Source organism: Leptonychotes weddellii, chromosome 1, assembly GCF_054177405.1.
Source record: "Leptonychotes weddellii isolate Sample4059 chromosome 1, ASM5417740v2, whole genome shotgun sequence".
NCBI lineage: Eukaryota > Metazoa > Chordata > Mammalia > Carnivora > Phocidae > Leptonychotes > Leptonychotes weddellii.
The window spans coordinates 121,557,270-121,701,448 of record NC_138369.1 but is presented as its reverse complement, the minus strand read 5'-3'; the positions used below and the strand labels follow the sequence as shown (position 1 = coordinate 121,701,448).

Below are 144,179 nucleotides of genomic sequence, written 5' to 3'. Positions count from 1 at the left end.
TATAGCCATTATCATGGCAATATCTTTCTGTATGATTCCATTTATATAAAGTTCAAAAATAAATTCAAGTAAACTATAGTGTTTAGAGATGCATACTTCGGTGGTAAAACCATACAGCAAATCAAGGAAATGATCACAATAAAATCAGGGGAGCAGTGACTCGAGAGGGAGAAAACAGGTGTGATAGGTGAGGTGTGATAGGGAAGGTGTGATAGGGAAGGCACACGTGTAGTCCTTCTGGGTGTTGGTCATTTCTTCCCGTGAGTGGAACTTGCTCAGGGATTCACTTAGCAATAATTTGTTAAACTATATACTTATGACCTCTGCACTTTGTGCACTAATGAATGTTTTATTTTACACACATCTAACAAACAAAAAGTCAAGAAAGAAAAGAAGTCAGTTCCTTCCTTTGTGTCATTTGAACCATAATTGGTTGTTAGTTATTGAGAGTCTAGGTGAGAGATGGCTAAAGCTATGCAATATATAGGGTGGGACTGCCTTGGGAGTACTGTACATAAATTGACCATATTCCTTATTTAGAAAAATCTCTCCACCCCCACACTATATCTATACGCACATACATGTAGTTCCAGTCTGAGAGTCCCATGGAAGGACTAAGAGGCTTCTTCAAGGTCACCAGATAATGTTAGAGTTAGAATTGCATCTTAGGGTTTCTACATCTGATGCTCCACGTCTAATGCTCTCGGGTGAGGATAATATTCCACTTCCAGCTTAACAAATTCCCCACATCTGTTTATTTCAGATGGAATGGATTTGGGTATCTTGGCTAATTGTGGAATTGTCTGCTGGTTTTCAAACTTGTTTTAAAAGATGGAGACTGTTTGGCTCTGTGCTAGTTTGACATGTCAAAGAGAGGTTCACTTGGCCCTGTGAGTTAAGCCAGTAGGAAAGATGTGCCTGATTTTCTAGTAACAACAGCATCTTGAAAAATTAGACTCTCTTTTACATATGAGATTCAATCTCATTATAGTATTTTTTGTACACCAAATGTATTATGTGTTCACTGTAAAACGTTTAGAAAAATTCAGGAGAGATAAAGAGGAAATAATAACCACCCATACTCCCAACTTGCGGACATAAGCATTGTTAAACTTTGGTATGTGTTTTGCTATGTTTGTTTAAAAAGTGTTTGCAAAACTGATATCCTAAAAATATGGTTTTGAAACTTGTATTAAAAAAAATCTTAACAGTGTATTGTGATTCTGCCTTCATATTAATAGTTCTCCTATAAAACAATTTTTAAGGCCCATGTGATATAATGTGTTTAAGTGAATATATCATGTTTCTTAAAAAGCCAGTTTCCTTTTGTTGGCTATTTGGGTTTTTTTTCAATTACTGCTATTGTAAATAATGTTGCAATAAGCATCTTTGTAAATAAATCTTTGCACAGGCCCAGTATTATTTCCTTAGAATAAATTCCTAGAAATGAAATCACTGGGTCTGGGTCAAAGGGTATGCACACTTTAAAGGCTTTTGTTATGTTTGTCAAATTGCCTTTCAGAAAGATTGTCTCAATTTATGCTCCCACAGGAGTGTATAAAAGTATTTTCCTCAGCCATGCCAATGCTAGATATTCTCATTTAAAATGTAAAAAAAAAAAAAGATTTTGTTTACTATAAGGTTCCAGTTTTTTCATATGTTTTTTTTAGCCCTCATGCTGCTTTAATTCCTTTTGATCTTCAAGTAAAAATTGTGTGCTATCTCTTCTATAAGAGTCCTGATGATCAAACATACATTACAGGACGAAGAAACCTCATGTGTATGTACGCATTTAAAATTTTCCACTTAAACCATGGAGGGAATCCATTATTAACAAAAAGGAGAATAGATTTTTGTCTGTGTTAACACTACGGCTCTCAACTGAGTCGCTTATTTACCTAACTAATGCCCCATTAGGTGTTCCAAGCACATTCACATATTGTTAAAATACCTAATGATCATTCATAGAAATGAAAAGTCAAACAAGCCCAGTGTACCAATTTGCCAAATCCAACAAGCTCCTTGGCAATGTGCTTACAAGACCCTATGGGAGACAACAGCCATGAGTAGGTTAGACAGCCCATTAGCTTATGAAAAGAGCTGTCCATACCATCGTAATCTATCTGCCTGCATTTCACTGACATTTTTTTCCTGAGCTTATGGTGATAGAAAGCTATTTCCCACATTCCTACTCAGGCACTCAGCGGAACGATGGACAGGTTAAGTCCCAATAAAACAAATATTGCTACGATCCAAATCTTTCTATAACTGAAAGAATGTTAGGCCCCAAGTGGAATTCCATTCATTTCAAATATTTTTTTGATGTCATAAAATCCTAACACAACAAAATAATTGGGACAATGCTTGGGCCTACATTCTATTGGGATTTGACTTATTAGTGATAGTTTGATTAACATAGCTTCTGGAAAGAAATCTCCTTTGATTAAAACAGCAGCCTGGGGGAGAGCAGCTTGGGAGAAGTATGGACTTGTTCTTAGTTATTGCAGAGCTCTAGAGGGTAGAACCGAGGTCAGTGGGTGGAAGTAACAGAGTCTGATTATAGATAATCTTAAGGAATAAATTTCTAACAGTCAGGGTTGTGCCAAGAACGGCTGCCTTGTGAGTTAGGAAATGCCCTTTTACCTCTCAGGGTCCAAGCTCCCACTGGAGGAATAGTCAGGAATGCCAAGGAGGAGTTTCTTTTATGGTGGGGCACAGGGTCTGTGTTTTCAGAGCAAGTCACGTGGACATAGTTGGGGTGGGTTGTTCTACTAATGGTTGTTTCTTCATAACAAGAAACAGGAGAAATTCCAAGCTAGTATTTTTCAAATGGCTTATTCTCTATTTTGTTTTTGAATAGTATGCTAGTCAAATACAAATTGCCAAGGTGAAGGCCATCATCGTCTGAGTTAGGCCATAGTGCCATGTTAGATTATTCCCCCCAGATCTCAAAGGCATCAGAGCCTTTCTTTCTTTCTTTCTCACAGAAGCTTCACTGAAGCCCAGATGGTTCTCCAAGTCTGCTCCCTTTCAGTCAGTGCTCCACTTTAATTTTGTGCCTCCCTTGTCTCAAGAGGTGACGTCCAGGGCCTCCGTGGCGAGGGAAGACAAAGCCTGGAAGGCTCACAGAAACTCCTCTATGCCTTCACTTAGGCCACTTCTATTTACTACTGTCCATTGGTCAGAGTTACATAGTCACCCAGCCCGTCTGGGCTGCAAAAGTATCCTCCCGTGTCCCCAGGAAAAGATAAGTCCTTGTGAACCCATTGCACTATTTTTTGCCAAGGTGCCATAGATTTTCTTTACTTTTATATTTTACCTTGAAGGAAACATATTCACCCTATGGTAGAACAAACTGAAGCATGACTTCTACCTTTCCACACAGACAACTGATTTTATGTAGCTTTAGCAGTTAACTCGCTCCATTGTTGCAAAAAGTTTATCCTGTCTGAGAAGTTGGGGCCGTGTATTCTCCATGTACATCCATACCCTGGCTCCTGATGCTCTATTTATTTGGAGTAAAGTTACCAAAAATGGTTTCTGAGCCTCTTGTAGAATTCTCACATTTTTCTGACTTTCAGCTCTGGATCCCTCTGTGCTGGGTCTCCTGAACACTCACTGTTGAGGAAAAGGAGTGTGTTAGTTTGTTAGGGTCGTCTTAACAAGGCACCACAAACTGGGGGGTGGGGGGAGCTTAAACAACAGAAGCTTATTGTCTCACTGCTCTGAAAGTTGGGAGTCTGAGATCAGAGTGTTCCTTCTGAGGCTGTGAGGGAGAATCTGTTCTGTGCTTCTCTCCTAGCCCCTGGCAATTTGCTGGCAATCTTTGGCATTCCTTGGCTTGAAAAAGCATCTTCCTGCTCTCTGCCCTCATCTTGACATGGCATTCTGCCTGTGTGTGTGTCTCTCTCTCCATGTCCAAATTTCTCCTTTTATAAGGACACCCATAATACTGGTTGTGGACCACCCTAATGACCTAACTTCAACTTGATGACCTCTGTCAAGACCCTATCTCCAAATAAGGTCACATTTTGAGGCAAGAGACCTGAGTTTCGACCCACTTCCCTTTTTTGAGCCTCTGTGCTTTGATCTTTTAGAAGAGGGGGTTGGGCTGGTGAACTTTGAGGTTCTAACCTGCTCTGAGACTCTGTTATACTGTTGGTGACACTGTAAGGTGCAAAGGCATCATCTTAGAAGAACCCATGCCTAGAAGGGTCTGTGTGGCTTTCTGGGTCCCTAATCTACTATGGCATGGCTTAGGTGCAAGAAAGAGAGACCACACATTGTGGTTTACATGCTGAGGGTCTTATTTTGGCAGGCAGGTGTGAATGCAGGCTCTCTTCTCTTTGACACACATATACGTATATGCACACAGCTTTGTTGTTGGATAGGGGAGGGAGATATTTTTAATAGCAGAGTCTTTTATCCCTTCTTTTTTTTTTTTTCCTGGAAAAAGATGAAATCATCCATTTATTCTGGACCAGTTACAAGCACTAGAAAGCACAGGAGGAACAGAGAGCCTGATCACAAATAAATATACACTGGGGGAGGGGGGAACAGAGGAAACTGTTATTGATTGGCCTTGTAAAATCTGCTGCTGAATCGATAGCAATTTCTGGAAATGCCAGACATTTATTTTGTGTGGCTTGAACAGTGGAGATAATAATAAACGTACTTATGAAGTGAGTCTCTTGACACCATTTCCTTGAGCCCCTTATAATAACACACATACATAATGGGTACGATAGCTCTACAAGCCATAGTAAACAGACTTCAGACTTACGGCCCCGTTGCCCACTACTAACCTTCCCTCTGTGCCGGACATAGCATTCAAATAAGTCTCTTAAAAAAGCACAGACGACTGAGCTGCATGAAGAGACGGGAGAGATGGCCTCATCAGCTGTGGAAAGGCAGGCCAGGGCTTGTTCTGAGGCTCAGGGAAGAAAACCAGACACTGAAACTGCTGGACCCTGCCTGGCCATTAGGAATTTCTGGACCTGCCCTCTCACCTGTGCTATCTCTGAGCTCTGTTCATCGTTTCTTTCTAACAATGGGCAGCTTACCTTGGGTGGATGTTCCCTCATCCAATCCATCATCTGTAGCCAGTCCCTTCTCCCTACTCCATGTCAAGGGCATTTGATAACCTTGTCGGGGCCATTACGTCTGGGAGAAGGCTCAGGCGTGTTACAGGAATCGGGAAGTTGCTCAGTGTGCTTCAGCGTGGTCAAAAACTACCATTTACCGAGTACCTATTACGTGCTAGGTACTTCACACTCGGCCTCATTTATTTCTCACCACAACCTTTTGAGTTACTATTATTCTTTTAACAATTTTTTTTTTTTTTGGTAAGAAACTGGGGCTCATCAAGTTTAAATAAGTTACTTCAGCTCATGAAGCTATTATAAAACCGCTAGATTTGAACTCAGATCTGACTCTAGATTCTGTATTCTTTCCATTCTGCTTTTGCCTGCTTCATGTGAGCTGGGATGCTGGGAGATGGAATGATAACATTTGGAGGGCCTTGAATGCCTGGTGAAGGCATGTCACATTATTCCTGTGCATTAGGGATTGTATGAAGGTTTCTTGGAAAATATAAATAGTACAATCAGAGCTAAGTTTTAGGGAGGTCCTATTCAGGACAGATTGATGCAGGGAAACAGGCTAAGAGATCATATGAAAGGATACAAGAGCAGACGTGATAAGGAGGACTAGGAGAGGGGCAATGGGATGGCCAAGAGGTGGATCTTGACAGTCACAAGAGTGGAAAATGTTTCCCCTTCTCTCCACTTTGTCTCATCCTTGCCTCTGCCTCCCTTCCCAGCCACTTCACCTGTTCCTATTTTGGGATGGTAGGAGGTTTCCCTGGAGAATATTCATTCCCAGCCTGGGCCTCTTGATGCAAAGTCACTCTCAATGATACCGTTGGATACAGATGCCTGCTGAGCTGGTAATAGATGGAGATCATTTTTCCATCTCATTTCCTTAATACATCTCCATTTAGTATGGTGCTGTAAAGGAGAATTTGAACTACTAATTTGGATGTCATTCTCCAAATGACAGGAGAAGGTGTTCTTTTTGTAAATTGGTAGATTTGCGGATCTCTGGCTATGTCCCATCTCTTCATAATGAACCTGTAGTTTTGTGAGACAGTCTTCATGACTCTGGAAAACACAGGGTGTCTTTCCCTTGAGATTTGAATTGGTGTTGAGAGTGACTCTTTCCCTCCAAGTACTCAAGGACCTGGCTCTCTTCAGATGTTAAGTCAGTTCCTGTTTCAGAAAAATAGCTGGAAGGGGCACCTGACTAGCTCAGTCGGTAGAGCATGTGACTCTTGATCTAGGGGTTGTGAGTTCAAGCCCCAAAATAATAATAATAATAATAATAATAATAATAATAATAATAATAATAAAATGTTTAAATAAATAAATAAATAAAAACCTCAGAAAAATAGCCAGGAAAGAGCTCTCTGAAAACTTGAAAGTAAAAGAGACTTCTTGGGTGACTATCATGTGAGGACCCACATGAGTTAATTCTTCAGATGTCTTTTGTGCATGTATTTTGTGCCATACCCCATGACAGGCCCTATGGAGGAAGCCAAAAAGAATTGTACAGGGTTCCATCCTTCAAAGAGCTCACAGCCTATTAGGAGACATAAGTTCATGTTCACAAATAACATCTATACAAGACAGTCTCTGGTCCACACCACAAAACTGCCACAGATAATAGGGGCCAGGAAAGTTCAAAGGGAAATAGAAAGATAGGTTGTAGTTTTTTAGTGGCCCTTGAATAAGAAGAGAAAAAAATGAAACTATGGGGTATTCTAGGTGTAGAGAATGACAATGGCAAAAGCAGCAATGAGAAAACACAGAGTGTGTGAGGCATCCCAGAGAAGAATCCAATTCGCTGAGATCCCAATTCATGGAGATCCACTGGGCCTCAGTGGAAGGGAGGGGTAGAAGATTGAGAAGGTAGATTAGAGGAAACTAAGTACCAGGCAGAGGCAACAACTCTACACACAAAAATCTGACAATTTAGATGAAATGGACCAATTCGTCACAACTACCACAACTTAAACAATATGATACAGATAACTTGAATAACCCTATAATTAATAAGAAATTGCACTCAATTTTAAAACTCTCAGAAAGGAAATAGCCAGTGTCAGATGGTTTCACTGAAGAGTTCTTCCAAACATTTAAAGAAGAGTTAACACCAATTCTACACATCTCCTAGAAAATAGAAGAGAAAAGAATAATCCCCAACTCATTTTATGAAGGTAGCATCACCCTGATACCAAAATGACACAAACAGTGCCAATAATGACAACAACAGACTAATGGCTCTCCTGAATATAGAGGAAAAATATTTATAAAAAAATACAAAATATGGGGCGCCTGGGTGGCTCAGTCGTTAAGCGTCTGCCTTCGGCTCAGGTCATGATCCCAGGGTCCTGGGATCGAGCCCCGCATCGGGCTCCCTGCTCAGCGGGAAGCCTGCTTCTCCCTCTCCCTCTCAACCTGCTTGTGTTCCCTCTCTCGCTGTGTTTCTCTCTGTCAAATAAATAAATAAAATCTTTAAAAAAATACAAAACATGATATAGAATTCAACAATTATGAAAAAATTATATGCTATGATGAAGTAAGGCTTATTCCAGAGATACCAGACTGGCTCTAATATTTAAAAAAATAGATTAATGTTAATCCACCATATTCACTGTCTAAAGAAGAAAGAGCAAATGATCATCTCAGTCAATACAGAAAGAGCACATAACAAAATTCAATAATCATTCATGATAAAAACTTTCAGAAATCTATGATTAGAGGAAAATATCAACTTGATAAAGAGTATCTGCAAAACCCTACAACTACTATTATACTTAATGATGAAAGGCTGAATTCTTTGTCCCTTAGATCAAGACTGAGGCAAGAATGTTCACTCTCACTTCTTTTATTCATATTTTTGGAAGTTCCAGCAAATGCAAGGCATCAAGAAAAGGAAATGAAAGGAATAAAGTTCAGAAAGAAAAAAAATCATCCCTATTTATAGATGACATGATTAGCTACATAGAAAATTGCAAGGATGTGAAAACAAAACAAAACCACCCCTCTTAGAACTAATAAGTGAGTTCATCAGGGTTGCAGGATACAAAATAAACAAACCAAAATCAATTGTATTTTTCTATACTAGCAACAAACACACAGACATTGAAATTCAAAATATAACATCACTTACCATCACTCAAAAAACAAAATATTTATATGTAAATGTAATAAAACATGTATAGGACTTGTATGCTGAAAAGTATAAGATGCTGAAGAAAGAATCAAAGGAGATCTACATAAATGGAGAGACATACTATTTCTGTTCATTAATTAGAAGACTCAACATAGCTGTACTAGTTTTCTCTTTCTTCTATAAAAAAAAAAATTACCACAGACCTAGTAGCTTAAAACAATGAAATTTATTTTCTTATAGTTTTGGATTTCTGAAGTCTGAGATTGGGTCTTATGAGGCTAACATCAAAGTATGGTCAGGGTTGGTTCCTTCCAGAGGCTCTGGGGGAAGAATCTACTTCCTTACCTCTTCAGCTTCTAGAAGACATCGGCATTCTTTGGTTTATGGCTCCTTCCTCTACCTTCAAAGCCAGCAGCATAGTACCTTCTAAGCTCTTTCTGTCCCCTGCTTACATCATCACATGTCCCTTCCTCTGACTCGGATCCTTCTACCTCCTTTGTATAGGGACCTTGTGATTACATTGAGCCCATCTGGATAATTCAAAAGAACCCTCCCACCTCAAGGTCTTTAATCACATTGGCAAAGCCCTTTTTGTCATATAAAATAACATACTTACAGTTTCCAGGGTTTGAGATGTAGAAACGTTTGAGGGTACATTATTCTGTCTACCATACAAGTAAAGCCATCAATTTCCTCCAAACTGATGTACAGATTTATCACAATTCTTCTGAAAATTACAGTAAGATTAGAATCAACAATATTATTGTAAAAATTTATATGGGAAGCTAAAGAAACTTGAATAGCTAAAACAATTTTGAAAAAGAAGTATCAAGTCAGAGGAATCTGTCCACCCCATTTCAAGACATATTATACAGCTACAGTAAGCAAGACTGCGTGGTATTTGCAAAGAGATGGACACACAGATCAATAGAATAGAATAGAGAGCCCAGAAATAGACTCACACAAATATGACCATCTGTTTTTTGAGAAAGGTACAAAAACAATCCAATGGGGAAAAGATACGCTTTTCAACAAATGGTGCTTGAGTGATTAGACATCCACAGGCAAAAACAGACAAACAAACAAAAGCAAACAAAGGAACAGACCTCAACCTATGTCTCACATCTTATATGAAATTTAACTCAAAATAGACCATGGATTTCAATGTAAAACATGTAATGTCATTTGCAAATATCTTCTCCCATTCTGTGGGTTGCCTCTTAGTTTTGTTGATTGTTTCCTTTGCTGTGCAGAAGCTTTTTATCCCCAATGTTCGTAACAGCAATGTCCACAATAGCCAAACTGTGGGAGGAAGCGAGATGCCCTTCAACAGATGCATGGATAAAGAAGGTGTGGTACTTATATACAATGGGATATTAATCAGCCTTCAGAAAGGATGAATACCCACCATTTGCATCGACATGGATGGGACTGGAGGAGATTATGCTAAGTGAAATAAGTCAAGCAGAGAAAGACAATTATCATATGGTTTCACTCATATGTGGAACATAAGGAATAGCATGGAGGACATTAGGGGAAGGAAGGGAAAATTGAAGGAAGGGAAATCAGAGGGGGACATGAACCATGAGAGACTATGGACTCCGGGAAATAATCTGAGGGTTTCAGAGGGGAGTGGAGTGGGGGGATGGGGTAACCCGGTGATGGGTATTAAGGAGGGCATGTATTGCATGGAGCACTGGGTGTTATACGCAAACAATGAATCATGGAACACTACATGAAAAACTAGTGATGTACCGTACAGGGACTAACATAACATAATAAAAAACAAAAACCAAAAAAACCAGAGAAAAATAAATGTAAAACATGAAACTATAACACCTTTAGGAAAAAAAAATAGAAAATCTCCTGGATCTAGACCTAGTATCTAGAACTATATCTAGAACTAAGCAGAGATCTTAGACTTGACACCAAAAGCATAATCCATAAAAGAAAAAAAAATGGATAAATAAGACTTCATCACAATTAAAAAAAAAACTTGCTCCATAAAAAGTCCTATTAAAAAGATGAAAAGACAAACTATTCACTGGGAAGACAATATATTTGTCAGATATTGAAAAATACCTGTCAAAAAATTAATATTTAGAATATTTATATATATATAGGACTCTCAAAACTCAAAGGTTAAAAAACAATCTAATGTGAAATCAACAAGAGACATGAAGAGACATTCTACCAAAGAGTATGTACAAATGGCATGTAAATGCATAGAAACATATTCGACAGCATTCGGGTTCAGGAAAATGAAAATTAAAAACCCATGAGATATCACTATACACCTATCAGAATGGCTGGGATAACAAAAAGTAATGACAACCTGAGGAGCTAGCAAGTACTCAGAGAAACTGGTTCACTCATAAATTGCTGGTGGGAATGTAAAGTGATACAGTCTTTCTGGAAAATAGTTTGGCAGTGTCTTAAAAAATTAAAAAAAGTTAACATGTAGCCCTGTACTTCCCAGCAACTGCACTCCTGAGCATTTATTCCAGAGAAATGAAGATTTATGTTCACACAAAATCCTGTCCACAAGTATTTATAACAAACTTGTTCATGATAGCCCCAAGCTTGAAACAACTCAAGGTTCTTTCGATGGGTGAATAAACTGTGTTCTAGTCATACATGGACTAGTACTCAGTAATAAAAAGGAGCTAACTTGATACATACACAACCTGGATGAATCTCCTCATAAGAATTATCCTGATAGGAAAAAACCAATCTTAGCAGGTTACATATGACAGGATTCCATTTATATTATGTTCTTGAATTGACAAGATTTTAGAAATGGCTAATGGAGTGGTGGTTGCCAAGGATTAAGGAGGAGATGGGAGAGGGAGTGAGGTGGGTTTGGCTATAAAGGGCAACATCAGAGATCCTTGGGGTAATGGAAATATTCTCTGTCTTGACTGGATAAATACCAATATATTAGTTATGATATTGTGCTATGGGTTTGCAAGATGTTAACATTGGACAAAGGGTACACAGGCTCTCTGTATTATGTCTTACAACTCCATATGAATCTACAAGTACCTCTAGATAAACATTTGATTAAAAATAAGCCAGAGGAGACTCAAACTAGGATGCCGAGAGTTTTGGAAGAAGGTGATGTAGAAAGGCATGAATGAGAGCAACAATTCAGGGAGCTGTTTTAGCTCTTTCCCCCCGCCCCTGATCATGATATGCCTGGGTTGACTGAGGTTGTTGGCATGTCTCTGAGTAATAGCATCACTCTAGTTTGTTCACTTACTTGATAAGCATGGGGAGGGACTTCTCCACCTAGTGTCCTTGGGTGACTTGAAGTATTGCCCTAGTTTGATCTGCTTCAGTGGCTTCTGGAGGGAAGTCAAGGAGACATTTATAAAAGACTTTGGGGGACTGAACTATGTCTCATTGGTCCCAGTGATAAAGTTTGGAGAAGTCACACCAAGAAATCTTCTAAAATTCTCCAGAGCAGTGGGGAGGTGGTAGTGGAGCATTATGGGCATGAGTTGCATATAAGCTTACCTACTAAGCCTACAGGACTAATCAAGAGAAAGAATAAAAAGTGAAAGAACGTTGGCTTCTAGAGTGAGGGTGAGGCCATTCTCTCCCCTCCTTCATGCCCCCCTCGATGGCCACATGTACACACCACCCTCATGGATGAGCCAGGGTCAAAAGCGAGTGTATGATGGACTCCTGAGTTAGAAAGGGAGCTTTTGCAGGGCTGAGCTGATAGCTTGGATGGTCTGTCCCTGCTGCTTGGGAGGGGCCTCTACTTGGAAGCCTGGGGAGGAGAGGCTCAGGAGAGTTTGGTTCTGCTTTCAGGCTGTAGCCTGAGCAAGAGGAGGCCTGTTGAGTGTTAGCTGCCCAGCTCAATAAGAATCTAACTGAGATCTGGGGCCCAGGCCCAAGCTTGTGGTAATAACGTTGCTCTTCTGCCTGACCTTGCCACTGCCTGGCTCCCTCGGGTAGTGGCCATGGCAGTTGGCTTGTTTGTTTGGTTGGTTGGTTGGCTTGGGTTTGGGTTTTGAGTAAATGATAGCCAATTCTCTCAGCCAGTTCCAAGTCTGAATAATGGCATGCAGGACTCTCCCCAGCCTCCACTCCCTGCTTCTTCCTCCTTCTCCCTCTCTCCCTCAGGTTCAGCCACACCTGACTCCTCACTCTCCCCTGCACATGCCAAGGAGGAACCACCTCAGGGCCTTGGCATGTACCCTTTCTTTTGCAGGCTTCTCCACCCCACAGATCTGTCCACAGGGCCTGTTTGCTCACCCCTTCAGGTCTTAACTTAAATGTCACATTTTCAGGGAGATTGTTGCAGAACATCTTACATAAAATTGTGTCACCCCTACTTCCAACACTTGTTACCCTCTTCTCGGTTTTCTTTGTTCTTCAAAGCATATATGACTCTCCAACACTCTGTATTTTACTTTTATCTCATTCCATGTCTGAGTTCCTCAGTTCAATGTTAGCTTTATGAAAAGAGGGCTTTTTGACTGTTGTGTTCACTATGGAATGTGTCTAGAACAGAGCCTGGCAGAGAGTAGGCAGTATCAATAAATATTTGATAAATGAATGAGTGGAATGAGGGAGTGAATAAAATTCTTTTAGGTGTAAGGTCGAACATGCACTATATATTTTTAATATTTTAAATTAAGTATACTATTAATTAACTTAATAATTATTAAGTATATTTTAAATATACTGTATTACTTACATTAAATAATATAAATTATTTAAAAATATACTATAGTAAAAGATATATTGAATTGAGAATATATTTATATTTTAAATAAATACACTGTGTGTGTATCTGTTTATCTAAGTAATATATAATATTACAAGCTTTATTTGTTTTAAGTCTATGACCTTGAAAATAACCCTGGACTGGAGTTTGAAGGGTTGGTGTCAGTTCTGGCTTCTTCAAAGCAGATCTCATGGGAAGAAACATTTCATCTCCCTGCCTTGGTATTTGTACTTGTGAAATAGGCGTAATATTCCCTGTGTGCCTCACAGGATTATTATGGGAATCGAATAAAATATTGGACAGGGATTTGTAAAAACTAAAAGGCAAATCACACACACACACTCTAACCTCTGCGAGGATGAAGCGCTGTTATAGCCATGTTTAGTTATGAAACTAGAGAATTCAGCCTGTGCCCTTCCTTGTCCTAGTGATTCTAGAAACACAAACTATGACAGCAGAGTCGGGTGTTCTGTGGGCCTTAATTTTCCCGTGATCCTATGAGGTTGTCTGAGAGACTGACCTGAAACCCGAGTGTGATTTGGGAACTTCTCAGGAGTGTTTCGTGAGGGGAGAGGAGAGCAGAGCCCAGCGTGTCATGGAATATTCCTTCCTTTCTTCCATTCGCCCCAAGCCCTGTGCTGTTGCATTTCTTGCTGTGTATTATTGACAGAGGAAATGCTGATTCATGGTCTGAGTTACAGGAAACCTTGTTTCCTGGTGAAGAAACAAGCCGGGTGGTGCTGCCAGCCTGCTCGTCTGCCAGTTTCTGCCCCATGCCCTTCTCCTGGGCCTGCACCCAGAGCGCCTGAGGAGGGGTAGGGCCAACTCGGGCTTAAGCAGTGAGGTCACTTTCCCTTGGAACGGAATCCAGCACAGCCTCCTCACTGGGCCTCTGGAGGCCCTTCTGGCTCTGACCCCATGATACCTTTCCATCCCATCTCCCACCACTCCCTCCTTGCACCCTGTGCTGCGGCCACACATGGCTACTCCCAGTTCTCTGTGAACACCTTGTATTTTCCAGTCACTGTGCCTTGGCTCGTGATGTGCCCTGCCTGGAATGGCCCCTGACCAAGTGTCGGCTCATTGAAATCCTACCCATGCTTCACCTTTGCTCAGGGCTACCTCCTATGTGAAGTCTGCTAGGTTGCCCTCTATTATTTTTGTTCTCTTTTTTAGTAGGGGGTATTTTCAAATATGCACAAAAATAGACAGAGCTGTTGGGCCAGTGTCCACATACCCACTTCCCGGCCTCAACAATGAACTGATTTCTCTTCATTTGCACTCGATCCCTCTGTCTCTGAGCTCCGCTAGGAACCCTTATGTTCTTTGCTTCACTCATATTTGCAGAATTGCGCGGGAAGAAAGTGAGTCAGTGGATTTAGAATGCTGTTTACCCACCTCCCATATTGGGGAAACTGAGGACCCAAGAAGTGAAGTGAGTTGCCCAATGTCATGAGACAGGTGGTGGCAAGCCGAGACCAGATTCTTCAGAAGGGCCTCACAGTCTAATTGGGAGGCGTGGATAATATACTCATAACAAGTACATGCTATTGGATCTCGAGTACTACACGGGTTCAGGTTAAGTGATTAATAAGTATGTGTTGAATGAATAAGTTAATCTTTCCAATCGATTAATAAGATGACCCCTTAAGCTTGGCCCCAAGCGGCTCCCTGGTCCTCTCCATGCTGTAATCTGATGTCAAGGCTCTGGAGATACCTGATTTTTGTAGAGAGAAAAGCCAGGTACTTGCAAAGCCCAGTGAGAGTTAATGAAAAGTTTAAAACAATAAATAGTTTCAAATAAGTTCTGTGTTACTCCAACATGGGTTAGAGAGTAGGTGTTCTGTATCTGAAGAACTAAATGCTGTTGAGTTAATTTGGACTACAAAGTAGGAAGAGAAATTAAGAGAGCCTTACCCTCTGTGACTGGGAGTACATGTGTGTCAGATCATCTGGGAGGAAGGCATGGGAGAAGGTGTGGAAAGATAAAGTAAGAAATAAAAAGCCAGCAGGGGCAAAAGGGTAATTTTTTCCTCTTGATCCATATTTGGCTCAAACCTTGATTTTGGCAGTACAGCAAGAGGTCATCTGGTGTCCAGTCTGCCACACCCTGATTTACTATGTCAAAAAGAAAGGAGAGATCTGGTCATCAGCCAAGAAGCTGTTGTCAGTGGGGTGAAAAACACAATGTGTGTGGATTTTCCTCATAAATAGGGTTAAAACATAATTTGAGAATGCTTTCCTTGAAAAAAAATCTCTTGAATCAAATTCTTTTTAAGGGTCACATATAATCAGTGCCTAATCACTGTATTTCTTTGTGGGGCAACTAGATGGGGGGGCGGAGAGATGTAGGGGGCAGGACCAGGCCTCCATCAGGCACTCTGTCTATACTGTCTCACTGACCCATTAAAATGGTGGCACTCACTCCAACGCCTAGGTTGCAAGGAGGTTGTGAGGTTCACCAAAATAGTGAACAGAAAGTGCTTTGTAAGCTGGGAAGTGCTTCAGTGAGGTCATGACATCTGCCATTTCTAGAAGCGTGCTGGTAGTAATTTGATGGCACAGGAGGCATTGCCCTGAAGGCAAGAGGGGAGAAGAAGAAAGAGACAAAGAAGCGTTATTAGAATGATGGACTCACATTTCACATTTTAGTGTGGGCCAGAGACCTGGGTAAAGAGAATGTAGGAGACAATTCTGGAACTTTTGTTCCTCCCTCACATTTGCCACTCTTTGTTAGTATCCCTATGAAGATCATCATTAGAGACATCAGCATGAAAGCATGGTCCCTGTGTCTATTTTGGAGGCAGCAAGTGAAGGGGTGGGTATATGGAGGAAGTGGGGTAGTGAGAACTGTTTTGCACTCGGTAGGTAGTCTGGAATTGTGAAGAGAGGGAAATGGATAGAATTTAGGAATCCTGTGAGGAGAAAAGGAGATTTAAGATTTAATGGACAGATGGATGGGGTGTATTCCCATTTGGGCTGTGAGAATACTTCTGAGGGCAGGCAGGAACAAAATATTGCTAAAAGGAGACCCATGACAGTCACCAAGATAGATAGGGTTCCACTACAGCAGATGATGATTTGCTTTCTAAGAAAACATTTCCTTCTTTTTTTTTTTTTTTAAAAAGATCTTATTTATTTATTAGAGAGGGAGATCACAAGCAGTGGGGAGGGATAGTGGGAGAAGCAGGGAGCCCGATGCGGGGCTCGATCCCAGGACCCTGGGATCATGACCTGAGCCAAAGGCACATGTTTAACCGACTGAGCCACCCAGGCACCCCAAAAACATTTCCTTCTAAAAGAAAAAAAAAATCCCTCCTCCACCCCATCACACATGCTCACCCACCTGTTTATTTTCTTAAAGAGTCTTTCTTCAAGGGCATATACAGGAAGGTGTGGTCTGGCATTAAGTAACCATTACAAACTCCAAAAGTAGTCCTAGGTACAGCAAATCGGAATTTAACACCGCCAAGGGGCAGGGCACTTGCTCAGGCCTCTGAGGGACACAAATGGGAATAGGTTTGAGCCCTCAAAATGCTTACACCTTAGCAAACACGTGTGTGGTTTCGAACCTTCAAAACAAGAAGGAAAGGCAGGGCTTACTTTTTTAGCTGCACAGGATTCATCTTCTGCCACCATTGTCTTTGCGACAGGACAGCCCTGTTTCCAAGCCAGAAGCATTCAAGGAGTGGCGGGAAGGGCATGGTCATTTAGGGCCTGGAATATTTCCATCGGAGAGCTCAGGTGAAGGTCTCGGCCCCTGGAGCCTGCATCACCAGGAGGGAGCCCAGCAGGAAGAAAACGCTTTGGCTGTGCTGAGCAGAACTCATTAGTGGTGGGGTCAATCCTGAGGTTAATGTATATTTGTTAGGCTTTTTTAGTTTCCTGGTGTCATGTTTCCATGCCTAAGAGCAGAGTTGCTCTGTAGACTTTGGCATGGATTTAGCGGCCCTCTCATTGAAACGGGAGGCCAGTCTATGTATGCAAGAAAACTTCCGAGGTCTGCCCTTAAAAGGACTACACATGATCGTTCAGATCAGACAATCAGGCCTCGAGAAGGTACAGAAAGAATGAAGCGTCCATGCTAGTGTGCTTCCAATGTTTCACAAGAGACTCCCCAGGAGAAAGAGTCCGATTGGAGGGTTCGCTGATTTCAGTGGTGTAAATAGTCCCCCTCCGGCCAAGTTCAAGCTACCAGCATGACGGTCCCTGAGTGTGGAGTGTGGAAGAGTCGTCAAAGACCAGCACACCACCGGTCAGCCGTCAGAGCAGACACAGAGGGACTCACTCAGCAGGAAGAATTGGAACGCAGGGACCAGACAAGGCTGTTAGGGAGGTGTGGGTGTGGGCAGTGCCAGCAGCATATGAGGACAGGCAGGAGGTGACAGGCCAGGTGGCAGTCAGCACCGAGCCAGCTATGATAGGTAGTCTTCCGAAAGAAAAACAGCTACTGTTCACTGAGCAAGACCGTGTGATCAGGCCTGTGCATGGTCACAAACTGTCTCCCAGCATCTCTGCCTGGGTATTTTTATTTCTATTTTGCAGATGGGGAGATTGAGGCCCAGAGAGATCACACGGCTGGTCAGGTAAGACATGGTGGAGGGAGAATTCAGATCTGGAGTCTGTTTCCACTACACCACCAAGCCAGGGAGAGGCTGGGAGCAAGTCCTGTTCCCAGATGTCTCGGACAGGATGTGTGGCTGCTGGTGGCCGATGGTAATTCCTGGGAGTCTTGACAGCTCTGTGGGAATGAGGACACCAGTGGATTATGGAATCCGGGATTCAGTATCGGGGATAAGAAGAGTCACGGGACCTAGGACGTGAGGTCAGAAAGGACAGACTTGAAGCTGGGTCACAGTAATGGCCCTCAACCTGGGACAGAGCTGAACACCAGTAAGTTGACAGTTCTCAGAACATCAACTGGGCAGGTTGTCAATCAGTCAATCCTGGTTGTGGCACTTGGGTCCCCGAGAAAGGGCCCTACATGGGATGACTATGGACATCTGTGTTTTATATCAATATGATGTCTACAATACTTCAAAACTGTATTACAGACTATGGAACCTCATTTGAAAATGCAAATGTGCATTTAATTAATATATTACTTGTGACCCTACATGACTCACAGGCAGAGTAGAGGCTGTTGCGAGCTGTGAGCTGTGGAAGGCATGAAGGCTGGGTGAGGGGAGCCGTGTGACCACTGTGGGCATGGAGGTCCAGGTGAGTGAGCTGTTGTGGGAGGGGTACAGCAAAGTGTCCAGATGTTGGTGAGATAAGGGATAAGATCCAGAAGGAGAGAGGGAAGAAATTGTGTTAAAGAAAACCAGAACTGTGTTAAAGAAAACCAGAGGAAAACCACCTTCCATTTGGAGGATCAAGAAGGTCCAGTTCTGGAAGAACCTAAAGGGCCTCCAGGGACTTAAGTTGGGGCTAGCCTGAAAGGGAAGCCTGACTGGTGATAGGTGACTGAGGAATCAGACTTAACTTCACCAGTATTTCTTATCTGCAGATAGTTTAGGTTCTGATGCTCCTTTCCCGAGTAGGAGAGTTTACTTGTATCTCTTAGCCCTAGGATTTGTGTGTTAAACTGCAGTGGCACGAGGTAGGAAATGAGGGTAAAATATAAAGAAACCCCGTGGGAGACTGAGGTAGGCTGCTGTCATTATGGATGTCCCGTCTCTGAGAGACAAACCTCCCTCTTCACTCTTGGGTACTGGTAGCCCAAATCTGTGCCATTCCATGGGTGATTTCGTTTCACCCTGCTAATAAGTGGAAAGGGGGGGGATCTGACCCTTGGTCACTCTTCAGAGCCATAACCTATATTATGAGGGGAAACCCTATGAAATGGTCTTTCTTTTACATCCTTCAGATTGAATATTGGTAATTCTATCTCCAGCTATTTTGACCTCCTGGTGCTGAGAGTGTCCTAAGAGTAAACAGATCTTGCTCTTCCAGTGAACAGACCCAGTAATCAATCTCAGCTGCAATGTGATGTCTTGCTCCTTGTGTCCCATGTGATACCAACAGTAGGAAAGAACTTCTTCAGAAACAAAGGTGATGAATGTGTGAGGTTTTTCAAACCCGCGGAAGTTCCTGGAACGGATTCCCTTCAGGTACTGGACATTGGTTAGAGACCCAGAAAGGGAGGGCCCAGATGGTGAGCTTCTTGAGAACCAGCATGGTTTCTGGCACATAGTGTCAAGTAAATGGAGAACAAAGAACTTACGCTTGTGGAAGATTTTGCACTGAGGTTACATAATCATACAGCTCTCCCCTGGTGAGTACACTCACTACTCACCAACTCAGCCTCCTGGCACATGGTTGAAACTCTGGACCAGAGCAAATTTTGGCAGAGCAAGTGGTGCTGAGGTGGAAGCATCAGCATTTGCCTAAATTGTTCTTCCATTGGCTGAGCCAGGTGACTTCAGGAATATTGTTTACACTTCCTAGGGCCTCTGTTAAATGGGAAAGCTTATTCTTTCCAGCTTTCTCTCTGGATTGTTGGGAGGATCTTAACAGCTTAGAGAAAGTAAGTCTTTGTGAGCTTAGCAAAAAAAAAGCAAAACAAAATGCTCGAGGTGGGCAACAGAAGGTTTCACCTTGTAGGCAAAAGAGGGACAACATGGCAGCTGGTTTGGAAGTCTGGGAAGGCTCGCCATTAGTGAGATCGTAGATGGGTCAAAGGGGAGAGTGATAAAGCATTTCCTGACACTTTGCCCAAACCTGGCTCAGTGCCTGAATTTCTACTGAAGCCACATGGCTGGTGCCTGTGGACTCTGACTCAGGAAGTTCACCTGCTGCGGAGGGCGATTAGCAGCAGTGCCCACCACACAGCTGTGGGCTTCCTGCCCCTGCCTGCCCCCGGGCCCCTCTCAGCCTCATTCCTCTAGACCTCCCTCCCCCTTTCTCCTTTTTGGAACAACTGTGCATAATCCCCTCTCCCCTTCCTGCCCCTTCCCCAGTGCCCCACCTGCCCTTTCTGATTCTGTACCAGCAGCTGGTTGGTGAGCAGTGCCAAATCAAACAGATGTGTGTGGTATTGGCCGGCACGTGTGACCAGCCTCTCTGTCCAGTCCCGTCCCTGAGCAGGGCTCTCTCTCGATGGTCGAGGGCTGGGCACCCCCTCCCCAATCCGGGGCACAGCAGGGCCTGAGCAGAGAGGTGGCTGGACTCTGTGGCCTCCTGACCGCCTTTGTCTCTCTCCTCCTCTTGGCAATGTTTTTTATTTCTCTCAGTGTAGCACCTCTTCCCCTTCTTTGTTGCTTGTCTTGTATTTTTGTTTTTTATTTAAAAAAAAAAATTCTTCCTCATTAATCAAACTCATGAGACTTCTATACATTGCATTAGAAAAGACGGCAAAACAGGGTCTTTTAAAACAGGTTTTAAAGTTCACGTTCTCCTAGGTGAATCAAAGACATCACAACAGGCCAGAAACCAGCCAGAAGAAGAATAACAGCTGGTTGGCTTCACCGCAGTCCGCCCAAACCGGGGGCCTTCAAAATGTCACTTCCTTCCTTCCTTTCTTAGTCAGTGGCATGCAAAATTCATGGTAATTCTCAGAAGTAGGTACCCTTGCAAGCAAGTATCTTTGGTTTTTCTGTACAATGGGCTACATTCTACTCACTCCCACCTATCTAAGTGGGCATGACTGTCTAAGTGGGCAGCAATTAAGCCAAGAGAGCCCTGTGACTCATCAAAGCCCTCTGGCAGAGCAAAATCTCATTGAAAATAAAATTGGCAGGTCTAGCATCATGATACATGTTTTAAAGTATATATATTATATATATATACATATATATATATATTCCTTATAACCCAATGAAGTGAAATAGCTTGCATTCAGCATAGTTGGTAACCGAGAAATGGTCCCAACAGAAATGAAAAACAACAACAGAAAAATAGTAATTCATACTCCAAATCATAGTCTTAAATGTTGGTAATGATTAGTGGCTTAATGGAAGTCTCAAAATTCCACAGACATGGATGCCTTTGGCATTCGCCAATTGAATAGAAGTACAAGATTATTGAATTAGGCCTTGCGTAGGTTTCTGTGTATTGCTTGAGAGAGTGGCTGTATTGAAGAAATAATAAACTGTAAGTAGGAGTTTCCCATTTTGCCCTGACTTGCAGGAAGCTCAAAGCCGAAGCTGAATCTGATGCCTAACCCAACAATTACATTAGCCTGGCCATTTCTTTTTGCTTCAATCCAAGTTTCTTGTTCTAGTTTTGTGTATCGCTCAGTGTACATCTTCTTTTGTGTCATAAATCGCCCCAAATTCTCTTTGGAAAAAAGGATGGTATACCAAGTACAGGGAATCCCATAAAAACGACTTCTAATGATGATGATAATGATTCATGACACTTCACTTTCTACCTTTAATTAGTTATTTATGTACTTGTTGTAAGGTTCTCATTAGACTACAGAGTCCCCGAGGGCTGAGCCGGGCTTTGGGGTGCGGCATCTCCCCTGGGGTGGGTGTTTAGCAAGATTCTGCTGAAAAAATACAGCCTTCAGGCGAATTTTAGAGGAAATAGATTGAGGTTTTCTTCTCCTTTGGTTTCCATTCCTTTCCTCTTCCTTTTCTCTTTCTTCAGAGAAGACTCTATTGATGTAACTTCTGCAGACAGGCAGCTCTGAGCTAATATATGGGGCCGCTACCACGGTGCTGGGTGAGAAGTGATTTTCTTCTCTTTACCCTTTGAAGACCGTCATAAATTTTTCCTTTCTCTGCATTGTTCTCTCCCTCTTCCTGAATAAGACTTAGTAGTGTTCTCCTACATAAATAATAACCACTTACATTTACATAAGCACCGATAACATTGGCACATCCCTTCCAGAAAGGATTTGAGATGGGATTTTAAATTTTACAACGTACTCTCAGCTGCGGTGGTGGTCGTTGGTAGCTAATATTTATTGCGTGCTCACCACGCGCCAGGCACTCGGCAAGGGCTTTTTGGACACTCATTGAGTCCTTACAGTGATCCTATGGAGGAGCTACTGATGTCCCCACTTGCCATAAGAATGGACAGTGAGGCTCCGGAACTTGTCCAGGGTTGCACGGGTAGGAGGGAGCAGGACTGGGGTTTTGAGCCCTGACTTCTGAGTACAAAACCCAGGCTCCTACCCTCTCACATATACTCCCTTCGGGTCATTGCTCCAACCCAGTGGAACAGGCAAAGTGGGGGCAATGAACCCTGTTGTACAGATGAGAGGAAAGAGGAAGAGCAGTGTCTGAGAGCCGATGACATCCAGGGCCTTGTGCTTCGCTCACAATAGTTCATTTGCTGCCTCTGGTCAGCCCACAAGGCAAGCAGCGATGTCCGCGTCACAAAGGAGGGGGCCAGAAGCTGCGAGCGCTGAGTTACCTGGAGCGGGCACCTGGACGGGAAGGGAGGATTTGATCCTGGGTCTGTTTGGCTCTAAAGTCCATGTTTTCCCCTGGGACATGTGGAAAAACTGGCCCAAGTTCACATCGTGGGTTTACGAAAACAACACCAAGTTTGGTCTCAACGAGCGTTCTTTTAAGTGCCCTTTCCAGGTTCTGGTGTCCTGCTGGGGTCAAAAAGTGCAGCGTCTGTCTGGCTACTGAGTATCTTTCCCCATGTGACCTTGGGTGGGGGGGAGCATCTTATTATGACTTGACAAGGCGGATGCAATTGAATTTCCATCTCATTCAGAGCAGAGAGAGAATAGCTTTGGGAACGAGGCTAGTTTGAAACAAGGGCTCCTGAAGCTAATTAAAAGCTAGGCTGGAGCTGTGCTTTTCATTCTTTAAGAATGTTCGACCTCATTAAATAGGGAAAAGCAAGTAGAATTTTCTGATTTTTTTTTTTTTTCAGGTTCTGCAGGGGGTGGGGACTCAGAGCAAGTGAGACGTACTTCCACGGCTTCTAGCTTGCACGGTATCTACGATGACATCACTGTTGTGATGAAGACTTAACCCTTCTTGAGTGCTCAGCGCCCTGGGAGAGGGCAGCTTGGCAAAGCAGACACAGAAGGACATCCTAGGCCCTGCTTCAGGCTCTCGGTCCCCTCCCACCCCCTTCAATTGCAAGCGATGGAGAAAGCGTTTGCAGGCTCCAGCACCACGGAGAAAATGGCTGGCCTTTGGAAAACCCTCTCTTTCGGACACTTGGAGCTAGCCTGCAGTCATGGCCACAAGGTTCTAGCCAAAGGAAACAGAAAACCTTGTAGGCTTTCCATGTGGCCTCTGGATGGAATAGAAGAGCCTAAAACACTATTCTGATGTTTGGACTTGAGACTCCCAGTTCCCAGCAGTATGTCAGGGGCCGTGTGCTTAAGCCACCAAGATGCCTGGGACCACTAAGACAGAGGTCAGGCTGGCGGAGGCTTATCCCGGAAATCTTTAGGTTTTGATTTAAAAGCCTCCACGTATGGGACGCCTGAGGGGTGCCAGGCACTGTGTTACGGCTTTGCATATACTATATCTAATCTTTCCAGCCACCTTGCATAGTAGGTGTTATTACCCTCATTTTAGAAGTGAGGAAGCAGAGGTGCCAGCTATGATCTTCTTCGTAGCTCTTGGCCCTGCTAATAGGGCACAGTTGGAAGAGTCCTAGTTTTGTGAAGTATCTGAAATGGAAGGGATATTAGAGGTCATGTCTACTTTCCAAGGATTATGATGAAAAGAGATCCAGAGCCAGAAATGGAGATCAATCTGCTCAAGGACACCCAGCAGAGCTGACACCTTCACGTCCGTCTCTTCTTTCCCATGTAGTAGCAGGAGAACAGAGAGATGTGGTTGCCACCTGGAATGAATGGAACAAATGTCAAGACCTGCTCTGGCTTTGGCTCTAAGCAATGATCACCACAGACATAGTGATCTTTTCCAAAGTCTTCGCACTCGATATGGTCGACCTCTCTTAAAAATGAGGGAAGAGGAAGCTTTGCAGTTCTGGAAGGATAAAGTAACTTGCCGATGATAAAAATGGACATCCATGTCTGTAAAACGTTTTCAGCCTCTCACAAGAAAAGTGCAGGAGTGGAGTGGACGGTTTTAGAATTTTCTTTTTTTCCATCATCTTGTAATCTTCGGTGTCACACACTGCTAAATCTTTGCTTCCACGGGCTGACAAGTTTGCTTCTCTCTCTCTTTGGTTTGCTCCAAATTGCTCGGGGTGCCAGCAGAAAGTTCTTCTAGAAATGTCCCTGCATTATCTCATGAAGTCTCTAGGGAATGTATAGTCTACATTCAGTGCCATAATATAAACACCAGTCTCCTTGAGCCACATGCGGGATTGCCCAGACCCTGGCATCTCGGAACTCAGAAATGGTCTATGTACTGGGGTCTGGCTGAGCACCATGTACAGAATAGTTAAGAAGCATTAGGGCTGACAGGGAACTTGGAGGCTATTTCAGACTCCCATTCTCTGAATCAAATCATACCTATTTTTCATCTGACCAGTGAGTGGCCTTCAGAAATTCTCAGATAGTCAAACCTGTTGGTTTAGTGATAGGGTCATTTGCAAGGGCACAGAATAAGTAGTTTAGGTGATTGGTTCTATTTTTCATTTTGAGTGTTCTTTAAGAGTTTTAATTATCTGGTAAGTGAAAATAATAATGGATAAACCTGTTTCTAAATTGAATGAAATACAAAATCCACACACATTCAAGAGTCTCTCCAGGCTAGCCTTAGCCATGCTCCCTACACTTCAGCCACTGGATGGCTTGCTAGTGCCTGAATATGTCATAACAGTGCCCACGGGAGATAGTAGTAATACCTTCTTCAGTTTGTTATCTATGATTTACTCTCTTATCAAAAAGGATTTGACACTTGGGAGTTAACCTTTCATATATATTTTCCCACTTAACCCTCGAAAGGACCCCGTGAAAAGGATCTCTGTTCCCATTTTGCAGATGCCAAACCCAGGCACAGACAGATGAAACACCCAGCTCAAGGTCACATAGTGTGTTAGTTGCAGGAACAATGGGTCTCCTGAATTCCAATCCAGAATTCTTTCCTCTGTATTGCATGGGATAAGGGCTTAATTCTCCCAGATTTGGAGTAGATGTTTGGCCCCTAATGCTTTCTCCAAGATGGGAAAAACACCTGGATGTTCCTTTGCTATAGCACAGCAATGACCACATACCTCATGTGCACAGAAGCTTCCCTGCTTTGATTCATCCTGTCCCCTCTGCTGGGAATGCCCTCTCTTCCCCTTCTCCAAATGACCAACTCTTCCTAATTCCTTTTAAGGTCACGTGTTCTCTGATTAATTTCCTTTTCTATGTCCCATGGCGCTTTGCATGCCTCCACTACAGCATGTCAGTGGGCAGTACGCCATAGCCAGGTGTGTCCCCTGGAGTCACAGAGGGGACAGGACCCAGTGACCAACTAGAGGGAAAGCTTGTTCAGAAGCAAGATCAACTCTTCGTTTTTATATTTTCATCACAGTGCCTGGAACATAGTGGATATTTGGTAGATATTTGACCAGAAGTTGCTCAGAGCCTGAACATCAGCCTGCTCCTAGAAAGAAGCAAGGTGACAGGCAAGGAGTAATGTAGTAAAAATGGAAACCAGGATCTCAGCCTTCAGATTTCAAAGTGAATTTCTTGCGGCTACAGATAACATCCTGCAGTGCCTGTGCATTTCAGATGGTTACAAACACTTTGGAGGGACTCTTGGAACCGTTTGGGAGATGGGTCTACCAGCAGTTCCTGTTTCGAATGAGCGTTAGCTCCCTTAACTAATGTCTTGAGGGCTGACTGCTGGTGTGCCACATACTGTTGCCTTAGCCTGGATTTTTCCTTCTAAGTGTCAAAAACAACATTAGATAGAGCAAATGAATTGGCGGGGGTGGGGGCAGCCCACAAGTCCCAGAATAACCTCCAGTTTGGTAATGATTGATCCTATTTCATTGTTAATTTTGCAATTAAGCAGGAGTACTTTATATGCCTGAATAACCCCTGGATTGTATCTTAATCAAATTAATGTGTCTGTAACATAAGACTGATTCAGTGTTCAACTGTTAGAATGACAAATGATGCACAGCCTAAATTTTCTCCTTCCTTTCTCTCTCCTCTCCCCACAAAACCCTCCATCACGAAAGGTCAACTGACTGAAAAGCTGTTGTTTTGATGGCTGACATGAGAACCTATTGGTTAAAAATGCGAGAAGGCTGGCTACCTCCCCTCACCCCACTTCAAACCAACTGTATGTGTGTGTGATAGTGTGTTTGTAAGTTTGGATGAAAAAAAATTGTGGTTAATTCTTCTTGTTGTGTACTTCCTGCCCCTGACATTTGTTGCTGCTGCTGTGTAATGTAGTTGAGACTGAGTAGGAGAATCCAATGCAAATGACCTATACATGTATTTCTCAATGATGCCTGCCCTCCTCAACCTCTGTTCTTGGAAAACCTGGGAAGTAGAAAAAGGTGGCCAAGGAAGCCAGCTAAATGTTGCATTGCAACATTGAAGCAACCCCTTAGGACGTTAGGTCATTTTAGTTGATAAGCAACTTGAAAAACATACAATTCTGTTTAATAAAATTACATATATATTTTGAGACTGTAAATCACAAATAATAGTTTTTTTTTTTTTAAATATTTTATTTATTTATTTGTCAGAGAGGGAGAGAGCACAAGCAGAGGGAGCAGCAAGCTCCTCACTGAGCAAGGAGCCTGATGCAGGATTCGATCCCAGGACCCTGGGATCATGACCTGAGCTGAAGGCAGACGCTTAACTGATTGAGCCACCCACGAATAATGGTTTCTTAAAGGAGACTTTGAGTCAAGAACTAGGACTTAGGTTTTCCTGGACTTGATTCATCAGCTCTTAGAGGGACTTCAACAATAGTTTCCCATCCTCATCCGATCCATTTTCCATGATTAGTAGAGTGTTTTTTAATGCTAGTCAGGTCACATGTCTTCCCTGTTTAAAATCCCTTCGTGGCTTCCAACTGCACTGAATTCAAAGTGTTTGGGCACCTGGGTGGCTCAGTCGTTAAGCGTCTGCCTTCGGCTCAGGTCATGATCCCAGAGTCCTGGGATCGATCCCCGCATCGGGCTCCCTGCTCAGCGGGGAGCCTGCTTCTCCCTCTCCCACTCCCCCTACTTGTGTTCCTGCTCTCGCTATTCTCTCTGTCAAATAAATAAATAAAATCTTTAATAAATAAATAAATAAATAAATAAATAAATAAATAAATAAATAAATTCAAAGTGTTTGCCATGCTTACAAGGCCTACATAATATGTCCCTTCCTTGCCCTCTGACCGTCTCCTTCCCCCCTTGCTACACTGGCCAGTTGCTTTCCAGCCCCAGGACCTTTGCAAAGGCTGTTTCTACTATCTGTTTTGCCCCTCTGCTCCTTTCCTGGCTCACAACATAATGGCCACCTCTACAGACAGGACTTTCCTGACCCACCGATGAAAACTATGTCTCTTCACACTTCCTGACGTTTTCCCTTTCATGACTGTATCATAATTTGCAACTTTACATTTATTTCTGTACTGAATTTTTATTTAATGACTGTTTACTCACTACTCTATAAGCTTTATGTCTGCTTGGTTTGCCACTGTATCCAGTTCTGAGCATATAGTAGGAGCTTAATTAATATTTATTGAAAAAAAGAATAGGCAACCCATTGACTTTCATAATACTTAAAATTCCTTAGCCTCAGAATGGGAATAGTCATCTTTATTCTACAGTTAGCCATGGAATTCAACTTGTACTTGTTTTACACAGAACTTCGAGATGTTAGGATATTAGTTGGCCATGGAAGGAATGTGAGACCGGAAGTTTTGTCTTTTGTTTTTTCCCTCTATCAGAGTTCAGTGGCTCATAGACTAGGGATTAGACACAGTCCCTGTTCTTCGTCCCACGCCAGGCCAAGCTAGCCGCACCTCCGCTACATCTCCTTTCCTTTAGCCCCTCCAGTTATTGTCTCTGCCTTTAACCAACCCGGGGAAATCATAAAGAACACATATGTCAACAGTTCAAGGCTCATTCCTCACCAGTCCCCCTTTCTTTAGGAATTTCTTTTTGTCTAAATAATCTTGGAGACTTCAAAAAAGATGCTCAGAGATTGCTGAAGAAGGTACTAAGCGCCAAATGCCACTGTTCTTCCAATTCCTTCTCAGCAAGCTCCAGATCCTGTCCTACTTTCTGCTCGGCCTCACCTTCCCTTTGTCCTTCCCAGTCCTTAGATGCCAGAGCCTAGAGTTTTTCCAGGTGTGTACCTACGAAACCTATGGCTCTGATTTCTTTTCAGTCCAAAAATTTCTTCCAGGGTGGATACAGAAACCTGAGAGGAGGTGAGAATAAAAGGAATCATGTCTTCCAGCAAGCCAGTGAATATCTCCGAACTTTGATTTATCTATGAAATGGTAGCTAAAACCATCAATCTGAAGGGGCTTTTAAGACTAAATTAAATCACATATGTAATAGTATTTTTACAATGTCAGATACTCAATGCTCAGTAAATGTCCACTGATGATTCATCTACCACTTTCACTTCTCCCACCCTTCTTTGGTCACTCCAGAATCCTTGAGATTCCTTTAGCCCAGGATTGGAGGGGAGTATCATTACAGTTGGTCCACCTGTTTGTCAAGAAAGTGGGAAAGTGTGTTGTGTTTAGAAGATGAATCATGGAGGAGCATTGACCTCACATAGGATTTTCCATCTCAGCTCTGTGCATGTGCTGGATTACAGCCTCTAGAATTCCAGTATGCGGAGGGGTTTTAATGGTAAGCAAATTCAATCTCCCCCACTCATTCATAACTAGCGGTCTAGTGAACAAAGCAGTCTTTGGTAGAACCACCCCACTGTCTGATTTTGCAAACATGCTTCATTTCCACTCCCTAAGGGAGAAAATCCTAGAAAGAATGTGAGATGACCAGAAGGGGAACAAGATGCAACCTAACTACTGGCAAATCCTACCATCAAACTAGAATTTTAAGCTTGCTGTGTTGGCTTAAAGAAAAACAAAATGGTTGGGTTCTCAATCATGGAGTTTTTGTTTGTTTGTTTTGTTTTGTTTTGTTTTGTCAGTTATCTTAAAGCAGTAAGGTCCTTAACCCCCAAGAAGCTAAGAGGATGAGGGATGTGGAGAGACACTTATAGAAGACCAATGATCTGCCTTGGACAGTATGATGCCTGCCTAGGAGATATGATGAGGCTGGCAACATCTGAGAAGGTGAGAGAGCCTCCTGGTTTCCAGCCTGTTCTCTCCGATTCAGTGTGCCCTCCAGGAGAACTAGTTTTTGGCCCTGCTGCCTTTGTTCTTTCCCATGTCTGCTAAGTGGGGTTCTGCTAAGGTTCTCAGGCTGGGAGAGAACTTACGGCTCTGTGCCAGACTCCTCTTCTGGGATTTCTACTCCTTGCAAGGTGCCAGCCTAGAATCAAAGAGGTGGCTAATTTGAGTTGGCGGATCTGAGTTCACGTCCCAGCTCTGCCATTTACAGCAGTATGACCACAGCCAATCGCTTTGCCTTCTGGGCCACAGTTTCCATATTGGTGGATGGAGGAGGATGGTGTGTACCTCACGGAGCTGCTAGGAGAGAGCATAGAAGGCGTCAAAGAGTGCCTGGCACTTGGTCAACAGTCAAGGCTAGTTGGCTCCCTTCCTTGCCCCCCCCCCCCGCCCATATTCCACTGTGTTCCTTGCTATGGAAGGAGCCTGGCAAGCATCAGGGACTATGAGGAAGATGAAAAAGAAAAACTTCAGGAGAAAATGGTCTTAGAGACTTCGAAAGGGAGGTAAGGAGATCCCTTTACCTGGCTCATTTTGTCCATGAAATAGTATCATCTTTGGAACTTGGCATCAAATTTTGGTTGTGCAGGAATGGGGTCTGGAAATGAAATTGAAGCTGTAGACAGCCTTCTTAGTCTGGATTCAAGGTGCTATTTTGAAATACACCTAAAATCCCAGGGGAAGAATTCCATTGCAAATACATATATATAATTTTACCTTTTGTAGAAAGTGGTCTTTTTAGCAATGCTGCAGGAACATTGAAGCTTATCAGTTAATATTTGAGAAAATAAGAGTGATACCCACTCCATAGCTGCCGAGTTTTCAGCGGAGAAGATAAATATTGAATAAGTAATAACAATACATTGAGCAAATGCTCTGAGAGGGGTAGCACACAGGGCCAAGAACACTTAGTAGGGGCACCAACGTAGTTTGGTGGTTGGGGGGTGGGGTGGGCAGATGTGGTCAGGGAAAGCTTCCTGGAGGAGTGCATTTAAATTGAGATCTGAAGTTTGAGTGGAGGAAATCTACAGAGAGTCAGAGGGTGTTTTAGGTAGAAAAACCGGCACGTGCAAAGGCCCCAGGTGAGAGAGCATGAAGCAAGGTCGAGGACTTGAAGAAGTTTGGTTGGGCTGGGATAGAGGGCAGTAGGTGTGGATTAGTCAGAGAGGTAGGCAGGGACCAGCTTGTGAACTTTCTGGGAAGCCAAGCTGAGGGATTTAAACCCTATCCAAGAACTATAAAGTGTTTTGCTTGAGGAGTGATCATAATCAACAAGGTTGGCCACTGGGTGGGGCACGTTTTGACACATGTTAAGCAAGAGACAAAGGTGGCCTGGACTCCGGCAGTGACAATGGAGCAGAGACAAGAGGAGGGATCAGAGATGTTTTGGGGAAACATTGACAGGACTTGGCCACGGGTAGGGTGCGGCATGCTTGTGGAAGAAGGAGGTGTCAAGGAATCCAGGAATTTGGGGCTGGGTAAGGTTCAGTGAACAAGAAGCAGGTGTTGACAGAGAAAGGGTGAAGTTCAGTGTGTGAGCTGGGTTGAAGGGTTTAGTTTGTAGACAAGAGCTAAGATGGAGATCAAGATTTCGGGGTTATCAGCATGTAGATCACCGATTCCCAAAGTCTGTTCCAGGTACCACCTGCATCAGACCCACCTGCCCTGACAAACAAAGACTACTGGAGAAGGCTGGGATAACGACTAAAGTGTTGTTAAATATTTTGCCCATGAAATGCTCACTGAGAACAGAAATTTGAACATCTTCCAAAATAAGTGGCACTTAAAGGAATGGTGTCTGCATATTCCTGGTGTGGAGTGAAGGCAAAACTGCTGGAGAAGTGGGAAGGGTCTCTTTCATTTGCCCTTGTCTCTCCTCTTCTTATCCATTCAGCACCCCTTTGCCCCCCGCATAGACTCATTTTGTTTGTTTTGTTTTGGGGGGGAGGAATGGTACAAATGAGGCCCAGCCCCTTTCAATTTTTCTTTTCTTCTTTTTTTAGTCTAATTCAGGACCAAAAAAGCTTTCATCGAAAGAACAGATGTCATCTGCTTTGGTCTCTTGTGGTGGTTTTATTTTATTTTATTTTTTAAAAAAATGCTCCTGCAGATGAGGCTCATTTAAACATAATGACGAGGCAACAAAAGCCCTCGCACAGAGGCGCTTCAGATTCAGTTCGACTCAAGGGAGGGAGAGCAGACAAGGAGATGTCCTGTCCACTTGGCTCCCCTCCTTAGGGCCCCAGCAGCTGCATTTCAGATGCAAATGGCAGCCAAGGGTGGGGGGCGGAGGAGGGGAGTGGAAATGCCCAGGAAGCTGACGTGCAGGTGTCCGGGATTCCAGACATGGCTACAACAACAGGCTCTGCAAACACAGAGCTCACAGAGAGCGGCTTGAGGGCGCTAGCTAGGAGGGCTCAAGTGGACCCGCAGCTGCGCTGGACATTCCTTTTCCTAGCCATCAATAGGCTCTGTATTGAAAATATGAGAGCCAACAAATGGCATGTTCGGAGAAAGGAAACACTTTGGAAATGGAGGAAACATCAGACTGAAGGGGCTTCCCCTGGGCCGCGCTCATTATTTAAACCCACGTGCTTGCGTAAAGTAGTTATTTGATATACGACATTGGCATCCCAAGGCTGGAAGGAATCCATGGAATTGTCACATTTATCCCTCTCCTTCTATAGATGAGAAATATGTGCGGGGTCTGAGTGACTTGCCCCAGGTCATGGAGCGCCTGAGTGAAATGCAAGCATTTTGGGGGTAGTGACATTTCTTGAGCCATCTCTGTGCTAGACACAGTTCAATATTTTGTGTGCACGATTTTATTTAATTTGCAGAGCAGACCTATGAGAGAGTTTTCCTCATTTCCATTTGTAATGTGGAGAAATTGAGACTTCAGTGAATTCAAAACTTTTCCTGAGTCAAAAAGCTGGTAAGTCATAGTCAGGATTTGAACTTGGATATGGATGTCTTATTCTAGAACTCATGCTTTTTTTCATTATCCTCATTCCTAACTCCTGGGAAAGTATTCTTTTCTCTCAAATGTGTGCATGTGCGTGCGCGCGCACACACACACACACACCTATACTTATTTAAATATTGTTTCTATTCCCTTGTATGTAAAATGCGTGAACATGCATAAAACCTCAAAACAAACATGGGATTTCAGCTATACAAGTACGAAACTAAAACGCTATCAAATTCAGCTATGGGATAGTTATGGTTAAGGTTGGCGACAATCCCTTGCACAGCATCTAGCACAGAATATGCACTCAATAAATATCTGGATTTGAATTGTGCCCTTATGTCTGACAAGGTGCTTTTCCTTAGAGGCAGAACCTAGTGTCTACCACTGTCATGCCTCCTGTGAATCTTACATGTTTGCATTGTGCCTGTGTTCATGAAGCACCTGCCCATGTGTTAGTTGATTGCATCTTGGTAATACCAATGTAAGGAAGGTAAGCAGGGCCACTAGTCCCATTCTATAGGTCAGAAAACTGAGGCTCAGGGATATAAACTAATGTTCCCAGAGAAACCTGGAAGGTGAATGCAGATCTGCTCAGGCCAGCACACTGGCAGAAGCTCTTTACTAAGGGGCAAGGTGCCAATGAAGGTCAGAGGAAGAGAGTCATCAGCATACAGGTTCACCTGCCTCCACCTGCTTAAAGACGTTGTGGTCCAATGTGTAAAACTCCAGATTTGCAGACAGACAACCCAGAACCCTGTGGGTATGTGAGTGTGTAGGCGGTGCTGGAGGTGTGGGGATCATGGGGACGGTGACCTGGGGGAGGTGAGACTTTGTGGGTGGTTCCTTTGCACAGATGCGTCACCCTCTGTGGCTCCCGAGGACTGTGACAATGTCTGTGTGAGTGCCCACGAACAAGAACCCATGTGGGTGGACAATAACCACGAGTGTGCTAGGACATGGCCAGAGTCCCGGCCTGTGGCAGCGTGGGTCCTGGGTTTCTGGGTCCCTGTGTGGAACCCTGTCTTTGAGCAGTTCTGTGACTTCAATCGGAGCTACTGAGACCAGCCATTTTGCTGTGTGGGTGGACCACAGTCCCACTCCTTCCTTGGGAAAAATAACTCAGCAAAATCTCCTACTACTGAGTGGGCCAAGGATATGAGCTGTATACTTGAAGGATGATGCAGTATGAAATCTGAGGCTGGTAGCGTTGTAAGGTATCTGGTTCAGATACCTATTTTATGGATGGAAACACTGAGGATCAAGGGACAAAAGTAGTTTATTTATTACTTCATACCTGTCTCTGATATTTCATTTACTAAAAAAAAAAAAAAAAAATTGTTGAGTAGGCATTCTGTGGAAGAACTCACCTTTGAGGATTTCCCAGTCTAGTGGAGAGAGACATGTAAAAACAAGAAGTCGCAATGCCAACGGGTGCTTACTGGGAGTGACTATGTTTTGACAGAACTCACAGAAGGAGCTATCAACTCATTTCTGGGTGTCTAAGAGGGCCACACATCAGAGATGACATTTGAGCCAAATCTGGTAAGAAAAATTTTTTTCCAAAGACACAGAAGCACTTACCTATGAGAAGGTAACATGTTCAAAGACCCAGAGGTGAGAAAAGCATGGTGTGATACGGGGCTCGGGGCTGGCTGGAATCTAGGGTGTGTCTCTGCACACATGAGTTTGTAGGGTGGGGTCAGCAGGCAAAGTTAGAAGGTGGCAAGGGGGCGCTGCATCAAGAAGGGCTTTATATGCCAGACCCACGAGTCTGGATTATTTCCCGCAGGAACTGGGAAAACATCGAAGGATGTTAAGCAGGGGGATAGCAAGATTTGAAAGAAGGTTTAAGCATATCATTCTGCAGACAGTCTAGAAAGTGGACTGGAGAGAGACTGGAGGCAGGGAGACCAGTTGGAAGATGCCAGAAAGAGTCATAGTGCATGATGATGAGGGCCTGGCCAGTTCCAGCTGCGGTGGGGAAGGCAAGGCGGAAGTGGATGCAGTGACATGAGTCCTGGAGCGATGTGGAGTATGGGTGGAGGAGGGGCACAGGATGTCTCAGCGCCTAGGTTGGCGATCGGGTAGATGGAGGTACAGTCAACCAGGAGAGGAGCTGAGGGAGGCAGGTGCGGAGGCCATTGTGTGTACAGTTTTAAACTTATTTCTTGTTCAATGCTTGGGGACGTCAAAGTGGTGATGTGGCTGGAGGAAGCAGTCTGGAGCTCAGGAGAGAGGCCAAGGTTGGAAGTCAGGTAGCTGTCAGGATTAGAACGCATGCACATTGATTTCGGTGAGGCGGAACACTATCTCAAAACCAATTCATCAAAAGTGGTATTCAGATGTGTCTTAGCGCGTGGGCTGAAAAGCTCCACAGGGCAGAAAGATGCCCAGCATTTGCTCTGGAAGGTCCCCCTGGGCCAGCAGGGAGTTTGTTTGCCAAGGGGTGGAATGGAGGATGCCCTGGGAAGGCACTCAGGCCCCTACTTGTCTGCTCTGTGTCAGAGTCAGGAGCCCAGCAGGGCCAAACCCCTTTATCTTGGAGTCCTCCTTCATCAGATGGAGTGTTCATTTATTTCCTCTTCAGCCCCCGTGCCCTACCTACCACCACCACCTCCTCGCCTTAGTCACAGGAGCTGAGTCATCTATCCTTTCAGCCTATTCCTATCACCTTCCCCTCCATCAGGGAGGGGAGGGTTTGGGCAGGAGCTGCTGGGCATAGGGGACCAAATGGGGACAAGAGGAAGGGTCTCGGACTCTGGGTTCCAAATTCCTTTACCGCTGTTTCTTCCCAGGAGACAGAAGGAGGAGCGAGGCTGGCCAGTCTCAGTGACTCTCAGGAAGGAAGGGGGGCAAAGGAGCAACTCCAGGGTGCCAGACAAATGCCAAATGTGTTAATATCCATTCTCCATTACAATGGGGAGCGGCATTATCCTCAGATGAACATGAGACTTTGGAACTGAAGCCATTTCTCCAAGGTCACAGAGCAGGTATATCTGAATTATTTTAAAGCTTATACCATTTCTTCTACATTGCTCTGCTCTCTGTGTTGTCTTTGGGAGAGGATGACATTGAAGTAAACTTGTCGGTGAGTGCCTACTATGTGCAAAATACTCCGCTGGAGGCATTCTTCTCTCAAGGACACAACATCTCATGTTGGAAACCCTTGATCCTTTGATTCATTCATTCAATATTTTCTAAGTACCACCTATGAGAAGGGCCCGCGCAGGGCCCATGGAGATAGGTAACTCAGCGTCTCAGCCCTGGCCCACTGCAACACTGATCACGGGATGCAAGGATCAAACAGTGAAAGGGTGTTTCATATTCTATGAAGAGTTCAAGGAAGGTTTCTCAGCGTTACTTTGAGACTGACACTGAAGGCTGACTCTGGGGAAGGGAAGCCAGGACTGCAGGAACTGTAAGCACACGGTGGGAGCAAGTACAGGAAAGAGGAGGTATAAAAGGAGAGTAGCATGGGTTCACAGATGCTGGGTCGTTGTTGGGTTGTCGAGACAAGCTTATATATTTTTTAAGATTTTATTTATTTATTTGCCAGAGAGAGAGAGAGCACAAGCAGGGGGAGCAGGAGAGGGAAAAGCAGGGAGCCCCCTGAGCAGAGAGCCCGATGCCGGGCTCGATCCCAGGACCCTGGGATCATGACCTGAGCCGAAGGCAGAAAGCATCTGCTTTCGGTTAAGCAACCGACTGAGCCACCCAGGCGTCCCCGAGACAAGCTTTTAAAGTTCTACTAACGAGAGATGAATTACTGAAGATTTGACTATGCTTATATTCTTTTGTTGACCCATCAGCTCTTTACTGCATTCACCCCTTTTGTTGCTTCCTCGGTACCGGGTGCTGGGCAAGAATGTGGGGGCACGATGGAGAGCAAAACTCAGGGACAATGCCTGAGTGCCTGACATGAAGGTTAGAGACTCAGAGCAGATGGTCACAATCCTGTGGATGTTTGAAGAGTGTTAAAAAGGAAAAGAAGATGATGTGAGAGACCATAGATTAGGGGGACCTGTTTTTGGGGGGTGATAAAGAAGGGCCTCATTGAAGAAATGTCACTGAAGCTGAATCTGAAAAAAACGAATACAAGTAATTAGATTGTGTGTGTGAATGTGTATGTGTTAAGGGTATGGTGGAGGGTGTGGAGGTAGGGGGCAAGGCATATTGTCCCAGAAAGAAGGCATTAATAAAGAGAAGACAAGCATTCTAGTAAAATAACAAGCATTCTAGCAAAATAACAGTGCAGGATGGTCTGGAAGCTGGTGGCACCTTGTTGGGGGTGATCGAGCGCACGGCCCTGTGCCCATCCTGGGAAGCTGCCGCTGAGCTTGGACTTGGATCTTCCAGCCACTTCCACTTCTGGGTTTGCTCTGTGACTAGGAGCTCTGTGTCTTGACATCTTCATCTGTGATGTGGAAGAGCACACACCTACATACCTTTCAGAATACTAATACTAACAAGAAATGGCGAAATACAAGTCATCTGCAGACATTCTCTCAAGGACTAACAATTTGAAGTTGAGGTAAAAGGTCAGCAAAGAGCTGTGGAGTGTTCATTAAACACACACCCAGACACACACATGCAGCCCAGGATTTTGCATGGTCAGCCGCCAGTAGACAGTGGTGGCTTCCCATTCCCCTATCTACCCCTCTCTAAATGAAGAGGAGGGCTTTGACTAGACGGATGCAGGGTACTGACATGAGCACTGTGCTTCTCGGGGTGCCCCTGAGAAGAGACAGCTCCCTTCCTTTTCCTTATTTCTGGTACCCTTTTTCTTCCTGAGCAACAACGGGGCTTTGGTCTGGAGCCAAAGCACATCAGACACGAGGATTCCTGTCTGAGTTGGGCATAGAATCCCGATGTCTGCAACACAGAGCTGCTACTTTCTGAGAGGGGAAGGCCTGGCAGAGTTTTCTGGTTTGTCATACAAGAGGTTAAGAACACTCAGACTCCACAATCTTCAGAGGGAAATTAGGAAATGTGTCTGTGCTGTTTAATAAGTTCCCATCTCTGGGACCTTGGAGGGGAGGCACAGTCTTCAGAATGTCAGTGGGCATTTTGGCCTCTAACCTCCGTTCTGCCACATTTTGGCTGTATGACCTCGGGCACAGTCATTTCCTGGGTTCCTCACCTCTAATACAAGGTGGTTGGTCCAAGATTTCTGGGTCTTTGCAGTTTGACATGCTGTATTTCTGGAACATGAAGCCCTCACGGGAAAACCGTGGGTAGTACTTAACCTGGTTTTGGATCACAGTTTGGCCTATGTTTGTGGTCTGGAAGGGCCCTCTCTCTCTCTTGTTGTTGTCCTATCACCCAATCCCAAGCTGCAGGTAAGTTTTCTCCGCAACACTTTCAGTACAAGCATTTTATGGATGGCTTCTACATCATTTCAAGATTTTCTGTTGATGAGGGCCCAGTGAGTCTGAACTGATGCCAAATTAAGTTTGATTTATAATGCAGGTAGTGCAATGATGAATCAGGGTAGGCCAAATGGAGAGTGATGGATAGCATGATCAGAATAGTCAGGGTAGGGATGGGCATGTTGGTTTTCTCCAAACAACCAGTAATTAAAGCTTTCCCCTTCACCCCCACGATCCAATGCTCTCCTTCCCTGTTCCTAATTGAACATGAATTTCCCTGGCAGTTAAGAGTTTGCTTGTTAAATGTGGTAAGTTTTTAAAAAATACATTTACAATTGTGTGTGTGTGTGTGTGTGTGTGTGTATGCATGAATATATTCTGTGATTTGGTTCCTGTGTATTCCTTGATTTTGATGCATCTTTGATTCCCGGGGTTCGTGAAGATGAGGAAAGGAGAGTGGCAAGAGCCTTAATGCTGTAAGAAAGCCTAGTTATGGGGAACTTTCTCAACTCTCCTCTGTGAAGGACATTTAGAAAATAAGACAGTAGATTTGTCCTCCCAATGTGAGTCAGGGCAACCCCCACCCCTTCTCGTCTTCTTTGGATGAGCATGATGACTCTGGGAGGTGGGTGGGCCTGGACAAGGAAAGAGAGGCCCAGAAAGTCACCCAGCCAGCAAGTTTCAGCGCTTGGATTCAACTGCTACCTTAAAAAAAGAGTAATATGTAATTGCCTGTGTCTCTCATGATGCACATGTAAAGCCAGCCTTGTGGATGAGGAAACAGAGGCTCCAGAGCTCATCTCCAGAGCGTTCTCTGGTCTGTGACTCGGTCTGGCTCTCCCCAGGACTTGGGCAGAGTCCCATCACATGGTGGTGCTTCTTTTTGCTCCATGATGAGCGTTACCACTCCGGTGAGACAGTTTTAGTCACGACTTGCACGTCTGTCATTCTCTGTCCCTTTGAAAACTCATTTCATGGTCCAGTAGAGCAGAGTTTCATCCAATAGCACTCTGACTTGGTGGCTTCAAAGTGTGGTGCCTGCCCCCGCGGCCCGGTTTGGGGCAGTAATGCTTAACAGTTTGATAGTTAAAGTAGAAGCAACAATAACACGACAGTCAGGTTTGGCCCGACACCCTGGCAATTCCCAACCCTCATGCTGCCAGTGGAATGGTTGGGTTTGTGATTCTTTCATCTAATTCCTGCCTTGTCCTCTACAGCAAGACAGAACAAGAAAACTCACTTAGCCATGGACCAAAATAGGATCTTACGGTTCAGAAAACTTGTGCTGTGTAGACCACCTCTCAAGGCTCAATGCTAACAGGCTAGAAATAAACAGGAACAATTAATTCTAAAATTAACCCAAGGGCAAACCTTTTCTCCAAAGGTCTAAGTTGGTTTAATGTGTGGAGTATGTGTTGAGTTTTTTTTTCAAACATTAATACAACTATATATCCAGCTCTGGCCTCCAGAGCTCCGGGGTCCCCAGAAATGGAGTGTCCTAACTTGCGTCTGTCCCCTTTCCAGGGTAGCCCTTGCATGAGTTTCAGAGTTCAGTACCCTCAGAGGCTCCCACCATAGCAGCTTGGATCCTGGTTCAGCTCAGGACAATGCAAACTGAGCTATGCATTTACTGTAATTCTAATCAGATGACTCTATAATTGGAAGAACACCAGTGGCATTCTGTCTTTGCAGTCTTCTCCATTAAGCGACTGAACGAGGGCCAGGGGACCTTTGCTTGTCCCAAATGCGGTCCTGATAGAGACTTTGGGACCTGGGTACTATGTTCCATTCTGTAATAGGATCAAGTTCTTTCTCTTTTTTTGGTAAGACTCTAAATCAATCTAGAATTGGCACATCAGGTGTAGAGAAGTCATTTCCCTGCTACCTCGATAAATTCTAGCCGATTGCTCTTCTCACGGTAAAGAACAAATGAAATAGTAAACAAAGTATATGTGCATTTGGCGGGGGGGTGGGGGGGAGGTGGTGGTGTCTGTGTTCATGCTTGGTGACAGTAACTGAATATTTTAGGTAAACTTTTCCAAGCCTAGATCATAATCTTATGTGGGAAAGATTGTCTAAATAACAAGAAGAGTAATGTGAATTTCTTAATTGCTCTGGACACCTCAATTAGAGACAGAAAGAAACAGTAAGGATGAATGTATTGAAGAACCAGTTTGTGGTAGAAACTTCGCAAAGTAACGTGTGGCTTTGGGAAATATAGAAATGAATCAGACCAGATCTTGACTTTGAAGGGCACATAATTTAGAGAGGGAGGTAAATTACGCTCATAAAAATTATAATCCAAGATAGAAAGTGCATGGCCTGGGATATTGGGATCCAGAAAGAGGAAAGATCACTCCTGGAGGGAAGACCAGGTTTGGCTTCTTGGAGGAGGTGGCTTTTGAGCCAGACTTTAAAGGATGGGAAGGATTTGGTTCAGGGGAACACCACAGGAAGAGATCATTGCAGGAGCCAAGGTGAGAGGGCAAGTGTGAGGATGTGAACCGGTGAATGTTGCCTTCAGGCAGCCAGGATGAGTAAGGACTTCACCCCTGGGGTCAGTGATCTGGGTCATATTCTCTACATCAGTGTTTCTCAACAATTATGTGCAGACCTGTAGGGATCTTATTATAATACAGTTTCTGATGCAGTAAGTCTGGGGTGGGGGCCTGAAGTTACACATTTCTAATAAACTCTCAGATGATGCTGATGTAGCTTGTCCCTGGACCACTCTGAGCAACAGGGAATCATCGAGGATTTTAAGCAGTAGGGAAGGAGTTCTTGCTACACCCAACCTTACACATCCCTTTGACATTCTGAGGTTACGTGTGCACGCGCGCGCGCGCACACACACACACACACACACACACCACTGGTACTACAAGCTTCGCATCATCCTTTCCTCAGTTGTACTGACTCAAATAAAAATCCAGGTAGCAGGTGAAAGTGGACAAGGGGCAGAAACAGACTAAAGACCTGGCTTCTAGAAACCAGATACAGCACAAACCACAATGTAAATGCGTTTTGGTTTCACAAATGGTTTCTCCCCCTGAACTGTTTATTGGAGGGCAGGAGGGAGCCGATGAGTGCCTTTATATTTGAAAGTGATTTAAATACTGGCCCTCCGGCTTGGTCATTAATAGAATGTTATAACAAAATGATAATGCTTTAATTGTACTACAAAGAAAGAATCAGACTTGGAGTCAAGAGATCTGACCTTAAGTCCTTCAACCTCTCTGGACCTCACATGAGCTTCCTTATCGAGAACACAGGAGAATAATCCTTTCTCTAGCTGACTTTCAGTTCTTCATAAAAATCAAATGAGCTAATGGGTGTGAAAGTGCTCCGTAGACTGAGAAGTGCCTCGCAGGTGAAGTGTCTTGCAGGTGTAATAGCCACCTTTTATGCCTACAGATGGAGACAGTAGTCTTTTCTCCGGTCCTGGGAATTGCAGGCAGAATGACTTAGCGATTATGGAGAGGGGCCTGTGATGGCCTCAGAGGCAAGGTCCCAGGTAACGTGGTGGGAGAGATCCTCCTGTGGAGTTTGCTGCACTCTCAGAGCAGGATGCACCTGCTGCAGGGTCAGACTTACCCTTGCATCTGGCTGCGTAGCTTCCTGTGATCTCTGGGGAAGCGTTATCAGCAGCAATATTGGTGTGCAAAGCATCCTCTGGGAGTGACTTCTGGGGCCAGACTCAGGTGCCCACGAGCTGTTTCCTGAGTTGTGTCCTGTGTTCTCTGCTGCTCAAGGTTTTTCTGACCCTATCCCCCGAGCCAGCAAGGCTCAAGAGCATCAGGGCTCTAAGGTTTAACAGAATACAGGTAAGACACCAAGAAGGAGTCCTTCAGGAAGATAGGGAGGAGGGCCAATAGGTGGCATTCAGGGTGTGGGGGGAGACAAGGAGATAACTCCTATAAGCCCGGCCTGCAAAGTCAATAACTAGGATCAGAGAGCTCACTTTTAGGGAGAATTATACTGCATTTCATATGTGATAGAACTGGATGTTCTTAAAACAACAGACATTAGAAATAACTGTGGAGGTTCAGGTTTGTGTGTCATTTTGCACATAAGGGACTTGCCCTGGTTACTCTAGTTAATTGAAGACCCCAGGTGAATGTCAGCTCTCTTGACTCTCTATTGCTGTCAGAAAAGGGTCATCTTTTTGCCCTCCTGACCTCAGTTTCCTTTTTTTGGAAAATGAGAGGATTGAAAGAGCCGTTCTTTCCTTCCTATACTCTTCTAGCTCAAATATTCAATGAGTCTCAGGGGCCCAGGCTTCCATCTAGGCCTAGAACCTCTCCCCCTCCAGGCTGTGCTCCGAGGAATCATCCCCTCCCCCTGACTTTCCCCAGGGAATCTGCAATAATGCTTAATCCCTGTTCCCACACTCACTTTCACAAGAGGAAATCAATAGATTCTTTAAGCGGTTGGACCACAGGATGATGCTTGGGCCCATTTTGTCAACCAGGTGGCTCTAGTGAGGGAAGTTGTATGAGTCATTGTCGGCCAGAAATGTAAATCTGGCCTGAGGCTTCCCTTGCAGCAAAATTTAGGTCATTAATAATAGTGAACGTCTGCACAGCACGTTACAGTTACAACACACTTTACATACCTCATTTGCTTATCACAGCTATTCAAAGATGTATGTGTTATTGTTATGCCCATTTTACAGATGAGGAAAATAGACCCTGGAAGTATGGTAACTTGCCCAGGGTGACAGGAAGTGTGTGAGTGGCAGACCTGGTACTTAGTTAAGACATTGGACTTTACCATCCACACACCATGCACTCCATCTCTTTGTATCAGGCTTCCTGTCACCTACACAACCTCCATGGAAATAAACAAAAGCAAGGAAGGTCAACCTGCTCAGGGTCATTTATGTGGAGGTCCTTTTCTGAAAAAGGGATAATTGCAGCATCAGTGTGGGTATGCCAATCACCAATCACGTCGAATGGTCTGGGAACATGGAGCTGACAGTCATACTGTCTCTGTCCCCCCACCTTGCCTCTTTCACCTTCTCTTCCTCACACCGAAGCCCAAGCCTCTTGATTCCCAAACCAAAGCTTTCCCCCAACCCCAATTTCGTAAAATATGAAACAACTCAAACACGTAAAAAAAAGATGATGAGTACTATACAAACCACCTGTTACAAAAAAACTTTCTCGTCATTAGCCAAAAAATTTCCCATTATTCCCACTTCTGGGCTCATTGTGGAATTATACTTCCTGGTCTCCTTGGGCAGGGTAGAACCATATAACTAGTTCTGGCCAATTGGTGAGAGGAGGTGACTTGGGCCACGTCTAGGCTGGACCATGTAATTGTTCTTTGTTTCCCTCTGGTACGGCCAATAGTAAGGAGGTAGTGGCCACTCTCAGTCTTGGTTCCTGAGTGACAACAATAAGCAGAGCCCCTCTGCCAACCCACCATGTATGAGCAAAAAAGAAATCTTTGTTGTTTAAAGTCACTGAGATTCAGGGGTTTTGTTACTGTAGCAAAACCTAACCTCTCCTGACCTTTACATTCATATTCCCATCACCCTGACTTTTAAGAATACTAACATGTCCTTGCACCTTCAGCTTTTCATTTATTTATTTTAATTTTAATTTTTTTGTTTTATTTAAATTCAAGTTAGTTAACATATGGTGTATTATTAATTTCGGGGTAGAATTTAGTGCTTCATCAGTTGCAGGTAACACCCAGTGCTCATTTCATCAAGTGCTTTCCTTAATACCCATCACTCAGTTACCCCATCTCTCCCACCTCCCCTCCAGCAGCCCTATTTGTTCTCTACAGTTAAGGGTCTCTTATGGTTTATCTCCCTCTCTGTTTTTATCCTATTTTATGTTTTCTTCCTTTCCCCTATGTTCATCGGTTTTGTTTCTTAAATTTCACATATGAAATCATATGGTATTTGTCTTTCTCTGACCGACTTATTTCACTTAGCATAATACCCTCTAGTTCCATCTACGTTGTTGCAAATGGCAAGATTTCATTCTTTTGATGGCTGAATAATATTCCTTTGTGTGTGTGTGTGTGTGTGTGTGTGTGTGTGTGTGTATACACACCACATCTTTTTTATCCATTCATCAGTTGGTGGACATTTGAGTTCTGTCCATAGTTTGGCTATTGTGGACATTGTTGCTCTAAACACTGAGGTGCATGTGCCCCTTCAAATGCTTTTTAAAGAAACAAACATTATCAAAAACAACTGAGTCCTTTCAGAGCTCGTCTTTTCCCAGCCTTTTTCCTTTTTCCCCAGAACAACTACCACTCCAAAGATGGTATGTCTCTGTCCTGTCCATGGTTGGTACATAAGTATGTGTCCAAGACAGTAAAGAGTACAGTTGTCTAAAATTTGCATAAATGGGACATTGGGGAGGGTATGAGCTATGGTGAGCGCTGTTAATTGCGTAAGACTGATGAATCACAGAGCTGTACCCCTGAAACAAATAATACGTTATATGTTACTAAAAAATAAAAAATAAAAAATAAAATGTGCATAAATGACAATACCAGTTTATTCTGCAAATTGTTTTTTTCATTCAATATTATTGTTTTAGATGTACGTCAGTTTTATTTCATTCACTTTAACTTCAATGTCATATTCCTTTTTTATGAATGTGTTATAACTTATTAAGCATTTCCCTACTAATGAAGTCCTAAATTTCTTTTCTCTCCTATAAACAATGATGTAGTGAACATCCTTGTATAAAGCTCTTTGTGTATAGGGCAACAGTTTCTCTCAGTTGTATACCTGAGTAGAATAGATGTGAGATAAGGTATATGTAGCCTCAAACTTAGTAGATAATTGCCAAATTTCTCTGTGGTTCTATCATCGGTGTTTTGTGTTTTGCTGTTGTTCTATATCTTCATATAAACACTTCATATTGTCATGCTTTAAAAATTTTAGCCAATCTGATGGGTGTGAAATGGCATCTCTTAATCTTTAAATTTGTGTTGCTTTGATTATTAGTGAAGCTGAACATCTTTCCATATGCTAAGGATCATTTCGGTTTTTTGTGATGCACAGGCTCATATAGTCTGCCAACCTATTTCTGTTGTTTTTTTCTTCTTCTAATGGATGTGTAGGATCCCCCTCTCTCCCCATATTCTGGGTATTAATCCTTTATCAGTTACATAAGTTGGAAACATTAATTTCGTTCATTGCCCAGTTCTCATTCTCTTGCAAGCTATTGGCTGCCTGCTTTTGCACATGCTTGATTTTTGAGATCACAGCAACTACATGGTGAAAACGGCTTGGGGGTGTATTTTGAAAAGCTTATGTGAATGGATGTTCCTTGACTCTAAATTATCTGTCATAGGCTAAGGAATGTGTCTGTGAGAGGCCTATTTTGCTTACTCAAGGATCTCATTTGCTAATATAATTGTGCGGTGAAAGCAGAAGAATCCAGTGTAAGTGGAAAAAAACCTTAGTCACTACGAGTTGTTTGGGTGGCTCAGGGCTGAATATCAGGGGTGACTGGTTGCCCACTGCCATGATGAATCCTGGCATGATTTGCCTGGCTATTTTGACATTTTGTAGACCCAACATATTAGGAAGGACACCTTAGAGAAATTTATGCTCAAGTGGTCTTTTCTCTGCCCCCACACACCTCAGAGAGTCTGCACAAGGGCGTACTCATGGGAAGGCTGGATGCATTCATCAGAAGGTAGGGCAAAGCAGTGTCTTGGAGCACTTTTAGTTTTCCAATGGGGAGAGTTCCTTTAAAGCTTTGTTTATCTCTCGGTGCCTTGCTAACCCCAAGAGAAAAAACCTTAGCTCAGGACAGGAAGCTCAGAGCACCCAAAAGGATGACTACACAGCTCAGGACTATTTATGTCTGCCTCTTACATGTCCCTCCATGCTATCCTCAGGAGGCCAGGAGGTGCTGATGCTCTAAGGGGGCCTAAATACACCATCACTCCCTAGGAAACCAATGAGTATGGCAGAAACTGAGCTCTGGGATCAATTATGTTGGTAAAACTACAAATGCAAGGGGGAGCCAAAAGTGTTGTGGCTTAGGAACTACTTGCTGAAGAAAAAAACAAAAAAACAAAAAACAAACCTTGATGTTCCCTAGTAGAACCCCACGGCCCCAGGGGAGGTATCCTGGCTGTCTGGTCGACTAGCCAGAGAGCTGGGCCTGAGTGGCTGGACACACCTTCTGTTCCAGTTGACTCACTTGAGTGACAAATTCTTCTCTCCCTCACAGTCCTCTCATCTTCAAAGGGAATTCATTAAGCCCCACAATGCCATCGGCACTTGGCCAGGTGTTGTACTGGCCCATTAGGTAGACACAGGCCATGGCCTCAGGAGTGTGCCAAATGAGGTGCAGGACGGCAGCTGAGAGCTGTTGACATCCCCCAAGATGGCCCTGAAGCACTTTCTATAAACCCTCCAGCTGTTTCAAACTATTTGTGTGTGGCTCTCAGCACATGCGGTATTCTTCCTGCAGCCCCTTGCTTTAGCTCACTCTGTTCCCTTTGCACGGAATGCTCTTCTACTTGATACTCAACTGCCAACTCCTGTGTGGGGCCTTCTCTGATAACCGCAGGCAGAACTGACTGCTCTGAATTCTGTGTCCTCATAGCACTCTGGATCATTGTTAATATTGCACATACCTTTTTGGGCCAGAATCAGCTGCTCAATGTTTATCTCCCCTAATGGATGCAATTTCTTGGAAGTGGATTCTCTGGCTTATTCATCTTTGTTCCCCTAGCAAGAATTTAGTAATTTAGTAGATCCTTATAAATGTATGCTGGATTAAATGCAGCATGGGACACTACTCATGCTCCTATCTGATTCTATCCTCAGAGTATGACTGGAAGCAGGTCATGTATCTCTGAGTTTTACTTTCCTTCTCTATGAAATGGGTGGGGGAGGATAAGTGAGAAAAACGGCCTCTAAGGTTTTCTGGCACTATTATCTGTGATTTTTAAGCTCTGATCTCCTTGTAGAAAACTGAGAGTTCCTCATAACTCTTTAAAAACCAGGGTGATGTTTTCATTTATGTGTATTGGAGGGCCTAGTGTTTTCTCCCCACCTCTAGTCTGTCATGTTTTAAAAATGTGTATTATTTAGCATCTTGCAAGTTCTCTGACTAAAGTTTCAAGAGGTTTCTGGGATTGGTTGATTGTAGGAAGTGTATAGCTTCTATCTACCCTGTCTAATAAAATGGTTGAACTAAAAAAGAAGGATTTTTTAAAAATTTTAAAAGATTTTATTTATTTATCTGAGAGAGAAAGAAAGAGAGAGAGCATAAGCAGGGGGAGCGGCAGTGGAAGAGGGAGAAACAGGTTCCCTGCTGAACTGGGAGCCGGATGTGGGGCTCGATACCAGGACCCTGAGATCATGACCCGAGCCAAAGACAGACACTTAACTTACTAAGCCACCCAGGTGCCCCTGAACTAATTGAGTCTTTGAAAGGAATTTCTGACTATATTTTCTAATGACTGTTGTCAGCTTGGATGTGTGTGGAAAGGGGTCACTGTGTCTCTGTGTGTGTCATCCCAGTGTCTCTCTTCTCACTAATGTAGCCATGTTGCTCATGCCATGCTCCACAGCATGTGATCAATGAGACCCATGCTACCCACTTCCTATGCTACGTCTCTGCCCCATGAGTTGCAGGTTTGGAACTTCCTTCGTGGAGAGGATTCAGTAGCCCTCATATTCCTATTTTATGTATAGCTCTGATCTTCATAACCAGCCTATGAGCTGAGGAAGGACAGAGGTTATTATTGACCCATTTTGCAGGTGGAACTAAGGCTCAAAGAGGTGAAGTGACTTGTCCTAAAGCCAAGTAGCTAAGAAGACCTTCTAAGCCTGGCCCAGTGAGACCTGTTTATTTGCCACGGTTCTGATTTTCATTGACTCCTTGAAAATTGCTTAGATTGCTGCTATATTGTCTGACCACTCTGAGGCTTGTTATCTGGTGAAACCAGAGGCAGGTGATTCTATCCAAAGGAAAGAAGGGGTCCTAACCCACTACTAATTTTGTGGGACCAAGTGGCTGTACTTATTAGTGAAGAGGGAATTCAAATGAGCTAGAACTGTCCATTTGGTGGTTTCTATCATTAGTATCTTAGTATGCCAGTAAATGAGTTGTTGAAGCCTGAAAGCTTCAGAGGACTGGTGGTGGGGGACCATCTCAGGAGCACAGGATCTTACTGCCCTCCCCTGAATGCTCCAAATCCAGCTCAGAGGGAGCACGACTTACTAATGCACCTCTCTGAGATTCAGCTTCTGTATCTATGAAGCAGGAAAAATAAGCCCCTCCCAGCTTACCTTGGGTTGGTTGTGAGGGTCACCTCTTCTGATGGAGGTGGCCGTGCTCTGGAAGCTGAAAGTGCTGGGCGGAAATTCAGGGAGCATCATGGTTACTCTTGTTATTATCCTGCCTTAACTGTGAATGGTCTCAGTGGAGGGAAGTAAGCCCAGCCCTGTGTTATTTTCCTAAAAGTGGCTCCAAGAAACATTATGCAAGAGGACACATAGCTATAAAAGTGTGAATAACCACAGTTCCTGCCCTACCAGCCTGTCAGAACACCAAAGAGGATTAAGTTTGATAATGATGTAAGAGCATTTAAAAAATATAACAGTTGCTATTATCATGACATATTCTTTTTCCTCAAAGGCTAAAGGCAGCCCTTAATAACCTGAAAGGAATTTGTCCAAACCCTCTATGATGCTATTTCTGTTGTGGCCCTGCCTCATGTTGGTGTAAAGAGTGCTACTTAGCTGAAAAGCTGCGGGGGGTGGGGGGGTGGGGGGGAGGGCTAGGCTGGAATTCATCTGCTGAGATTTTGCTCCTCATACCTTTTGGATGCTCTTTTTTTTTTGTTTGTTTTTAAAGATTTCATTTACTTATTTGAGAGAAAGAATGAGCGCGCGCGAGAGAGCATGAGCCAGGGTTAGGGGCAGAGGGAAGGGGAGAAGCAGACTCTCCCACTGAGCAGGGAGCCCGCTGCGGGGCTCGATCCCAGGACCCCAGGATCATGACCTGAGCCAAAGGCAGACGCTTAACCGACTGAGCCACCCAAGCACCCCTGGGATGCTCTTTTTGAATCAATGGCTCTAGTTTTCTGTAATGATCTGTAAGCTTCTGGCCCCCTTGGCTCTAACTGGTCCCTGAGGATCAATTCCCTTTCTGAAGAGGGCCTTTTTGTTGTTGTTTTCTTTCTTGTGCCTGGGGAAAAATAGTTACTCTCATAGACTGTAAAGAAAAACTCCTATTCAGGAGCTTAAAACATGTTTGGGAAGTAGATAGGGCCCAACCTTGGTGAAAACATACTTTTTACTTCCAAGGAGAAGTAGAGGCAACTTATAATATGGGACATACACTGAGAATGGTATATTGTAAATAAAAAATGAAAGCCGTAAGAATGGTAAGAAAGCAAATCTTTATAAGACTTTGTATAGTTATCACTATACACAGTTGAACATTAATAGAACTCTGAGCTTCCTGGCAGGCAGGACAAAAAAGTAAACATGATGACTTATATAATTTTATTTTTCTGATTGAAGGGGGTGCCCTGATGGAATTTTTTCTTCTGGTACCAATTTTGAAAAGGAATTTAATACTGGGTGACCCTCAGGGGTAATGAATATGTCTATAGCAAGAGTTTTATAACAAATGCAGGAAAGTTCTTAAAGTTCCATCTCATTTCCCCTTTTGAACTCCAGGCTCATCATAAATACTGATGAAATTTCTTCACCTAGATATTCCAGAGTCGCCTGAACATATTCCATACCGAACTTGTTAACTTCTTTCTGAAATTAGTTCATCCCCCTGTGTTCATTACCTCGGTTAAAGCGTCACATACACAAGCTGCCCTTGCCAGACAAATGGCAGCTTGTTTAGATTACTCTCCCCCAACCTCTAGCCCTTGCCCAGTCAATCCTGGGGACTCTGTGTCCTCGATTCTATTGAAGTCCCTCCCTGTCTCCCCACTTCCAACACCACTACTTTGGGCCAAGGCGCCCCATCTCTCACCTGAGCTGTTGCAATGGCTTCTTAACTTGCCTTCTTATTATTCCAACCTGTTCTCCACACTGCCTGTCTGGAGACTGATGTATAAAAAATGCAAACCTAATCTTTCTCAAAGCCTTGCCAAGGCTGCACCTTGTCTTCAAGGTGAAGCCTAAACTCCTGACATGGCAGATGAGGCCTTTCACATGCTGCTTACTTTCCAGCCCCAGCTGCTGCCACACCTCGTACACAGTCTCTAACACAGCCTGCTTGTTTCCTCAGGACACCACCCCCCATTCCCGTCTCTATGCTGGGCACAGGCTCTTCCTTCTTCCCAGAAATCCCCCCTTCTTTGAAAACCTGGTGTCCTCCATTCTGGAAAGCTTTTCTGATCCCCTCTTAATACTCCCCATGGTTAGGTTCTGCCCCCTCTGCATCCCTCAGTACCTGGGATATCTCACTTATACTTACCACGCACTGCTGTAACTGCTTAGTTCCTGAGTCCTCTAAGAATATCAGCTCCTTAAAGACAGAAATGGAATCCCACTCATCCTAGATTACCTAGGTTCTGTACATGTGCCTGATATAGTTGGAGTCTGATGAGTAGTTGTTGACCAAAAGGGTGGACGGAAAAACAGAACCCTGAGGTAGAGTCTGGGATATGTTGACTAGTGATGCAGGGATCATCGGAACTTCCTGTAAGATATCTGGAGGAGCAGGTTCATAGACTGAGCTTTAGATAAATCTCTCTGAGATCATCTGTCTCTCTGCGGTAATCTTTGGTAGGATCTGGAGGCAGACGATGAATGATTTTGCTGTTGCAAAGTCCTCAGTGGATGACCTACTGTGTGCCTGACCTGGTGACCTGCCTATCTTGACCATCCTGTGTGTGTGTGTGTGTGTGTGGGTGGGTGGGTGGGTGTGGACAATAATATTATATTAAGGGAAGGAAGAAACCTAACCAAGAAATGGATTATAAGGGTGTTTCCCTGCACACCCAGGGTTTCCTTTAAGAGAGATTGCTTTCTATCAAGCACCTGGCACGCCATCAATGGAGAACTCCTTCTTTGCGTCCCGCCATCAAGTTTCACATCATAGAGAGTTTTTGTCAAGTGCACCTGAATTAATGGGGGCACTTGTTTAAAATGCAGATTCCTCAGCACCCCCCTCCCCTCAAAATACCCCTGCCTCAAAGATGTTCTCAAAGTTGGCTGGGGAAATTTTTCCAGCAGGCCCTGTTGCCTAGCTCCTCAGTGGTACTGTGACAGCTCTACATTGGCAGAACCTGGGCTCGATCTTGCATTTCACCTCCATAGGCCATTTGGTGTGGAGCTTTGTGGGCACAACATGTTTCCAATGTTCCTGGGCTTGGTGCCATAGAGCGAGAGACCCCAGAGGCTGGGGGGGGCATTCTCATGCCACACAGGCCCCACCTGAGCGTGGCTCTCCTTGGCAAAGACACCGAGAGGGTGTCCAGATGGATGGTGCTAGTTCCTGTGCAGGACTTGGCCAGCACAACATAGGTTGGTAATTATTATGAATAATAATGTCTAGCCATCACTATTTGAAATGAATAATAATCATTCATGGCCAAGTAGGATTTTGCTGTTCTCAAAACTCTTGAATTGCATTATCTCCTGTGATCTCACAATAGTCCTGTGAAGCAGGGTTATTCCCATTTTACAGATGCAGAAACTGAGACTCAGAGAAGGCAGCAAGGTGACTTGTCCAAGTTCACACAGATGGAATTGCTACCACTTGAAGTCAGGTTTTCTCACTCTGTTTCAGGCTATGTTCCATTCCGCCTTGCTTGCTGATCTCTTACGCTATCAGATTTGAAAGTTGAGGAACATTACTAAGAATGATACATCCATATTTGAGGGCTCAACAGTGTCCATAAAGAAATTTATGATTATGATTTGCTATAAAAATGCCAAGTACGAATTTAAATAAAATAAGAATTCCCATTTTTTTAATTATTGTTGGAGCAGACTCTGTGGCTCTGTTAAAACTTTAGTCCTGTGGGTCAAGAAGGCTTCCCAAGTTCATCGTACTGATCTAAGCAGTCAGCAATGTTTCTGTGCTGTGCTGCAGCTGGCTTGCGCCCATTAGTGAAAGCCAGTTGTGGGCAGCTCTTCTTTACTCCATGGCTTAGTGATGGCACTTTTCTAGCTTGAAATTAGCCATGGTGCAAGAATTTACACCATGGAAATCAGCAAACGCTACAATTCAGGGCTTTTCCAACCCAGAGAACATCATTAAACATTTACCAGCACATCACTGCTTACAGCTAACAGTGACTTGACTCAAACTAGAAGTTCGAAAGTTCTCCTCTGTCATCTGCGTGGTGCGTGGGACCATCTTCAATGTTGATTTTTCTTCTAACCACAAGTCATACCCCATTCATGGGATCATGACATTCCTTAAATAAGAGGCTCTTTCTGTCTGAGCTTGCAAAATCAGATGAATAGGTTTCTACTAATAGGTTCTCAGATTTGTATAGTTTGCAAAGTGTTTTCACATCCCTAATCATGTCTGCGCTCTGTGTGGTCTAGGGGACAGCTGCCTTCTCCTCTTGTTAGAGAGGAAGAGCCTGAAGATCTGACAGATGATGTGACCGCTCCCAGAATCATAGGCCTAGCAAGTGGCAGCCAGGGGTTTGGACTGGGTCTTCTGCCTCCTTATTTTGTGATCTTTCCCCTTGTACTAGGTCCCTCCTTCACTCTTTTAACACCTATAATACTTCCAGCTCAGGTTACTGTCTGGGGCAAAGAGAAGGATGCCTAGCAGCAGCCTGGGGTATAACCTTTGTCCTAACCCTTCACAGAAAAGGACAGACACGTTAGCTTGGGAGGGTCTGAAAATAATTGCTAGCTTCACTTTACTGATCCCGTGCAAGGAAAGGAGTCTACTTTCACTCCCCTTTAGTCCTTGGTTCTGCCTTTGGTTCCTTTAAAAATGTTTATGGGGACCTTGTGTCTTTGGGTCCTGCTGTAAGTCCTGCCCTCAGCAAGACTTTGGGGCCTCCTAAGTGACTGGCATTAATGCCCTGCTTCCCCTGTTGCACAACTCCCAGCTTCTCCACTGCCCAGTGATGGAATTATTGATTGGTAAGCATTTCACAACACATTTTCAAAACATGCTGAAGGTCAAGAATGAATGACTCATGGGCAGTCACATTTCTTTCTGCCTCAGCCCCTCTCTATTATATTAGTGAGGCTGGTTAATGGAAGTCACTGAAGAAACTGAGGTCAAAGTTGACTGTTCCAACCCTGACCTGTAGGACTCTTAAGTGACTTGAAAACATGATTCTTGATCTTCTATTTGGTGATTAATCTGCTGAATCACTTTGATCTTCAATACCAAAGACTCTAAGATGGGAATGAAAGGATTTCAGTGCTGATTTTGCCACAACTTGTCCTAGAGTATTAGAGGGCTGGAGTACCAGAGAGGTACTCAGCTGAAGAAAAAGGCTTGGGTGATATGCAGGGGGAACTTTGCTCTGATACCTGTGATTCTGTATCAGCCCTTTGGAGAACAAAGCCAAATCCCTGCTCCAGGCTTGTAGATAATTACTCACCTCTGTGCTTGAGGCCAGAAAGAGCTCTGTGTGGGACAGTGTGGAAGAATGTCTTAGAGCATGGTAGCAGAGAGAATTCCACATCAGGAGGCAGGCGATCTGGGTTAACTCTCAACTTTGCCACCTAGGATTTGAATATACCAACAAGTTGCTAGACCTATTAGGGCCTCAGTTTCTTCACCTATAAAATGGAGACAGTGACAAATGCTTTCTTTCAGCAGGCTCTTTCAAAGGTCAAGTGATATAATGCATGTGAACTTTTTTCGGTACAAACTATAATGTGTGGAAAGGCCTACAGTATAGTTCTACATGGGCTAGTTGAAAGTTTTGGGAGAATGAGTATCAAGGGCACATTGTTTTTCTTCTTGATGTGAAAACTTGTCTTCACCCCCCCCCCGCCAGAATATAATCCAATTTGCAGAATTAGTTCCTAAATGCCTTTTCAGGAGCAATCGTGGGATTGCAAATTTCTTAAGAGTTCTCCTGTAGGTTGTTAGAGTTTAAGTACACTGAAGGTCCTATAATTCTAATATAATATGATCCCAGAACTAAGAAGTGTGATGAAGTGAAAGTATTAGTGATGTCTGCACCCCCCTGACTCGGCAGCATAGCCCCCTCCCCACCTGTATTCCCACACGTTCGACCTCTCCAAGCTGTGTGGGCAGCGTTTCTCGCCTATTCCTGACTAGAGAATGAGCCAGTAAAAAAGGAAGCAAATTCAGTTATGTAAAGCATATCCTGGGTGAGGAAAGGCAAGTATGTGTTTCGACTTGATTGAAATTGCTTTTTCCCCCCCACCATTTTGTCCTCTTGTCAGGACAGGTCAGAACTTACCCAGACCTTGGCAGTCCCTGCTCTCACCCCCTCATTGTACTGAAGAGCAACGCAAGGCTTAGAGCCTAGAGGTGACTTCATCAGGGTCATAGAGCCAGCTTGGGGCAGAATCAGGATTCAAGCACCCGTTTCCGGACTTCTCCTGTCTCCTATCTCCATTACAACATGTGTGGAGAGAACACGGAGAATCTAAAAGAAGAAATAAAAAAGCATAGATCCTTATGGAATATCTTGGGTTACTGGTTTTCAAGGACAGTTTTATGGCTATAAAGACAGCGGTGGTGCCTTGAGAGCAATGGTAGCTAGAGTGAATGAACTTATATAATAAACATTTATCACAGAACAAGTGTCATCCAACACCTGCTAGGTCTGAGCATTGGAGCCAAAGTTGCTTTTATTGTCAAAGAAAGGAAAGGGAAAGGAACTTGGCTGAACAAAGCCTGGAAGACTTTTTACTAGAAAATTCAGAGGCAATTTCTGGAGGAATGGGAACACATTTCCAAAGACTTCTAAAATTTATTTAAATGTGATTGGGTGAATTTAGTCGTTAAAGAAGTGAAGGGCACTAAGGATCGTTTGGTTCCTGAGGCCTCTTCCAGACAGGTCTCTTCTGTCTGCCTTGGTCACCAGGCCCTAGGAGCCTCAAGGTGGGCAGGCCCAGAGGTTTCCCAGAGCAATGTCTGAGGTTGATGGTTTCCATTTAGGCTCCCATGCAAACACATACCAAAACACTCGTGGTTCTCACTGAGATCTCTTCTTATTAGCAGAACATGACCAAAGTCAAAGAGACATGGACCATTTGTCTTTCCAACTGAGTCCTTCCAGGCAAAGTGGATTCTTCGGCCTATTTTGGAGGTCAGCCTACATCAACAGAATGGGACATTTGCCAAATACATGGTCACTTCCCTTTGGCTACCCACAAATTTTTGAACTGCAAGAGCTGTTCATTTATTTTCTCACCTAATAGTTATGATTAAGGGAGCACTGACCTAGAAATTCCCCGCAGGTATAACGAGCTCTCCACACCTCAGTTTTCCGACCCGTATGAGACTATCCATTATCTGCCTGGTGGGCCTCACCTAGATGCTGTGAGCATCCAGTGAATGACGTGCAGAAGTGCTGTTTCAACTCTAAAGCCTGCCATGAGGGTAAAAGTTTGTTGCTACTACTCTGTTCCCAACAGTGTGTTAGCCTCCAGGTGGGTTACAGAAGAAATATAAGAAATGGTCCTTTCCCCTCCTGGGTTGGGGAACGAGGACACACCCAAACAAAACAGAGATGCAAGGTTGTATTTACTACTTCAGTGGTAGCTAATGACTCTGATACCTCTAGGAGAGTAGAGAAGAGGGAAATCATGAACAGGCTGCAGAATTGGGAATGCCTCTTGGAGGAGGTAAGGCTTGAGTTGGGTGATGAAGTAGACAGAGAAGACGGAGAAGGTCTTTATGGGTGTGGTGCCCCTGAGTCACCTAGTGGAGGGTTTTCTTGGTAGATCAATCTACTTGGAGTTGGAACTCCCAGTCAAGCTGGAGTTATGGATTTAAGAATTTGAGCAGAGTTATGGGAAAGGGAAAGTCAGAGCAATCTGCAGATCAACCATAGGTTATGATGACTGGGGAGGCCTCACATGTGAAGGATAGACTTGTGAGGAGACAGAGGAGGCAAGAGGGCTACAGCAGGGGCATGGTGTGCTTCTGCACCAGACCAAATGAAATGGTAAGAGAAAAAAAAATGCATGTAAGTGAAAGGTACTTCTGTGTGTAGAGGGAGGACAAGTCATGTTATTAACCCTTTCTCTTCTCTTGATGTCTAAACGTTAGGATTTGAGTTAAATTGGGCAAGGAGGGGCAAAAAATGGGAGTGTCTTTATATGTACACTGGAAGATTTTTGAAAACCCAAATTGGTCTCACAGTGTCTATTTGTATACCTATCAAAAAGGATGTGAAGTTGCTGGCTAATCCATAGAATGACAGGTTTTCAGAGTCGGAGAGGACCTTAAAGGTTAGCTGGCCACATGGTGGTCAATGTCAGAATTTCTGCTCCAGTATCCCCAGAAAATGCTCATTTCTCTTCTTCTCAAACCTCTCTAACAAGGGAGTTCATTACTACTTGAAGAAGACCTTCCCAGGACTGGGTATGTCTTGAGCTTCACGATATTTTTATTTGGAACTTTTATGAATTTCCCTGACTGGCTTTCTCATTGGGCCCCAGGGTCACACAGAACATTTAAAAGTCTTTTTACAGGGGCGCCTGGGTGGCTCAGTCGTTAAGCGTCTGCCTTCGGCTCAGGTCGTGATCCCGGGGTCCTGGGATCGAGACCCGCATCGGGCTCCCTGCTCAGCGGGAAGCCTGCTTCTCCCTCTCGCACTCCCCCTGCTTGTGTTCCCTCTCTCACTGTATCTCTCACTGTCAAATAAATAAAATCTTTAAAAAAAAAAAAGTCTTTTTACATCTTCTGGATTCAGCCATTTAATTGAAGATGCAGGCCCTCTCTTCCCAAATGCATCTCATAAACCTCATTTATAAATTACCTTTTACATTGGCTAACTAAAGTGCTGTAAAATTTCATCATTTCCATTTTTATTTATCACTCTCCCCAAAGACAACAGAGTTGGATTCTGGATCTTACAGGAAAAAAAAAATTAAATTAATTAATTAATAAATACGACTCAATTGTGGGATCCTTCTTATCCTTCTTTTTTTACTTTAAGAAAATAAATTGTGGGATTTTTGGGGGGAGGGCACCTTGCACAAAAGTCAGGTCCCATGAACTTGTGAAATAGGTATTTTCATCTCTTTCCTTTTTGAACTCATCAGCTGGATATCTTCCAGGGATTTGGTGTCAGAAATCAAATCTGATGAGTGAGAAGTTTGACCAGACTCAGAACAGCCTTGCCAAATTGCAAATAGAGCAGGTGGAGTCGGGTCTGTTAGAGGGGTTGGCAAAAATGAAGCTTATGATGGACAGAGTGTGTATCTGAGGCACACAAGGGCTTCAGTCAGTAGAGGTTGATATTAGTAAGATACAAAACCACCAGAAATAACAATAGTAATCAACAACCAGGCAGACCCTGAAACTTCTTAACTGATCCCAAGGGAAGGAGATCTGTATAAACACACCATTGTCTTAGGATGGTCTTCCTTGTTGCCTAAGCGATTTATATGGCCATGCCTGTTTCAGGCTGTGTTATAGCAAAACTTTAGCACCCGCTTTAAAAGTTCAGAGTAGAAAAGAGAGTCTTAACCAGAACATAGAAAATGCTCCATCATGTCAAAACATACAAGCAAACAAACAAGAAGCAGGTCAGTTTTCTCTTTTTGGCACTGTGTGGGACCATATGCTTCCAGAGATGAGGATTTAAAAATAGCCTGTCACACAGCTCACAGTGTAGCCCTGGGACACACTGGGGGTGGGAAGGATTGCTTCACACTTAATAATAGTGACACTTCACATTTATACCAACCTAAGTAACTAAGAGTACTTTCCAGTTATTTGACTTCTTTCTTTCTTTTTTTTTTTTTTTTTCTTCAAAAAATCGAATCTTCCTGATGTCCCTGTAAGCTGAGTAGGGGGTGGTACAATTCTTCCCACTGTACAGAGAAGGTGACTGAGTTATCAAAAGGTTAAGTCACCAACTCGGGATCATAGCCTGACTCAGGAATTAGTGCTGTGCGGTTCTGAACACACTGGGCTGGAGGCCACAGCAACATCCTGAGCTGTGAGAGCCACGAGTTCATAGGGTGTTGCACAAAAAAGAAAGAGGGTTGCTTCCCTTTGCTTCTGTTTTGAAACACACTTGCCTTTCATTGTAAGCGTTTCGTCAGTTTCCAGTTCTAAGGCAAATTGCTTACAAGCCATGGTGACCTATATTTGCAGACCAATTTACAGAATCTTAGTAACAATGTGATTTATCTTTTCTCCAGAATTCCTTACACTGGAGATGGTCTTACACTTACCATCTCATCAGTCATTTAGGCAAGGCCAGCATTCTGATGAGCGGGATCAGAGGCTCAGAGTGGGCGGGGGGAGCCTTTTCACCTGGTAGGGGGGACAGACGCTGACCAACAAGCAGATCTTCTGTCTGCAGGTCTGAGCTGGTTTCCCGCTGACCACACTGTACCCTACGTCTAAGCACTGCCGAGAGACTTGGTTACCAGGGAATATGTCTTCCTTTGTGCTCGGGAGTGCCTCTGCCACCCAATTTGGCGCCCAACACTCAACATCACCCGAAAGGGGGGATTCTAGATGTGGCAAAAACAAGTCAGTGACAAGCTCCCTTTCTGGAGGAAGGGCCATTCTTGTTCTGATCATTCTGGCAGATGATTTGGAGTTAGGTGGAGTCTGGTGAGGTTGTGTTACTGACCAGCCTTAGCGCCTAATCCGACCCTACCTCCCGCTGCTTTACCAGAACTATTCTCTTGCCAATACGCTAAATTCTCTTGCTGCTTTCCCCTTCATTGGGCCAAGCCCGAGTCCTGGTGAAATGTAACCACCCTCTCCTCCTTTGCTTGTATCTAAGCAGCAAAATGTTGTTAAACATTGTACACCACGCTGGAAGCCGCTTACTTTAAATTTAAGACTGCAGCGCTCAAATGGGCCCCCCTGAAGGGCCCTGTAACACTTCAGCAAATTTGCTTTTTCAATCTCTGAATCAACCCTTTTACACCTTTCCCTCCCTCCCTAAATCTCCACTATGATTTACCCTTTCCATCTTCCAGGATGATGACTCTCCTTGTTATTCGAGGACAGTTATTCCATCTTTCCACCACCAACGTCTTTACCTACCTGCATCTGTACCTGCATATACTGCCTCCCACAGGTAGTGTTGCTGTTTCTAAATAAAGGTGATTCTTCCATTTGTCTTCTGGATTCTACCTCCTTTTACTTACTTTTCTCCAGCAACATCATTTTCCCTTGTCCTGTTACATCCATCTCATCAACCTACAAAGATGCCTGTATAGTAACCATTAAAAAACAACTCTCCCTTGATCCTCCAGCTTCCACCCCTTTCTTTGATGCCTTTATAAAAACTTCAAAAATAAGATCTACTTTCTCTGTCTCCTCTTCTTCAGCTCCCATCCTCTCCTCAACTCTGTTTCCATTTTTTTTTTTTTTTCCAGATCCTATTACTCCACTTAAGCAGCCCTTATCAAGGTCACCAATGATCTACCTGTTTCTAAAACTCACATGGACTCAACTCACTGGACTGTTTAGAATTGGACATGGTCGATCCCTGGTACGTTTTTGAACATTTCTTTCTCTGGGCTTTTGTGATTCCACTCTCCCCTGGTTTGACCTTACCCTCCTGTCTCCTTGTCTGGCTCTTCCACCTCTACATCAAATTTTGGAGTGCTCTGAGGTTCTTGTCTCTGTTCTGTCTAAACTCTTCCCAGATGAACTCACTGGGTCTCATGGCTTTAATACACCATCTATATGCAGATAACTCCAAATCTCTATCTCCACCTGACTTCTCCCTTGAGTTCCAGACTTGATAACTATGGTTGTATATCTAACAGGCATTTCACACAAACTACCGCCCAAACCAAACAACTGATGTACTCCTCCCCCACGTCCAGTTCCTCCTTCCCAAGTCTTCCCTTGAGTAAGTTGTCCTGAACCACCCACATATTTGTTCAGAGAATATACCCACGTCGTTCTAATTTATTTTTATTTCCCTTAAACCCCATGTTTAATCCATCAGCAAGTCCTATTGACCTTAGATCTAAAATATATGCCAATTTAGATTATTTTTCATCATCTCTACTGCTAGCCATTTTATTTCAAGCTATCATCACATTGTTTGTGTCCAGATTTTTTCCCCCTATACTCACCTTTCACATAGTAGCCAGAATAATGTTTCTAAGCCCATAAGTTATAATGTCACCTGTCTGCTAAACTCTCTTACCATGAGTATAAAACTCTACAGGGCCTGGCCCTTGACTACTTGTCCAGCATCATCTCCCTTCACTCTGGGCTTCATCCACAATGTTTACATTTTGTGAATATTTCATCCACAACGTTCACATTTTGTGGCTTGTTTTCCTCCCTCAAATCTGCCAATACTTTCCAATCTGAGGAACTTTGCACTTGCTTTTCCTTCTGTTGGGATGATCTTCTTCCAGATCTCCGATGGCTACTTCATCTTGTCATTCTGGCCTCAGAACAAATGTCATTCCAGTAGACAAATTCACCTGACTGATGTTGCTAAGGTATTCTTCTCTAGAACCAAGTAAATGAATATTCTACCTCTATCCCTGCCCCCCACCAAGAGGAGAGTTTTCCTTTAGTTAAATCCTAGTGAATTATACCCTCAACTTTAGTGGTGAATCAGTATAAAAATTGACATTGAAATTTGTGACTACATTGTCCCTTGGGGTTTCTGAAGACATCATTTGCTCTGTCACTCAGTAATCTTTTCTATATGGCCCTCTATGAGGAATTCTTTTAGGTCTAAGAGCTAAAAAAGCTTTGCTTCCCTTGAGAAACTGGTCATGACACAACTGGCTTTTCTTTGGTTTCTCTCTCTTTCTCTCTCCCTCTCTCTCTTTTGGCTTAATAGCACAAAACTTAGAGCCAATATTTTACCTTAATTATTGCAAACGTGTAGGACTGTAGGACCTGGTTACCTATCTAGATAGTTTTGTCCAACAGAACTTTCTACAAACATGGCAATATTCTGTATCTGCAATGCCCAACAAGTAGCCACTAACCACATGTGGCTGTTGAGCCCTTGAAATGTGGCCAGTGACACTGAGGAAATAAATTTTTATTGTATTTATTTTTTTCTTAATTCAAACTTAAATAGACACACGTGCCTGCTGGCTACTACATTGGACAGCACAGCCCTGGATATCCTGGTCTAAGATGCTAGAATTTATTTTTATGCACACTTCGTTATTCATTATTGTATTTCCGATAAGTTGCCTCCATCCTTTGTGGCTGGTAGGAGAAAAAGAAAGGAAGAAAACACATCTAAATGAGTAATTGACTTTGCAGGGCAAGTCAGCATGTTTATAGGTTTGGGTGACATGATCAGTGCATGCAGACAATGAGTCTTAAATCCTATTTCCCTTTGTGAGCTCTGTGGAAAGGGCACCTGCAGCAAGTCTGAGATCCAAGTCCTAGTCTTCGTTTTGCTGTCGAACATGATGTGTGGGTCTGAGTGAAGCAGAGATTCAGTATGTTCACATGTAAAATGGGACTTCTGGATTGATGACCTGGTGCCTTTGGCATTGCCAGATGTGTAACCAGGCCCATGCCCATTACTTCTGAAGTCCAGGAATCTGGCCCTTGGCTACTCACTTGGAATATGAGGCAAACCTTTAGAAGGTCATCTCATTCATGCCTGCTCCTAAGGCAGGGTCACTGGTAAATGAATTTAAAACAAATATGAATAGTCCAGTCTTCAAAATGTCATCAGGGAAGGAGGACCCACCCTCAATACTTGGAAGTTGGATGCTTCTTAACACAGAGATAGATCATTCCCTTTATTATATGAAAGCATAGGACTGAAATCAGAAGACATGGACTCTAGTGTCAGCTCAGCTACTAACAAGCTGCATGATTTTGGTCAAGTCAAAGTTTCCTTTTCTCTCAAAGGAGAGGATTAGACCAGATGACTTTTAATTTCCTGTCTTGTGCTGGCCATAATAATAATAGGTAACATTTATTGAGTCTTTAGAACATGCTGAGGTGCATTACCTTATTTAGTCCTATAGAGGTTGAGAATATTACTATTTCCATTTCCAAGACAGAGAAACTGAGCTTCAGTGTATCCCAAGGGAACAGAGTTGGCAAATGTGGGATTCTCTACCTGAGTCCCATGATCTACTTTCAGAAGTCACCTTCCTACCTGTTCGTCCTTCTCTAGAATTTTGTGTTTTTTCTATAGGCCAGAACACCATTGCTTTTCTGGTTAAACAAAGAGTTGTCGCAATCCTTTCAATCAGAGCGTCCCAAACCTGGGCCCAAATATTGTCTCCCCGGACTTTGGAAGGCCAGGAAAGGCCGAGTACAGCCAAGATTAATGGGGGGTTACCACCAGGCAAGAGCAGCCTTATTCATTTGCCCAGTATGCTGTACAAATAATAACCGTTTTCTAAGTATGCTGTGATATGAAAAATGCTGGGAAGCATGTGGACTTAGGCATATGTAATGACCCACTGGCTGGGTTTAGCTTGGGCTTCTCACAAGTCATATTGCACACATTTCACAAGACCTTATCATGAGGGGATGCTCTATCCCACAAACCTCAATCATCACTCCCTGAGAGTAGGACATCTCAGTCATCCCTGTATCTCCCAACATGTCCTTCTTGGAACCTGGCCCTAAGCTGATCCTCAATAAAGAGCTTATTTTGTTAGTTGATAGAGCAGTATCCTGATGTTGGTTAGAATCCTCCAAAGTTAGAGCCAGAAGGAGCTTTAGAAATGTTAAGTCAACCCTGAAGAGGGTAGAGGATTTTCTCAAGGTCACTTCAAAGTTGGAACTAAAATTCTGCTCTCCCTCATGCCCAGTCCAGGCCCCGTCCTTACCAGACTAGTAGTCAGAACTATGTCCTTAGGAAATGAGGCAGGGACAACATAACTGAAATTTCATCCTGCCTCTGCAGATGTCAGGAGCAATGGAGCGCCAGCAGAAGGAGAACCGACCTCCCCTGCCTCCATCAAAGGCCACAGACACATGAGAACCATCCAGCTTAGCCTGAGCCACACGCCCTGAGGCTATAGCAGTGCACAGGAAAGTGAGAGGAAGTGGAAACGTGCGAGTGGAGGGCTCAAAGCAACGGGCTCACCACCGGAAAAAAAAAATAAAAATAAACACGCTCAGAAATAGTGTAACTGATATGCAAAGAAGATCAAAACAAGGGTTTTAAAATATCTTGGCTTCTTTAGAGGAGGTGGGGATGGTAAATGAAGCGAGGTTGCAAATGTGTGTTAAGGGAGGGGAAAGGTTATGTGGAAGGTTCACAGCAGCCTGCTGGGCCACCGGATCCTGAAAGCCAAGGGTATTCAGATGAGAATGTGGGATGTATACCTTCCCATGGGTAACTTGGAGGGAGGCATGGACTTAGGAGCAAAATCCCTGGAACCCCTCAGCCCCAAACTCCTCCCTCCCCTAATCTTGTTGCTCTTCCTTGAAAATCTGCCCCTTTTGGAGTCATGGCCATTTGTCCCAGGGCAGGGCATTGAAGCTCAGACAAACCGGCAGTGAAGGCACCCTGAAGTCAACCCAACTTGGCTGAACTTCAAGGCTTAAGTAGCAGTTTGGAACAAATGTTCCGGCGTTAAGGACTGAGGCTGAACAAACTCACGGGAGACAAATTCCCTAATCTTGCGAAGTATAATTCCCTTTCCTTTCAGTCTGTTGGGAAGAGCTACCAAAATGCGCTCTCTTTTAAAGGAAAGGTTTTGTTTTGAAACTGGTTCCTGAAATGAGACACCAGAAGTTTGGTGATGGCTGTGCTGTCTGTTTATAGTCTCCCTTTGCCAATTTAACAAGCCCTAATAATAGCTCGAGGGTCATGGGACATTTCCAGCATCAGACAGCCATCAGTCAACAGCAAAAGGTACAAAAGGGAGTGTTCACTCTTCTATGGACCCAAAAGGTCTCATGGATTTTCACAGAGGAAAGACACTGGGCAGGGTTGGGGAGAAGGGAGTGGCCCGGGCTTTGGAAATTAACCATCCTTCATATAGGTCTGATACTGACACTTACAAAGCACATTTACATCTATTACCCAGTGAGATGGACTGAGTAGGGGCAATCATACACATTTTCCAGTTGAGGAATCGGACGCTCTGATGTGAAATGGTACAAGGACTCTATTCCCAGTGCTCTATGCTTATTGTAGGAGCCAGAGATGGGAATCAGGCTCCTTGGGTCTGCACTTGAGCTATCCCTCTCCATACCTTCCTCCTCCTCCCTTTCTCCTTCCTCCTCTTTTTTTTTTTTTTAAAGATTTTATTTATTTATTTGACAGAGAGAGACACAGTGAGAGAGGGAACACAAGCAGGGGGAGGGGGAGAGGGAGAACCAGGCTTCCTGCAGAGTGGGGAGCCCAATGCGGGACTCGATCCCGGGACCCTGAGATCATGACCTGAGCCGAAAGCAGACGCTTAACGACTGAGCCACCCAGGCGCTCCTCCTTCCTCCTCTTTTGACAAAGAAGGGCACATTTAATAATTTAGGGATGGAATAGGAGGGTTTTTTTAATGTTTGACCCCCAATTTTTTCTATTGTGCTTCTTGTTTAGTCATGAGAAGGCAGATCCTACCCCAGACTCTTCCTGAACCTGATGTTTAGTAGGTAGCCACCAACAGATGCATGTGATGACCCTTTTCTAGCACGCAAAGCCCAGCCAGCCTTGGGCTGAGGTGGAGACAGATGGTAGAGTCGGGCTTCAATTTCTATCTGATGCAGGTTTGCTCCCTAGGTCCAGAGAGCAGTGTGGTTGACACAGTCTGTGGAATTTCACAAGGTAGAGTTTACTGTGGGCCGAGGCTTTCCAGGAGAGACTTTTAGCAGGAGGAAGCCCTAGTAAAGCAGCGTCTGAGAGGGTACATCTGGGTTGAAGCATGTGGAGGTCTAGAGAGGCAACAGGATAAAGGCCCAAAGGTTTAAAGTACACAGCGCATTGTAGGAAATTCAAAAAAGATCTGCCAAACTGAAGCCATGGAATTAATGTTGAGGGGACACTTTGGAGTCACAGCATGGAGGACTTTGAAATACCAGCTGAATCATCGTGATTTTATTCTGCAGGCATTTAGGAGGCTCGGAAGCTTTGTGAAGGTGAGGATAGTGTGAGAAAACTGGTGTTCTAAAAAGCTCCTTTTGTTGGGTATGTGAGATGGATAATAAGGAAAGCAGCTGGGAAAAGAAAGACCATATGGGCAGTGTATTTGGGGTCAGGGGGCTGACTGTACTGCTTTCTAACCATGTAAACTTGCTCAGATCAGTTCCAGATACGTGCATAAATATATAGGATTAGCTACTTCTCTAATCTGAACACCTGTCCTGCTTATCCTTCAGAGAGGACCTGGACATCACTTACAATGAGGCTAAAATGATTTGTAAACTATAAAACTTCAGAACGAACATAGGAGAGAATGCCCCAGGCTGGCTGGATGCAATGGAAACGAGTGTTGGTTGGTGGCCATGGGGATGGGTGGTTGGGGGTGCTGTTGAGTGAATGGTAAGTCTCCATTTGGGGGCATCTTCCCTCTGGAGGGATATCATATTTCCTCCCCGGCACATCCTGTGTCACCTGGCACAGACTGGGGGCTAGCAGAAGATTAAGGTGACTGGTTAGGAGTCAAAGACCAGAAATCCCATAGGTCCCTAGTAACCTCCTCAAGGGAAAGAAAGAAATACAAAGCTAGCTTTTCAATCTTGAGCTTGAAGTACAAATAAACAGTTCAGTTACTGTTTTGCAGAGTTGCCGAGTAATGATGAAGGGCAAGGAAGAGTCAGTTTGCACAAGGTGATTGCTCAATGCAAAGGTCTTGCCAGTCAGGTGTCCGGGAAGGTGCAAGCAGAAGTCAGCTCAGCTGTTCTCAGGAGCTGCTCCTTGGAAGGCAGTCCACAGCCTCATGGAGAAGAAGGGTTAACACAAATGAGTGAAATGAAAACTGTGGAACTGAGACTAGGTTAGGAGGGGTGAGAGAGAGAGAGCCATCTGGGCTTTCAGCCAGCCCTGGGCTTCCAGTGGAAGTATTTCACAACCCCTCCTTTCTTCGTGGGTTATGTCCTTGGAGTGAACAGCCCAGGGGGGCATCTTGGCGGGGAGTAGACAGTACGCTGGACTGAGCAGCAGAGTTCTGCGTTCAAGCCCTGGCTCCATCACCACCTGGTCGTGTGACCCTCTCTTTCGGGGCTGGGGTCAGAACAGACGGCTTGATCCCTGGGACTAGCTTCAGATACAGGCTCCTGAGAGGTGGGGGACAGGCCAGCCTGTCTCTTCAGATTGAAATTCACAGAGGACAGCAACTGTGAGTGAACTGACCTACGGCCCAGGGTGACTGAGTCCTGTGACCATGATGGCAACATGGGGAATTTCAAACAAGGTCAGCTTGGGGCAGAGGCAACTGTGTGCCTGCCAACCCAGGCTTGCGGTTCAGATGAGTCGGAGAGCTGGGAGCCCTCTGAGTTCACCCTCATCAAGCTGTGGAGCTCCATGTAATGCGGAGGAGAATTTCCCTGATGAACTCCACACACAGGAGCAGTGTCTTCCTTTTGAGCTGGGGACAGCCCAAGTCATTTCCTTCCTACCCCCATTTTCCTTCTGCAAGCCTCAGAACATAGGAGTTCTTCCCCTCCACTTCTCCCATTTCCCAAGCAGAGTCTCAGTGACAAAAGCACTTGCCCTCTTGCACACACTTCCCCTGTTCTTTCTGGTGACTGACCACAGCACCGGTCCAGGCTTTGAGAAGTAGGGTGTGGGGCATGAGGGCACAGTTCACGAGCTGGTCCCTGTGGCTGCCCAGGCTGTGCCACGTGTCCTCACAGGCCCAGTGCCACAGTGAGCAACTCTGTCTCGCTTCTAAAGAGGGACCCATTACTCCTGAGCAGCTCAGGAGCACCATCGACTTTCTCTGGCCCTCCCTCCAGGGCCCAGGGGAACATCCAAATGAAAGAAACTTTTACTGAGCACCTACTAAACACCAGGATCCATTTTTAGACAAGACAAAGGATCCAGAGGTCAGTCATAGCTCCTGCTTCCAAAAGGAGAGACAGGATAAGTGGGAAAACCACGATAATACCATGCAGAATGTGAGCACGGTCACAAATTCAGAAAGACTTCAAACAAAGGAGAAGTGGCGCTCAGTTGGGAGCTCACAGAAGTCTGTGATGACTTGAGATAGAACAATCATGCCCATCATCTTTATTATTATGGCTATTATTATAACCAACTTTTACTGAGCTCTTAGTATGTTCAAGGTACTGGACTAAACCCTTGTATAGTACCTTTACGCAAAAGCCCTTCTCTCTTGGATAGCATCATTTTGTAGACAAAGAACACGAGGCTCAGAGAGGTTAAGTAACTTTCCGAAGGCCACCCAGTGAGTAGATGATCCAAGCTCATGGTTTCTACTCAAGTTTGGAGGTGAGGTATTCCTACTGTAGGATATAGAATGACAGCTTGGAGTGACAAAGCACGGCATAATTTTGTTTGGGCAGGGCAGCTGCGGGGGTAAGATGATTGAGGCTTGAGCAGCTGGACCTTGTCCTGGAGGCCACGGGGAGACCGGGAATTTGAGCAGGACAATGGTACAATGAGAAGCTGGCTCCAACTTAGCAGGGAGTGCAGGTGGGCTGCCGGCCCGTGGTCAGGCTGAGAGACTGGGCTGAAGGATGGGAGTTAGGGGTGTCGGGGGGAAGGAGAGGAGCAACCTGAGCCTGAACATCTGCCCACTGTCTCCCTGCTATCACCATCAATGGCATAGCCAATGGAGAATAAGGTGCCTGAAGACAGACTATGTTCCTCTGAGGTTCTGCAGGCATCGGGGGAGCTTTCCTGTCCCTCGGGTCCATGACAGGCACCAGTGCAGGGGCTGGCACTCTTTCCTCATCCGCAGTGAGCAGAGCATCCTCCAAATCTGGGCCCTTTGTGCACGTCCAACTTGTACCCTTTCCGCATCACTCTCTTGTCCCTGCTTCCAACCCCCCAGAGCAGCGGCACCAAATGAATCATAGTGTTCTTTTAACGTAATCAGACTCCAAAGGAGAATGCCTGGGTGGAAGCAAAGGGAGGATCCTGAGTTCCCAGCCACCTTCAAGAGATCAAACAGGCGGTGGATCAGAGAGAGACAGGGCAGAGGGCAGGCAGTGAAGAGTGCCCAGCAATGCCAGCGCAGTGATATCCGTCAGAAGCCCCCCGAGACCGCCGGTGGGCACACTCTCCATTCCAAGCTCCCTAGCAGCTTCCTGCAATGACTTTGGCTAAGGCCAAGGCAAAACTCAAAGTCACAGAGGTCTTTGCCTCAGCAAGGTGAGTTATACCTCTGCGACCATGTTCTTCTTGGTGCTTCCAAAGAGCTGTTTTGTCATCTCAGAGAGCGGCGCAGGATGGGATTTCCAGACCCACCCATCCCAGCAAGGGATGCCGTCACCAGGATAGAAAAATAAAGGGGCCCCGAGAAACTATCTAATCCAATCTGAAGGCACCCACAGTGGGTGTATAACTGTTTGAGACTCACAGAAGGTCCTGTCTTCTTAGTTTATTTATTATAAACACATAGTGCTCGGTTATGTACCAGGCACTCTTCTAAGCACTTTGTTAGTTATTAACTTATTCAAGTCTCATAACAGTCCTTTAAGGTAAGTACTTTTACTCCATTTTACTGATGAGAAAACTGAGGCACAGTGATGGGAGGTGGGTTGGCCAAGGCCTCATGATAATGGCTAGAACCAGAGTTGAGCCTAGGTAGTTTGGCTACCAGGTCCAAACTCTGCACCCCAACATTTGGTTACTTTTTGTTCTAATTTCCATGCTAAGACTCTGACAAGGCCTACAAGAGAAACGGAGATCAGAGCAAATCATTTCTAAAGTTGCACCAAGCTCTAACACTTTGTGATTCAGTGGAATTGGCAAGTGGTTATCAGTGGCCTGTTAAATATGCTTTGGTGTGACACAAATCCCCTACGACTGTTAATTTCACTGAGTTGGGGCATGGGCTTGCCACCACCCTGTGAATAAGATCTACTGATCTACTGCAGGGCCCCAGATCTTCACACAAGGACTAGCAGATATCGCACCTATTTGTAACCTCTACCCGGTGGGATTGTGAAAACAGTTCTCAATCTAAGCAAAGAAGTGGGATGGGGAAGTAACCGTGAAGATTTGGGATGTAGGGGGTACAGTGATTCAGCGAGATGTGGCCGGCAGGGAACACTTGGCCCTAAGTGTTGGCCATGGAATCAGAGGCTTCAGTTTCTTTAGCAAGGAGGGTGAGGCAGGTGATTGGCTGTTGGCAATGGGGTTACTTGAGTGGAAGAAATATAATCTTTCTAGTGGCCCAAATAAGAAAGGCTCTGTATAGAAATACAAGCTCAAATTTCCTTGTTTGTTTAAACATTCAAATGGGATATAGCTAAATTCACGTTGCGGATTCCCCGGTGGGAAGGTAGGAGATGCAGTGGAAAGAACACTGGCCTGGTGTTGGGGCATCTATGTTCCAACCCTGCATCTGCTCCTAACTAGGTGAGAGACATTCGGTGAGTCATGGCCCCCCCCTTGGCCTCAGGTCACCAGTAATGGTGACTATTGAGTACCTGCCATCCCGGGAACTGTTCTCAGAGCTCGAGATGTATTACCCTAATTCTCATCATGGTTCCATGAGGGAGGTATTGTGATGACTGCCGTCACCCAGAGGAGGAAAAGGAGTCTCAGACAGGTGAAGGAACTTGCCCAAGGTTGTTCACCGGGCCGTGGAGCTGGGAATTGTCCCCAGGGAGTCCAACTACCTCCCATATTCTGAGATAAGCCTATACTACCTTCGTCCTTAGAGAGGGTTGGGCTCTCTGGATATACTATGTACAGTTCTGTTTAGGATATTTGTGCTGAAGATGGTCCTTCCAGGAGCAGCAGATGACTTTGTTCAGCACTGGACTCTGGACTGAGCCAGCCTTTGCTCCCACATTTGTTTCAGCCAAGTCTGGATGGCCAGATCTGCGTGGCAGGGTTCCTCAGGATATTCCTCATGATAAGCACTGTGCCTGACCCACAGTAGGTGTTCAGTTAACATTTGTTCAATGGGTGTATGGAAGAACAATTGGACATGGTGGGACAGAGGGCATTTGAAGAGATGGGCAATAGGAGGGAAGCAGAACAGAATCAGCTCTGTGGGGTGTGAGCTGGTCCAGACATTCTGAAAGCTGGAGGTCTTCACTAGGAGTTAAGATTTTGGCTTTTATTTATTTTTAAAATTTTATTTTAAGATTTACTTATTAATTTGAGAGAGAGAGAGAGAGACAGAGCAGCGGGGAACAGCAGAGGGCAAGAGAGAGAGAAACTCTAAGCAGACTCTGTGCCGAGCATGGAGCCCAACATAGGCCTTGATCTCACGACCCTGAGATTAGGACCTGAGCGGAAACCAAGAGTCAGACCCTTAACAGACTGCGCCACCCAGGCGCCCCTTGGCTTTGAGATTAAAAGCTGCAACATGGCATGTGATCCCCTTTTAACAAACAAACTCTCCCCTGAGGAATCCACAGATGGAGGTGTCTGCTGTAGCCTGCCCATCAGGGTCTGCCTGCTAAAGGAGGGGCCTGTAGAGTGGGGTCCAATTCTGCCTGCTCTCAGGGAGGACTTGGGGGAGCCCATCAGCTGCTCAGCGTTGGGCTTTCCTCCTCTACCTAAATTCTCCTCTAGCCAGTTGGGGTTGGGACTCTTATGTCCCCTCTTGGGTCCCCACCCAAGCTTTCCTTCCTTTGTAGGGAGCTATCAAGCTCTGGTCTTCTGTGCCACCTGCCCCCCATCACAACTTACCTGTGGCCTCTGGATCCTGTCCTCTTCTATCTTGACTCAGATGAACACCCCTGATGGTGTGCTTTTGGGTATTCTTGTGCCTTATCCTGGTCAATAATCACACTTTCTAGTACCCTTGAAGACATGGTTAATGATGGGACTTTTCCTCCCTGGGATAGGTTGATGGGGGAAAAATTGCTATTAACTGAAATGATCACCACCACTGGTACAATTGACAAGACACTTCCTCATCCTTTGTCCCACTGACTGTCATGTGCAAGGGACAAGGACAGTGGGGGCATGCCATGAGGCCATAAGAGGACACCTCCCGGTCCCATCTCTGCCACCTACTATGACACTTCTTATTTCTTCTTTTTAGACAGCAGAAGGTTGACATGGTGATTCTGGGACTTCTTTGGCTTTACCCTGCCTCAAGTCTAGGTATGAGGAGCTGGGTTTTACAGAGAGCAAATGAGGCATAGATGGGCCAGACCATTTAGACTCCACCGCATTCTTACATGACTTCCTTGTGTGGTGTTCTTACCACGTTCTTACATCCTGACCTTGTGTGCTTCTCAGCGTGTATGGTGCCCATCTGTCCTGGGACAGGCAGCACTCGCCCCACAGGTGAGGCTCCAAGACTCAGAGACATTAAATGTACTGCCTAGGGTCACACAAAGCAAAATGGAGGAACTGGGATTTAAACCCAGGTTCGAAGACAGCCAACCCTGCCTATGGGGTTGGTTGGGCCTCTTGGGAGCTATTAGTCTGCTTTTGTGTGTGTGTGTGTGTGTGTGTGCGCACGTGTGTGCATGTTCTCCTGATACTCAGGGCCAAAGTGGCCCCAGGGAGTGACAGCTGTGTTCTGGGGTAACTCCACTCTGGGAGGACCTGGCTACTGCCTCCTCTTCAAAATCCAGCCCCTCAGACGCTGTTATGTCTGCCCTTCCTCCACCTCCACTGCAACCAATTTCTTGGCTAGAGTAGCTGTGTGCCTGGTGTTCTCTATCTGACCCTCCAAATCCATCCTCCTCCTTCTCTTACCCCTCTTCAGGAGGTGGACCTTGTGGAGATCAGTAGATTCCCATGCCCTCTGGCTTCTGGTTGTACTCACTGATAAGGTGATCGGAGGGTGGGAAGAGGGAGAAGTCAGGACATATCTTCCCACATCCCCCTCTCTGCTAGCTGTAGGTTAGCGGTGGCTGCATGTTGCATGGAAGGCCACAGCTCCTGTCGGCAGCCCTCTGCTGCAGCTTCCCAGCATGGCTGCCAGATCCTAGGAACTGCCTCTCCCATTGTCCTTTTAGATGGTGGACTGGTAGCAGCTCCCAGTTGTTGTTAGCCCCAGTATGCCTCACCATCTCTTGGTTTTCCTTAACCCTGCCCACACCTATATAAATTATTCTTTAACTAATCTCTCTTTGGTCACCCTCTCTTGAGCATGTCTTCTGCTTCGTCCCAGGACCGTGACTGATACAACGTGCCTCTTTCTTCCTTGCTTCCAGTCTTCCATTTTTTAAAAGCACTTCTGACCCCAGGCTTTTCACATGAAAGTCTGCAGATTTTGCTCCTTGCAATATTTCATCAGAAAACAAAACTAAGCTAGAAGGAGAAGCAAAAGGTTGGAGTTGTGTGGGGATCCTGTAAAGGGCACTGGATTTGGACCTGGAGGCTGAAGACCCAAGTTTGCTACTTACTGGCTCTGTCATCATGCCAAGTTACTTGGCCCTTCTTTTAAATACAATAAGAATCATTTTTTAAAAAAGATTTTATTTATTTATTCATGAGAGACAGAGAGTAAGAGAGAGAGGCAGAGGGAGAAGCAGGCTCCCCAAGGAGCAGGGAGTCCCATGCAAGACTTGATCCCAGGACCCTGGGATCATGACCTGAGCAGAAGGCAGATGCTTAACCATCTGAGCCACCCATTTGCCCAATAAGAATCATTTTTGCCTTATCTTTCCCATAAGCCTCTTGGGAAGATCAAATGAGGCCAAGCCAGTGGAAATGCTCTATAAATGATGAAGTATTTTCTGAGCATTAGGTGTTACTGTTGTTGTTTTTATCATACGCAGCATATGGACAAAATCCTCAAAAGGCCATGTGCTTCATTTTCCAATGCACTCAGATTTCTCTGTCGCCTCTGTGCCTCCTGGATTAGAAGAGCTGGCATTTGTGGAATCCAAGATTGATGTCCAGGGAGGATTGGCCAAGCATGGTCCCACATGAGCAGAGCTAAAAATACCTTTGACTTCAGTGGGAGCATCTCAGTCCCGAGGGGGCTGGGCCTAAGGGACAGGGACTCTGTGAGGAAAATGACTTCTGTCATTCATCTGCTGGGGTCACGAGAGGGCAGGGAGAAAGTGGCTGTCACAAGGCCATCCTTTTCAAGAGCCAGTGAGAACACTGATTTGATCTCTCTGTGTGTTAAGGTGGTGGGTGGGTTAGAGAGGATTTACCTTAACCTTTTATACTTTTCTGTTAGAATGATGTGGCTTAGAGCTCTTCCTCATGGCCACACCTCTCAGGAATGTTCCCAGACTGCCTTGTAGAGATGGTAGACACCCAGAGCAAGAGGGAGGTAAGGAGGAGGTCATCCTAGGATCTTGGTTTGGAGTTGATTGCAGAAACTGAGTTCAATCCAGAGAAGGAGAATCTAATCCAGGAAATCTGGTTTAATATTTCCAGGGATGGGGTAAGGGGAGGCTCATTGTCTCTCTCTCCTAAAGATAGTGGTTTCAACCAATTCTTAGAGCTCTAGACACTGGCTATTTCCAATGCGGTCCATGGATCACCGGCATCAACGTCAGCTGGGTCCTATCCCAGATCTCTAAGTCAGAATCTGTGTTTCACCAGGTCCACTCAGATTCTTATGGACATTAAAATCTGAGAAGCACTATTTTAGAATCCCTCTGAAATGCCTGAGGAGGCCACCCATAGGTGCTCTCCAGCTATGTACATGGGGTCCCATGAAGGATAACATGTGAAAAAAAGGGACCCGTTGACATTTTTAAAAGAAGAAAAAAGTTGAAATCAATGTGGTCTTTCCCTCCCTTTGGTAGAAGAGGAAATTGTGCTGAGGTTAGGACCCTGTTCCCCACCTGTCCTTCTGAGGCCAGTCCTTGCCCTCCTGCCATTCTCCTGAGCTCCTCAGATGCCTAGCACAAGCCTGCCGCAGGGGAGGCTCCATGAATCAGGGGTCGGCTCAGGAGACCAGTGGGACCCCACGATGTTTCCCAAGTCATGCCGTTCCCAGCTCTGGGGGTCTAGTTTTGACAGGGCTGCCTGGTGAGGCACTGAGGACAAAAAAGTAGCTTGTCATGACCTGGGAGTTTAGGGCTCAGCTTGGTTCTTTGAAAAGAGAAGACAGAAGGGTGCGGAGCTTCCTCCTCTGTAGGTAGAGTTATGTGGGGAGCTTAATGTTTGTTGTATGAGGAACAGCCTGGCAGGAGCTAAGAAGAGATAAGTCTACTTCCAGCTGGGATCTGGGCACAGCCTCAAGGTGGCAGGTTCTCAGGATTTCCAGCGGGAATGCTTGGCGGCCTGCGGCAATATCTTTTGGGTTTCAGTTTGCTGCAATTATAAATATCTGTGATTTGCATTTCCTTTCCAACCTACCCTAGAGGATATCAATGCACTCTGCTATTACTTCCCCTTGCCCCACTCTCACACAGGTCCCTCATAGGCGACATTCATGGTTTCCATTGTACAGAAGGGGAAACTGAGGTTCCCCACAAATGGGTGCCATCTACATCTGGGTTGATCTGGAACTGGCAACCTTTCAGAAGAAGGAAGTCCCTTAGAGTCCTTTGAACACCAGTCCCAGACTTTCTGGCTTGAACTCCAGCCCCTCCTCATCCTGCATTCTACCCTCAGGCAAGACCATGTGCCCCTGTTGACCTTCCCTGAACCCGTGGGTGCCCTAGTTATGTGGGCATGTGCCCTCCTCTACCCTCCCACCTCTATACCACCAGATACACATCTGTGTCTTTCTCTGGCGACACAACTGTCTTTCTTTGATTAGAGCTCTCTGACAATGTGTATCCCCCCACCCTCACCTTTGCCAGCTTTCAAAACCTCGAAGGCAGGGGTGTGTTTCAGTCCCTTGGTTCCAGCACAGTGCTATCATCAGAAAATGCTCGGGCAATGATGGATGAACCGAAAGGCAGCACATATGAGCTGGAGGATAAAGCAGAGAGACAGTGTGTATTTCATAGACTTTCCTGGGTGAAAGGATCATTGCAGTTCTGATACATAGTAGGAGCCATGCGAAAAAGGATGTGGAGCAGAAGCCACAGCTCCCTCATGAACAGTCTCCCTGTGGTTCAGAGAGGCCGTAGGCATGAACCTGGCACTAGCTCGTAACTCAAGACACTTGACTTATCTGAGTCTCCAGGGTTTTTTTTTTTGACTGGAAAATGAGGATACTGAGATTATTTACCACCTAGGGTTGTTATGAGGATGAAATAAGATGAGGTACATGTAAAATGTTTATTGGAGAATTGGCTCCTCAAAACTCCTGATACTTGTCAGCTGCTTGCTAGTAGGGGGAATCATCCTTTCTCCTATGGAGCCCACTGATGCCCAAGGAAAAGCAAGAAGGGCGACAGGCAATCCCACATTTGGAACTGAGTCTTTCTTTTTAGGACACGAATGCGCTGGACTTTAGGAAATGGTTATCTAAGATTTTAAACGTAATGTTTACTAGAAATGGGGTCTGATCCGGTCCATGAGGAGTTCTTCCTTAGTTCCAGTTATGGAACTATTCACCAATATTGCAGAGGCTAAGCAAGCCAGTCTCACGGCCAGTGGTTTCCATTTTGGCTTCAGTTTGGAGGATCATGGATATGGGGTGGAAGAAGGCCTGGCCTGAGATCCTCAGGACCTGGGTTTGACCTCTGACTCACCTTGAGACCATAGACCATTCAATCGTTCCCTTTGCGCTTTTTTTTTTTTCACCTGTCCAAGGAGGAGACTGATCTAGATCTTCATATGGCCAGTTGTCTTAGATCTATTGTGAAAAACAGGGAACCCTGCAGCCGTGCTCTCTGGGCATCTATATTTCTCTTTTTTCTCTCTATCTGTACTTGTCCTAATGAATGGGATCTGAGTTGAATGAGAATAAGCCCCGTGAAATCTTGTTTTACATATTCAAAGTGGTTCCATACTCACCTTATTCTAGCTTCACCAATAGCTCGATGGGGGCAGATAAGGTGGATGTTATAAGTCCTATTTTATAGACAACAAATCTGAGGCTCAGAGAGAGAGACAGAGACTCAAGGTCACTTTGCTCATAGAGGCAAAGCAGTGCCTTTGCATTTCCAGTTCTGATTTTCTCGGCCAGCAGCTCCCAGGCCGGGGGGTGGATATACCACTGGGTCAGTTCCCTGGGCCAAAATGGGTCCCTCTTGGTTCCACCCAACCTCCCTTCCCTGCCCAGGCTCTGGCATCTTCGTCCTCACTCGGCCTCCCCGTGGAGAAGCTAAGACCGTTAAGGGCTGCATTTTACCCCTCTGCACATCCTCTCCCATCCTGTGCTACAGTCCTTGTCTGGGACTCCCTGTCTGACTGAACATCCATACGAGGCCACGGGAGACTCAGCGCGATTATTCTCAGAGGACGCAGACGACAGAGACGTGCACAGGAGCTACATAAGCCAAGTGTGACAGCGAGACTACTGGGCTGCACGGTTGACCTGCTCTGATGGGTTGAAGACAAGTAATTGGGCAGAAAGTCATGCACCTGGAAGATAAAAAGATAAGCTTCCAGAGAGGGGGTGGGGAAGGTAGCATGATGCCGGCCATGAAAATGGGTGTATGAGTTATTGAGGAGAATTAGTCAAGGAGATCTGGAGGCATTTACGCATCTCTGTTGAAACATTTCTCGCTCCCATTTCTTCCCTCCAAGTTCACTGCCACCACCCTCTTGCTCCTCACCCAGAAGGCAGCAGACGTTTCTCAACTGGTTGCCCTGTACCAGTCTCTCCTGCTCCATTCCACCCCCACATGGATCTCAACCTACCTGTTGAGCCATATTTCTCAGTGCTCCGCCTGAGCATGTAGCGCTGCAGCTGAGTGAGCTATTCGCTCTGCCTGTTTCTGTACTTTTCCATCTCCGGGCTCGGCTGGTGGGTTTTTTTTTTTCCTCCTGCTCAACTCCCCCTGCGAGTGCAAAGCCAACTTCATTCTTTCAGGATCACCTCAACGCCACCTCCCCCATGACGTCTTTCCTGGTCCTGTCCTCTCCCCTCTCCCATGGGAGTGACCCCTCACACCTGAGAGTATATCACCCCTGGTGGTCTGGGCTCCTCAGTTACTGCCATCTACCTGGTATTGTGATGATCTCTGGGCATGTCCTATCTCCCCTCCTAGACTGGGATCACCTTGGAGTCAGGGAAGGGGATCATTTTCAAGTTTGTATTCCTCAGGGTCTTGGCTGCTTTTTAGTTATTGGATGAATTAATCAAGACACAAGTGAATGACTGCTTGTTGGGACAGGGAGACAGAAGGGCTCCAGCTTCTAAGCTTCAAATAGAGTCCACCATAGAACCGAAATTAAACTGATGATGTTGTGTGGAGGGAAATACAAATAAATACATTCAAAGAAAGGTGGATCAGAAAGAAAAGAGCCTGGCACAGGAGTGCAACCTAGGGGACCAGGAAAATAGGAACGAGGGAAACAACAGTGTTTGTTTTATGCCTGGTAACAGGAGAAGTCAACAGAAGCTGGACGAAGCGTCTTAGGGTGGGACCAGATGAATCATAAGGCTTCCAATTAACCCTTAAATGGCCTCGTATGTCTTCCCCATGGTAGAAACATGGAAAGAAGAGTGCCTAACACATTAGTGGACGTCGAGAGCTATTGAATTCATCCACAGTTTAGTATTTACCTTGAGTCAGTCCAGTGAAGAATATCGGCACAGGCAAGACACAATTCTAGCTCCCTGAAAGTTCGCAGTCTACTTGGTAAAAGATAGCATGGTAGCAAATAATCAGGACAGAGCACCTTATCGAATGTGTACATGTGTGTATGTGTGTGTAAGAATGTGTACGAAGTGTGTCACGGGGCTGAGGAAGAGGCAACAGGTAACTGTAAGTAAGGTAAGGAAGAAGCAAACACAGAGATGGGGAAGATGCTTTGGAGAGCACATCACCGAAGCAGCGCCTTCAAGAATGGGCCAGAATCTTGCCAGTCTCCAGAAGTTGTGTGTGAGAAGGCATCATTGTGTGAGTTCAAGTCGGGAGATTGTGCAAGGCAGGCAAACCTGACTGGGTCAAGGAACAGGAGACTACAATGCCCAGTTAGGCAGCAAGGCTGACCAGTCTTTTCCAAGACCCATGGGTACTGACTGACCAGTGTTTAAGTTTTAGAATGACAAAAAAGCCCATAGTTTTGTGTGTGTGTGTGTGTGTGTGTGTGTGTGTGTGTGTGGTGAGCAGGAAGGCTAAATAACACTCTGAAAAGGAAAACCCTACTGGCAAATGCAAAGCACTTCCTTCTTTTCCAAACCTAGTCCCACCTGTGTAGGTGGAAGGCGGGATTGAGTCCCGCAGGGAGGGAGGCGGGTTGGAAAGGGAGATTCATCTCAGCCACTCTTGGCCTAGGGAAGGTGAAAGGCTGAAAAGAACGTGAATAAACGAGGGCCTTTTCACTTTGTGCAGACCCTGTTTATTCATAGCCTCATCTGCATAGGTAAATCGGAGCATTCTGCAGTGCAGGAGGAGAAAGCTGTCCCGATGCACCTGCACGGCGAGGCTCCGGCAGGGCTGTGGTGGGGAGTCCCCAAAGCCACTCTGGGCTACCAGTGCTGTTGTATGTGACTGGGTGGAAGAAAAGAGGGAATAATGTGACGAGAGACTGTCAGAAAGGAAAGGGACCTGGTGTCATGTTGGCTAGCCCTTCTCTCTTTGTGTGGGGGGACCAAAGTCAAGAGAGGCAATGGGCTTGTCAACGGTCCCACAGTCAGTGACTACTGGGACGTGGGCTAGAACCCATGGCTCCTGACTTGAGGGCCAGTGCCGTCTCCTGTCCCTTTGCAAGACTGGGGTGGAAGAGAGGGACCGGTGCGGTATGACACAGGGTGAAGAGCCCCCGGGGGCCCCACGGGACACACTGGCGCTAGTTCCTGACCGGCTGTTCTTTCAGGTCAGCCTCTGTCTTTATTCCACTCACGGTCCACGCCAGCATTCTCCCAGGGCCACAGGAAGTTTGGGGGGGACTATGTCTTCCAAAAGAGAGACATTCACAGATGCCATGAAATGGGCAAGCGGGTTTTTTTTTGTTGTTGTTGTTTTTTTAAGTCTAGTGGGACCTTCTAAATCTCTCTAATGTTGCTTTTGTGGGCAGAAAATTTAGTCATCCGTTCTGTGTGAAGGATTTGAATGGCAAAAAGATCAGCATTAAGAAATTGATGCTTGTTCCACAAATTTTACTTTATGTTTCAGAGAGATTAACCCCAGTTTTATTTTAGGTTTTTAAGGTGATTAAGCTGAGAGACAGCTATGTTCTGCTAAGAGCACTAACCTTGACATCAGAAAGCCTGGGCTCCATCACCAGCTCTGCTGTTTCCAAACCTTTTTTTTTTTTTTTTAATCATCAAGTCAGTATATCTCTCTGAGCCTCAACTTCTTCATCTTTAAGATGGGGATATTAATATCTACTTTATTAATTTGCCTATTTAAATTCATTAAACAGATATTTTTTGAGCTGCTGGTACATGCCAGGTGATGTTCTTGAGAGTGAGATAAAATCATGCCCGAGAAAGCTGAAATCCTGCTCCCTCAGAGTTTATATTATATAAACTATAATAAAGATTAAATGGGATAACAGGTGTTCATAAGCTTAGCACAGTGCCTGGCAGGTAGTAGCTGCTTAATAAATTATAAAGTTAGACCTCTCACAACATCGGGTGCTAAGGGAGCTGTTCCAGTTTTAGTGGTGCCACTATCAAGCTGGGAGACCTTGGAAATCTCTGGAAACCTAAGTGCCTCCCAGCACAGCTCCTTGGCTAGCGTGACCTTCTTGAGCACCAGTGCTCGGGGACCCTGCTCTGTTTCACCATTCTCTTAGGATTTTTTCATAGACAAGATACTTCTTTGCTCATGTAATTTCCATTCATATAGGGACAAGACCAGGGTCACTGGCCCTAAAAATGTCTATTGAATGGTCCTTGTCCCATAGATCAGGTTCAAGATCTGAAAATAAATGTCAAACTGTTGTGTGTGTTGCTTGCTTTCTACTCATTAACTTATCTCTGGCTATTAGCAATCAGCCTAGCTGAAAATGAACGAAATTCTGATGAAATCTGCTCTATTCTTAGATGAACATGCTTTCACAGGGAAGGGGGGGAGCTAGTGACCAATAATCATGGTCACTGAAATTTCTACCCGATTGTGTTGGTTCATCTGAGGGACTGGTAAAACTCCTTTCCAGTGACGGTATATTGAAGGGAGTTTCAGAAGTGGATTTGGGTGTCAGAACCACTACTGGTTAATTAAGTTCAAGCCAGAGAATTGTAGACACAAGAGTGAATAAACAGTGTTTTGTCCGACCTCTTCATCCTACGGTTAAGAGAACTGTGGTCCATTATCCACAACACTCGAGACATGGAAGCACCCTAAGTGTCCATCAACAGATGAATAAAGACAATGTAGTATTTATATACAATGGAATATTTTTCAGCCAGGAGAAAGAAAGAAATCTTGCCATTTGTGACAACATGGATGGACCTTGAGGGCATTATGCTAAGGAAAATATGTCAGACATGGAAGGACAAATGCTGTATGATCTCAATTGTACGTGGAATCTAAAAGTGCCAAATTCAGAGAAACAGAGACGGGAGTGGTAATTACCTGGCCCTGGGGGATGGGAGAAAAAGGGAGATGTTGGTCAGAGAGTATAAACTTCTAGTTATAAGACAAGAAAGTTTTGAAGATCTACGGTACGGCATAGTGATTATAGTTAATACTGTATTATATACTTGAAATTTGCTAAGAGAGTAGATCTTAAATGTCCTCACCACAAAAAGAAATGATAATTATGTGATGTGATAACAGGTATTAGCTTATGCTATGGTGGTAATCACTGAGATATATAAGCGTATCAAATCAACACCTTAAACTTACACAATACTATGTGTCAGTTATATCTCAATAAAGCTGGGGAAAAAGGGTGCATGTGGGGGTAGAAGGGGGTGAATTTGGTGTCTGACATACTGAATATAATTTGTTGGGCATGAAAATAAAGATAACCAAAAGGCAATTAAAAATGATCCTGAAGGAGAGAAGATTGTGTTAAAAGAGAGAGAGGCAGAGAGAGAGAGAGAGAGAGAAGGGAGAGAGACAAAATTGTGGTCCAGAAATGTGAGGTCTCTGCCTTCTAATTTCCATCTGCTAATTAGTAGCAGATACAGTGACATGGACTTCATATAAAAAATCACAGAACCCGACTAGAACCTAGGTCTCCTGATTGCCAGCCAATACTTGGTCCTTTAGCCTTCTTATAGCTGGACATGCCACAGTACACTCTTCTTTCTGTATTTTGAAAATCACCCTTAACGATGATTGGCTAAATGTGATCTCTGTTCACAACATTGACTTCAGTTCAGCTTTGAACTCCTGGAGTGAAGAGCCAGATTTAAATACCGGAAGGGGTGTAAAAAGGAAGACTCTTCAGATTTATTGTGTGAAATCTCAAAGGCAGAGATAGAGCCAATGTGGATATAATAAACAGAAGGAAGTTTTATTTAAAGCTAAGAAAGACCTTTTTGACATGCAGAGCTGTCAATAGCTGGAATGATTTGCCCTGAGGGAGAGTGAGCTCTTGGCCATTGGTGGTGAGCATGTGGACGCCTGTGAGGCAGTAGTTTGGGCCAGGTGACCTCTAAGACCTCACACGTCTTTAGTAAACCTGTGAGAAATACATGAGTATTTATGGCATCTGAGTAATTCCTTCTTAAACCCATTTGTGCATCTGCATCCCCAACCAGGTACCATCTCCTGGGTTCATAAGTTTGCTATCCACTATGTAAAGTAGTATTTCCTTTTATTTCCTTTAAACTCTGGGGTAAGGGCAGGTTGGACAAGTTCTGTTTTTCTGAGATTTGTGGGTTAAGTACCTAGTTCCATTCTATCAGGCATTGTCATATCCCCCCAGTTTTCTCTTTTTTTGCTTGAGAACATCTAATTTTGTTGTCCATCTTTATACCAACAAGCTCTATCATATTGGTGATTTGAATAATTCTCTGTCTTTCCCCCGCTTCTCCCAACTCCACTGATTTTTTTTCTTGAAGGTCCATGAATAGAGCCGCTACATTTGTCCTGAGCCCACACACTGCTTTCATCTGGACAGGGGATGATGCCTTTCCCTCTGACTCCCATGCTTATTCTGGTGAGATCTAACATTCCCACGAGCCCCTCAGCTGCAGCTACTAGAGTTCAGTCAGAGCTGATCTCAGTTTCTGCCCTGCCACTCATTACTGTGTGACCCTGGACAAGTCACTGATTTTCCTTTGTAAAAAGAGGAAGACAATACTTCAAAAAATTGCTAAGAGACTTGAGAAAGAGAAGACCCATGCAAGTCACCTGCATTGTAACTGTTGCAAGGTCTTTGCTCAATACCTGGTTATGGAAGTGAAATATAATAGACCTAAGGGTGTTTTCTGAATTGTGATACATGAGAGTCCATCACTCTAGAGAGATTGGGGCATATTTACTCACGAGCACTGCTTTATATTTGCCCAAACTGAAGCTTTGTTGTGACTTTTTTGGATTCTCCCGAGTTCTTTATGCCCTGAGATTTAAAGTCAGGGGACTCCAGCTTATATTCTTTCTCTATGATTTATTAGCTCTATGATTTGGGGTCATTATCATCTCTAAGTCCATTTCCTCTACTGTAACACTGAGTTGATAGAGATATTTGAACTCAAATCCACTCAGGATTCTAATTGTAGCTCCATCAGTTTCTAGCTCTCTGACCATGCTTAACCTTGCTTGGCTTAACCTTGCTTGGTTTCCTAATATACAGATAGAAAAATAACACCCGCTTCAGAGAATCATTGCCATAGTTCAATGAGACAACCATGCACAGCATCCCCGGGGTCACACAGGATGCTCTTAACCATTAGTTGTGTTGCTCCCCAAATCACAGAGTTGTCCAAATGTTTTGTAACTTCTAAACGAGTGTGCAGATAGTAGGAGCTATTATTTTGTGTGGTATTTCTTTACCTAGAAGCAACATTGTGTAATGGAAAGAGCATTGGATTTAAAGTCCAACTGGGATTGAAGTGATGAAAGCTTTGGATAAACACTCTGCTCCCTGAGGCTTGGGTTCTTGGTCTCAAATAGGGACAATAGACCTCTCTCTGCATACCTCACAGGGGCACCTGGAGCATCTGACAAAATGCTAATGGTGAAACCAGTAAGGTCTGAAAAGGAGGCGCCGTGATGACTAAAAATGTTTGATGACATTTATGAAAGTGGGGTTTCACTACTTAGTGTCCCTTCTTCCATGTCTTTGATTAAAATGTGGATGAAGGAAAACTCAATTCAGAGTGGTTTCTGATTTCTGCAGATCCCTTTGTTAATATTCTCTATCTAGGGAGGTTGCAACAATAGTACCATATTATTTCCTATGATCCTTGTCAAAAATGAGGTAGTACCATAACAACCATTTCTGGAATCAAGCTGATCTCTGATGTGAAAGTCCAGCCACAGACATCTTGAATCTATGAAAATTGAAAGCACTGAGTTTCAGTAGTTCCCTACTTAGATCCTAAACCTAATCTCTTTTTAAAAATTTTTATTTCAGTCCAATTGATTAACATATGGTGTATTATTAGTTTCAGAGGTAGAGTATAGTGATCCTTCAGTTTCATATAACACCTTATTACATCAAGTGCCTAGCCCTAATCTCTTAAGAGCAGGTTGGTTTGTTAAAGTCCTTCTGCTTTTCTCCCCATAATAGCTTATGTTTGCCACATTTACATGATCCTAGAATCCTGGATTCCAGACACGGCAGTCAGATTCAACCTCTTATAATTCCCAGGCAACCCTTCACATGGGTGGAAATCCCACTGGCAATATGACATTCCCTCTGGGGCAGTGACCATTTATGAGAGGATATGCAGTCTGAATAATAGCTCCACATTTCTACCCATGACTCACTTCAGAATTCTGGGGTAAATACCATCCAATTTGTTAAGTTAGGTTGTCCATTCCATTTAGTTGGTGGGCAGTGGGGAGGAGCCACACAGCATGGATCCCTGACTTGAAAGGCAAGAGATTTGAACTCTTGTCCCAAATATGCTACCAGTTTGTTGGATAAACCTGAGAAAGTCATTTTTCTCTACGGCTCAGAGATTTGAAGGGGTTGGATGAGACGATGTCTAATGTCCCTTCCAGGGTGATCATTTTGTGATTCAAAACACACTGTCATGCATAGTTTTTCCTGGCAAGGGCCCTGAGGGACAGGGCTGGGATCACTGAAACATCTGATAATGCATCTCCCTTTCCTTAACAGCACCCAGAGGCTCTCCTTTGAATAAACTCTGGTTGAATATCCCTAATTAAGCACACTAGGCTCTGTGGAACTTGGCCACTAGAATGGTAACTTAGACCAGACAAGAGGTCAAAGGAGGTGTGGGAAAACCATTTGTATTGATTTTCTATTGGTGAAGTAAATTGCAAAAATGCCCATTAATGAAATTTAGAGTAAAAATGAAAAGGGGGAAGACCTTGCCCTGCTGGTTTCATAGTGCTGGCCTGAGGCTGTATCTTCATTAGGGCCTCACGCAGAAGAGGCTTGAACTACAGAGGCTACTGAGTTCCATCCTGATGTTAGTCTCCTGCTGCGCCACCTTGGGCAGGTCTGGCTCCCTCTTTGAGCCCTTATTTCCTCCATCTGCTAGTGAGCATCTTGGACTAAGGCAGTATTTCTCAAAGTATAATGTACATATGAATCATCCAGAGATCTTGCAAAAATACAGATTCTGATTCTGTGGGTCTGGAGTGGGGCCTCTGATTCCACAGTCCAAACAAGCTCCTCGGTACCGCTGCTCTTGCTGATCCTTCACCCATTGAGAAACAGAAGGCTAGATCATTTTTAAGGTCGTTTTTTTTTTTTTTTTTTTTTTTTGTCTGTGAACCCTCCATGATGCAAATAGTTCCCCAATACCAGGGTGGGAAGCAGAATAGGAAAACGTCTTCAGATGGTATGCAATCTAGATTAAAATACATTTTTATCGTAGACAGGTAAGAATAGCATTTCTAAGCCTCGGCTTAAGCAAGAGGGAAGGTGGGCCCTGGTGGGGATATTGGCTCTGAAGCCTGAGGCCATCTGAAAAGATATTAATGCCTGAAACGAAAGGAGAGGAGTGAGGCAAATGTTGACTCGAGGCAGGTAAAAAAGTCAGGGAACAACTGTCCGCAGAAACCACAGGTGATGGTGTTGGAAATAGTCACAGAAAAGCAACAAAGAGCTTAATGCTCATTCCTCAGAGATGCATGGCTGGCCCTGCATTGTACAGATCCTATCTCATGTACCTTCGCAGCATTCCTGCTAAGCTTCAGGGGAACATTAGGGCTCTCGCCATCATGAAGGGGAACTAGGAGGAGGGAGGGAGCGGATGAAGGCTGAGAACACTGAGAGAGAGGAGCCCCTGGGGTCAGCAGGCAGAGCCTCGGCAGTGACATCTCAGTGACCAGCCCAGGACCTGGCGTCTCTCCACACACACACACTTGGGCATACCCCACTCAGGTTCTCCCCATGTCACCCCTTTGGAGCTACCCGTGGGCAGCGGTGTGGGGGAAGGAAAGTGCCTCAGCACAACCTCGGTTTCACTTCCTGCCTTGAACACAGAGAGTCATTATATAAATATCAACCTCAGCAGCTGCTACTCTCACCCCTCTTCTCGCTATTACTCCCGAGGCCCAGCTCACAGGCAGGGTGCCTGCAGCCTGTCACTTTCCCCTGGTCCCATAGCCCTTGCACCAGGGCGGCCAGGTGGGTGCCTAGGGCAGAAATGAATCACAACCTCTCTCTGACTGTCCAGCCAGCCGTGCCTGGTGGCCCGCGCCTCACTGAGTGGGGGAGGTTGTCCTGACCAGTGGCCCACGTTAATCAAATTAAACCTCATTTACAGACCTGACAGGCAGTCAGCCCATCTGGAGAGGCCACAGAATGCACCGTCAGCACTCGTGCTGATGGAGTTGCGGCAATGTATGTATATCTATCCCATGAAATGAACTAAAATCACCAAAACTTCAAACGTGTTTTAAGTCAGAAAGGCAGTGTAGCATGAGAGAAAGAGTAGTCTGGAATGGAAGATCAAAGATGGGTTCAAGTCTCCATTGCGCTAAGAATGAATAAAATCTTCTACTAATCTTCAGCCCAAGGAACTCCTCTTTCAACATTGGCTGAGTTTTGTTTGCTTATTTTTTTCTTCAGTATTATTTTAAAAACAACACAGAATCCCAGGCATGTACATGTAATCCCCCTGATCCTCAATTTCTTCATCTTTAAAATAATGACACGAACCTTGCTTCTCTTCTAGGGCTGTCATAAGGAACATATGAGATGCGTGATGTCTCCTTCTTAGCCTACTGAACACACTGATTGTCTTACAATAGGATATGCCAGTGTATGTGAGTGTGTGTATGTGTGTGTGCGTGTGTGTGTGCAAAAGAGGTTAGCAAATTGAAAGCTGTTATTCCAAGCTATTTGAATTACTCATGTTTTAACAGTGTTATAGCCATGGCCATCTTAGAAACAGAAAATCTCAGACAGAGCCTGGTAAAATGGTTTCACTGGGCTCTTGAAACAGTCATTAGAAAACAGTGTTTGGGGATCTCAATATCTATGCGTTACTCAGCAGATCAAATGTTGTCAAAATATTATGCTCATTCTTTCTCTTGATCCACTCATGGCCCAACTAGATATTTGTGATTTATTATGAAATGCCAAAAATAGATCACTAAGCAGTTTATTCCATATGAATCCACTAAACAAATTATATATATGCTTTGACAAAAAAAAAAGACTAAAAAGGGATGGATGTTCAGTAAAATATTAACTACGGGTATAATCTCTGGATGGTGATATTTGGGTGGTTTAAAGGTCTTTCTTCATGCTTTCTTTTAATCATCCAAACTGGATATAATATCAGAGACATGGGCCTCTGAAAGAACACAGAGTTTGGGAGTTCTTAGTTTTCCCCCTTCCCTTAAGCACATATGTGAGGTGTCCAGTAGAAGGAAAGCACTGGCGACAAAGCTGAAAGAGGTCACCATGGGCCCAGGCAGAATAAGGGTCTGAAGTTAATTATTTTCCTAAAAACTGTTTCTCAAGAGTGAGTGATTGATTTCTATGTTTGTCAGTCTTTCATTCATTCACCCATTCTACCATTATTCATGCACTTGGTCATCAAATAGTTATTGGACTGTTATGCAGTGTTGAGATGGAGCATGGACTGATTGTCAGAAGATTGAGGTTCAAGTTCTGCTACCGTTTTTCTGAAGCCATGAGCCCTTGGTCCCTTCGGGCTGCCTGAGGCTCCCTGATCTATGAAATGGGACCAATGATGAGCATGAAAGCTCTTTGAGGACTCCACAGTGCTGAGCAGGGAAGGAGTTTCTGTGAAGTGCCACACACTACGCCAACAGTGCAAGGTAGAAAGGTGAGTCACACGGAACCTGTGCTCTTGAGAAGTTTGCGCTAGTGTAGCCTGCTGGCTTAATGCCAGATCCAGCAATATGGGGCATGGGAAGAATGTCTTCACTGGAAGCCAGGGAACCTGCATGCAAGTTTAGTCTGGGCTGCTGATACGATGTGTGAATATGAGCTACTCAATGTCCCCCTCTGACTCTTGACTTTTTATCTCTCCCATAAAGAAATGATTAAGCCCGATTATCTCCAAGGCACCTGCCAGCGGGGACATTCTATGAAACAGTGGAATCAGGAAAAATGTGAAGCATGTTAAGGTATCCGTCACAAGCCGATATGCATCACATATCGGTTTCTGTTTGTACAGCAAAGTTACGGGAATATTTTAGACAGCACTGGCATCCCACAGGGCACGTCTTGGGTCTGTTGGAGCTGGTCGTCTGCTACCTCCTTGCTCAGTGTCTGTCCCTGCAGCAGAGACAGAAAGCAAACTCTTCTACAAGATGACTAGGAATCCACTTTTGCATCCTGAGTAAACATGATGGGCAACATGTCTATTAGCTGTTTCTCAAACCTCACTATAAAGCGAGTCTGGATGAGGGAGGTGGAAGGTGGGAGCAGTGGGGAGCCCATGTTGGTAATCTGGAGCCCAGGGTTTAGGGGCAGCTCAGCCAGTGACTGAGTAGTGACATTCATTTATTCATTTGTTCATTTATTCAGGGGGCATTTATGGTACATCTACTGTGTGTGTTAGGCACTGGGTTAGACATTTGAGATAATAAAATGTGTAGGACCTAGTTTACTAGACTATGTTTTCCCTGAGAGCCAGAGTCTTGTCTTTATTTCTCCAGTGCCCGCACATGACCCTATCTTGAGGAGCATGTAAACTAGTGGGTCTTTAGAAAAATAATTTTCTTTCCTGGAACTCAGTGTTCCCGTTTGTAAAATGGTTTGGGTGGGGGGAGGGATCGGACTTAATGATGTCCAAGATCCCTTCTAACTTGGGTGTTTTGTTCTGCTGTTACAATTATTTGGTGTCCTGCAGTGAAGGTTTGCATACAGGATGGAGCAAAGTTCACAGAACAATCTGCAGCAGAGGTAAGCTGCAACCGCCAAGCCTCCGGGGAGTGTGTGAAGCCGTAAATCTCACTGATCCAGACTGGGAGCAAGATGTTGTGTCTGAACACCCTCAGAACAGAGAACCAGAATCTCCGAGTTCCTGTCACCAGCCCCCACCCCCGCCCCCTGCTTTTACCTGTGTCACCCAAACTCTCCGGGGATGGCAACACCTACCTCACATATTACTGTGATGATTAAATGTGAAAACACATATGAAAGGTCTTTGTAAACTCTGAACTGCTTTATACATGGAAAATAGAATTAATATTCATGAAGGAGGAAGAAATAAAAGGGCACCTTAAAGAATGAATAGGCACTACCTAAGTGAATAGCTGGGTGTCAGACACTAGAGTACGTACTTCATAAAAATCAATCATTTAACCCTCCTGACATGAGGTAGGGGCTATTATTTTTCCCATTCTACAGATAAAAAACCTCGCACCCTGGGAGTTTAAGTAACTAGCTTGGGATCACCCTGCCAGTAAGTGGCAAAGCTAGGGCTCACACCAGAGGAGGCTGGCTGCAGAATCGGTACGTTTAACCAATGTGTCCTTCTGCCACCCTGCATGGAAAAATGTTTTCTAATCCAAGTTAATTCCAGCCAATAAACTTGGCCTGAGAGACAGACTGGGCACTGGGCACATGATGATGAAGACACAGGAGTGTCAGCAGATAAGGAAAGACTCTAAGGAATAAGGAAATAGATACCACAAATATGACTGGTATTGGAATAACGTAAAGAAAAATGTGGAGATGGAAAAGAGGAGGAGTGTTCCAGAGGCTCTACATTTAACAGACTAAGGAACTAGGTGGTGGATGAAGAGAAGTTCAAGGTAAGGCTAAGAAAGAGAGGTATCGGAGCCTGGTGGTGAAGGATCTTGAATGCCAGTATGAAGTGATTGGGGTTTAGCCTGGAGTCGATAGGGAACTATGAAGGGTTTCGGAGCCACTAAGTAGTGCATCAAAAGTGGAATTTTAAGAGAGGTAAGCTAATAAAACAGAAGAAAGCCATTTTTCTTGGACTGGCACTATTACCATAGTCTGTAGACTGGTAAAGATGAAGTTCGATCCAAGTTAATTTTTCAAGTTTGACCTCTTTGGGAGAGGGGAAATGAAATTCCAGGGATTTAGTACCATCATTTATACTCAAAATGGTGAATAATGGAGAGCTGGTCCCAGTCAGGAGTGATGTGTTCCCATCCCATGCTTGACTATCTTTGCTTCCTTGTTGGAGTGGTGGCCCTGCCTCTGATGGACCCCTCCAGTGATGGGGAATCTTTACTCCACCAAACAGGCTGTTATTCTTGGACAGCTCCTACTGCAAGACTGAATTTCTTTTCTTTTCTTTTCTTTTTGCCTTGCCTTCTTTTGTCTTTACCGTTGTCTTTCTCTTCTCCTTTCTTCTCTTCTTTCTCTTCTCTTCTCTTTTCTCTTTCCCTTCCCTTCCCTTCCCTTTCTTGATTTTTTAACTACAAGTGCTCATACTGTTTCACCTGAATCTAAGCATGTCTTTATCTGATACCACCATGCTGGTAACCCCCACAGCCTCAAGCCTATCCAAGTTTCAACAGGGAACTTTGTGGGGGTCTGAAGGGGTGGGATCCAGGAACGAGTGGGGAAACCTCACAGACCATCCCTGCTACCACAGCAGTGCCACTCGGTACCAGGCGGTGAGATTCACAGTGGGTTAGCCATGGCTCTTGCCTCTGAGGGGCTCACATGCTGGAGGACAGATGAAGGGGGTAAACAAACAAACAAAAAAGTATAAAGAATCTGCAGTGTATATATAGGAGGCCCCTCAGTCTCAGTTTCAAGGGATCAGGACGGCATCTGGTTTTGTTCACAACACTGTACCCCCAGTGTGTAGAATGGGGCCTGGCATGTTCCCAATAAATGTTCACTGAATGAATAAATGAGTGAGTGAATGAATAAGTGTCTGATAATATCTGATCTAAAACCATAACGAGGTTCTTCCACCCGTCGACTTAATACTTAACTCACTATAACCTGCCGATCCCTATTTTGTAAGGTCTCCTGTGAGGCTTGTCTTAACAGGTAGATATTAAGCAACAGAGAAAAGGCACAGTGGCATCCACTGCTTTACGTGACAAGAGTGCCCGTCCCAGCACTGACTCCTTGACCACATGTTGAATCCACAGGAGCCTGACTTGTTGAGTGAACCTGAGTAAGTCACTTAACCTCTTTAAACTTCGGTTTCTTATCTCTTAAAGCAAGGGAGTATCACGTCTAGTTCACATAATCGTTAAATAATCTCCTGCTGGGAAAGAACTTGATCTCATGGAGAAAAGAGCTGAATGAAATCGGCGGGTCTCTTTCCTAAAGCAGCTTGATCTTTTCAGAGCATTCAGACTCAAAGGTTAGCCCTACAGAGCAGTTGACATTCAAGGGGCATTTGAACCTGTGAACTTTTGGCTTAAAAGTAAGAGTTCAACTCTCCCCAGGTTCTCTCTGGTGTTGCAAGTTGGCCAAGGGTGGCTGCCGCACTCCGCGTACGACCGGAAACCCCAAATTGGGTTTGCATCTATCTGGCCGAGGTACCTTCCCCAGCTCCACCTCCAGATGTTCCACGGGGGTTTGAGGTGTGGTGGAGGAGTTAACAGAGCTTGGTGTCTCTCTGATACAGGCGAGTGTGTGCACCCGCATGCACGAGAGAGCTGGGGGCGGGAGTGTCCCAGCCTGCTTCCGCACAAGGGTGCCGCAGACAGCCTCAGGTCGCGCTAGGCAGAAGGAAAATGCTTCTGTAATCACAAGAGAGAGGCTTCCCCATCTTCTCTCCGAGAATGTTTGGAGGCCATTTCTTTTTTAGCGAACTGCCAGGCTTTTCCCCCACATCAGTAATATTTCAATGACTTTTACACACTCGCCTGCCTGCTTTTTAATAAGCAGGGCTTTGCATTGATGGTACATGTGCAAAGTCTGACCTTTTCGTAGGAAAAAACATTCATAACCAAAGCTTATATATAGAAGCTTAAGACTGGAGCAGATAAAGATGTAGGTCATATGACTTTTTTGTGTGCGAAGCATAATGCAAGAGGGATGCTGTAGACAATTCAAAACTCATGAAATACTGCCACTGGTTTGAGCCCTCCTAATATTTATCAAAGGCTTTAAATAATGACTTTGTTTTCAACTGGGAATTATAATGCCACCTTCTATCCCCGAGCACAGGAATTTTTTCCACAGGGGAAATTTACTTAGTTTAAAACTATATTGCACTATCTAGTTAACTCCTAACTATTCTTATTAAAGGAAAGAACGGTTACCATAAAAATGCATTCAGTGAACAAATATATAAAATAATATGATAGATAAACGAAAGATCTGATTTGTGTCACTTATCAGAGGAAAACTTTTCCCCAGGCCCACCACTACCCAAGTGAACATACACCAAATTCCTCAGCATTCAAGGCTAACATGACCTGGGAGTTGCCTGCCTTTCCAACAATCCCCGAGACACCCTTTTATAATCTTTGTTCCACCAACTCTTACAAGCCTATGCCTCCATGTTCCTTTATTTTTACCTTTGCTCCCTTTACTCTCTCTTCTTGGGACACCCTTTCCCAGACATGTCTGCATGTCCAAGTCTATTCTGAAATCTATGGCTCGCACATGGTGGCCTCCATGAATACCCCTTCTCTTCCTTTCCTGCCCTTCCTAAGCTCTTTGCTTTTTCATGAGCTGATCACAGCTTGCTCTGGACTCTGCCTACTGGTGTTCAGGTCTTATATCTCATTCTGCTAGACTAGGAACTCTTTGAGGGCAGGGCAAGAATAATGTTTGAGGTACTCTCTACCAGCCTTAGGTGTAGGACCTAATACTGGAGACCACATACAATAGAAAGCACCTCTAAAATACATTCCTGCGAAATGTTTATTGAGTGAGTGAATCTGGCTTTGGGAAGCACTAATAGTGAAGTGCAGAGCATTTAGTGTGTATAGCCACTCTGCTAAGCATTATCTCATTTAAGCATCAGCAGTGAACCCATGATGTTATTGTTACTGTGTCACCTTCCAGAGCTGAAGAAACAAAAGCTCAAAGAAATTGAAAACCTTCAGCCAACATCACATAGCTGGCAGAACAATAGACCAGGATTTAAACTCAGATCTGTAGGGCCAGGGGTCTGCTGGAAGACCTGACTTGTTCCAGCTTGTTCTGATTTGTTCTACCTTATAAGAGCTGATTGCTAAATTATCAGGAATTTCGTGGGGCGCCTGGGTGGCTCAGTCGGTTAAGCATCTGACTTTGGCTCAGGTTATGATCCCAGGGTCCTGGGATGGAGCCCTACACTGGGCTCCACAGTCAGTAGGGAGTCTGCTTGAGAGTCTCTGTTTCCCTATCCCTCTGCCCCTTCCGGCCACAAGAACACGTGCTCGTGCTCTCTCTCAAATAAAGTCTTAAAAAAAAAAAAACAACAAATAAATTATCAGAAATTTTGTGAACTGGTTGCAAAGCACAACCATTAGTAAATATTAAATCATGTAAACATACAAATGAATTATATTAAAAACGATGGTAATAAATAATCAAAATTCACCACTTCCTATTTATTTTATGACCTTCTATTATATATGTTCTTGAGGTTATCAATATTTCCAATATTGGAAAACACGACACATGTGGGCTTCCCCTGTAGAGCCACTTGTTGAGCGCTTACCAACACACCACTGGCCTGGCCCCAAAGCAGGACAATGCTGCGGTAAGTAATAGGCTTAGGGCCCAAGATATACATGGACTTTGCTGTTTCCAGATTTAGCTTTCCAATAGGGCCCCACTTTGGGCCACTGCAGATGAACTGCTTCCTGATGATAGGAAATTGACTTTCATTAAACTCTTTTGGGCTTTGGGGTTGGAGTGAAAATAATTCTAGAGGTTGTTTTATGCCTATACCCATATATCCTAAACCTTATCACAGATTTAATTATTATCTTCATCACATCCCCTACACGGGAATATATGATGCATCTCTTGCAGAGGAAAATGGGAATTCCAAAATATGGCTATAAATTGATTTCCCCCCGATTTTCATGAAAACCTACTGTTTTGCATACATATCCTTGGAGCCTGGATTTCGTGTGCCTGGTGTCTGCAGTATGTACCTTACTTACATGTACCTTACCTGAAATGAAATATGACCTTTTTTTTTTAAGATTTTCTTTATTTATTTGACAGACAGACAGAGAGAGAGAGCACAAGCAGGGGGAGCAGCAGAGGGAGAGGAAGGAGAAGTCTCCCTGCTCAACGCAGGGCTGGATCCCAGGACCTTGAGATCATGACCTGAGCCTAAGGCAGATGCTTAACAGACTGAGCCACCCAGGCGCCCCTGAAATATGAACTTTGAATCAGAGGTTATGGGTTTCAGTACTAGTTCTTCAACTCAGGGCAGGTTAGTTAACATCACTGGGCCTCAGTTCCCTCATCTGGCCAATGAAGAGTTTGGCCTAGATGTCCTTGAAAGAAGCTTCTGGCTCTACTTCTGAATGACACAGCATGGTGCTTCTCTTCTCTAGGGCTCGGTTTGTGCACCTGTAAACAACGGGATTGAACCAGGGAGTTCCCAGTGTCCTTTGCAGCACTGGAAGAGGGTGGATCTACATGAAAAGCCGTGTTTTCTACCTAGTGTGTCATTCCTATCAGATACCATTATTCTTTACCACCAGAAAGATGCCAGGTAACCTGCTGAGCACCCAGAACTCTGGAGTCCAGAGGACTTGGAGATGGAACAGGAGCTCTAACTACCACAAGGAGGCCAGGGTGTGTTGGCCCTCAAAACAAAGGGAAATGCGTGGGTGCAGGGAGCGCCTCTGCTGTTTTCTTTTAGATGGTCTAGAAGACTAAAGAAGTGAGGGTGAAATATCTGTACAGAGGTTTTGATTTGACACTCCAGCTGGGTCTGCAGTGAGGAGGGTGGGGGGAAGGGAGGCCTAAGACGTAAGACAAGTGATGATTTCTATTGGTCTGGGGAGATGGGGAGTGATGGTGAAGAGGAGGGAAGGAAGGAAGGAAGGAAGGAAGGAAGGAAGGAAGGAAGGAAGGAAGGAAGGAAGGAAGGAATAAGGAAGGAAAGAAATGTGTAATTTTCAGGGTGGGCAGAACACAGGCGCTCAGAGAGAATGTCTCCTTCCTTACCCTTATCTTTTGACCCTGAACTTTTGTATCTTTGTGGAAAATCAAAAAGTATTCTTAACTCCTCATCAACATCTTCATCTTAATCCTCACCCACACATCTCCATATGCTTTTCAGGTTACAAGCACTTTGGCACCCATAATCTTATTTAACTCACAAGATGAGTTTGTGAAATAGGTTATTATTACTTGGACTTTTCAAAAGAATTGGAGGTTCAGAAAGGGAATTGATATTGCTCAAGATCACCTAGGTGTAGAGCTGAGACTAAGCCCATTCTTTTGACTCTTAGGTTGGCTTGCCTTTCTAGTCCCCAAGTGTCCTTTACTGGTAGCTGAAATGACAGATTTCTGAGCTGCTGTTCACCAAAGGGCCTCACAGAACCACACTAGAGAAAGAAGAAATCAATACATTCATAGAATCATTGAATCCTAGAACTGGAGAGGACCCTACACATCCCTTGGCCCACTTCCTCGATTTTCAGATGGGGGAAATGCAACTCACAGAGGCACATGGCATGTCCAGGTTCTTGTTCAGGGTCAGTATCAAAGCTGGGACTTCACCTCTTGTCCTTGCCACCCGCTCTGGCATTGTCTACTTTTATTGGTTTTTTAGCCACCAGCAACATTAAGAGATCATAACTACTTCAAAATCCTTGACTATCGTTGTGAGGACAATGTAACATTTTCTACCAGCATAGCCATGGACTGAAGAACTTTGGATGGAGGGAGGCCAACATGCTCCAATCTCAGCTGTCATTTCGCATTTCATCCACTGTGTGCCAGCAATTGGATTTATTGCTGGTGAGAACAATGACTCATGCACTTTTGATGCCAACCAACTAATTTATCATGCCATGACTTGGTAGGTACAAATGTTTAGTATGTGATCAAAAATAGAGGACCCCCCCTGTCATCCAATCCCTTAAAATTGGTCTTACCTGAGCCTGCAGACTTTCTCAAACCCAAAGCAAACTTTTACCCCAAATGTAACCAGATAGACTTTATCTTAAGAATTGCTAACTTGTAACTTAGTCATAAAGGCAGGCAAAATAGAATAGGGAGAGTTGCCTCATTTAGGAATTGCCTGTCCTGAGTCTATCCCTACTGCTTTTGTTAAATTGATCTCTCACTTTTGGCAACTCTTTTTTTCTCTTTGAGCCACATTATTCCCATTGGCCAAATGAGAGGGTTAAAGTAGGTGACCTTTGGGGCACCTGGGTGGCTCAGTCGTTAAGCGTCTGCCTTCAGCTCAGGTCATGATCCCAGGGTCCTGGGATCGAGTCCCACATCGGGCTCCCTGCTCGGCGGGAAGCCTGCTTCTCCCTCTCCCACTCCCCCTGCTTGTGTTCCTGCTCTCGCTGTCTCTCTCTCTGTCAAATAAATAAATAAAATCTTTAAAAAAAAAAATTAAAGTAGGTGACCTTTGGGAGATTATCTATTTTCATGAACTCCTTATAAAAATCACACCTTTATCAGAGCCATCTTGCTACGTCCTAGTTTTTCTATATGGTCTTGCTATGCTTTGGAAGTAAGGTTTGGCCTCTGTTCTCAGAGGGTTCTGCTCTGTTTCTAAAAGGATGAGGGACTCCCTGAAAACTAAAATGAGCTATATCAATTTAACCTGTTTGAAGTTAACTTCAGGATCAGCAATGAGAGTACAACAAACTTCAGAACTTGACATGACTTAAGCTCTCTCTCTCTCATTACAATATATTTTTTGAAACCCACTTGCCAGGCCAGATGGACAGGCCACACGCCATAACCATCCAAGAAGTGAGGATGAATTCAGGGAAAAAAAACAAAAACAAAAACTCCAAAGGGCTAAAAACCAATAAAATGTTTTATTTTAAAAGTCACAGGTAGTTGTCTCAAGATTCAGCTGGCTTTGATTCTAAAGATCTGTAATGATTTTTCTAACATGGCTCTGAGAACTCAGGTCTAAAACTTGGGCCTCTTCCTTCATTTACTAAACTGATATTTCCTAAGTGCCTCTGCAGTGCCAGGTACTTTGTTATGGCTGTGGGGAAACAGGGATGATTTTACCATTGCTCTGATCATAAGGAACTTAGAGTCTTATGGAGATGATCTGGCACATGTGCACACTGCAGTTTAAGGCAGTGGCTTCAATGCCATGAGAAAGTTCTGGTTGCTGAAAGGAGAGTAAGATTCCATCTTACCAAAAGTACTTCCCAGAGGAAGTGACATCTTCAGTCCTAACAGTGGCCAGGCAGGACCTTCTTTCAATGTTAATGAGCCAGAGCCTGGGGAGCTCACTTCTCTGTGATTCTGGTGTCTTTTGGTTGTTTGTTTCATCTGTAGAATGGAATAATAATTGTATCAACCTCATAGACTTGTAGGTATATATGAGCTCATACATGTTAAAGCTCTCAGAAAGGTTCCTGGGACATTGTTAGTGCTCCAAAACACTAATCATTATTTGTATTCTTAACTTTGGACTGAAATTACCCAAAAGCTTCTTGTAGTCTTTAAAGAGAAATCAGTGGAGGGAAGACCCATGCTCACAGCCTTTGTTGCTACAATAAAGCCCACTTGGCTATTCGCAGGCATCCAGACTGCCTGGTTCCCAAACATGCCCTTGCTTCCTCTCCTGGTCCTCCAGTGCTGGTCTTTCTTTGGCTCTCAATCTCAGATACACACACACACACACACACACACACACACACACACACACCTGTTTCTTTCTGTAGAAGCTGGACTGTTTATCAAAAGCCCCAAGTGTAGGAGTGTTTCAAATGATTTTTGGAAACTGAAATGATTTTAGAGATTATAGGCATCAAGACTGTGGGTGCGAAATAAAAACAATAAGCGAGTTCATATAATTTAAGAGAGATGGGTTTTCCTTTTGTTGTTTTTTTTTTTCCAAAAGCATCATCATTTATGTGGTTTGAAAATAATCTTTACTCTGGAAAGTAGACATCGCAGCATACGGCACAGAGATGTAGCTGATTAATTGCATGAAGGGATCAGTCTCTTTTGAGTGAGGCTTCATTCTCTTTCAGGCATGGCAGCCTACAAGAATGAATTTGCTTTGACTCATATATTTTACATAAACCGAAGAGGTTATCCCTGAGACGAACTGTCTGGCTTACTGCTCCCCACCCCCACTGCGTCCCACATATCATCACAGGAAAGCATTAGCAGTTTCAAAACTTGAACTTTCTCTCAGAAATGTTCCTACTTCGACCGAGCAGGATTTCTACATTAAAACATAATCATTACTGTGCGCCTGTTGTAATTAATGACTGTGGGCACGTTATCCTTTTAGATGTAAAAACAATGAGACACTATTTCTCACTTACCAGGAGTGTGGCAAATCGTGGGCAAAGGTTTGCCTTCCTGGATCCAGCTGTGGTTTGTTCTCTTTGTTCTCACTGTCAACAAGTATAAGCACATGCAAGAGGCTGAACAGGATTGGGGTTCTTGGAGCTCCTCTAGTTCACCCTGCCCACACCTCCATTTTACAACTGGAGAAGCTGAGGGTCAAAGAGAGAAAGTGACTTGTGTAAGGTCACACGGGGGTTAGAACCCAGGACTTCTGAATTGCAGTCCAGGATTCTAGCAATAGAACAAAAGATTCAAAGGCTAGCGCATAACCACAGCCTCAGAAACACCAGTAGTCTCACGAAGTGTAATGACATGTTGCAATAGTATCTGACCTGAAATGATTGTTATGGGGATAAATAAGATAATGAATGCACAATATGCGCGTAAAATCTTAAAGGACTAACTAGATGGTTGATAAAGACTGCAGACATCTAGCCCAGTCAAAGGAAAACTAAGAATTATTTTCTTCTTGCAAATAAAATAGAAGTCTCAAGGCCATTTTAACTGTCTGTGTGCCTTTTTGTCTTCTTTCAGCCTGAAGTTTTTTTGCATAGCTCAGTACTAGGAAGTTTCATGTCGTTCTAGAACTAAAGATAATTTGTCTCAGTCTATCCTACAGCTAACAATTTTCAAATGAGCACAAGTGTGGCTGAGATCAAAAGCAGAAGCACTCAACTAAACTTGAAGGTGGCATTTGCTGACCTAAACCCGGGACAGGAAGTTTCAACTCTGAGTGCAGGATCCCTAGTCAAATAGGTAAATAATTTCTTTGGCACCACAAAGGCTGTTTCCCTCTAGAGCAAGGGGGACTGGGAGAGGTGAGTGAAGGTTAATCTGCAAGATAAGTCGGGCTCAGGAATGGAGGTACACGTTGCTCTTGGAACTTTTTAGATCTGGATTTCAGACAAGTAGAGTCACCTGTAAGATTGGCAGAGACATAGTTCACGCTCGTAGAAGCAGGATCAGACATGTTTGGAGCCAACCACAGGAAGAAGTTCCCATGAGACAGAGTATGGTTCCGAACTTTCGAGCAATCAAAACTGTTCAAATGTGGAGCCAGGTTGCCTCTGAGAGAGTAGGCTCCTCACTCCAGCAGCTGTTCAACAGAGGCTGTGGAGGGGAATGCTGAAGAGGAAGAGTCAAGCTGAGAGAGGTTACGGACCAGATAGGACTCCCATGGTCTGCCACAGCCCGAAAGTCTCTCCGAGAGTCTACAATTCCTTTTCCCATAGAGCGAAGATGCTGGGGGAGCCATGGGAGGCAGAATGGAAAATCCTTGAGCGGCCTCACCTTTCTTTCCCATAACAGGAGAATGATGGGATCCTGCTCTCAAGGAAATGAAGGGGCACAATTTTCCAAGGCAATAAAAGGAACTGCCGCTAGTCCTATATTCAGGCAACATGTGGAAGTCCTTGCTTTCAGATGAATTAGGGGTTTTTGTGTTGTTTTGTTTTGTTTTTTCAGTACAAAGGCTTCCATGGCTAAAGGGATGTGATCCAGATTGTGCAGCTGGGTTGCCCGATGCTAGGTGGTACCAGGCCCAGAGGACCACCCTACAGCAAGTGCAGTCCTGGTGTGGGCTGCCGTGGAGAGAGGTGATGCTGAGCTGGCTGTAAAATTTTACGTGCTATTTGTCCTGCTGCTTTGAGAGACCAATGGGATCCTTGGAGAGTGTCCCACTGTTAATCAAAATGCTCCATAGAATACTAATTCCATGAGATCCCTGTTCTAGGGCCAATTTAGAGGAATGTTGCATATCCATAGCCCACATCGCCTGTAGATTTGCATGGAAAGGCTCTGAGAAGGGCTGGAGCAAAGCAACCTGTTTCATTTTGAATAATCCTGCTTTTCTCTAACTTATTTGGCCATGGCGACCATTTTAACCTAATGCTACTATCATCCTGGGGACTGATGCTCTGTAACAAGTACTCGGGGTAACAGTTTTGGGTCATCCCATGGATTTGGCAGTCACTGACACAGGGACCAACAGACTGTTAGAACTGAACAAAACTCGGCATTTAATGTCATTCCTCTGTTTTTTAAAGAAAGGCCCAGAAAGTTATACAAAAGTAATGACCAACGGCCATTCACCCTGACCTACAAAAGACCTGAAGTTTAAAAATATCAACAAATGACTGTGTAACATGAGGTCATGGATTTTGATATCATATTATATTATATATAAGGTTAGATGGGAGTTACAAAATGCTGCACTTGGACCTGGCCTCTCATCGGGGTTTCTGGCTTTTCCACTGTCACCACATGGGCCCATCATTCCACCTTTATCAGCACTGGGTCCTCTCCTCTCTAAATTGGGGAGGATAATGCTTGTCTGGCTGGTTTCACAAGTTCTGGTGAGAATCAAGAGAAAGGATGTAAAAGTGGTTTATAAATTGTAAGGTACTATATAAACGGTAGAGGCCCTTCCTTCTCCGAATGTGTTGATGCTCTGGCTGGCATCAGGAGGATGCGTGGATTTTCCATTGCTCTCCTGTTTCGTGAAGATGGTTTGCACGGATATCTCCACAGATCCCATCTTTCATCTGCTTTCATGGGTTAACGAGGTGACCCGTGTGTGGAAGCTCTTGGCAATGTCAGTTGCCCCCTAGAATGGGACACTGAATCAATGACTTACACTCATAGGCAGCCAAGTTGACTAGCAAGGGAAAGCAGAAAGTTACAAGTAAGGCCAAACTCTTAGCAGAGTTTTAGATAATTGGCTCCTAATTCTCATAAACACCTGTGAAGAAAACAAAGGTCTCCAAATCTTGTGTTGTCAGGACTAAAACAAAAAAGAAGAAAACAAAGACGCTAACAAGATCACCACGAAAAGAAGAGAGAGCAGAAGAGACAGAATGACTTGGTTGATGAAGTCTTGGTATCTTACATTTGGAATGTTATTGATGATCTGAGGGTAGTGTATGAGGGCTTAAGTGAAATGAATTGGTGGTTTCAGTTCCGGATATGGTATGCAAAGAAAAAACAATCACTCTGAAATTTAGAGCTTCCTCGTCTGTGCTTCAGGAAGCCGCACACCTGAAGCTGAGCGTGGAAACTGACTCATTTCTAGCCCTTTGAGATTAGCCTCTCCAGCCCTCAGACTGTGGGTAGGATCTGAGGCCTAATGGCGAACCAGCATTGAGTCTGGCCAAACCTGGAGAAGGAAATCAGAGAGAAGGGTGTTGGATGCACAGCTCTTTTAGGGTGCTTGGCCTTCTAGAAGTTTCTACAGGCAGTGGACCTTCTGGACCATCTATCCCTGAAGCTTTTCAGTACAGTTGCAGTTGGGGGTAGGTGCGTGGCCTGAAATGGGAGAAAATCAAAATACAAACGCAGTGCTTACCTTATTTTCAGAGTCACATGAAAGCAGGTTGGCTGACTGACCCACTTGGGGGAACAACACGACCCCAAGGTTGCGTGTAAAGGGTATCTCGCAAGTGCTTTCACACCAACAAGCCCCAAGAAGCAATGAAGTGTTCTTTTCCTTGACTGTCGCAGCAGTCTGTGGATTTGGTATTCTGCGTGCCACTCAAGGACCAGAGAGGCCAAGAAGAAGTATTTTATTTAAGAAGAAATGCATAGTAGAGTTCATACTTTCCCTGTTGTCCCTTTATACCTCAAATACAGCTGCAGGGGATGTGGCAGGCAAACTGAGGCAGGGAACCCGGGATGATGCAAGGGGTCCCATGTCTTCTAGAAGCGACCATTTCAAGCTTGACCCTTTGGGGACCTTGAATCAGCAGTTTCCAGACTTTCTACAGATCACCTCAGCAAGAGAAATAACCACTAAGATGACCTCTTGCTTCAATCTGATCGGCACATTGAAAAAAACAACACAAACAACTTGTTTGAGGACAATGAGAAGAACAGTGGCTCAAATGAGATGTCATTGAAAAACGAGGATGCCAGGGGCGCAGGGGCAAAGACTTGACTTGGGGTCAGAAGACCCGAGTTTACAAACTCTGTGACCTCTGACCACTAAAGCTCTCCAAACCTCACTTTTCTCATTTGTAAAGCTAATTACAAAATGAGAGCAACTGTTTGAAAGCACTCACCTTATAAATGGCGAGGGCTAGGCAAAGGTTCGTAGCTGTGACTATATCTAAGCTTTTAAATATTAATGATTAGTTTGTGTTAGAAGTGAAATTTCAGACTTTATCATAGGATCAGCATTAATTTTCCAAATTTTCCCATCTGCAAAGCAGTTAATGGAACATGCAAGTCCACATGATTGATTTATTCTCATGCCTCTTCCAAAAAGTATTTAAAGTAACTTATGAGATATAGAGGTGATAATTTCATCAAAACATGGACAAAAGATAAAAGACATGGTCAGGAAAGGAGAAGACAGTGAGGGGGAAGAAAACTCAGAAGCAGAGTAAATTTAATGAGGCATATAGCATGACTTTGAGCTTCCCAGCAGCTGAGATAAAAAGGGAAACACATTGTATTATACAGTCCTAGTAAAGGGAGTAATAAAGGGAGAGTAGCTATGGCTGGAGGGTGGTGGGGGAGGGGAGGAACCCAACTTCCTGACCCTGAGCTCTACATGCATCATGGGCATCTTTATTCAAGGCATGTCAGAAAATAAAATGTGCAGGATCTCCAAAAGGAAATGCAGCAGAGATACTGTTCCAGTCTAACCACTAGGCAAATTTTCCTCTAAATCAGTGCTTGCCTCCCAGAACAAACAAACAGCAAGATGATTAATAGAAGGAGCAGGTTGCCTTTAAAAAATAGGGCAGTGAAAATCAGAATATTTGCCCCTAGCTGGGGTGTGCCACTGGCCCAGGTACACACAGAGGCAGTCACCATTCATTAGGGGAGTCAAGTACGCAAGGCAGTCTGCAAGGTGCCTTGCACAAGGTCACTCAGTGTCTCTGAGACTGACTCTGCATTCTGAGTTCCTTAATATGATTTTTTAGGTCACAGTGTTCTAGGCAAAGCTCCCTGTTGATGTACATCTCTCATGCAAGATTTAGATCACCTCTTTTCGGGCAGAGCTCCATGGAAACACCGCCCATGATTTCTGAAATGGAGTCTGATTGGGTCCCGGTCATGCCCAGCTGGAGTGGAGAGTGTTCTCTGCAGTTGACACATTGCTGGACAGTTGGCAAGCCTGAGACTACCAGAATCTAGTCCTTGGAGGCTATTATTATTTTAATGCCATAGTAAATTCCTGTTTATCTAAGATGGCTAGGGACTGGGGTATTCTGGGCAATGGAAAATTCTGGTTCATCTGGTTACCATTTATATCATTTACTGATTCGTAGTTCCCAAATAAGTAAATTACAACACACTTTGCCAAACACAAAAATCATACACTGGTATGATTTAAGCTTTTTTTTTTTTTTTTTGATAATTTGTAAGATACTTCAGGATCTATTAGCATCGAATACCGTCATTAAGATCGTAACCTCTTTTTCTGGGATTCTGGATGGAAATGCAGAAGGTGTGGGAAACTGGGCTGCACCCATAGTCACTCCCAACCAGGCCACTGGAGTTGCTGTGGTTTAGTTGAATCACTCCATCTTTGACATCTGTTTGTTGGCAAGTGAAATAATAAACGTATTAGCATTGTACCTGGTGTATGTTAAGTTCTTATTTTGACATTTCCTGCCACCGCCCCCCCCCCCCCGCCCCGTCAAGAACATCAAGGGAAAAAGGATCTGATTCATTTAATTGGCCAGTCTAGCATCTGAACAAATTCAATGCATGGTTCACTTCATTAGGGACCACGGAAATAACATGCCTAATTCCACTGATTCTTATACAAGCATACTAAGGCCCAGAGGGGGTGTGTGACTCTGCCACGGTCTCGTGGATGTTAAAGGTTAGAGTTGATGGGAGAATGCTCACCTTCCCCAGGCTCAGGCCTGAGCTCTTTTGAACAGTTGGACTCCTGCGTTCCGTAGTTTCCACACAGCGGGAAACAGAGATGGGGAAGAAATGTGCCCTTTGCGCAGGCACTCTGGGAACTCATAATTATCAATAGCGCTTGAAGGTCATCTAATACTGTTTGAAAGTCCCCTTCTGCATAAAAGCCCTGGCTCAGGCTCTGAGACAGTTCACAGAACGAATGGAGTCCCCGGATCTAGTCAAAATAAAAACTTTTCAAAAACAGCAAAGAGCCATACAACTCCCCACATCTGCAAGAGTAAATTTATAAAAAGGCACCAGACAAGTTTAAATTCCTATTATCTTTCTTTGCGTTGCCTATGTTTTAAGCTTGATTCACTTCCCTCTCTGCCTCTTGGGTGCTTTCAAAGGTAAGTTTGTACTCACTTAACTTCCAAATTAATTTACAGTAAACTCCTCCCTGTGTAGGAAGAGGAAGAAGGAAATCAACAATTTTAATGCCGATTGCATTTTTGAAAGGCAGGACTCGATCTCTTTAAAATGAGCTGCTCTGTTGGTTTAGAAGTGTTTTCTTTTCTGTGGTTTCGAATTCTGACTTGTCTCTTTTCCTCTCACCATGCTCGGTGCTCTCACCCCTGCCTTGGATCACGGGCCTGGAAATCTGCTGTTTGTGCAGGAGAAATCACAGGGGGCTGCGGTTTCTGCTGCCTCCCAGAGTGAAGGGGGAAATCTCACATGAGACCCGCCCTGGGGTCCGAGGACCCCAACCCCTTCTATTACTGTTGCCAGAAAGGTGCTTTCTCTTTAGCTCCAGGAGCTTCTCAGAGTGATCTTTCTGTGTGCCTGTGTGCTGTGTGCGCACATGTCAGCCTGATATTTTCTATAATAGCCTTGTGCTGATTACAAATAGATAATTGATCACAATATCTCCTAGGGTGGGATCATACGAGGTCATGTGTCAACTCTCCACGAGGCTTGAGTGATGTCACTACCAATCTGCTGCTACCAGAGGTCAAGTCACTAAGAAAGGGAAACAGTCAGAGCAAGGCTCTTCATCTGTCCACCTCATGGCCCCTCAGGATCCCCCAGTGACCCCCCACCTTGGCCTATAGGATGCATTCTAAACCTTGGAGACTGGCACTCAAAGGTAGAAAGAGGGCATGGCAAAAATAGACACTGGGTAAATATGTTTGAATAAATAATGAGGCAGGTCTTCAAGACCTCCTCCCCAGCATGGTGAAAAATCCCTCTTCTTTTTCTTCTACACCTTCTGCTGTAGCCAAACACACTGCCCACCTTCCTCCACTGTCCTGCACTTGGACTGCACCATAGCCAAGTGCAGGCACTTCTCCTGACTGCTACGGTGAATGCCATTTCTATCTGTTGAATACCCTTCCTCCTTTGTGAGGTGTTCCCTCCTTCCTTCACCAAACCTGTGTCTCCATGGGCTTCCTTTGCTCTCTGCTCTGCAAAGAACATCTTACGTACGTTATGGATCTCCCTCGCTAGAGCATAGACTCCTTGAGTGCAGGACCCGTTTCATCCCTCTTTGCATTCCCTGTGGCACCTAACAGAGGGCTGAACATGTGGCTGGCATCGAGATCGGCCCTGTGGCTTGAACGGAATCTCAGGTCACCTTCTCTGGTCCGATAGAGAGAGAATGGTGAATACTCACTCTTTTCTCCTCCACTGAAAGCTGAGTTAGGGATTATTTCGGTCCTCACCTCTGACCTAAATCTACACAAGTCTATCCTGAAAACCACACCCAAGATTATGCAGTAAGCAGAGGTAGCCACTGGAGCTACATAACATAGCGGCACGGACTGGCCTGTCCAGGCCCTTGTACGGCACTGGAAATTTTTTTTTTTTAAAGATTTTATTTATTTGACAGAGAGAGAGACAGCGAGAGAGGGAACACAAGCAGGGGGAGTGGGAGAGGGAGAAGCAGGCTTCCCGCTGAGCAGGGAGCCTGACGCGGGGCTCTATCCCAGGACCCTGGGATCATGACCTGAGCTGAAGGCAGACGCCTAACGGCTGAGCCACCCAGGGGCCCCACGGCACTGGAAATTTACAGGAATGTATAGCTACGCTGTTGCTGAGCCGGCTCAAAACTTGTTTTGCTTGAAGCTTCTTCCCTCAGCAGGTATGTTGGGGTAATGGTGAGCGTTGCCAACTGGGACAGGAGGACACCCAGCCCGTGCCCAGGTTTTATTTATCCTAGTGCAGCAGGGCTCCACAGGCTCTTTGATCCTTAATCATGAACCTGGGAGCCCTTCGAGCTTGCTCATGCAGCCATGCCAAGAAGGCTCTCTGATTCCATTGGCAATAACCAGTCATGATTTACAGACTCTCAGAACCTGGAACATCAGAGCTGGAGGTAACCTTAAAAAAATCATCTAGTCTGATTCTTCATTTCACAGATGATGAACCAGATCAGAGTTGCCTTGCTTTTAAAATGAGGGGGGATAGACTCTCTGCATTCATCCACCTACCCATCCTTCCATCCAATGATCTGTGAACTAACTCATTTGCTAGATAGCCACTAACACTGAGGTGCCCAGCCTGTGCTTGGCTCTGGATATAAAAACATGACTAAGACACGGTCCCTGCTCCCCATACATACATACACAAATAATTATGATTCAGTGGGAGGTGTTATCATGCAAGTGTGAACAAAGCGTGCTATGAGCACATAGAAGGCCGTGGCTAATCTGCTCTGTCTGGAAGAGTGAGGGAAGACTTTTAAGAAGAGGAGACATTCAAACAAAACATTAAAGGAAGGGGAAGAGTTCTATAAACAAGAGGGAGAAGAGGGATCAAAGAGAGAGAACAGCCTGTGTGAACGCCCAGCCTCAGTAGAGTGGGCTGCACGCCAGGAGACCAGTGAGGCTCCAGGGGGGCTCTCGAGGAGGCTGCGTGCGGTGGGGTGCGGGACATGTGCTGTGACTGGCTGAATGTGACTTCTGAAGCCTATGGTGGAGACCTCAGTAGCTGTGTGCAGCACTGGAGCTTTATCTTGGGGGTGACAAGGAGCTTCTGAAAGTTTTCAGATGGAGCAGTGTCAGATCACATTTACATCTTATTGAGACCTCTATGGCCACAGTAAGAAGAGACAGAGACTATTGCTGAGGGGGCTGTTGCAATTGTCCCAGAATAATAAAAGCAGCTAGTGAGCGTTCAAATCTATAGATCAGATCATGTCGCCTCCACACTCCATATTCATCCCCTACCTGCTTACGCTGCATCACAAATTCCTGTCGTTATGTTTTAAATAGTACTCATTACAGTATTAAATCATTTATTTGTTTGCATGTGAATTGACTGTCTCCAATTCTGAAATGAGAGCGCCATCAGAACCCTTTCTCTGAGTCTCTTTCTCAGCATAGTATCTCCAGGTTCAGAACAGCTCCTGGGACATAACAGGTGCCTACGAAGTGTTTACAGAATGATTGATGAGACCTTGACCTCGGGAAGTGGTAATGAGGATGGAGAGGAGATGGCCTTTAAAGGCAGAAAAACATCCTCCCTTTCCAGATCCATTATGTACTTAATGAGTGGATGGTAGCTGGTCTTCAGTAAACAGAGGATGTTACATTCTCAACTGACTGAATTTACTACCCACATCTGAGAATTTTTATGACAGGCGACCCTATTTTTTTCCCCTCTTGTCCTCTTCACTCCATGTGTTTCCACAAATTATCCGCCTCTGAAATGTAATGTTCCAGGGATCCTCTACTTTGCACCTTCCATGTTCTAGTCCCAGCTCTGCCCCAATTTCGTGGGACAGACAGGCTACTTTCTTAGGGCTTCAGTTTCCCCAATAATGAGAGTGTTAGCCAAGGACCCATGCGATGATTTCTAGCTAACATGCTGTGAGTCTGCTGTGAGATTCAGGTTTCTCTACCTAGAGCAAGAGGGCTTCTCTGTTTTCTTTTTTTTTTTTAAGTATACAATGATTATATACAAAATCTCATAAAACACAACCACTTGTCTATTTCTCTGTTGTCCCTTTCAATTTCTAGTCGTAATTATTTTTAGAGTTATAATCAGAGCACATATATGATTTTGCGTTCCACTCTTATCCTTGAACATTATTTGTTATATGTCTTTCATGTTGCCACAAAGTCTTCCCATTTATCATTTTAATGGCTACATAATTTTTCATGGAGTTAACATATCATAAATTATTTAACCATTCCCAAATCGTTGGGACTTTGGATTCTTTCCAGCATTTGATATTTTAGAGAGCTTTGAGCATACAGGTTTTTTTTTTTTCTTTTTCAGAGTTATTTTCCTTAGGGTAAATCCCTCGGAGTGGGATTATTAGAAGAGTTTATGGCTCTTGAGAAGAATTGCCAAATGGCTCTGGGAAAGGATTGTTTCAATTTGTATTCAATTTGTGTTTCTCGCACTGAGTGTGCCAGTTTCACAGAAACCTTGCCAGCATGTTTTTAAAAATCAATTCCCTTTATTTTTTCAAGTTGAACTTGTATGAAATGGGGCTTCCTGATTGTTGCTGTATCAGAATTATCATTAGCCAGGCTAACGGTATAATATAGCACTTGCCGAATAGAAGCACTCCAAAACCAGTATTGTTATTATTAGAAAACGAGGCATCTTAGGAGGGCCAAGCGTGCTTGTCTTACCATTGAGCTCAATTTTTTTCTACCACTATCTCCAGTCCAGTTTACAGCAGATACTCACCCCTTGCCTTCAATGTTCCTCAAATGAAAGTGCCTCCAAACCTTCCCTATTTCAAGTTGTCCATGGTTCCTTAGACTTAAAAGTCATGGGCCAAGCTCCCTCCCCTACGGATTCTCTCCTCCCTTCAATTTCTTATCAAGAGATGGTCCTCACTAGAGATGGGGCACGGACTACCTTTCCTAAAGCTGCTGCTTATGTTCATCTGAAGTTATTCTCCACTTAGGTAGTTTCTCCTAGTCTTTGTCTTCCCCAAGATAGCCTGTTGGCTACTTGAAGATGGTGATGAATTCCCCCATGGGTATTTTCTTCTCCAAGTTGACTATTTCGTTTTTTAAGCTATCCTTTATCCTATTCAAGATTTCACAGTCCTCATTGCTTTCCTCTGAGTTCTAGTTTGTAAAGTTCTCCCTTTAAGTGTTAGATTTATTCACTTAGTAAAATTTACTGAGTATCTTCCAGATGACAAGCAGGATATGAAGATGAATAAAGCCAAGTTCCTGCCCTCAATCTGCTCAGAGTCCAGCAGGTCAGAGAGGAGCATGGCCCTGTCAGGTCTGAGTCTTAGAGAACTCTCAGGCAGCATGCTGGTGGGTAGGTCAAGGGACGACACCCGCAGGAAAATCTGATGGCCTTTTGTACAACCAACCTCATGTATACTTCATTGGTAAAACGATGACTATCCCACCAAGCAGAAACTGCCGTATAACATTTGGTAGACATGTCAAAGCATCCCAGAGCCTGAATATCTGAGGTTTAGATCATGAGAGGAGTTGTAAGGACTGAGCAGAGCTGACCTAGGACCACACCCATGATGGAGGCTAAAACACACAGGCAAATGTGCTATTTTTTTGTTTGTTTGTTTAAAGATTTTATTTATTCATTTGACAGAGAGAGACACAGCGAGAGAAGGAACACAAGCAGGGGGAGTGGGGGAGGGAGAAGTAGGCTTCCCGTGGAGCAGGGAGCCCGAAGCGGGGCTCGATCCCAGGACCCTGGGATCATGACCTGAGCCAAAGGCAGATGCTTAATGACTGAGCCACCCAGGTGCCCCAGCAAATGTGCTATTGAGGCTGCTGGTTACTCAAGGAGCTGGTAGGAGTCTAAGGAAAGCCAATTTTTCAGGTAGGAAGAAAGGGAGCCTACCATTAACCAGCAAGACATTGGAATGGAGAAAAGTCTGGTCCTTGTCTGCCATTGTTGGGTGACCTGGATTATGTCAGTTAACTTCTCTGAAACTCAGTTTCTTCATGTGTAGAAATGGATAGGGTTGGACTGTTTATCTGATCTGTAATGTCCCTTCCAACTCTAACAACTTATGATCCACAGGACAGCAAATTCTGATTTGTCTCTCTCAATGACTTCTCCCTTCATCACTCACCCATCCCAGAAAAGCACAGAAAAGAAGGTGACTTCATCGGTCACTGGGCAGATGTCAGAGAGTCCATTGGGATTCCATGACCTCTGTAGCTACTATAGAGATTGCGTCCAGTTGCAGCTAAAATCTGTTGCAGACAGGGTTTGTACCCAGTTTACCAAGCCTGCTGTCATAGCTGTTGCCTCTCACTTCCTCTCACTAAAGCAAACTACCATCTTATTTTGTTTTGTTTTCCCCGCATGTTTTGAGTTTGCTGCTTCCCAGCTCTTGTTATTAGAACAGACATAATTAATAACTCCTGGCACACAGAGCAGCCAGATTGGACAATCTGCCTTTTGCTTTCTCAAACTGTCTTCTGAGCAATCTGCAAGCCTGAATTTATAGCCTGGGCCCCATACAATGGATTGTTTTGTAATTCCCAGAAAGAATCAGGAATTCACCACATTGCCAGCTTGAAAAAATAATATTCTCTTTGTAGTTCACGGTGGAAGTTTCATCCAGACTCTTCCATTAAGAACTTGAAAGCAATATGTGGTCTCATCCTGACTTAAGCCCCTCTTGAGAAAACAAGTCTATGAACTTCTTTGGTACCATTCTAGAATTTTCCATTCTGGATCATTGAAAGTTGGTTCCTAAGGTCTAACCCACTCAACTTCTCTGACAGCCTAGACCCATTTCTTTAGCAGAGATTAAAAACAAAGACACATCAATCTTGCCCTACTTTTCTAGTGATTGGAGAAAATTGTTAAGGACCTTATTAATGTCCTCTAATTTTACTCCTTGGCCTTTTCCAACTCAGGAAACACTCCAAAACATCAGAGATTTCTAATCCTGTCATTTGAGTCTCTTATTAATCTGTCCATGTTTGTTTAAATTGATAGAATTTAAATTGGACAAATGTGACTATTTAATAGTATTCACTGAACTACTACTTTTTTTTTCCTCAGTGCTATGGGAGCCACAGGTTTGAATAAAGTAAGATTTCTGCTGTCAAGTATCTTATATTTTATAATCATGATAATAATGATGCAGGGTTGAGTTCTACTGAGTTATAACAGTAGTATAAACTTGTCTGTACTTTGAATCTCTTGGGGAGCTTAAGAAACTGTATCCCATCCTCCCAGAGATGAGATTCTGATTTAATTCTTTTGAGGTATATCCTGAGCTTTGAAAGTCTTAAAAGATTCCCAGGTGAGTCTAATGGGCAAACCGCATTCGAATGTCCCAGTTAAAGGATTGGGAAACACACACACACACACAAACAAACACATTTTAATAGAGAAATTGAGAACGCTTTCATGGAAAAATTTAGAATAAAATTCTATCAAAGATGCAGTTTAACCATGAGGATTAATTTACTGGCTTTGGGGTTATACAAACTGGAATTTGAACCTCAGCTCCGTCTTTTAGTGGCTGTACGTTTTTGGGTAAGTTACTTACCCTCTCTGAGGGACAGTCTGAGCAACAGCACACAGAATCTGGTGGAATGTAAGGCACATGAAAGATGTAGTGCCAGAGAAGGGGGGCAGTGGGTGGGGGGCACAGTTTTTCCTGTCTAGAGAAGGTGGGGATTTACAAGAGGACAGTCTCAGAGGGGACAGAAAGGAAGTGGTGGGTAAAGTGGATGTTATATAGACTTCTCCTAATGTCCAAATATCTCTCCTCTCCATCTAGCCCCCCTTACCCTTAGACCTAGACCTGTTATGACCTAGAATGTAGATCAAGAGGCTATGGCTAAAGAGCTGGACTAGAGTGATCCTCTGAGCAACTGATTTTTCATGAGCAGAGTATATATAGTAGCCTCTTCGTCAGCTGCTTCCTACGCTCTCTGTTATCAGATTCTTAGACATTCCCAATGAGAACAAAGGAAATTATCAGAAAAAATTCATTCCAAATATATAATGAAAGATTGACAAAATTAGGAACTGAGAATGGAGAAGGCAGAGAAGAAAATACCTTTACTCTGAATAAACCCGGATCTGCCCAAGTTAGCATTAACTGTTTTTTATAGTTCCATTGTAAGGTTTAGCGAAGTAACAAGTGGTTATTACACTGAGAATGTCGGTTCCCCAAGTTCTGTCATGAGCCCCATGACAGGACTGAAAGGAAATAAGCCTAAACTTCCAAATGAAGAATGAGTTTTGTCAGAGTATACTGATGAATTTCAATGAGAACGTCACATGAATTGCCAGTGTTCAGATGAGGAAGCTGTAGACATTTTGAGAATAGAATCAAGTTATAAAATGTAGGGGCTAGAAAGGGCTTTGGAGCTCACCTCGCCCAGCCTTCTATGTGCGCAGACAAGGAGATGGGGACCCAGATCAGTAATGTGGTTTCCATCAGGTCACACAGTAAAATAACTGCTGAGGAGAGAAGGGAGATTAAGTCTTTTGTCTCCTAGGGCTCATTTACCTTAGGGGGAAAAATAATCTTTTTGGTTTTTCAATGAGGAAGGACTGGGCTTCTCTTGAGTGACAGGTTACGCCGCAAGTGCTGAACCTTGTCGCACACCTACGTCATGGCCGCAGGATTCTGTGTGCCTCTTGCAAATCAGCCTGATTTCTTGAGTACAACTTACTCTATCACTAGACTTTGCTGTCTCGTTTTCTTTGTCCTTTTTTGCATTAATTTCACTTTGTTCTATTAGAGGTGTCCATACAAATTGTCTTAATTCCCTTGTGGAACAAGGTAGGGTAAAAAGGTAAGTAGCTTCGCCCACTTGGACCATGCTCTCAGCACAAATGAGAACTAATATTTACTGATATCCACTACATGCTTATCTACAGTTCCTTCAATTCTCTCAACATCACCATGAAGTATGCACTATTATTATCTTTATTTGACCTGGAGAAACTGAGTCTCTTAGAATTGAAGAAATTGCCGGAATCTCACAACTGGCAGGTGGGAAAGATGAGGTTAAATCCAGGTCTGACTGACCCCAAAGCTTGTGTTCTTTCCCCTACATTGGGTGGCTCTCTGGAGATATTTATTGCCCTAGAGTGGGAAAGCTGCCCGCGGTCTGCTGAATGGCCTGAGTGTGCTGTTTTCCCACAATGCTTTGCTACTTTATTCTTTAGAAGTGCCTAATTATTTCACTCAGCAAGACCTCAAATCTTACTCCAAACAACTGGCTTCCAAAGAATTGGCTATTTTCCCTGCTTTTAATGTTGGGGAAAGAAACCCAACCAGCTATTTTTCTTTTTTACTCCATGACATTACAAGAACAAAAATAATCATATTAAGATGTCAAAAATAAATTTTAAATATGCAAATGTGGGAGAAAGACACCTCCTGTCTGGGAGAATCCACAAAACTTTAAATAGACTCATGTGTGTTCTTTGTATGAAATGCAGTGGCCACAATTCAAATTAAGATGTTAACAGGACATTAATAAGAATGAACTGGGGATGAACACAGGATTGTGAAATAAGTTCGCAAAGTCATTTAAGTGAGTAGCACACTGTGTGATTGGAAACCTGCACTGCCCTGTCCCTATTATCAGTGTTGGTTGGCCTCACAGAGACTGGCCTCCTTCTTGTCATTGTTTCTTCTCCTGAGTAGACTGGAGTAGCTTCTCTGAGTCCAAATCTGAGCCAGATTCTACAGGAGAGCAAAGGCGCTAGTTTGTGCTCGTAAGGATCCCCAGTATGGTGGATGACTTTGATTTTGGGTACAGTGGCAAAGCTCATACCCAAGGGATGATTAGAGTCTTTCTTTCCAGGCAGGTAGTTTCAGGGCTGAATGCAGATCACTGCAAATCTGGACTGCTATAAAGGCATACAGTGATGGTGCTTGAGGGAACCTCATACATGCCCATCTAAACCTTCATCTCACACAAGGAGTTTCCAAGGAGGCCTGGGAAGAGGAAAGGGCTGGCCCAGGGCAATGCAGCTAATTCATGGTAATAGTCATGGCAATTTGTTAGGTACCAGACCCTGTGCCGCACGCTTCACATTTAACTTCTTATGTAACCCATGGCAATGCTCTGAAGTAGTGATGATCCCCATTTGGAGATGAGAATACTAAGGCACAGAGTTGGAAGTTGCTTGCCTGAGATCACACAGCTAGTGAGTTGTAGAGATGGGATTCGGAAGTCAATACCTTTGACTTCAAAGTCCATCTTCGTTTCGACCAGTGACAGCAGAGCTGGGACTGGCATCCGGAGCCAAGTTCACTTCAGTGTAATGCTTCCTTTAGTATAGAGAACCTTTGAGTGTATTTGATGATTTATTTGATACATAATTTTCAGGGCGCCCACTATGAGCAGATCTTGGGCTAGACCCTGACGACATAAAAAATTAATAAGCGCAGGTTCTTAACCTCCTGGATCTTAAAGCGTAATGGAGTGACTGACACCTGAAAAGCAAAATTACAGTAGAGTGCGGTCAGTGGTATTACAGAGATATAAACAAATGTGGTGGGAGATCAGGACAGAGCAAATAGTTCTGCCTGGAAGAAGTAAGTGGTGACCTCACAGAGATGGTGAAATGTGTACTGGGTCATGAAATATGACTGAGTTTTCCAATCAGAGAAGGGAAGAAGTACATTCCAGAAAAGGGGAACAGCATGAGCAAAAGCCCCAAGTTGTGAAAGACATCAGTATGTTGGGGTAAGAAGTTCAGGGTGACGATGTAGGCTGAGGAGGCAGGAGATGAAGACTGGGATCAGACAGTGAAGGGTGTCACGTGCCCCCATTGAGGAATTTTGTCTCAATTCTACAGGTGGTGGATCATTAGGAGGGATTCCTAAGCAAGAGCATACCTTGGTTAGATTTGCTTTTGAAGAAGGCTACCCAAGGAGACATGGAGGACAGAGAGCAGATGTCGCTGTGGTCCTGCTGAAAGCTAAGGAAAGCTGGAGCATTGTGGATGGAGAGGCAGGGTGGAGAGGGGTTATCTGTTTCTGAAGTTAAGTTCCTAGGGCTTCATGACTGGCATGTGGACGGTGAGGGAAGGAAGTGTGTGAGGATGACCCGGTGATTTCCAGCTTTAGAGACAGAGAGGATGCAAATGCTACTCACGGGGCTGAACACAAAGAACATGGACCAGCTTTAGTAATGCTAGGGTGAGAGGTGGGAGAAGTGAATTCTTTTTTGGACATGCTGCTTTAAGCTTTGGCAAAAATGCCCCACTGGAGATGTGGGGTGCATCTGGGAAGAAAAATATAGTGGTTGAAGAGAAGTAGTGGAGATAGAGATTCAGGAGACCTCAGGATATCAATGGTACCTAAAACTCTAGAACCAAATGAGGGTCCCCAAGAAGCTCTGTGGGGGTAGGGGGATAGATGAAGACCCAAGGTAACCCATGAGTATACTCTATCAGCCCTTCTCAGACCCTGAGTCCCATAGGCAGCCACGGTTACCTTCGGGCAGATTCTCACTGGTCACCTTGGCTTCCTTGAGTGGGACGTGGACAAATAGGTCATTCCATGCCTACTTCAAAGTCTCTATTAATTTACGATTTTTTCAAATTATTTTCTAAAATTATTAATCCAATAACTATTGGTTGAAAGCATAGTGTGGGGAAGGGGGGTTGGATGGAGTGATGAATCAGATATAATCTCTGTCTTCAAGGAGTTTCTGTCTAATATTAAGGGAATCTAAATAGCAAATTAAACAGCAAGTGTGAAAGTGCTTAGCAGGGTGCGAAATTTAATAGGTGAGAAATTATTTTTGTTTAAAAAATGATATGCATAAGTATCTGAGAAAAGGGATAATGATGGTTCCCAGGAAGAGGAGATTTCTAGATTTAGCTGAAGGGATGAGGGAAGCTTCTTGGAAGAGGTAGAATCTAGGCAGGAAGCGTGAGTAGCATTTGAGCGGGCAGAGATGGTTGTTGGGGAGAGGGGTGCATTTCAGAAGGCGAGAACTTGTCTGAGAAGCAACTGTGTTTACAGGTGGATCCAACTGTTAAGAGAGACCCCTGGCAGTCGAGTGCCTCTTGCCCCAGTAGCAACAAAGTGCAAGAACTGAGATTCCCTTCAAGCACCAGACTGCCTGGGCTAGGTGACCATAAAAAGAACTAGTTCCCAAAGAGGGTCAGATGGCTCTGGGTGTCCCTCCCTGCCCCCCAACCTGACTCATTGTGGGACCAAGCTGTTTTAGTGCTTCATTTCCCTTGGTCAAACCAGGATGATTTGAATGCACCTGCCTCTCTTCCGTCCCCCAATGCCTGGCGAGGGTAGCCGTTGTGAGGAGCAGGGAGCGCTTCCTAATTGTGGTCCTGTGGCCCAGGCCCCACGTGAAGGCTCTTGGCGGTCTCACTCAAATGAGGTGGGGGCCCGGCTGACTGCTCAGCCACCCCTGGAGGACGCCTTGGTTATTCCTTCTCCGTAGTCCCCTGGTCTGGTTTTGAAGTTGCAAATTTTAGAAGCTTGCTGCTGCTCTTCAACAAAAGGTGTCCTCGGGAGGGCGGGGTGGGGGGGGGCGGTGGTGGTGGAGCTCCACCCACCAGAGTTGGGCCAGGTCTAGGCAGCAGCTTGGCTCTCACTCTCCTGTCCCTACCAATTACCTCCTAACCCCTCCTCTCCACCAAATTAGATACATTGAAATGCAGAGCAAATGGCCTCATCAAAACAAAAGAAGAAAGACAGGAGAAAAAAAAAAAAAGCAAAAAAACAGTAAAAGCTATATTACCATGCACCTGGAAGGGTCAGTGTCCTCTCTCACAACGTGGATTTTTCTGGGAACTCCTGCTCCGTAGAGCAAAGGGCGCCTTGTTTACCTACAAGGGCACAAGAATTTGGCTTATCCATTTGGGGCTCTGCTCCTGCCAGCTACACCTGCCCAGTGGCCAAGAAACCACAGAACCCTGAGATGTGTTATTATGACACTGTCCCCAGGGACTGTGAGACAGTTGGGGTCAGTGTTTTAAGCACAGCAATTAGCGGTGTTGAGCTGTTTGAATTCTCTTGGTCTCCAGGGTAGATGAGGATGGTGATGATGGTGATGATGATGCTGCTGCTGATGATGATGGTGATAATACCATCAATAACTTCCTGTAGTAGTGAGTCATACTGCTACAAAGCACTTTCACATTTATTGACTCATTTTCTCTCAAGAACTCACTGGAGATCCCAGTCACCTTTATAATATCCCCAAAAGATAAACTACCACCTCTAGTAAAGTGGATTTAAGTATAGACTCATTATTTAGAGCTGCACATGATGAAACTTTTGAGATTTGCATTCCGGTCTTGCCCTTTCCAGCTGGGTGACCTTGGACAAATCACTTCACCCCTCCTAGCCTTAGCTTCTTCATATGTAAAATATGCTAATAATAACTGTCTCAGAGGGTTATTGTAGGGATTTAAATGACTTCATGTAAATAAAAAAGGACATTATAAACTCTAAAGCATTATGCAAATATTAATTACCATCTATACAGGGGTGAACTATTTGCAAAAATGAATGTAAATATAGTTTTGAGATGGCGGGTATGATGTGCCTGAAAGAGCACTTTAATTGGAATCAGAAGGTATGTGTTCTATTTTGGCCCGTACACATCAGGTGGCAGCGAGGAGTGTGGCTTTCAGACCAGCAAACACAGCCATGCAAGTGATGCATTTACCAGTAAGAGAAACGGCTGCCACCATCCACCTGTCACCTTGTCACCTGTGGTAGGCTGAGGAATGGCTCCAAAGATGCCCATATCCTAATCCCAGAAACCTGTGAATATGTTGCCTTACATGGTAAAGAGACCCTGTAGATGTGATTAACACTCTTGAGATGGAGAGATTATCTGGTTGCCACCATTGTAATCACAAAGGTCTTTATGAGAGGGAGGTGGGAGAATCAGAGCCAGAGAGATGACTATGTGACAATGGAAGCAGAGATTGGAGTGATGCTCTTTGAAGAAGGGGAAGGGGCCACAAGTCAACACAAGTGGCCTCTAGAAGCTTAAAAAGGCAAGGAAACAAATTCTCCTTTAGAGCCCCCAGAAGAAACCCTCCCCACTGACATCTTGACTTTAAAGCTCAGAAAAACTAACTTTGGACTTCTGGTTTCTAGAACTGTCAGAGAATAGCTTTGTGTTGTGTTCAGTCATCCAGTTTGTGATAATTTATTACGGCAGCAACAGGAAATGCATACACCACCTCTACCTTGAGCTCCCCAGTCTTGTGTATTCCTCAGTCTATTTTCTTCCTCCTAACTTGTATGTAACTTTTCTAGAGGCTAGTGGTTTGTCCCCAAGTCTCCCTCCACCTGCTCCCCTTTTTTTGCTGGCCAGCATGGAGTTCATGCATTACGAGGATTTATAACTGATGAACTTATTGGCTCCATGCCTTGAGTTGGCCAGAGGTCTTCCTGGGGCACCACAGCTCAGGAAATGCAGCTTGATTTTGGATGAATGGCTTTCTATTTTCTCATCTGTTGTTGGGTAAAATTTCTTTCCATGTGTACCTCACAGAGTGATTGGGACACTCAAGAGAAATGATAGCAATGAAGGCTCTTTGCCACCTATAGAATGCTCTACAAGTGTGAACTCCTGTTAACCATCCCCAGTATTATTTTAGAAACATAGACTTTTCCAGCTTAATCTCTTCTTCACTCAACATGTGTATGTGGCAAGTGACAAATACTAACTGTAGACAAGGGGAAAAAGTTTTCTTATCAAGAATACCCAGTTGGGCATCAGAGTTTGGATATTTGGACTATCCATGAACTTGCAGTTTCAATATGGACCTAAAAATATTTTTAAAAACAGATGTTGTGAGGACATTAAATAATTGTTCAGTAATATCGTCCATTTAGAGATAGTGAAGTGGGGCAAATTTCACTTGCCTTTCTCTTTGGGGAACTAAAAATAGAAATGACACTTTACTAATCAGTAGCAGGGTCATCTGAACACAGGGGCTTTTAAAACATCGTTCGGCCACAAGATTGCCGAGAGCAGAGGAGCTCTGCATTACTGCAAACCCATGCTTGCAGCATCTTACCACTGAAAAATGGAAACCCCCACTAGTTACAGGCTCTTTCTCATACATTAAAACCACAATTTACCTAAAACTCGCCCTTGACCCTCAGCATGGTTTATGCACCATGACCTCACTAACCTTCTCTGACTTGATTAAGATCAGAAAAAAATCAAGCAACCATCGGGTAAATTTGGTCAGAAGAGCAGAGAATATTAGAATGCAAAGGGAAGGAGTTGGTGAAAAGGAAATAACATTTGTCACCCACTTAGTTTAAGATGTAAGATTACACTTTTCCGTACATGCTGTCCAATTTAATTCTCACTACAACCTTGTTATATAGCTGTTTTTCCCATTTTACAGATGTGGAAGCTGGGGCTCAGCATGATGAACATCACAGCAGAACGTGGTAGAGTTGGCTTTCCAGACCACTTCTCATTCATCCCTCTACAAAGGAAGGAAAGTGAGAGGAATTGATTGCCCAGAAGTCATACATTTGCTTAGTGTCCCTACAACTTCTACAATTTAGGTTCATTTAATGATTGGTCTTGACTCTCCCCATTAAAGCTACTCCAGAGCTCTCTAAGTCCCCAGAGAACTGAATAGCACTCCAGGGCCTTCTTCCTTGGACCCTTGATTTGGCACTTCTCAGGTGTATTACCTGGGGTTCTGAGTATATTGGGACCCATGGCTTTCCCCTGGGAGGCTGGAATTCCCTCCTTGACTCTTAGCCAGGTCCTGCTTTATGATGACCGGCACCCACTGGAAGTGGTGAACAGAGCTTTTGCTAAGTTTTTCCCTGTGCCCAGTGCAAGGAGTAAAACAAGTATTGACTTTGAAGCCACAATACTAGAGGTTAAGACCCACTGGAGATTAAGACTACAGGCTTCACTTGATCTTACTATACAATTGTAGGCAAGCCAGGACTAGATAACTTTCCAGGGCTGGATTTCTCATTTCCAGGAGATCTGTTTAATGAGGTTGATTTAAATCCTAAATATGTGAAGTTAATGAAGGAAGCTCTGAATGCATTTGGGCTTTGACTGTCTGAAATTTAAACTCTTGTTCACTGGTGGAGATTTCAAAACAATCCTTCCCTCTTTCCCAAGAGGGTGCATCTCATGTTCCTTTGAGAGTGATGATTCAAGGGAACACTATAAAGCTGAGAAAGACTGAGTCTATACCAAATTCGGAGAGCTGAAGATGAAGAGATGGTTGGTTAGGGGCAGCAGGCAAAATGGAACAGAATCTTAGGGAAACAAGAGAGGATACAAGTGGAGAAGAAACTAAAGCAGCTAGGAACCTTGATACTTCATGAGATTGTGCAGACCAGGGCCAGGTTCTGGAACACGGATGATCTAGATTCTGCTTCCAACTGGACCAGCTGCTCCTGGGACCTATGTAAGTCATCAACGTCTCTGAGTATCATTTCCCTTAACTGGGCCAGAGGGATAATGACATCCTCCCAGCAACCTCACAAAGTTGTTGTAAAGATTAGAATGAGACAGTGTATGTGATCTTCTCAGGAAAATGTAGAGTGTTGTAGAATGTAATAAACATCATTATCTGTGAAGCCCTCATGGGCAACAATTCTTACTCCCCTTTTCCTATTGAGGGAAGCCAGGTCTGAGATGTCATGAGATGTCCTAAGAGCATTCATGTGGTAGGTGATGGAGCCAAGATGCATTACTATTAACAAAGAGCAGATGAAAGGAGCATGACTGAGTGTCTTCCCTGATACTAATAATGCCCTGGCATGTGTCTAGGCTGCTGTAATCAGACTGGGCAGCGGGATGGAGAAAAGAGTAAGTTCCAGTTGCTTGGGCTGCAAACAAAACTCCCCAGGACATAGTGGTTTAAACTGTGGGTTAGGAGTTTAAGAGGGCTGGGCTGAGCCTCTCTGGCTCAGTGGCCCAGTTGCAGTGGTTGCAGACAATAGCTGGAGCTGGAAGAGCTGGGGAGGGGATACTGGAGCAGTTGGGAGCAAGCCAGGCATCTCTCAGGACTCCTTCCTCTCATCCCCCTTTGGGTTTCCTCACAGCATGGCAGCCTAAGCGCAGCTGGACTGCTCCCTTGGCAGCTCAGGACTCCAGGTGAGCAAAGAGGAATCAGCTTCATCACTTTTTATGATGTGGCTTCAGAAATCATACAGCATCACTTACACAGTATTGAAATGTTTACAAGCGAGTCATGACCCCACCCAGATTCAAAAGGAGATTCAGACCCCACAATGTGATGGGAGGAGTGACAGGTTTCTGGAAGAGTGCGTGGTATGGAATAGATTGTTGCAGCCGTCTTCAAAAAAATGCAGTCTGCCAAAGAAAGGAAGACTGCAACACTGTCGGAGGGAAGATGAAAGGTCTCAAGCCCTGGGAAGGGGGCAGGTATTCCTGCAGCAAGGCTGCTCATTAAAAAGCACAGTCTCTGGTTGACACACAAGTCCCTTGTGAAGACAGGCTGAAAAAATACAGCAAAGTCCTACCACTTGGGGTATATTAGGGACGTCCTGAAATTATATCTGGGCAGACCGATCAGTTTGGTAAAAAGCTAACAGACAAGATGTTTATGGAAGCAAAAAGAAAACGCTCTTTACAAATTGCCAGATTATATCTCATAGACTCATCTTCTTGTTTGAAAACTTTTACAAGCTTAGGTTTTCTATATGGCTTAGTTATCTTGGAACATCTTGGAACATATCTATCTTCCACCTGGCTTAGCTGAACATTGGTAGATTCTGGATAAAAACCAAATGATCCCTCCATTAAGGTATTTCTAAAAAAGAAATATTAATTTATCTATCAGGTTGCTCTTTATTTTATTTATTTTTAACTGATATTTACCTTGCATAAAGTACTAGGATATCTCCTGGGGCCAAAAAAACATGAGGAGACACCCTGCCCTCAACACCAAAGAACAGCTAATTCAGTAGAAAGGGGGTGAGTGAGAGAAGGGGAAGCCAAATGTGGCCTGGGAATGGACCAGGGTTGAAGGTGCTGTGTGAGAGATTATGTTTAAATGACCTGGTTTAAACCCTGCCCCAAGTATATGGTTATTGGTGAAAGTCTTTCCCCGGTCTTCCCAGGAATTAAAAGAAACAGTGTGTGTGAAGTACTTGGCCTGTGGTGGGCACTCAGAAGAGTACACTATTGTTGTTATTAGGTTGTGTTTTATTGTAATTTAATACCAACATTAAAGTATGAATAATGATTTCCTGTTTACGAATCACTTTGATATTTTTCAACTCATTTAATTATCCTAACAGTCCTGTAATTTTGGCAATATAGCTGTGACCCCTTCAATTTTACAGATTAGGACATTGCTATCCAAGGAGCTCAAGTGACTCAGCTGGGTATCTTAGCCCATAAGTGGCAGAGCTGAGATTTGGAACCAGGTTAGCAGCCCAAAGCTACCCCTTTCCACTCCACTCTGTGGTTTCCTAAATTCCCATGTGACCTCGCACAAGCATCCCGTGTCCTGTCCCGTGTTGGCCTGGCCGTCAATTTCTACATCTGCTGTGATGTGAGAAAAATTAAATCATGCTAAGGTTCCATCCAGGTCCCAGTGTCTCTGATTAAAAGCGCCTGTTCAGGGACGGACCCTGCTTGCTGTTGAGCTCCCTGTGCATATTGGAGCCCAGGCTCAGAGGGGCTGGAGCCTGGAGCTGCGCCCAAATCACAGGCCTGGCTTGGCGTTCATCACTGTATCTGACTGCCAAAAGGACAGAATTCTCTAGAGGCCCCAAGTCCAATCTGGCTAACTTCTGATGGCCTTAAGTTATCCTCTGACCTCAAACTTCTGGTTATCTGAAGCCTATTTTTTAAAAAAAAGACTTAGGAAGAGGCATGATATCTCTCTGGAGACCTGCTTCCTTTCTTACTTTCATTGTGTCCCTCCAACAACAGGAACTGGGGTCGGGGAGACAGGCAATCTATATGTAATTTTTGCCTCTGCCACTGCCTTTCTTATGACCTTGAGCAAGTCACATCAAAAACAGGATCATCAATTAGAGTTCTCCTGGCTTGAGGGTTTGCAAAGCCATGTGGCTTCCTCTTGAGGAAGAAGTGGGAGCCCTGGGTTTTATGTGTCTTTAAGATAAGAAACCTATTGGATTTTCTAGTAATCATGTCCGATATTCAGAGCTGGCCCACTTCAATTGCCCTTTTTAAAACAGTTTTTCTGCTGTATGGCAAAGGAGATAGGTGAGGAAAATGCTTTCTGTTTCCTGCCCCAAGAGAAGTTGTAAGTCTCAAAAGTAATGAAAGGTTTAAAGTAGGATTCTTTTTCCTTCTGCCTACCTCCTTCCCCATTTCTTGATGGGAATGGAAGTGACTCAGAGTCACTAAGAAAGAAGTCTCTGAGCCACGCTGGCTGAAGTTTTTCCATACCCCTTGGCCCCAGTGTTGCTTCTCCTGGGTCAAGCGCCTTGGTCTGGTTCTTGCTCCTCATCTGGCTTCACTCTGCAGAGACTCAGGCAGGAGCTCTACCTGCCCCAGAAGGGCTTTCACGCTCACAGGCCCGGGGTGCTGGGGCTCTGCATAAGCAGAGTCCGAGGGGCACCTCTTCTGGAGCCTCTCTGCCCCCAAAGTTAAGGAGTTTGGTTTTGGTTTCATTTTACTGAAAGGGAGGAAAGAACGGCAAGGATTTGATCCTTGCTCCACTCCTAGGGTGAAGAAGACTCAGACCCCTTTCCTGCAGCCCTCTGCACGTGGTCAGTGGTCTCAAGGGGATAGAGAAGAGGGCAATTGCAATAGCCCTGGGACAGGAATTGCACAATTCCCCTCAAGGCCACAGGGCAGCTTGGAACGGAGGATTCCAGCTACATAGGGCAGTAGATAAAATGCTGGCCTGGGCTGTGGTCACCACTGGGCCACCAACACACTGTGTGACCTTAAGCAAGTTACAGATCCTCCATAAGCCTCCTTTTCTTCACCTGTCAGACTAGGAAATGGGATGTTCTGTAGACTAGAATAAAGTATCAGATTTGAAAAGTACGTTTGGTATTATTTAACCCAAACTGTTTGTTTCATATCCTTGGAAACTGAGGCTGGAGAGGGGCAGTGACTTGAAAGTTACATGGCAGGTAAATAACAGGGTCGTTTCTAGAAGACCCCTCCCTCATGAGGCAGTGCTACTTCCTCCTGTGGATGATCTCCAAGGCTCTCTCAGCTCTAGGAGTCTGTCCCTCTAAAGACACAGTCCCCTACTGGCCCCGGCTGCTGTCTTTGGGCTTAGTCTTATGTTGGTCCCCATGTGGTTCCTTCGGGACTCTTGGTGACACAGCATGTCCAGCTCATTTCAAGTTCTTTAGCCTCATATAAGGCTGGGCAAATGATCTGTTCAGTAAAGCTTCTGGCAGGCCTGCTGTAAAGCTTGTAATGGTCTAGGCTCTTTTTGGGGCAGAATTTTCAGACAGGGTTTGAACCAAGAGCAGGGTCAGCTTGTCAACTCGGTCTTGTATATAGACAGAGACATTGCCGTGGCCACTCAGGGACCGTGTTTGAAGTCCATTTTGGTCCCCAAATCACTTTATGACCCTGGACAAGCCTCATCCCTTTTCCCAACCTCAATGACCCCATATTTAAGACAAGTTGATTAAACTAGATAATCCCTAAGGTACCTTCAAGCTCTGACATTTCATAGCAGAATATTGCCCAATCTTTCTATTCTTTAGGGGATTTTGCTTAGAAACTAAGAGGATGATCTTTGCCACAGGAAGTCTGGGAATACTTGCAGGTCTCAGGTTCATAAAACAAACATTAGAAAAGAAACATAAGAATTTTATATTGTCCTATACTTTGGGCTCATATTTTCTAGAGTCTATATCAGATATTCACAGCATAACCACACTTTAATTTTCATATGCAGAGAAGAAGAAGGGGGAGAGAGGAGTAACACTTGCTATGGAAACTAACCACGCTCTATCAAAATGTTACTGCATTTGATTATATCTGGTGGGAGACATGACTGGATCGTCAACTTCATAGATACAGATCCTGCCTTCGGAGCTCATATCTACCAGGGAGTTCAGACATGGATATAAATAACTCAAATACAAAGGATCACATTTTAAAGCCAATACAAAGAACCTTTAGAGAAGAGAGAGATCACTTACTGTTTGGGGGTATCAGGAAAGTCTTCATGGAGGGGTTTGCATTGGACCTTGGTTTGGGGAAACAAATGGTCGTGAGAGACAAGAGGAAGCCCATTGGAGTCAATACTGTGAACATAGAGGCAGGGAAACCATGGGAAGTTTGATGACTAGTGAAAGGGTGGTTTGTTTGGCTAGAGCACAAGGCTGTGAAGTGAAGTAGTGGGAAAGAAAACTAATTATACTTATGCACCATATCTCCCTGGCTAGTACATAAGTTATTTTAGGGCAAAAATCTTTGTTCTATTCATCAGTGTATCCTTTTCAAAGGTAACACATAATTATCTCTCAAAACAAACAAATAAATTCTATTATGCAGTGCTTTTCCCTCCAGATCATCAATGCACTGGGTGACATAACTATATCTTAGAATCTCAGAGGTCAAGTTGAACATGATACTTATCCTATTGATTTATATGGATGTGACGTGCCATCCCTCAAGCCTGTAAATGTAGAGAGTCGGCAACTCTTGAGTTGTGACAATTTGTTACAACTCGTGGGTGTTTTCTAAGATCTCCTTTGTTCTATTGTCCCTAGAACTGGCCCCACAGGCCACTGCAAGGAACTATGGTCGATGGGCTTATTTCTGCATCACAGTTACTGAATTTAGTGTCTTGTACATGTCCTATACAGGTCACATTTTAACTGTTAGAAGCTGATAAACATGACACAACCTCCTTCCCCAGTTTGTTAGATGGATGGTTGAAATTCATGATCTCTAACAGGGAGCAAATGTGGGGCCTCAGGCCAAGGTCCTTTGATGTCAGAATTTCAGGTACTGACTGCCACCAAAAGATTATTAGAGTGCTCTCCTATCTTGAGCTCTTAGTGGACAAATATAAATGTAAGCATTCCTTTGATTTGTACACAACGTTACAGTTTCCAAAACATTTTCACATCCGTCATCCTATTTGATGCACACTCCAAACCTTGGAGTTCCTCAGGGAGATATTCCTAATGAGAAGCCTTAGTTCAGAAAAACTGAGTGCTGACCTCATGCTGCTAGACCAGGCATAAGACACAAGACTGGTATCAGCCACCATTTTCTGAGCACGTGCTTTGTGCTAGGTATTTTATGTAAATCATCTCATTCAGACCTCAGAAAAATCTTTGATGCAGTTTCTACTGCTACTTTGAAGACTACCCCCAAAAAGTAGTAGCAGAAAACAACCATTTTATTATGAGCATGGGTTCTATGGGTCAGAAATTCAGAAAGGTCACAAAAGGGACAGCTCGTTTCTGTCCCATGATGTCTGGGACCTCTGTTGGAAGATGCAAAGGCTCGGGGCTCACCAGCTCTGCGTTGGACTCATCTGGAGGCATCATAAATCATATGTCTGCAGTTGCCACTATCTGCCTACTGGGATGGGAGCACCTGTATGTGGCCTGTCTCTGTGGCCTGGGCTTCCTCATAGCGTGGTGGTCTCAGGGTAAATGAATGTTTGGTGCTCGAAAAGCAACTGTTCCAGAAAGTAAAACAAAACAAAACAAAAGGTGGAAGGAAGTTGGGCCACCTTTTGTGACCTTGCTCTGAATTCACATTGCATTCCTTTACTCTGTTGGTGATAAGCAAGTCATTGACCCACCCATATTCTAGGGGAAGGAAGGTAGACCCCACTTTTTGTGGGAAGAGAGCTCAGGTGGGATGGCAGATGTTGAGGTGCCACACTCCTAAAAGAATTTAAGAATGAGGAAATCAAAGTTCAGGGATATTGAGAGACTTGTTCAAAGTCACAAAGCTTCTACAGGAGAGTAGCTTCTCACCCAGGGGTTAGGATTTGAAAATCAGCGTGTGAGGTAAACATTGCTCTTAGTCAATAGCCTTGGAAGTCCTTGAATTTGTCAGCAAAATACAAAACATGTAGTTTTACACAAGCAACAGATTCTCGTGTGTCATCTCATGCTCACTGGGGTACATTGCAAACTTAATGAAATGATGGGCACAGTCATTTGCACTATTTAAATTGTTCTCTTGTTTTTCGGAGTGTAAAAGTTTAAAGTTCTGTAGGTTCGATGCATTTTATTATTTTTTTCATAGCATTTTTTATTATGTTCAGTTAGCCAACATATAGTACATCTTTAGTTTTTGATGTAGTGTTCAACGATTCATTAGTTGCATATAACACCCAGTGCTCATCATAACACGTGATCGATGCATTTTAAAGAGTAGATCCAGAATGACTCAAGTTAGTCTGACTCCAAAGCCCAAGCTCTTTCCATAATGGTGTCTAGAAACCACCTCTGGGAGACTGGGAAAGAGATCAGAGTTTCAGGCCCTACGGACACAGGTGGGGGGGCACCAGAATGAGGCCTCAGTTGCAACCTGGATGTGATTTGCAGGCTCTGTCACTGGCTTAACTCTGAATGTCTACACTTTGTCCATGATAAGGCTGCTGTTATTCCTGAGCACGTGGATAGTCATACCCTTTCTACCCACTGCCCCTTCTCTCTAGGTCTGCACAGAATAGGAGGAAGGGACACTGAGATCTGAAAATGAGTGGAATATCAACAGATGAGGGTAAGGGTATTGCAGGTAGACTGAACAGCATGAGCAAAGGCATTGTGGTATGAAGCTGCAGGAAATATTCAGGGACTGGTGAGTATTGCAGTGCTATATTACCGGGGAAAAATCACTGAGGTCCTACAAGACCCAGCCAAAGCCTTGATTCCAGAGGTAGTGATGTAGGAAAAGAACTCTGCTCAGCTTAGCAATTTAGCAGTGACTCTCTGGAGGCAATATGCAGAACAGTAAGGGGGGGTGGGGCTTAAGCGAGGAGCAGGTTAAGGTACTATGGCTTTGGAGAAGCAAATGCCTGCCTCTGGCTAATGTCAGGGTGTCTGAGCGTGGAAATGTAGGGTCTTTGCCCATGATCTTTAAAGCAGTCTTGGTACTTATATTTAAGGAACTAGGCAGTCCTCCAGGGCTAATGGAACAAATGGCCACTAAAATGCATGATTCAGACAGCAGTCCTGCTCAAAGAAATCACCTCCAGGGCCTCAGCACCTGAAGTCTCCCATTTGAAATATTTCTTTTCGATCTCAGGGACTTAGAACTGGATTAATCACAATCCCTGTTTCACGTATGATACTATTGTATTTATTTGCATAGTTAATCCGATGTAACAAGCATTCGAAAATGTCCCTTCAGTGTGGAAAGTAGGACTTTGACAGTCACTTGACCACATCTGCCTCTGTGGTCTGCCCTGTCCCACCCCTGAGACCCCCACCCAAAATAGCCATCATCATGAATCTTGCATTCATCATTCCTTTCCTTTCTTTTTTAAATCATTTTATCTCATCTGTAGGTAATCCTTTAAAAGTATATTTTATTAGTGTTGTTCTTAATATTATAAAAAAGACATAATGCACAAATAGTTTTGATATTTTTACTTTCTAATTAATATTATATTGGAAAGACTTGTCCATATTGTTGCTTGTTGGTTTTTATTTAATTTGAATACACCATAACCTATTCATCAGCTCCTGTGTTGATGGGATTTCATTTTTTTGCTAGTGTGAACCTCAGTGCTATGAGCATTAATATCTGTATGTTCTGGCATACAGCATGCCAAGCCCTCTTCTAAGCACAGCGCTAGGAGAATTGCTGGGTTTGGGGGTCCATGAAGTTCAATTTTACGAGACAAGATCAAACTGTGTTTCTAAGCGGTTTTACAAATTTCCAGTTCCAGCCATAACTACCCTTCTCACCAAAAACAAATATGAAAGTTGGCCCAGGGGCGCCTGGGTGGCTCAGTTGGTTAAGCATCTGCCTTCGGATCAGGTCAGGATCCCAGAGTCCTGGGATCGAGTCCCCTTGTCGGCCTCCTTGCTCAGCGGGGATCCTGCTTCTCCCTCTCCCACTCCCCCTGCTTGTGTTCTCTCTCTCTCTCTGTGTCAAATAAATAAATAAAATCTTAAAAAAAAAACAAAGTTAGTCCAAAAAAATCACATTATTTGAAAACAAGGCTAATTTTATTTCCTCTTTTCATTTCTTACCCCTCCAATTTCTTTTCTTACTGTGCTAACCATGTTTAGCTGATCTGGTGAATTATGTTTATGGATTTTCTAATTGGAAAGCTATCCTCATATACCTGGGAAAAAGGTCATTGTGGTATATGATAATTTTAATGAACTACTGGATTTGATTTACTAAAAATTTCTTTGGAATTTTTACATCCATAACCATAAGTGGCGGAGCTATGTAATTATCCTTTCTCGCAGACCTTGGTTAGTTTTAGCATAAAGGTTGTGGTCTTCATATTGTCTGATAATATTACATTGACACCAACTTCATTTTGTTCTACTTGCCTGATTAATCATTTTCATCTTTGTTTTCATCTTGGGCATGCATGTTGTATTAGAATGTGTCTAGGAAATACCTGGATTTGGGTTTTTATTTGGCAAGTTAGCTCATCTTCATATACAGTAGTTAGGGACGCCTGGCTCAGTCATTTAAGCGTCTGCCTTCCTCTCAAGTCATGATCCCAGGGTCCTGGGATCGCCCCCATCAGGCTCCCTGCTCAGCAGGGAGTCTGCTTCTCCCTCTGTCTGCCGCTCCCCCTGCTTCTGCTCTATCTCTCTCTCTCACACACACAAATAAATAAAGTCTTAAAAAAAATAGTGGTTATCCATATATTAGGACTTTCTTCTACTTTATTAGTTTATTCTTTTAATTTGTCCCTTTTTTCTATGCTCTTTATCCCTTTGGTTATTGTTTTAAAGTTGTCTGTGTTCTCTCTGCTATAAGACAAGAACATTAATATGCTCTTAATATTAATAATTAATTAATATGTTCTTTGGCCTCCCCCTACTTCACCGTCCTCTGAGTTCACCTTAACTTCAAATTCTGATTTTTTGTGGATATGCTTTTGCTTTTTCTTTTCTTTGGTTCTAGTTATTTTTAAGACAACCACAAACTTTACAAAAATACTTACTTTACATATTTCTTCCATTATCCCTTAGATTTTTTTCTACCTATACAAGCGCATCATTAAAACTGTTTTATATGGGGGTGCCTGGGTGGCTCAGTCGTTAAGCGTCTGCCTTCGGTTCAGGTCATGATCCCAGGGTCCTGGGATCGAGCCCCGCATTGGGCTCCCTGCTCGGCGGGAAGCCTGCTTCTCCCTTTCCCACTCCCCTGCTTGTGTTCCTGCTCTCGCTAACTCTCTCTGTCAGATAAGTAAATAAAATATTAAAAAAAAAACAAAAACAAACCTGTTTTATATGTGGGTTTTTGCGTGGCAAACATTCTGAGACTCTGTATGTCTTAGATTATTTTTATCATGTCTTCATATTGGAATGAAGGTTTAGCTGGATATGAAATGGTGAACTTTCCAAATTTTGAAGACTTCATTGCATTCTTGTATTATTCTGTTGTAAGTGATCTGCTTTCTCTCTTTCTTTTGGGAAATTTTTACAATTTTACCTTATCTCTGATATTCTTAAATTTCAACATAATTTCTGTCTAGGAGTACAATTTTCCTTATGTCTCCTCTTTTGCTGTCTGTGCTTCCTTTCAATCAGTCTTGTATCTTTCATTAATACAGGGGAGATTATCTCCATTATTCCTTCAATTTTTTCCTCCTCTCCCTTTGTATCTTTTTTTTTTTTCTTTCTGGGACTACCTTTGCATTTTATACCTTAACTTTTATATTTTCTATTTTTAAAATAATTTTCTGCTGGGAGAATTCCTCATCTGATCTCCCAGTTCACAAATTCATTCTTCAGGCAAATCCATTCTGCTAAGTACCATCTATTGTATTCATTATCTCAACTACTACATTTTTTTCTTAACATTTCTACTCGATTCTTTTTGTGACTTCTTGTTTTCATTATATATTGCGAATATCATTCTTTATTTTTTTTAAATATAAAAAAGTTAAACAAATTCTTAAAAATACACACCAATTCCGGATTTGTCAGATCTAATACCTTTGCTTCTTTTGGCATCTGTAACTTGGTTTGTGGCTTTTCTTTGGAAATATGAGCACTTCTCTTTTCACTCTTGAACTTCCATTTCCTGGGGTTATGGACTACTCTGTCCAGCAGCACTGATGGCGGAAGGGCAGAAGGCCAGACTCCCATCTGTGTTGACATCTATGTGTTCAAAGTGGGGGATGAACCTGGAATGGCAGGTTCTAATCACTCCTCACCCCACCAAACAGCTTCTCAGATGTACTCTTGACTTTAGGAAGAACTGGTATCTAGAAGAGGAGATTATAATCCATCAGGCCTGGGGGTTTGGAAGGAGCGAGAAGTCACCACCTGAGACTGGTCAATCTGCATGTGTCTTTCTCACCACTCGGGCACAGCCCTGCTCTCACACCTGAGGAGCACTTGCTCAAGAGGCCTGAGCTCCAGCCCTGTCCGTCCCAAGGCAATGGGAGTGGGCACCAGGGCCAGGAGATGAAGACCCTAAGAAGCAACAGCTCCCCTCTGGTTTTATCCTGCTGCAGGAGCCCAGATACCCTCTGCCCTGGGTTGGGACTATTCCAGATGCTCTGTAAGTGCCAGATAAAAACTGCTTCTGTCTCTCCAGGGGGTTCTCTCAGCTTTCTCTGCAACTTAATGCTTTTCCTCTATAGTTCCCCAGAGTTAATCTCGAGGGAAGGAAGCAGTAGGTCAGGCTAGTCCAGCATCTTCTTAAAAAAAATTTTTTAAGATTTTATTTATTTATTTGACAGAGAGAGAGAGAGAGCATAAGCAGGGGAGCAGCAGAGGGAGAGGGAGAAGCAGGCTCCCCGTTGAGCAGGGAGCCTGACATGGGGCTCGATCCCAGGACCCTGGGATCATGAAGACCTGAGCCACAGGCAGATGCTTAACCAACTGAGCCACCCAGGCGCCCAGTCCAGCATCTTCTTAAAAACTCATTGACTTTCTTCTCACAGATGACACACTGTCCTTCCCATTCTGCCTTCCTTTCAGACCTAGATCTCCTGGAGGCAGCAGCCCGTCAAGCATGGTGTGAGTGGAGCAGAAGAGGGGCAGCGCACAGGGGGAGTGGAAGGAGCCTGGAGCCCAAGTCAGGGCTGGGCTCGTGTCCTCTTTCCGTCCTTGACTTGCCGTGCAGCCCTAGACAAGTCACTTCGCTTCTCTGAGCTTCAGTGTCCTCTTCTGAAAAGTGAAGTTAACAAGAACACTGACCTCACCGGGGCAAATGAAAAACTGGATGTGAAAGGGCTTTGTAAACGGCAACATGAGGCGATTTCATTGATCATCTGAAGGCGGGGAATTACCTGAAGGCAGGGAGGGGAGTCCTAGGCTGGGTGAAAATTTGCTTTGCCAACCTCAACATTGTACTAAGTGTTGGCCCTGCAAAAAAAGCCTGATACAACTGGACATTCTCTTATTATAGAAAATGACAAAACTGTGTTTGATCCCAGAGTTGTCACATTCCTCCAGGAGTGCAGACTTTTATGGGCCCCTGGAAGCTCTGCCCGGACTATTTCTGAGGACAGGGACATTGTGCCTTATTGGCAAGGCCTATTAAACCAAGGCCACTTGTGGTCATTGAAGAATCTAGGTCTGCCTTTGCAATGGTGGGAAAGAGTTGTCAGATCCTGTCCTCTGATGTTTGTGGATTTGGTTATACTGCTCTGCTAAGCTTGGTGCCTTTTGCTTCCTTGTTTGCTGAGGGTCTTTTTCTAGTCTAGTTAGGGGGACTGAGAAGAGGGAGAAGAGAATGGAGCAGGTCAGAATCAAAGACAAGTAGCAGAGGTAGGAATGAGTAAGAATAATATGTTCTCTCTGGGAATTTGTACAAGGACAAGGCTAATGAGACTTTGTTTTCAATTACTTAAAATGTAGTCTGTCATTGAAAAGATGATGTAATGGCTTTAAGACAGAAAACAAGCCAGAGTCTAACACTACATTCAACTACTTGTATTTTTGCACATCCTTGCCTATTTCTGTTGTCATCATCATGCATGCATAATGCACATTTCATTTTATGGCCTGATTTTTTTCACTTAACATTAGATAATAAGCATTTTCCTTTTGAAGTCTGCATTTTAGTGAATAGACAATCTAATTTTGGATACTGTATGATAATAAAATTATCCTCCTACTTTGTGATATTCGCATGTCTTCAAATTTTTTGTTGTTTGTTTGCTTTTTGTTTGTTTGTTTGCTATACTAGTGAACTGTCATGGGCATCTTTGTGCATTTTGCATATTTTGTTTGTTGTTGTTATTGAATTGTTACCTTTGCATGAATTCTAAAATTCCTATGAGTGGTACGACTGGGGAAATTCACCCAGGCATCTTTATGACTCTTAGCTACTATTTAAAAATAAAAGTTTTAATTTAAAATGCCACTAGCCAATTTAACCACAACTCTTCTAAGTATTGACTGTTTGAAGTCTTTTTTTCTACTTTAATATATAAAAAACAGTGCTTCAAATTTGTTTCCATTTGTACTTCTCTGCTTAATGGCAAAGTTTAATGCTTTCCATGTGTTTTTTTGTCTAGATCATGTTGTTAAAAATAAGCTGCCATAAACTTTCAGAATTTTTTGAAATCCCCCCACCAAGTTGTCCCCCATAATATTTACTAAGAAACTCAAATTTCCAAATTAATCAGATATAAGTGCTCATGGTCAAAGCAGAGAGAAGTGTCAAGTTAATTTGTCTTCGGTTTAGCTGGTTGAATGCCTTTCATGTGTAATTCAAGTCCTGTCAAGAATGTTTTAAAGGGTATTGAAAATAAAACATAGATATCACCTCCCAAAAGTTTACATTCCAGAAGAGCTATCATCATATGACTGATTGAAAAATTGCTAAACGTTGTAAGATAAGGATAGAACAAGAGCTGTGAGGATTCAGAGAATAGAGAGATTATTTCTAACTTGTGCTTTGGAATGTGAGGAGTCAGAGAAGGTTTCTGGGAGGAAATTGCATCTGAGCTACATGAAGAGGATCTGAAGTAGGAGCCTATTTCAGGGCAGTGAGGGAAGTACGTCGGTGAGAACACTTGGCCCATTTTATATGATAGAGCACCTGAGATTTTAAAGAAGTCTTCTAACACATAGCTACCCTTCTCCCAATGGAGTCAGGCAGGGATGACCCAACAGTATTAAAATTATATTGTGTATTTTGAAAGGCCTAAAATTACAATAAAGCTCAGTGTTTCCCAACCCCTTCCATGACAGGGCACCCAAAGAAGCTAGTGGGCTTTCTTTGTTATACTGGGGTCAACAGACAAAGCTGCTTCCTACTGGAGGAGTCTGGCCCAGAACTCCAACTGCTCCTGGTCAGAAGGCTGAAAGGATCAATTTCTGGGCACTCTTGTAACCCATTGGGCAAACACCCTGTGAGAAGTTTTACAGATAGATAAAGATGATATATAAAAATAATTACCAGATTTATTCTGCATGATAAACAATCAATGAATTGGGCATTGGGACTGGTAAAGAAAAAATAGTCATAAAAACTATGATGGTTTTGACTGGCCCTACCTTGACCAAGCTATCTACCATGGGACAGAGAAATTTCCAGTATTATTCAGAAAATGACATAATAGAGCCCTGGAATTGTAGTCATAGCAGTCCAAGCTTGGAAAGCATCCAGGGACAGGAAAATTACCTGTGGAATATGTTACGGGACTGGCTGAGGAGAATAATATTTTGTATTTATCTAGTAATCTCATTTCATTGAGTTCAAAACATGGGATCAAATCATGTTCACATGCCAAACAGGTAAAAAGATATCAAATAGATTTTTGAGGATCTCCTTTAACAAATGGAGCAAGTCATTTTAACTATTTGTTTGCTTAAACCCTGTCTCGTTCTAGAAATTATTTCAACTAGACAGGCCACATTAGTCACTCAAGGATTCAATAGTTTAAAGGTCGGGAGGTTAGAAAACAATTTAATGAAGGTCTTTGCATAAGAGGAAAAAAAACCAGATTTGCATGGATATGAAAAAAAAATTACACAATTGGGTGCAGTGCTCTTGTGGAAAAATTCCTGAAAATCTTCGGTGCACCACCATACTTAGGATTATATTAAAAATTCTAGCAGCTGTGCTTTTCTTCTAAATTAAGAAAATAAAGCAATATCATGAGCTAATGCCACATCAAAGTGGCATGTTTCAACACTTCAACATCATGTGTTGCCAGAGTTGAGTGTTCCAGGAGGCCTGGCTCACCCCACTCTTCCTGGAGGCAGATGCTGGAATGGTCACTCCAGGCCTGGGAAGTCTGCATTTCTTCATTCTCCTTCCAGATTGTGGTGAGGACTTGGACACGCTTTATCCCACCTCAGTTTCTCTGGTGAGGCCCTGGGCCATGTAAGGGGGTTGTGGTTAAATGGAAATATTTGAAGAGTTGCCACATGGAAGAGGGATTTAGGTTTATTCTGCGTCCTCCCAGAGGATAGAATTAGGACCAAGAAGATGGTAATTGCTACAGAGAGATGGATTTAGACTCTACACAAAGATGAGCGAGAGGGAAAATTAAGTCCCCTTAACACAACCTCTTACTTGGATAAACAGCTCATTTGTGCTATTTCATTTCATTCCTTTAGCAACCCATGAGGTAAGGAGTATTGATTTTTATAGACTAGGACACTGAGAGAGGGTAGGTAACGTGACTAGGTCATACCACTACCGAGGGCACCAGGACTAAGACCAGGGTCAACTTAAACCTGATGGGTTGTATGAAATTAGCTCATGGAATTAACCACTGAATTACACCCCCTTAAAGAAAATGGAGTAGAAAAAAAAAAACAAACAAACCCTAAAGTTAGACATTATGCAACAAGCAACAAGCTATGATGGGATTTTTGAATGGTCAAGATGAGCCTAACGGGTCAAGGCAAAGATTGAGGATGGGCGGGGGAGGTGGGAACACCTGACAAAGCAGTACATCTACAACTATGATACATATGGAAGGATAATCCTCCGGGGGAAAACCCAACCATTTTGTAGGAGACAGATACCAAGGAACCAGCTGGTGAGCTGACCACCGGCAGCACTGAGGCTTGTTTTAAACAAGGAAGCTGTCAGCTTTTCTTTGAAGAATTTTCTAATAAATAAAAATGTCCCAGACGCAACTGGCTGCCTTAGCAGACAGTGAGACCCTTGCTTCTGGGGATGTTCAGTCAGAGCCTAGATGTGTGGATGTCAAGATGGAAAAAGATCGAAATGTAAAGACCCTAAGGTCTCTTCCAGCCCCAAGAGTCTATAATTTCCTCTGTGCAGGGTGTCTGAGCTAAAATATTAACAAACAAAAGGGAAAGGGACTATGTTGGAAGGAATTAGAGGAGATCAAGGTCTATAACATCCTCAGGTTTCTACGAAGTTCTCTACACATAGGGTCAGGACCGAGGCATGGCCTGCTCCAAAGAATCTCCACGTAGGGGCGCCTGGGTGGCTCAGTCGGTTAAGCGGCTGCCTTCGGCTCAGGTCATGATCCCAGGGTCCTGGGATGGAGCCCCACATCGGGCTCCCTGCTCGGCAGGAAGCCTGCTTCTCCCTCTCCCACTCCCCCTGCTTGTGTTCCCTCTCTCGCTGTGTCTCTCTCTGTCAAATAAATAAATAAAATCTTTAAAAAAAAAAAAAAAAAGAATCTCCATGTAAAAATGAGCAATGTCAGTCATGTGACCCATGTTTTGAAGAAAGAGTCCCAGGCAGGAGGAGCAGGGACCTTCCTGCTCCACCCTGTTAAGGGAGAGAAGCTCTTCCTTCCATGGCACTGTGGAAGAATGGGCAGTTACGACTTAAAACCAATGAGGTCCAGAGAAAGGAAGTAATTTTCCTGGGCTCTGTTGACAAAACAAAGTCCGGTTTTGCACAGACACCCAGGTCTCCTGACTCCTGAGCTGAGGGAGGTTCTTTCCACTGAGCAGCCCTGCCTGCCAATCTCATCATTGGCCAGGATGTCGTCTTGCCCCAGGCTGTGGGCCCTGGTATCTCACACCTCGCCCTCATTTTTAACCCTTGCACGTCCAATGGTAGGTCCTCCATCTATCCTTGGGCCCCCAACTTACTTCTGTAATCCTGATATTTTGCACTACCCCCATTTACCCAACTAAGGTACTTGGCTGGCCTAAAAATACCAGTTAGAAATGGAGAGCATCTCAGAGATCATCTAATTTAAACCTGACGTTTTACAGATGAGCATAACAGGAAGCTTCAGAGAGAAGTAAGTTGGCATCTCGTCACTGAGCAGCATTGTGCCAAGTGCCTATTACATGCCATGCCATTGGGGTGGCAGACAGGTGCTGGGGTGACCACAGCCCATGAAGACCCCGACTCTGCTCCCCAGGAGGCCGCAACGCACGGACTGGGAAGACTGGGAAGGACGTGGTGGCTGAGCTCGAGGAGCAGGAACCGGGACTGGTTCCTGGGTTCTGGCAGTTTATAATACTGATTCACAGGCAGACGACGAATCTTTTTTGGGCTTTAGAGTCTCCAATGATATCACAAAGGGGGTAATGTTTTCCACATTTCTCCTGTTGGGGCTGGTGTGGCAATACATTTGGAAAACTTTAAAGAGGGAACCCCAGAGGAGCTGGAGGCATTTCGGGATGTTTGGCACAACCCTGCAGAGTGTTCTGCCCATAAATTTACCTTGTGGATTCAGAGGAGAGGGCCTGGTGAGAAACTGGGGGTGGTGGTGGTGGTGTGGTGGGTGGGGTTGGGGGGCATCCACATTACTCGATGTTGTAGTAATCAAAACAGATTTGGCTTGGCGCAGGCCATATCAAAGGCCTGAGTGAGTCACTTCCTCTGGGGGAACTCCCTTTCCCGGGACTTGCTCCTGGAGCATAGGGACCTCAGTTGGGCTGCTCTGGGTCCAGTGGCCAGCTCCCTCCAGGCACTTAACCATGCTGTTTGTGTTGTGTGTTGTGTTTCCCTCCCGCCAGGAGCATCTTAGGGGAAGGACAGCCCGTGGGGGGTTGCCTCTGTTTTCTCAGGTTACAGAACTGTGCACTCATCCCTCTTTTGCAAAGGATTCTGAGCCTGTTGCTGGGGCGGTTGCAGTTTCTCTGCAACAGCACCGATGGTCTCCTGCCCTGGGGGCTGGAGGAGATATTTAACTGGGAGTCAGAATGCCTATGTCTGAGCACTGGCTCTGTGCTGGGAGAAGCAGGTGAGGCAAATACATCTGTCCTTGAGGGCGTCCATGCATGGACATGATTTTATAGAGCAGACTTCTGCATGTGCATTATTTCACGATGCGCTCTCATTTTATAGAGATGGAAAGTGAGTCCTGGGAGGTTTAAGGGACTTCAGGGTCCTGGGGGGCTGGGGTGCGTGTGGCAGTGCTGAACCGTGATGTAAGTCCTGCTAACATCAGAACTTCTTTCCACACCTGTTTGCTTTATAGCCTAGGCCCCAAGCTTCCTCCCTGCAAACAAGGATATCGGACAACCTCTACAATCCAGTCCAATCCTGACTTTCTGTGGTCCTGTGGATGGGGTCGTGTGCATTTTCTCTCTAATACTGTGTCCTTAGCATCTGAGTTTAGGACTGCATTGCCATGCTGTAGAGACAGAGAGAGAGCAAGGGGAAGAGCGACAGGATCACCGTCACCTTCAGAGGGTGGGGTCATAGAGTGAGAAGGGGATTAGCTTGGAGCCAGGCCAAAAAGCAGGATGAAATCTTATGCCTTACGTTTATTAGTCCTGAGACTTTGACCAAATTCCTATACATCATCTTTGAGCCTTTGCTTCCTCTCCTGAGACGTCAAATGGGGGCAATGATACTGACTTTGCAGGTGGATGGTTGTGAAGATCATATGAAATTGCTTTAAAAAGGCTGATAACTTTACTACCTATAGGCAGTTACGTAATGGCATTTATTAAGCATTAGTTTCCTTTCCTCACTTTTGTCTGCTGGCTATGAATATCCAACCTGTTGTCCAACAGAAGGATTTGCTTATTTTCAGGTGGGTAGGATAGTATTGGTCATATCTATTGGACAGGGGCTAATGACCACAGGCATACCTATCCATTGCACTGCGTCCAGGGGTAAAGAACAAATATGTATAATTTTTGGGGGGTTATGAGTGGATGGACATAACCAGAAGTGCCCCTGCATAACCCCCCGGATTTTGGGGGGGTTATGAGTGGATGGACATAACAGAAGTGTCCCTGCACTTGAACACCAAGTGAAAAATAATTTTGGAGACCCTTGCTTACCTTAGATTATATAAATTATGCACATTTCCCCATAGTATATCCATATTTACTTTGATATTAAAACAGTGCTTAAAACAGTACCTGGCATACAACCAATGCTCAATAAATATTTGTTGAACACATAAATTGATTTCTGAATGAAAAACAATGTTTTAAAATATTTGCCATCAGGTAAAATTGATGTTCCAGGAAGATGTGTCATACTTAACTGACCTCCAGTACCTTGCTACATAACCCTGCACCCCCAACCCGAGGAAGATAAACACCACAGAGATTCATCCCTTTATTCTAGAGTCGGGGAATCTAGATCCACATATGTAAAGGAATAAAACCCAGATCTCCTGATTCCCATCCCAGGCTCATACCATGGAAACGCACTGCTTTGTCCTCAAGTTTCAAGATCATCCAGTCTTTTCACTTCTCTACATTATGCGCTCCTTTGGTTCATCCATATACAAAACTTAGCGGCTAGAGTTGTACTTTGCTGGGCTGAACTTGCTGGGGCCATGTTTCACAGTTCTGACAAATGCTTTATACCTGTTTTCAAAATCCTCAATATGAACTGCTTGAATAGTCTACTTGTCAAGTTCTCTGTTTTGATTATCTCTTCCATTTTTGTCTCAAGAATATTTAAGTAAGAAGCATTCTGGGGCTTGTGAGAAAAGTTCCAAATCTGGCTTTATTTCTAAGGAGAGGAAACTGAGGTCCAGAGCAAAGAAAACTCAGCCAGAGGGTAGCCCCTCGAATGAGAATGCGAGTTCTCTAATTTTGTTCCTTTCAGGGACCTGTAGCACACCGCTTTGCCTGCTTGGGCACAATATCCCTGAAGCTCAACCTAAGAAATCATCCAAGGACACACAGTTTTACAAACTTTACTGTCCCCTTTCCCAGGATATTCTCTTCCACCTTATGGAACATCCTCTTTCTTCCCTTCACGGCTGCCCCCATCTCTTCTTCTGCTCCCTGGCCACACACCCAGACCCCTTCCTCTGCCCAACATTTCCTGGACTGTCAGAACTAGTTTCCTGTCAGTTGCATCTCCCTAAACATAGATACACCCCAGTGCAGTGTACCTGACAAAGCAGTGTGTTGTGGTGATGCAACAGCCCAAGGTGTCAAAATAATTAGGTAATTAAAGCTTGGGAAGGTCAGTGTTTCTTCTGTCTGGAAAGACAAACACTCACACAATGAGAATAGCTAAACAAGGAAGCCATTTTCACATTCCCTTGTCTCTCCTTTGGCCCTTGGCTCTGATCCCAAAGTCCCATAGCTATAATGGATCTTCTCAGGGCACAGGAAGAAGAACCCACCTGACTTAGAAAGCAGGGCAAGTTTGAACACCAAGGAATAGAACATTGTCAAGGTTTCAACACACCACTTGTTTTTGCTTCCCTGTTTGTCTTCACACCAGCCCCACCCTAAGCTCCTGCTGTGCAATTGCCCCAGATCATGGCTCAATGCCATGGATGGGACATTGCTCAAAGGGGGCTGTGGGTGCTGAGGGCAAAGTCTCCTCCCAGGAAACCAAGCCCACAAGGTCACCTTCCCTTGTCTGTTATTTGGTCATTCATTCAATACTGAACACTCATTAAGAGCCTGTTATATCTTAGGGATAGTGTTTGGAGCACGGGATGGGGGTGGAGAGAATGAAGACATCAGTATGACACTGCTTCTGTCACCCAGAAGCTCACTGTCTAGTGGACATATGGGCAAATATCATAGTCTGCTGTGATGATGGATGGGGCTCTGAGTCAGGTCAGAATGAAGTTCTAGAGGCCTCAGAGGAGGGTGTAACCAACCTCCTGTGGGGCTCTAGGAGCAAGTGGCCAAGGAGGTCATCTTTAAATTATAACCTGACGGATGTGCAAGGTTTCTCCAGACAGGTGAGAGGAAACAGGGTATTCTAGGCAGAGGAGCAGTGCATTCAAAAGCAGGAGGGGCAAAAGAATATGTTCTTTTAAATATTATTTTAAATATTCAGAGTTCATGGAGACTGAAGGTGGTGCTGTGCTTGGGGTCAGTGGGATTGGAAGGGAGATCATTGAATAAGTTGGTTGGGGCAAGACTGGGAATGTTCTTAACAAGATGCCAAGGAGTGTGGCCTGTCCGAAGGGTGCCCATAGTGAGTTCTGGACAGAGTAGAGATGTGAGCAGACCCATGCATCAGTGGCGGCAACTCTTGCCCAAGCACCTTCCTGCCAGGGATCCACACTCTTAGGTGTCCACTCAGCGGCCTTCAAGTCTCTCCTCAGCCTGAAAGGCAGGCAGTTTCAGCAGCAGGCTCTTGGCTTCTCCTCAGATGACTGACTCTGGGGAGCCAACGCCATCCGCCGCCTGCACAGAGTTCAGCCAGCTGTCCATATCAAGAGAGACTGTGGAGGGGTTAGGCAAGGAGCGTTGGCTTCAGATAGTCCTGGTTTTGAACCTTGGCTCTATCTCTTATCAGCTCTGTTGTCTTGAGCAAGTGACTTCCCTCTCCTAAGGCCTCAATTTGCACTTTGTAAAAAGGGATAATAATGCCTTCCTCCCTGGGCTTCCTTGTAGAGCACCTGATTTGGAGCACATGTAAGTGCTTCATCAATTGTGTATGCTGTAGGCTTGTCCAGCTGGCTTTCCCTAGCCCTGCCACTTAATACACCCATGTGACTCTTGACCATGTGGCTTTGAGGCCTAGGCCAGAGGGCCCCTGACTTTACCTTTGAGGATGGACAATGATGCATACCATAAACATGAAAACAAAGAAATCTGAAAAAGAAAACATGGACACTTCTGTCATTCAGGATCTGGTACTCAGAGCAGGCACAGCAAGACCCATAACCAAAAACATCCATTCTTGTGACAAACACCATTTAGGCCCCCAGATCTTCAGATCTTCTGCTCCCTGTCCTTGAAACAAAAGGCAACTGTGTCTGGATGTTATGTAAGTTTAGGTTCGTTCCACTCCCGACTCTGTAGATGGATACTGCTTTGGATAACAGGGAGGGTTTGAATCGTTAGAGCACTTAGGTAAGAGAAATTAAACAATTAACTTGCCGAATCCCTTCCTCTCAGGTAGCATAAGTGTAATAGATTCTAGATAAGAAAGTAGAGCTTAGTGTCCATTTACTTGCTGCTCTTTATGCTCTAATTCATGACTCTGGAGGTAGTCCTCAATTAGCATGGATTTCCAACTGTTTTATGTGGCAGCTGAGGAATATTTTGCAAAATTGAACAATTCATATTACTCTTTAATTTGTATACATGTAGATTGAGACATAATCTATATGACAAGTGTGATACACTTGTAGGCATTAAAAGCTGGCATAAATAGCTTAATTTTTCAAACAAATAAATAAGATTTAATTAAATTTTTAAAAAGTAAATTAAAAAATGAGCTTTACTTAAATAATTCTGATTTAAAATGTAGATATGTTAATTATAACTTATTTGTAGTTTCTTTTTACATTTTAATTAATAATTTTTGATATTTGAAATATTTTGGGAGAAATATTTTTGAAAGTGTATATGGAAAGTAGTTTTAATTCAAAAATTTTTTACATTTACTTTTATTTAGATTTTTAATGAAAATATATTCAAATTTTATATATTTGGAATGCAAATGAACAATTTGTTTTAGAATTCTTTTTTTTTTATTATGTTATGTTAATCACCGTACATTACATCATTAGTTTTTGATGTAGTGTTCCATGATTCATTGTTTGCGTATAACACCCAGGGCTCCATTCAGTACGTGCCCTCTTTAATACCCATCACCAGGCTAGCCCATCCCCCCACCCCCCTCCCCTCTAGAACCCTCAGTTTGTTTCTCAGAGTCCATAGTCTCTCATGGTTCATCTCCCCCTCTGGTTTCCCCCTCTTCATTTTTCCCTTCCTACTATCTTCTCTCTCTTCTTTTTTAAACATATAATGTATTATTTGTTTCAAAGGTACAGGTCTGTGATTCAACAGTTTTAGAATTCTTTATATCAGTGTTGTCCAGTAGAACTTCCTGCTATGATCGAAATATTCCATGCATGCTACCGAAATGGTAGTCACTAGACACATGTGGCTACGGAGCATGGGAAATGTGGCTAGTACAACTGAGGAATTTTGACGTTAATTTTATTTTTATTACAATTTAATCGACTTAAATTCAAATACCCACATGTGACCAGTGGCTATCACATTGGACAGCACTGTTTTAGATCATTGAAAATGAAAATGAAAATAAATCTAGGTGATAATAGAAATAGAAAAGGCACAGGAAGATCTAAGAAAATAAGAAAGGTTGAAGAGAATGAGAAATAAAGAGGTGATCTGCCTAATTCTTTAAGAAAGAAATAATGAAGGGGCGCCTGGGTGGCTCAGTTGGTTAAGCGACTGCCTTCGGCTCAGGTCATGATCCTGGAGTCCCTGGATCGAGTCTCGCATCGGGCTCCCTGCTCGGCAGGGAGTCTGCTTCTTCCTCTGACCCTCCCGACCCTCCCCCCTCTCATGTGCTCTCTCTCTCAGTCTCTCTCTCTCAAATAAATAAATAAAATCTTAAAAAAAAAAAATGTTTAAAAAAAAAAGAAAGAAATAATGAAAGTGAACAAATTGACTTGCACATTGAAACACCTCTATATGATTATGTGAACTGCTAGGAAAAGCTGGAAAAACAATTGATAAGACACAACAAAGACAAAACAAATGCTTGAATGTTAGTATGAAGTTTTGAGAATATTATTTAGTCAATACTTAGCCAAACATAATAATGCTTTTCGTGGGGCAAATGGAGCAATCTTTTCAGGAAAATCTCTGGTTCTAGAAGAAATTATTTGGAATGAAGTATTGGAATGTCCCAAACATGGACCCAGATAAAAAGTAATGGAATGAATTTTTATTATTTGGGGTGGCAATTTCAAAATGAGACTATTAACTAAATGGGTAAGGGGTGCCTGGGTGGCTCAGTCAGTTAAGTGTCTGCCTTTGGCTGATGTCATGATCTCAGGGTCCTGGGATCCAGCCCTGCTTTGGGCTCCCTGCTCAGAGGGGAGCCTGCTTCTCCCTATCTCTCTCCCCCCGCTCGTGCTCTCTCTTTCTCACTCACTCTTTCTCTCAAATAAATAAATAAAATCTTTATAAAAAAATAAATGGGTAATAAAGTGCCACAAAAATATGTAAAATTTTAGAAAGCAAATATTGTCCAGTACAACTAGATTGCTCCAAGGCATATTGGACAATGACTATTTATGTCATTGAACTATACTAGATAGGAAAGCAAAGATGTCAAAATTAATTTCATTGGTTTTATATCTCTTATGAAAAAGAACAGGTTTTGATTTAAGTAAAAAACTAAAAGCAATTTTCAGCTTTTGGCTTTTATTTAAAAGATTGCCGTTTGTATATCTTCTTTAGACATATATAAATAAAA

The 144,179-nt window shown here is 44.1% G+C and overlaps 3 long non-coding RNA genes across 7 annotated transcripts; 2 read left to right on the top strand and 1 right to left on the bottom strand.

The window, feature by feature from the left end:
• Nucleotides 1-3,428: 3,428 nt before the first annotated feature.
• LOC145717240 (uncharacterized) lies at nt 3,429-13,900 on the bottom strand. Its single transcript, XR_014140307.1, has 3 exons — nt 13,497-13,900; nt 11,498-11,582; nt 3,429-3,618 (listed from the first exon to the last, which is right to left on the bottom strand). It is a non-coding gene; the product is annotated as an uncharacterized LOC145717240 (long non-coding RNA).
• A 25,038-nt stretch (nt 13,901-38,938) lies between these two features.
• LOC145717235 (uncharacterized) lies at nt 38,939-62,735 on the top strand. Of its 3 annotated transcripts, none has more exons than XR_014140305.1 (3): nt 38,939-39,445; nt 59,036-59,151; nt 62,527-62,735. It is a non-coding gene; the product is annotated as an uncharacterized LOC145717235 (long non-coding RNA). The 3 variants fall into 3 exon arrangements; XR_014140304.1 differs by lacking the exon at nt 38,939-39,445 and adding an exon at nt 57,959-58,734; XR_014140303.1 differs by lacking the exon at nt 38,939-39,445 and adding an exon at nt 57,959-58,759.
• A 6,224-nt stretch (nt 62,736-68,959) lies between these two features.
• Nucleotides 68,960-132,706, top strand: LOC102730563 (uncharacterized). 3 transcript variants are annotated; one of them, XR_014148725.1, is made up of 4 exons: nt 68,960-69,131; nt 87,267-87,356; nt 88,085-88,991; nt 131,570-132,706. It is a non-coding gene; the product is annotated as an uncharacterized LOC102730563 (long non-coding RNA). The 3 variants fall into 3 exon arrangements; XR_434350.2 differs by lacking the exon at nt 68,960-69,131 and adding an exon at nt 86,041-87,052; XR_014148720.1 differs by lacking the exons at nt 68,960-69,131; nt 131,570-132,706 and adding exons at nt 86,041-87,052; nt 114,307-114,497.
• Nucleotides 132,707-144,179: the final 11,473 nt, after the last annotated feature.